The 138,731-nt window shown below is 50.5% G+C and overlaps 8 protein-coding genes and 2 long non-coding RNA genes across 12 annotated transcripts; 5 read left to right on the forward strand and 5 right to left on the reverse strand.

Annotated features, from left to right (window-relative positions):
* Positions 1 to 8,939: 8,939 nt before the first annotated feature.
* On the reverse strand, positions 8,940 to 17,511 carry LOC103306844 (patatin-like phospholipase domain-containing protein 6). Of its 2 annotated transcripts, XM_065575750.1 has the most exons (5): positions 17,150 to 17,509; positions 16,056 to 16,212; positions 15,163 to 15,279; positions 14,887 to 14,956; positions 8,940 to 12,268 (listed from the first exon to the last, which is right to left on the reverse strand). In XM_065575750.1, exons 1-5 carry the CDS (start codon positions 17,263 to 17,265, stop codon positions 12,261 to 12,263), a joined length of 468 nt encoding a protein of 155 aa, XP_065431822.1. In that variant the 5' UTR covers positions 17,266 to 17,509; the 3' UTR covers positions 8,940 to 12,260. The 2 variants fall into 2 exon arrangements, with proteins under 2 accessions (XP_065431822.1, XP_065431821.1); XM_065575749.1 differs by lacking the exon at positions 8,940 to 12,268 and having other exon boundaries at positions 14,691 to 14,956; positions 17,150 to 17,511.
* LOC101931096 (patatin-like phospholipase domain-containing protein 6) lies at positions 15,140 to 24,279 on the forward strand. The gene is made up of 6 exons (XM_065575751.1): positions 15,140 to 15,237; positions 18,960 to 19,091; positions 19,174 to 19,302; positions 19,394 to 20,644; positions 20,986 to 21,069; positions 22,476 to 24,279. The coding sequence occupies exons 3-4, from the start codon at positions 19,228 to 19,230 to the stop codon at positions 19,682 to 19,684; spliced, it is 366 nt and encodes a 121-aa protein (XP_065431823.1). The 5' UTR covers positions 15,140 to 15,237; positions 18,960 to 19,091; positions 19,174 to 19,227; the 3' UTR covers positions 19,685 to 20,644; positions 20,986 to 21,069; positions 22,476 to 24,279.
* A 4,864-nt stretch (positions 24,280 to 29,143) lies between these two features.
* On the forward strand, positions 29,144 to 29,915 carry LOC135977139 (uncharacterized). Its single transcript, XR_010594494.1, has 2 exons — positions 29,144 to 29,652; positions 29,781 to 29,915. It is a non-coding gene; the product is annotated as an uncharacterized LOC135977139 (long non-coding RNA).
* Positions 29,916 to 31,429: 1,514 nt separating this feature from the next.
* On the forward strand, positions 31,430 to 33,837 carry LOC103307488 (uncharacterized). The gene is made up of 4 exons (XR_010594427.1): positions 31,430 to 32,171; positions 32,269 to 32,326; positions 32,439 to 32,504; positions 32,957 to 33,837. It is a non-coding gene; the product is annotated as an uncharacterized LOC103307488 (long non-coding RNA).
* A 1,739-nt stretch (positions 33,838 to 35,576) lies between these two features.
* On the reverse strand, positions 35,577 to 43,072 carry LOC135977072 (protein maestro-like). The gene is made up of 7 exons (XM_065576028.1): positions 42,929 to 43,072; positions 41,571 to 41,753; positions 40,507 to 40,662; positions 39,885 to 40,019; positions 39,504 to 39,606; positions 38,356 to 38,421; positions 35,577 to 37,239 (listed from the first exon to the last, which is right to left on the reverse strand). The coding sequence occupies exons 1-7, from the start codon at positions 43,070 to 43,072 to the stop codon at positions 37,142 to 37,144; spliced, it is 885 nt and encodes a 294-aa protein (XP_065432100.1). The 3' UTR covers positions 35,577 to 37,141.
* A 13,495-nt stretch (positions 43,073 to 56,567) lies between these two features.
* LOC101950008 (maestro heat-like repeat-containing protein family member 2B) lies at positions 56,568 to 81,205 on the reverse strand. The gene is made up of 17 exons (XM_065576474.1): positions 81,109 to 81,205; positions 79,600 to 79,652; positions 76,936 to 77,043; positions 76,461 to 76,580; positions 76,085 to 76,207; positions 74,738 to 74,890; positions 73,904 to 73,930; positions 73,456 to 73,578; positions 72,964 to 73,043; positions 72,339 to 72,474; positions 72,075 to 72,170; positions 71,087 to 71,191; positions 64,533 to 64,656; positions 62,988 to 63,097; positions 58,808 to 58,960; positions 57,497 to 57,651; positions 56,568 to 56,601 (listed from the first exon to the last, which is right to left on the reverse strand). Exons 1-17 carry the CDS (start codon positions 81,149 to 81,151, stop codon positions 56,568 to 56,570), a joined length of 1,743 nt encoding a protein of 580 aa, XP_065432546.1. The 5' UTR covers positions 81,152 to 81,205.
* Positions 81,206 to 82,041: 836 nt separating this feature from the next.
* LOC135977073 (maestro heat-like repeat-containing protein family member 2B) lies at positions 82,042 to 90,210 on the reverse strand. The gene is made up of 9 exons (XM_065576029.1): positions 90,065 to 90,210; positions 89,381 to 89,524; positions 86,268 to 86,360; positions 85,727 to 85,796; positions 85,513 to 85,626; positions 84,399 to 84,472; positions 84,013 to 84,135; positions 82,853 to 82,936; positions 82,042 to 82,221 (listed from the first exon to the last, which is right to left on the reverse strand). The coding sequence occupies exons 1-9, from the start codon at positions 90,197 to 90,199 to the stop codon at positions 82,069 to 82,071; spliced, it is 990 nt and encodes a 329-aa protein (XP_065432101.1). The 5' UTR covers positions 90,200 to 90,210; the 3' UTR covers positions 82,042 to 82,068.
* Positions 90,211 to 102,343: 12,133 nt separating this feature from the next.
* LOC135977123 (POU domain, class 6, transcription factor 1-like) lies at positions 102,344 to 105,963 on the forward strand. Its single transcript, XM_065576269.1, has 4 exons — positions 102,344 to 102,600; positions 104,018 to 104,146; positions 104,734 to 104,952; positions 105,394 to 105,963. The coding sequence occupies exons 1-4, from the start codon at positions 102,376 to 102,378 to the stop codon at positions 105,601 to 105,603; spliced, it is 783 nt and encodes a 260-aa protein (XP_065432341.1). The 5' UTR covers positions 102,344 to 102,375; the 3' UTR covers positions 105,604 to 105,963.
* Positions 105,964 to 108,666: 2,703 nt separating this feature from the next.
* Positions 108,667 to 116,668, forward strand: LOC112061180 (C-type lectin domain family 10 member A-like). Of its 2 annotated transcripts, XM_065576008.1 has the most exons (8): positions 108,667 to 108,813; positions 110,114 to 110,176; positions 111,186 to 111,248; positions 111,469 to 111,531; positions 112,508 to 112,597; positions 113,336 to 113,481; positions 113,596 to 113,702; positions 115,021 to 116,668. In XM_065576008.1, exons 1-8 carry the CDS (start codon positions 108,765 to 108,767, stop codon positions 115,166 to 115,168), a joined length of 729 nt encoding a protein of 242 aa, XP_065432080.1. In that variant the 5' UTR covers positions 108,667 to 108,764; the 3' UTR covers positions 115,169 to 116,668. The 2 variants fall into 2 exon arrangements, with proteins under 2 accessions (XP_065432080.1, XP_065432081.1); XM_065576009.1 differs by lacking the exon at positions 111,186 to 111,248.
* Positions 116,669 to 130,127: 13,459 nt separating this feature from the next.
* Positions 130,128 to 132,284, reverse strand: LOC135977048 (uncharacterized). Its single transcript, XM_065575748.1, has 2 exons — positions 131,357 to 132,284; positions 130,128 to 130,758 (listed from the first exon to the last, which is right to left on the reverse strand). Exons 1-2 carry the CDS (start codon positions 131,898 to 131,900, stop codon positions 130,256 to 130,258), a joined length of 1,047 nt encoding a protein of 348 aa, XP_065431820.1. The 5' UTR covers positions 131,901 to 132,284; the 3' UTR covers positions 130,128 to 130,255.
* Between the last annotated feature and the right edge of the window lie 6,447 nt (positions 132,285 to 138,731).

The raw sequence follows: 138,731 nt of genomic DNA on the forward strand, positions 1-138,731 counted from the left end.
GTCCCAGGCAGGGGACGGATCGCGAGGGGCGGGGGAGGGAGCCCCAGGTGTGCACCAGCTGACCCGCAGCAGGGTGGGGGGTGAGCAGGGGGAAGCCAAGCGAGGGCAGATCAGGAGAGGGGGATGTTGGGGTGATGATGGGGAGAGTTGGGGGGTATGGGAGAGGCCTTCCCCCCACCCTGCACTAGCAGAGACCGACTTGTCCCCTGCACCAGTCCCAGAGAGCTCGGCTGGGGAGGTGGGCGGTGGGGCCCGCCTGGAGCTGGGGCTATGCTGCGAAGCAGGGCAGACCCCTGGTGACCCCAGAAAACCCGCCCGGCCCAGTCACGCCCAGGGGTCGGGGGAGGGGGTAGAGCGGAGGGGGGGCCTCAGGACGGGGGGGCAGGGCCACGATCCAGACACCAGGGCCCTGTCTGAGTGTGGGCCTGGCGCCATGGAGCCACTGGTGCCATGGTAAACCCGGTACTGCCTGGGTGGGGCAGAGATCCAAGCAGAGGCAACGGAGCGGGGGAAGGGAGGCAGGGATGGGGTGTGTGCGGAGATGTAGATAATTCCCCTCCCCCTAGCGCTGAGGAGAGAGACACCACCCCTCCGCCCCTGCCATGACCCTCGGCTTCCTCTTTGCCTCCCCCAGCCCCTCTCCCTGCCCCACAGACGGACCCGCCTGGTGCCCACCTCACTAGGCCTGCAGCCTGACGGTGAGGCGAAGGCACCACCTGATGCCCACAGGGGGGTTGCCCCAGTGGCCATATCACGGCCTCTGGGCTCTGTGTGTTGGGGGGCAGGCGGGTGCGTGCAGTTGCAGTATGAGTGGAGCCCTACCAAATTCACCTCCATTTTGGTCAATTTCACAGTCATGGGATTTTAGAAATAATGAATTTCATGATTTCAGCTATTTCCATCTGAAATGTCAGGGGCTGTAATTGTTGGGTCCTGACCCAAAAGGAGTTGCGGGGGTCACAAGGTTATTGTCGGGGGGATTGCGGTGCTGCTGGTGGGGCGCTGCCTTCTGAGTTGGGTGCCCGGCCAACAGCCGCTGCCCTCTGGCCGCCTAAAATAACCTTGGGCCCCCCTGCAACTCCCTTTTGGGTCAGGACCCCCGCCGTGGGAAACGCTGCTCTTCCCTGGGAAATCTGTACAGTTCAGGGCACACAAAAGACCAGATTTCACGGGGGGAGACCAGATTTCACAGCCTGTGATGCGTTTATGGCCGTGAATTTGGTAGGGCCCTAAGTATGAGTGTACGATGCGAGCCCTGGGCTTCCCTCACCCAGCTCTGCCGGTGCCCCTCAATCCCAACCCGCAGCCTCCTGCTAGCCCAGTCCTGAGCTGCCCCCAGCTCTGTTGGTGCCCCCCTCTTTCTCTCCAAAATGTGCCATCATAGTGGTATCTGGGCTCTCCCTCCTCCCCCATCCAACCCGCCATGCCAGGCATCTGGAGCATGGGGGTGGGGGAGCGCGCCAGGCCGAGGGGCCGGGAGCTCCTGCCTTCAGCAGAGTGAGACTAACTGGCAGGGCTGACAAGCTGTCGGGTGCGCGGGGGTCCCCTGCCTCAGCCCCTGCTCCCCCCTGGCCGGCTGGGGGCCAAAGGGGAGCTGGGAAGGGAGCCTGGTGATGGATCCAATCGATCGCGGCTGCCCCGGGGCTGCTCACTCCGACAGCTCCGGCAGAGCTGTGGAGGGAGAGGATCCGGGGGCTGAGTGTCGGGATTGAGGGGCACCGGCAGAGCTGTGGAGGGAGGGGAGCGGGGGGCTGTGCGTCGGGATTGAGGGGCACAGGCAGAGCTGTGGAGGGAGAGGAGCGGGGGGGCTGTGTGTCGGGATTGAGGGGTGGAAGGCCTTGGATCCAGTTCCCTGACTCCACACAGTGCCCTAGGGAGCAGGGCAGGAGCGCTGGCTGGAGGGGAGCTCCCAGCTATTCCAGCCTGGCCTCTCCCAGCAGGGGGCGCTGTCAGGTCTCCAGGAGTGGCCCTGGTGGCAGAGTTGAGGTGGGCCTGGGCTGTGATGAATCCAAAGGGGCTTCTCCCTCGAGGCTGCCAGTCACAGACAGACTCCTTATAAAGCAACAGAGGGTCCTGTGGCACCTTTAAGACTAACAGAAGTATTGGGAGCATAAGCTTTCGTGGGTAAGAACCTCACTTCTTCAGACTCCTGTGGTTCCCAGGGGCTCCCCAGCCTGCGCTGCCCCATGTCCCACCAGGGGGCTCACTATGTCCTAGCCTGCAGCAGTCATGTTGGGAGTCCCTGCCCCACACAGAATGGCCATTCAGCTGGACGCCCCGCAGTGACCCCCTGCCCCAGGGTCCTGGTCAGCCCGGCCAGCCGCGGCTCCTGACATGCCAGCAATCGCTGCCTGTTCATCTGACCCCAGGCCAGTAAGGAGTCCTCAGAACCACCTGCTCATGTGGCACTAACCAGAGAAACACACACACCAGGCCGAGGGGGGGGGGGGGAATTGGTAGATGGTTGGCACGGGGGGGGGGGATGGATGGGGGGTTGTTAGTGTGGGGATCCCTCCCTCCCTCCCTCCCCCCACCCATGCCTCCATCCACCTCCACACACCCCACCTCTGCCTCCCCAAATCCCCCAGACACCCATCCCACTGCCCATGCCTGCCCATCCCTCCCCACACACCCATGCCTCCATACACTACACACCCCATCCCTCCCTCCCCACCCCTCCACCTACCCCATCCCTCCATCCACACCCCTCAGTCCATCCCTCCCCCCTCCCCATCCCCTCTATTCATCTTCAAACATCCGCACCCATCCCCACACCCTCTATCCATTCCCCCTCCCCTCCATCCATCCACCTCCACCTCTTCTATCCACCCCGCACTCTCCGTCTATCCTGTACCTAACCATCTATTTAGCTACCCCACTCGTCCGATTCGTTGTCCCAAGCCCAAGACGTGGCAAAGGGTAAGAGTGCTTCCCGCACCCCTTTGCTCGCTACACCTCAGAGCCTTCACACACACAAAGGGGTGAAGTGTCACAAACCCCGAGAGGTGGGTCCAGGTATCGATTCTTCTAACATTTAAATCCAGCCACCTCTGGGGTGGGACGTGCCAGCTGTGTAACAGTCACCCAGCAACTCTGCGTGGGGATAGTTCACCCAGCACCGAAATGCAGCTATGTCTGGGGAGTGACACAGCCGGTGTGTAACAGCCACACAGTAACCTGTGTTATGCAGACAAAACTACACAGGATCGTTTCAGGGGATAAGGCAAAGATGCCATGTTTATTATGATAAAAATTTGCTCTAACCACTAGTTGATACCTAATACTTTGTGTGTGTACACCCCCCCCCAAATGTTCTGCAGCTACTGGATAGTTACCAGTCCTAAATATAGCTTGAGTTCATGGCTTGATTTCACAGCTTGGGATCGTAGCTCGTGGCAGCTAACTGGCCAGGAAAGCCGGGCACAAGGAAGGGCTGGGTCTCTGTTGGGCATGCACCGATGCCCTTTGATGTTGGCAGCAGAACATTACCCAAAGTCTTCCTTCTCACCCATCTTTTTATAGGCTTTAGTTTGAATCAAGAATCTATAGGTTTTGCTGTGCCACACGGCCTCTGGGTTCAGTGTGATTGATCACCCGTCAATTGCAGACGTGACTTTCAGCCTCGGACCTGGCTTTGATCTTCTTTCTATTGTACCCTTGTTCTTTTCTTTTTAGGGTGGACTCTTCTTACTTTGCTAGGGCTGTTGTCTGCATCTTCAGCCGTTGGTGTTTGAACTCTATTTCATCAGGACAGGCTGGGGCTGGAGGTTGATTCCATCATCCATCCATACCTCATTCACACAGCTAAACTAAATAAGAAGACAGCAGGGTTTGCAAAAAATGAAGGTTGCCGCAAGCCCTTACAAAATGGAGTGAGCGTTTTAAAATGGAGTTTGAATTACAATATGGCAAACAGTGAGCAGAAGTTCCAATACTAAAACAGTGCAAGTCTCAGTGATTTAAGCAGGAATTGGATTGACAGTGAAACATACAAGGGCAGTGGGCTGAACAGCTATGGCTCTTAACAAGCATCTTAACTGTTAATTAGCCAGTTATTGGGGTAACCGGTTTTATGAATGAATGTTGTTTCATTCATAAAACTTTACTTATGAAGTTACATTAATAAAGTGAACAATTAAAAAAACAATTTCATTCATCAGTTCTACATTGTCCCCCTTTTGACCCTTCAATCCAGGGGTATTGAATGGGTCACACTTTAAGTAATTGTTTCAAGGCTATATATTGGGAAACAATGTGAGCTTGTGGTTTCAGTTTAAAATACAGACTTTTCATCCAACAGCACATGCCACACATTGCAAATTAACATTAAAAACTTATCAGAATAAAGAAAACAATTGGGTGTAACATACTTTTTAAAGTTGAAGACCAAGAGGGGGACCACCCTTTAAGAATATCATACCAATGATGCATAGTGATTTGTTCTGCTTGTGCAGATACTCTTAATATTTCAAATCCCTGATGTAAAATAGCCGAACTGCATGTCTGAACCTGGGTCCGTGTGGTTTCAGTCAGTTGGCTAATTTGTTTATTTCTCTTCATTAGTTTGTATAGACTTGTCCAATTGACCCCCAAAGAGACATTCAAGTCTAGAATATTACTGGTATCCAGTGTGTTAGTTCTTTTATCCTCATGAGTTGGGAAGTAATAGGTTAAGGTGGGAGTTTTTAACATAGTTATATTACACATACACTGCTCTACTGGCGGTTCTGAGATGTATTTATCTTGCCACACAAGCTCCTCTAATCCAATGGCTCTGTGACGGGGTAAATACTCACCACCACTGGCATCTCCTGCTGGTTGCTCTGGGAATTAGCTCTGTCCAGTCCTGGAGCACCTTCTGCGTGTGGTGTCTTGCCCTTCGTCTGCTCTCCCGTTGGTATCTGGACCCGCGTTGCTCCCTGCTCGGCGACGTCCGCTTCTGGTCACTGCCCTCCAGCAGTGCCCTAGTCTGATCTCACCCCCTTCCAGGGTGTGTGTGTGCTTTTAACGACAGTCTTTCTGCTCGCTCCTGCCGCATGGGCCAACCGCAACCCGAAGTCTAGTCCCTCATGTCTCGGGCTGGAGCTCTCCTCTACTCCCCCGAGCCTGCCCTGCGCTGTGCTGTCCATGGTGCTGGTCTCCTTCGCTCAGGAAACAGACCTTCTCCCTTGAAGGTCTGGGAGTGACTGCCTGCTCCTCTCCTGGGCAGCCTTTATATAGGGCTGAGCCTGGCCCTGATTGGCCGCCTGCTGCTCAGCCCTGATTGGCTCTCCCACAGGCCCTCCCCGATTGGCTACCCATCTACACAGCCACTCTGGCCTGCCCTAGCCCCATCTCTCATAGGGGTGGGGCAGCCGCTCCACCGCAGGCACAGACACAACTTTTTCTATCAAAATACACTTTTGTGGTACTGTTATCGAGTTCACCCCAGTAACAGGTTGCCAGACGTTTATGTTGTAAGGAGCAGGGCTCTTCTAATTTCGGTAAGGTAGGACATACCCATTGTTGTGCAGTCCACCTTGTACACAAGCGATGGTCTATGATTTCCCCTTGTTCGTTCAAATAGGTTCCCACCAACCGAGGAGCCCAAGGATGTCTGCCCTGGAGAACTGGGAGGGCTATGAATGGCCACAGAGTAACTTTATGTTTGTGAGGCTGGACCCGTATTACTTGTATAGTGATGTGCCCCGTGAGGGTCGATGTGTATCCATTCGATTCCAGGGCCTTGTACCACCCAGAAACATAAGGAAGGAAGAGGTTATTTTTATGTTTTGTCAGCAGAGGAGTTAAAACTGTCATATCTTTAGCTCGTACCCAGTCCATTTCCCTTTCTGTCAGCATAATCGCTAATAATTGTTGTTCAGAACACCACAAGGCTAATGCTGTTTTATTTGCTATGTCCCTCATGGTGGCGTATTGAGCCCAGAACGCCTGGTTAACATGTTTCCAAGTCTGCCATTGCAAGTTCATTGTGTCTACCCCAGTTTGTACCAACTCAGCGACCCGGTGCTCTCGCCCTTGTATGATAGGATGATGCAATGCTGCTACCACTGGCCTTATTTTTTAATGCTTCTAGGTTTGCTGAATTTAGAATTCCGGTCCCTGTCCCTATACCTCCTAATGAAGTGTCTGTTATCCCTCGTTGCTGACGGGGGAAGGGATGTTCTGGCTGTAAGGATCTGAACCATGCCTCAAAGAGGGGTGAGCTATAGTGTGCACATTCTGGCCGAGTTAGAGTCAAATGATTCCTGGTCCAGTTTAGTGAAAGTTGTAGGGTTACACTTAGTGGCGCCACTTGTACCTCTATGGGAGGCTGCATCTTAAGCAAATGAGAATGAGGTACTTTTGTGGGTTGTGGACCATTTAAAAACAGCACTGTTGTATTTCCTACCAATTTGGTTTCATTCACCCAGACTGTTATTGTCGAGTCTCTAGGGGTCCTGGTTTAAAGGGTGGGGATGTCTGGTATCCAGGAAGGATGGAGTGACAATGATGATTGTAATCTATTATAGGCTGGGTAGGTGAGCTAACCTCGAACATACAATCGTGGTCATAGGATGTGATGTTTTCCCAGACGTGTAGTGTAAGTAATTCAAAGGGCCCATGTAACGTATGGTTAGATATTGGTACAATTTGGATCTGGTCCAGTGGTGAAATTAAACCACTGGATTCCCCAATGCACACTGGATGTTCCTAAAGTGAATAATTGTGCCAGGAACTCCCAAAATAGTAACATCTTGGTTGTGTCCTTCAATCACCTTCCACCGGTGTTCCCCTGTCAACGCTTGTGCAGGTTTTGAGAGGGAAATAAAATTGTTAATTAGTTGATGACACCAATATTCCAGTTGGAGGCAATCAGGTGAAGCTTTCCAGATTCCTTATACAGGATCCGATGACAGTGACACCTAAAAGGGATGACGCACATGCTATTAAGAAAAGAGTTTTATCTGGGATACATGGACCCATTTAAGTTTACCATCGTTCTCAATACGGTATACCAGAGGGCTGAAATGGTCAACTATGGAATAACTAAATACTAAATACCCATTTAGATTCTAAGGTGTGATCCTTCTTACCCAATTTTAAATACATTACCCGATTTCCAACTTCCCATAAAGTGGGTTCATTGGTTCTTTGTTTTTGCATTGTTTCATTCACATGTTCAATAGCCTGATTAATCCTGTGCTGTAATGTGGTTTTATTCTCCTGTAATTGTTTTAACCATTGGAAATAATCATTCTGGGTTGCCGTAGGATGATCCTCTGGGTGTTCAGGATCAATCATTAACTTCATTGGTTGTCCAAAAAGAATCTGGTATGGCTGGATCTTAGTTCTCAGCCTGTCACTACTGTGAATGGCAGCTAAGATTAGAGGTAGTTTCTCAGGCCAGTCCTTGCCAGTGTCGGAGAAAAACAGAGTTCTCACTATTTGTTTAGGTACAGCAAGTCAGATGCTTTATTAACTCTCACAATTGCACAGAGGGAGAGAGCTAAGCAGGTCTCTCAACAGGTAAACAATTACAGCAAGCATTTATACCTTTTGTTACAGACAATAATGAGCAACAGTTGCATTTTGTTTATACATAGGTCATTCTGATATCTTGTTTTGCTCACTAATGTAGACTCTTAGTCTACATTCCATATTATCTACACAAGGTCGCAACAACTTCTCACACAGAGCCAGGGGCACTGTCCTTCTCTCTCTTTTTACCAGATCTTTTATCTGCTATTTTGTTACCCAAAAACAAATTCAAATCTTTATTCTTTCCTGAACACTGGGTAAAGGCCATTTACTTACTCCTTTCCTTCCACTATGCCCTCAAAGTTTCCAACCTGTTCTCCAATCTCTCTATCTATTGCCTGCCCGCTTGGGCCCGATCCTGCTTTTCTCGCTGAACCGTCCCTTCCATGGGCACCAGCTTTTTCACTACCAATTTAGATAGGAGGGTGGGCTTCTCAACTAGTTGGGCATCCTCCTCCCTGTGTGTGTGATTGGAAAATGGCTGGGGTACCCTTAGTGGGTGAGAGGGAATCCTTAGACTGTCCCCCACCCATTTTCCAATCACACACACAGGGAGGAGGATGCCCTGTCCGCGCTAGCGGCACATAAACTAAGGATCTCTCCCTACAGGGTATTCACACAGGAGAGACTAACGAGGATGGCCACGACCCTCCTACACCTCCCTTCAGCAAAGAGCGTCGGCTAGTCTCAGAGAGACGGCGCCGCTTACTCTGTTGCATCCAGTGAGATGATCAGACTGTCAGTGGCTCACACGGAGAGGAAAAGGGGAGGGAAGATGGGTTCACACACTCCTAGACCCAGGTAGCCTCCTCGCCGGACGATGCCAGGCCGAGATAGCCCACCGTGGGTCGGATCTCCTAAAAGATCCTCTAGTTACCGGGCTTGCATTAGAGTAGTTCTGGTCACGAGCCAAAAGACTTTGCAGAGTACTCTGGGCGTCTTCCGGTAACACTCAATTCACACTGGTGTACACACACACACAAACACACACACACCAAGGCCTTATACCAGGTACTACTCCTAAGTACCTCCAGGTACTATTCCCAAGTACCTCAATGCATCACTTGAGGCGGTAAAAACCCCTCTTGAGGCAGTAACAACCCCTCAACACAGGTGCAAACCCTATGCACCTAGCATATACATACAGGGGGCGGCAAACAATTCCCCTATTACGCCGCTCAGCATCTGACCTTGCTGCACAGTCAATAAGTTCGGATGGCGTGAGCCCAACAGGGACAGACGGCCCCACGGACAGTCCTCCTCCGACACCCCAATAGAGATTTCAAAAGGTCTCCTACCTCTATTGTGGCGCCATGGGGTTCGAAGGGGAACGATCCGTAGCAGCTGCCGGTGCCTCTGCGGGCGTTGCCATCCCGGACGAGCCCCCAAATTGTCGGAGAAAAACAGAGTTCTCACTATTTGTTTAGGTATAGCAAGTCAGATGCTTTATTAACTCTCACAATTGCGCAGAGGGAGAGAGCTAAGCAGGTCTCTCAACAGGTAAACAATTACAGCAAGCATTTATACCTTTTGTTACAGACAATAATGAGCAACAGTTGCATTTTGTTTATACATAGGTCATTCTGATATCTTGTTTTGCTCACTAATGTAGACTCTTAGTCTACATTCCATATTATCTACACAAGGTCGCAACAACTTCTCACACAGTTCTTTCCCACTCGCCTCACACATTCCTCGCTTCTACAAATCTCACGTTATTAGGGTTACAGTTAGCCTAACTCTTGCTAACAAACTGTCATGCATTGCATCCCCTTCCTGTCAGTTCTTTCTCTGCTTCCACACCAGTATGGTTTACTACTTTTCGCAGTGCCTTTTTAATAGTGCGATTCATTCTCTCTACCTGGCCAGAGGACTGGGGTCGGTATGGAATGTGGAATTTCTGGGTGATCCGTAGGGCTTGTAACATCATTGTGAAAATTTGCCCCACAAATGCACTTCCCTGAGTCCATAACCTCAGGGGTTCCACATCTGCACAACCACTTCAGTGAAGAGCTTTTTAGCTGCAGTTTTAGCACTATTATCCCTAGCCGGGAATGCTTCCACCCAGCCTGAAAATGAATCTAGAATAACCAACAAATACTGGAATCCTTCTTTGCTTCTAGGCGACTTATCAATAAAATCCATCTGTATTCTATGCCAGGGTCCCAGCCCTCTCTGGTGCACGGGGGACGCGCTTTGTCCTTTGCACAGGGCACGCAATTTTGCACCCCTGTTCTCACATCATCCTCCACACCTCCCCAGTCTGCTACCTGCCTTCGCCTTCTTCAGATCCCTTCTGTCCCCTCAGGCATGAACTGATGTGCCACGTTAACCAGCCCCTGGCGTCCCGTTTTTCCCGGAGTTCGGCTGCAATTATTACTCACGTCGCTAGATGGCAGCAGGGTATCAGACATGGGCTCACTAGCGCGTTTCTGGCTTCTAGTGACAAGGGTTCTGTTCTGCTGCCGGGCGATAGCCCCGGATCGGCTGTTCCACGTGGCTCCAGTACTTAGCTCTCTGCTATGGGCTTTAACGGGCCCAATTTGTAACGGATCGGGGTTCCTTGTCACCCCAGAATGGATCCATTTCCACTCTGCTAGGTGCGCTCTCTCCTTCCCATCTGCTCCCTTCCAGTTATTTCCTTGCCAGGCAAACATCCAGTCCTGGGTGCCTGTCACCCACAAATCACTGTCTGCAGAGATATGGCATGGTCTGGGAGAGCTGACCTAGAACTGGTGCTATGGCATGGAGCTCTGCATGTTGTGAGCCATGAGCCAAACACCCTTGAATCACTTCCTCCTCTCGGCCTATGGCAGCATATTTAATACACCGTTTTCCCTTAATTACGACTGAGCTGCCATCAGCAAACCAGATCTGCTTCTCCTGCCCTACTGTGTCTAAATCCCTTAAGGGGGGTACCTCCACCCAGGGGCGGCTCCAGGCACCAGCGCAGCAAACGATTGCCTGGGGCGGCAAGCCACCGGGGGCGGCCTGCCGGTCACTGTGGGGGCGGCAGTCAGGGAGCCTTTGGCGGCGTGCCTGCGGGAGGTCCGCTGGTCCCACAGCTTCGGTGGCAATTCGGTGGCGGGTACGCCAAAGCCGCGGGACCAGCAGACCTCCCGCAGGCATGCCACCGAATCCGCGATATCAGCTGGACCTCCCGCAGGTGCGCCGCCGAATCCGTGATACCAGCCAGACCTCCCGCAGGTGCGCCGCCGAATCCGTGATACCAGCCAGACCTCCCGCAGGTGCGCCGCCGAATCCGTGATACCAGCCAGACCTCCCGCAGGTGCGCCGCCGAATCCGTGATACCAGCCAGACCTCCCGCAGGTGCGCCGCCGAATCCGTGATACCAGCCAGACCTCCCGCAGGTGCGCCGCCGAATCCGTGATACCAGCCAGACCTCCCGCAGGTGCGCCGCCGAATCCGTGATATCAGCCGGACCACCTGAAGGCACGCCGCCGAAAAGACGGTTACTCACCGTTGTAACTGTTGTTCTTCGAGATGTGTTGCTCATATCCATTCCAATTAGGTGTGCGCGCGCCGCGTGCACGATCGTCGGAGAATTTTCTACCCTAGCAACACCGGCGGGTCGGCTGTGGAGCCCCCTAGAGTGGCGCCTTCATGGCGCTGAATATATACCCCAGCCGACCCGGCACCCCCTCAGTTCCTTCTTGCCGGCTACTCCGACAGTGGGGAAGGGGGGTGGGTTTGGAATGGATATGAGCAACACATCTCGAAGAACAACAGTTACAACGGTGAGTAACCGTCTTTTCTTCTTCGAGTGCTTGCTCATATCCATTCCAATTAGGTGACTCCCAAGCCCAGCTTAGGTGGTGGGGTCGGAGTGAGACATTGCTGTGTGCAAAACCGCTGACCCGAAGGCAGCATCGTCCCTGGACTGCTGCACTAGTGCGTAGTGAGCTGTAAATGTGAGGACTGATGACCAAACCGCCGCTCTACAAATGTCCTGGATCGGAACTTGCGCCAGGAAAGCCGTCGAGGAAGCTTGGGCCCTCGTGGAGTGAGCGGTGATGTGCGGTGCTGAGACACCTGCCAGGTCATAGCAAGTCCAGATGCAAGACGTAATCCAGGAGGATAGGCGTTGTGATGAGACCGGTGAGCCTTTCATTCGGTCGGCCACTGCAACGAAGAGTTGCGTCGTCTTTCTAAAGTGCCTTGTGCGGTCAATATAGAAGGCCAGGGCCCTGCGTACGTCCAGGGAATGCAAACATTGATCCTGGCGAGTAGCATGTGGTTTAGGATGAAAGACCGGGAGAAATATATCCTGGTTGATATGAAACGGAGAAACCACCTTAGGGAGAAAGGCAGGATGTGGACGAAGCTGCACTTTATCCTTATGGAAAACTGTGTAAGGGGGCTCGGATGTAAGCGCCCTGAGTTCAGAAACGCGCCTTGCTGAGGTGATGGCTACGAGGAAGGCTGTCTTCCAGGATAGGTACAAAAGTGAACAGGTGGCCAGTGGCTCGAATGGAGGACCTGTGAGCTTGGAGAGAACCAGGTTGAGGTCCCACGTCGGAACGTGATGATATGGGTTCCAAAGCTCAGTGACTGGAGAGAAGTTGGGGACAAGTTTGTTTCTTCCAAAAGGTGTTAGCTACACTCAGACTCTGATGATTGTGCGTTAGGACAGACAAGCAGGCAGAGTGAGAGCCAGGCAGTTACAGCTGCCAGGCGCCCCGTGGACAGACATGGATGGATCAATGTCCCAGGTGAGATCAGGCGCCTGTGACAGACAAGGCACAAGATGAGGACCAAGGGCAGAGACTGAGTTTGAACCAGCAGCACCCCCCACCTACCTCTCCTGGGAGCCCCCAACCACCACCATCCTATTGCAAGGACAGAACGCTGCCCCTTGTCCGCCCCAGCCCCGCCACATGCACCCCCCTCCACCTGCCTCCCCCAAGAGCCTCCAACCACCACCATCCTAGTGCAAGGACAGAACGCTGCCCCTTGTCGGCCCCAGCCCCGCCACACGCACCCCCATCCACCTGCCTCCCCTAAGAGCCTCCAACCACCACCATCCTAGTGCAAGGACAGAACGCTGCCCCTTGTCCGCCCCAGCCCCGCCACACGCACCCCCATCCACCTGCCCCCCCAAGAGCCTCCAACCACCACCATCCTAGTGCAAGGACAGAACGCTGCCCCTTGTCGGCCCCAGCCCTGGAACACACACCCCCCTCCACCTGCCTCCCCCAAGAGCCTCCAACCACCACCACCTGAGGGCAAGGACAGAACATTGCCCCTTGTCTGCCTCAGCCCCAGCCTCACCACACCCCCACCCACCCCCATAGCAGGCCCTCTCCTCCACCCAGAGCTCCCAACCACCACCACCCAAGTGTAAGGGCAGAATGCTGCCACAGCTCCCCCCACTGACCCAGAGCAGCCCCTGCTGCCGCTGCTAACATGCCATCCAGCTGGCCCAATGGGGGTGTCAGATGACAGGAGGGCTGCTCAGGCCAGCCGTGAGGGGCAGGGGGCAGCAAGGTTAGTGTGTCCCACAGCCCCATCTTGTGTTCTCCCCACACAGTCAGGGGTGGGGGGTGTTGCCAGGGGTTATTGAGTAGCAGAAGTGTTACAAGCAGGGAATGGGGGAGGAGCCAGACAGTGACCAAGTGGGCAGCAGAGTGTGCGGATGGGCAGGGGGGGAAGGGAGGGACTCGCTGTGGGGCCCCAGCTCTGACCAGGAGCAGCGTCAGCAGCTCTTGAGCCTGGGTTCTGCTGGCCCAGGCCAGCCCTTGCTGCCCCCAGAAAGACAGGAATGGTGTCTGGCTGCTTGGGGATTCTGGGCCCTGAGGCCAGGGGCGGCTCTAGCTTTTTTGCCACCCCAAGGACGGCAGTCAGGCAGCCTTCGGCGGCATGCCTGCGGGAGGTCCCAGGTCCCGCGGATTCGGCGAACCTGCCATTGAATCCGCGGGACCGGGGACCTCCCGCAGGCATGCCGCCGAATCTGTGGGACCGGGGACCTCCCGCAGGCGTGCCGCCGAATCCGCGGGACCGGGGACCTCCCGCAGGCGTGCCGCCGAATCCGCGGGACCGGGGACCTCCCGCAGGCGTGCCGCCGAATCCGCGGGACCGGGGACCTCCCGCAGGCATGCTGCCGAAGGCTGCCTGACTGCCGCTCTTGCAGTGACCGACAGGGCGCCCCGCGGCTTGCTGCCCCAGGCATGCGCTTGGAGCGCTGGTGCCTGGAGCCTCCGCTGCCTGAGTCCTGGTGATTAGAGGGAGCCAGCAGCTCCTGCTGCCCAGGGCAGAGCCATGGATGGGGGAAGCCCCCTGGCCCTGGTGTTTGGCCCCAGTCAGTTCGGGCTGAGTGCTCCCTATAGGGGGTGCCCCAGCCCCTGGGAGAGCAGCAGGGGTTGCTGCCCCAGGACAGCACTGCTGCGGAAGGAGGGGGTGTCCCAGAGCCTGGCTTTGCCTCTGGCACACCCCTGGCAGCAGAGCCCGAGCGCTCCCTGTGCCACCAATGACAGCTTCTGCCCCGGCTCTCTCGCAGGGGTGGGGGCAGACAAGGGGGGGGTGTCTCTCCTTTATTTCAGCCCATCACTCCTAATTAGACCCCTGGGGCCCTGCCCTGACAGCCCCTGCCCTCCTTTCGGCCCTTTCCTGTAACATTATCCTTCTCTGCAGGGCAGGACGCTGAGGGGCCCTGCCAGGTGTGGGGGCAAATGGGGCAAGGGCAAAGACATCGAGATGGCCATGCCCAGCCCAGTCCCTCGCTGTGTTAGTGGATGGCTTGGCAGTCGGGTGGCCCATGCCAGCTGATGTGGGCTAGGGGTTACAAGCACTGCTCCCTGGGGGATGGGGGCACTCTCTAGAGCAGGCGATAACCTGCTCCCCTCCTTAGAGACATCAGCTCAGCGCTTGAGGGGCAGCACCGCTCAGCTAGGGTTGCCAACCCTCCAGGTTTGGCCTGGAGTCTCCTGGAACCGGCATCGATCTCCCGGTGACTGTTGAAACAATCCAGGAGATTTTGATAGGCTATTTTAAGGAAATGACATTAGGTCTTGTTGGGAAAAAAATCTCACGAAATAGCTTCAGTCAGAGTAGGCAGCCCTATGCTGAGCCCAGGCCTGGCATGGCCACGTGGCCCCATCGAGCACACACACAGCAGGAGAGAGCCAGCAGGGGCTGAGACAGGCCAGTGGGGCCCGTTACTCTCAGCAACCAAGCAGGCTCCACCCCACATGCTGCGCTACTGGCTCAGGGTGGGGGGCAGGGAAAGGCCTCTGGCCCTGGGCCCTCACAGGAGCCGGATGCTGAGGATTTGGGCCCCAACAGCCAGGGCGCCATGCACCTGGTGCAGCCTGGGACACGCCGCGGGGGTGGGGTGCAGGCGCTTACCGTCCTTGTGGACCCGCATGGCTGAGGCTGTGATGTCCGTCGTCACGTTGAAGTAGGGGAGCCACAGATCCTGCAGGGGCACAAAGGGCTAATCAGAGACATGTTACAGCCCAGGATGCCGCTGCGGGGGCTGTGCAAGGCACCACGCCCCTTGGACAAGGCTGGACTCCAGGGAACACAGCTGCCAGCAGGGGGCGTTGCTCAGGGCTGCCCAGCGAGAGGCTACTTTGAGTGTTCTGCACTAGGACCCCCGCCCAGCTTCCTGGACCCACCTACCTCAATCTGCTTGTCCTGGAAGACCTTGTTGATGCTGGTGTTGAAGGCCGAGCCGGAGAACATGGAGGTGATGGGGTAGGTGAGGTCCAGGACCGTCTCAAACACGGAGTTCATGCTCTGCAGGAGGAGGGCGAGGGGTCACTACGCGGGTGGCGCGGCCCAGCACAGGCAGCGTTCTGAGTCCAGGCTCATGGGGACAAGCGGGGAGGAATGTCGGGGAGACGGCAGCGAGCCTGAAGCTCCCAGGACACTCACCCACTGCACGTGGCTCCGAAGCGGGATGGTGCCCTGGCGCAGCCCCTCCACTTGGCATGCCAGCCCCGGAACCGCTGGTGGGGGTGTGGCATGTCCTCCAGCCAAAGCACCATATGCCAATTAGCATGACGGGTCGTTACTGGGGATGTTGCGATTCCCACCGGAACCCCCCTGCTGCCCTAACCTGCTGCACGCGCAACAGAGGCTGCCGTGCCTAGCAGCACAATGCTGAGGCACCCCATGGGGCTCTCTGCTCCAAGCCAAGCAGACGTCCCAGGGCCAAAGGGAGGACAAACTCCCACAGCCTGCAGGGGATTTGCCTCTGAACCCACAGGGCAGAGCTGCATAGCATGGGCAGAGGGCAGAGATGCCGGCAGCAGAGAGAGCCTGGAGGTTCTACGTGGCCCCTCAAGCAAACTGATCAGGCCCCAGTGCATGCTGGGACCTCTGTATTGCTCCCAGTGCAGCCCTGGGCCTGGCTGCCAGCGGCTGTGGGGAAGGCTGGGTCACGGGGTGGCAGCTCTGGGAGGGGCTGGTTTGGGGAGTTTTCCTGCTCCCACCCTCCCAAGTCTGGCCCTGCCCCACAGCACACCCACCCTGTGTCTGCCCCACCCCCCACAGCAGGCCTTGCCCCTCACCTTGGCCCATTCACGGGCACGCTGCTTGGTGCGCACAGCACTGCGCTCTTCAGCATAGAGAGCCCCGATGAAGGAGCCAATGGATGTGCCCCTGATCAGGTCAATGGAGATCCCGGCTTCCTCCGTGGCCTTGATCACCCCGATGTGGGAGCAGCCCCTGGGGGGGAGGGTGGGTCAGAGGTCAATGGGAGGCAGGGAGCCTGCCCCAGGGCCATCACATGGCCCCGAACTCTGCAACCTGCCACGCAGCTGCTATGCCTCCAACGGGCCAGGTGGCCAGGATGTCTGCAATGGTGCTCCCAGCATGCACTGCTCCGGCAGGGTGGTGGGCGGCAGGGTCACTGTCCCAGCCCCACTCCCATGGCTCTTATTGGGAGGCAGTGTTCGTGTACCAGTAGGGACATGGGGCTGGGAGCCAGGACTCCTGGGTTCTATCCCTGGGTTTGTCCCCCCTGCCCACTGTAAAGCTGGGGTTGTGGATGCCTATGGCCCCCCATTGGGGCTGGTTTGCGCCTGGGTGCGAAGGAGTGCCATGGGAATTCAGTGCCCCAGCCAGGCCCTGTCTGAGCCCCTACCTGGCCCCTCCTCCTCCCAGCACCAGGGCAATGCTGTTGCCGGTCAGGACCCGTGCCAGTCACTGTGCCGGTCAGCATCCTTCTCAAAGACCTTTGCGTACATCTCCCTCTGCAGGGCCAGGAGCGAGAGTCAGACAGGCTGCCACCCCCCAAAGCAACCCCCATACAACACGCATGCACCCCCAGAGCCCACTCCCCACCCCACAGCAACTCCTTCCTACACACACAGCACCCTCCCACCCCCTTATAACAGGGAGCCCCCTGGCTCTGCACCCCGCACTCCAGAGAGGTCTGATGCCATCACAGACCTAGGCCAGGCTGGCATCAGGCTCTGCCCAGGTTAATACCATGGAAGGCAGCAGAGGCACCACAGGGACCAGACTGGCCTGGAGGTCTTTTCTGAGACAACAGCTCTGTGCCCACCCCCATGGGGTCTTGTCTTCCTTAGCACAGACAGCTTCGCCGTGCGGCACCATGCTGCACCAGCCCAGAGGGTCCTGGGGACGAGCGGGACCGTACCAGCTTGTTGGGGCTCCGGCGGGAGAAGACACGGCGTGGGCACTTGATGTGAAGGTGTCCTGAGCACCAGCTGCGCATGTTGAGCCACTCAACAGTACGGGAGGGGCTGGGGCCATCCTCCCGGTGCAGCAGAATCAGCTGCTTCAGGGCAGGCACGGCTGTGTTCTCCAGCATCTGCTCCAGCTGCAAGGGCAGAACAGGGGCCCCTAGAATGAGCCAACTCCCCGGTGGAATGATCCCCGCCCTGGCACAGCACACACAGCCCCATCCCAATGCACAGATGCCCTCCCCGCCCCCCACGAGCCTCCATCCCTGCACGACAAACACAACCCCCTGCCTCTGCACAGCCCCCTCAGTGGGCAATTCCCCCCCACCCCACCCAGCATGAGCCGCTGCAGCCCAGCCCAGCTCCCCCCTCAGGATGAGCCCCGACCCCTGCATGGCTCGCACAGCCCTCCCCAGCAGGAGTCGGGAGGGAAGTTGCAGAAGGGACTTGGAAGCTGGTCACAGATTCCCACACCAGAAAGGCCCTGTGGGATGTGTGTGCTAAGCCCACCTGACCCCTCATCCCGTGATGGGTTTGCAGCCTGGGTCCCAGGTGGTGACCTGCCACCATCACCCTGCCCCGTGCTTGCCACCTCGCCCCACACGAAGTCTAGAGGAGATGAACTAGGGTTACCATTCGTCCGGATTCCCCCGGACATGTCCGGCTTTTTAAGCTAAAAATAGCGTCCGGGGGGAATTTGTAAATGTCCGGACTTCCCCCCCATGCAGAGCACGCGCGGCTAACAGTGCTGCCGGCCGGCCGGTGTCACTTACTTGGGGCTCCGACACTCAGCCAGAGAGAGCTCCTCCTCCTCCCTCCCTGCATCGCAGATCGGCTCCAGCAGTTTGGAGCTCCTCCCCTGCTGCTCCTCCCCTGCCAGCCAGCCTGCCGGGATGAACAGCTCAGGCAGTTCCTGAGCAAGTTCACCAGACATTAGGTGAAGAAAGGCCAACAACAAGGGGGCCAGGGGGTCGGAGAAGGGGCAGGGAGGTTTTGGAGGGGGGCAGTCAAGAGACGGGGGGTCGGGAGATCGGGGGGGCTTTCTGGGGGTGTGGATAAGGTTTTGGGCAGCCAGGGTACAGGTAGGGGGTAGGGTCCTGGGGGGCAGTTGGGGGGGGTCTTAGGAAGGGGCAGTTAGGGGATAAGGAACAGGGAGGCTTAGGTAGGGAGTGGGGTTCTGGAGGGCAGTTAGGAGCAGGGGTCCCAGGAGGGGGCAGTCAGGGGACAAGGGGGGGGGGTTGGGAGTTCTGGGGGGGAGCTGTCAGGGGGCAGGAGTGAGGAGAGGGATCGGAGCTGTCAGGGGACAGGGAGCAGAGGGGTTTAGATGGGTCGGGAGTTCTGGGGGGGCTGTCAGGGGGTGGGGAGTGGTTGGATGGGGGCATGGGAGTCCCAGGGGTCTGTCTGGGGGTGGGGGTGTGGATAAGGGTTGGGGCAATCAGGGTACAGGTAGGGGGTAGAGTCCTAGGGGGCCAGTTAGGATGGGGGGAGGGTCTCAGGAGGGGGCAGTCAGGGGACAAGAGGCAGGGAGGCTTAGGTAGGGGGTGGAGTCCTGGGGGGCAGTTAGGGGAAGGGGTCCCAGGAGGGGGCAGTCAGGGGACAAGGAGCGGGGGGAGGGTTGGGGGTTCTGAGGGGGGGAGTGGGAGGGGCAGGGGCGGGGCTAGGGCAGGATGGAGCGGGGCTAGGGCAGGACAGGGGCGGGGCTCCTCCCGTCCTCTTTTTTGATTGCTGGATTATGGTAACCCTAGATGAACCTTTCCTCCACAGGGCCTGGATCTCGGCCTTGGCTGGCTGCTGGGCTCGGGTGAACGTGGCTGTAGGCTGCTCTCTGGACCTTTTGGCCTGAAGCCGTGGGGTACCCCCCGGATCCCTGGCTGTCCTTGGCAGTGCCCCCCACAGGTAGGCTGCTGTACCCAAAGGAGGAGGCGGGGGCACCCCAGCCTTGGTGCAGGGACCCCTGGGCACTCGGGTTCTCACACAGGGGCACCAGCGGCCATACCGGACAGTGTCTGCACGGGTGGGCGAGGACTCCACAATGCTGCATCTGCCGGTCGAGGCCTTCTCTGCCGTCTTCGAGAAGTACCCCGAGAGCCTGGTGCGGGTGGTGCAGGTGAGTGCGGCCTTGGCCCCCGTCCCATGTGCTGATGCCCTCCCCTCCCCTGCATTGTGCCGCACGCTCAGACTCTCCCCTTCCCTTCCAGATCATCGTGGTGCGTCTGCAGCGGGTCACCTTCCTGGCCCTGCACAATTACCTGGGGCTGACTAATGAACTCTTCAGCCACGGGAGTGATGGGCCCGGCCCTGGAGCTCCTCCCACGGGAGTGGTGGGTCCTGCTCCCTGCACCAGAACCTTCGTCCTTCCTATCCCCGGTCCCTCCTGCCCATGGCCGTTTGGGCCAGACTTGGGCCAGTGTCCAAACTCTGGTCCCACTAGGGGGGCTGGAGGCCGGCACCTGGCTGGGGAGGGGACAGAAAGAGCTAGAACCCCCTGAGCAAAGCCCCTGTGTCTGTAAGGGGGGGATCCTGGTGCAGCAGGGATGGAGCAGGGCCTGGCAGGGTGCCCCTGCTGGCAGCAAATCACAGTGAGAGGCCTTAACACCCGGCCTGGCGGCTCTGGAGAGGTGGAGAATCCTGCACCCAAGCAGTCCCTCCCCCTGGCACAGCCCTGCTCTGCCCTCAGACTTGGCTGCTGGAGCAGCGTTCCCTGCCTTGCTGGGTGGAGCACCTGGCTCGGGGTGGAGCCAAGGCCTGTGGGAACAGCCGGGTCCATCCTCTGATGCCAGAGGAACCAGCCCAGCGTTTAGATGGGTCACTGGGCCAGCACTGTGACCCCCTCTCCCCGGCTGCCAGGGAGCCAGGAGCCGAGAGCAAGCTTTGCGGGGCCGTCGTGTGGCAGCAGCACCTGGCGCTCTGGGCTCAGCTGGGCTCTGTGCTCTCCTTGTCTACAGTGGCACATCTGGCCCCTCCCACGTTACGCAGCTCCATGGACACGGGTCTCCCTCACATAAGCCATGCGGCTGCTGGCGTGGAGCATGTTCCCTCCTGGGCCATCAGCCAAGTGAGCAGAGCCAAGCCGTCCCTGTGCCCATCCCCGTCCCTGTGCCCGTCCCCGTCCCTCTGCCTCAGCTCTGCTCTGGGGTGGGGGCAGGACTCGCTGGGGGAGGTGTTGCCCCCTGTGTGATAGGGGTGGTCAGATGAGATGCTCTGAATGGCCCCTGTTGGCCTTGAGTGGTGGGTGTGGCTGGTCCCCAGGCTGGCACTGCCCAGCCTGGCCTGGTGCTGATGCCAGCTCTGTCATGGAGGAGATGCAGCCGCTGCGGCTCTTCCCGCAGCCCAGCCATGCCTCCCGCACCAGCCCTGTCAGACACAGCAAGTGCGTCATCAGCGTCTCCTCCATCGACCACCGCAAGGAGAGCTCTGGAGACAGCCAGATGCCAGCGCCAAGGACCTGGGTAAGGGTTGCCCTGGCTCAGGGAGGGGAACGCAGCAGCTGTGCTCCCCCTCAGAACAACTGAGCTGGGCATGGACCGGACAGGGGTGAAAGAAGTCAAGGGTGCAGAAGGGCTCAGTACGGGGTGCTGTGCTGCAGGGAGCGGGGTGGAGGCCTGGGCACTCCCCTTGCACGGAACTGGTCCACACCTTCCATATGCCACGACAGCTGTGGAGTGGCTCTCATCACCAGTCCTGCCCCTGGAGCTGGCCTGGCTGTAGGGGCCGACCCAGGGCAGGGGAGGCTCTGGACCCCGTGTGCTCGCTGTGCCAGTGTAACGGGATGTGTATGTCACCCTCACAGCTGATCAGCTCAAGCTGGGGTCCCTGGAGCCCTCTGCAGTGCCACTGCTGAGCCGCTGCATCTCCATGCCAGTGGATAGCTCAGGTAAGTGGAACTCTCCCAGGATGGGACCAGGTTAATTGATAAGGGGGGTTGCACTGATAGGCTTTGCTGTGTGAAAGGGGTCACCAGTACGACCCTCAGGGCTAACCCAAGCGAAGTTGCTTGTGGATCCCTTGCTTATGCTTAGAAATCTTGCCCTCCCTGAATGCCAACCCCGGCAGTGATACAGATCTTTCCAGTCAGGCCTTATTTCCTTCCCCCAGAGCTCACACAGATGGAACGAGTGTCGGTCGGTGCTTGGCTCCCCTTCATGGGTGTGTCTGGGGGCGGGGTGTGTGTGGGATCAAGGAAGTTGAGTTACACAATAAGAGGTTTACAATGCAAACGCTTGATGTAACTACACCAGGGGCTCCAGTGATGTGATAAGTGAGATCAGCATCCTACAAGCATTTCAGTATTTCTAAACACCAAACACATTCGCATCAACTTCACATCTATTCTAACAGTGCGAACACACTGGTGAGCCAGCCCGGTTCCCGGCTCTGCGTTTGTCAGGGCTCAGTGAGGCCTGGGGGCCTTGGCATGAGCTGGCACTTGGTCTGCCAGCGTCACAGGGCCTTGCTGCTTCCTCAGCCTCTCATGCTGAGTCCCTCCTTGCGGAGGTCAATGGCACTGTGGCCATAGGTGCTGACTTCTGCTGGTGCTGGTGGGTGCTGCCCACCTCTGCGGCCGACCCCGCCCTGACTCCACCCCTGCCCTGCTCCCTCCCACCCATGCCCTGCCCCCATTCGAACCCCTTCCCCAAAGTCCCTGCCCTAACTCTGCCCCCTCCCTGCCCCTATTCCAACCCCTTCCCCAAATCCCCTGCCAACCCCCGCCTCCTCCCCTGAGCGCGCAGCATTCCTGCTCCTTCCCCTCCCTCCTGGAGCTTGTTACGCCGTGAAACAGCTGTTTTGTGGTGGCAAGTGCTGGGAGGTAGGAGGAGGAGCAGGGACCTGGTGCACTCAAGGGAAGAGGCAGAGGCAGAGATGTAGGTGAGTTGGGGCGGGGGGGCGGGGAGGGAAGCTTGGCAGCGCCCGTGCCAGAGGTTCCCTGTGCGCTCCCCCACCCCGGGCTACATACCTTTTGGGCAGGTGGGATGGCATCACCTCCCTCCCCCTTCCCTCCTTCCCGGGTGCTGGGCCTCAGGCCTAAGAAACATTAAACCCCTGCACAGCAGGAATGGGGAGGGGTTGGTTTCCATGGAGCTGGGGGAATTTATGCTGGGCTGTGGCTCTGCCAAGGTTAATGGGGTGCTCCAGAGAGTTCAGGCTCAGCCGGAGCTGTAGGCTGTCCCCCAGTCTCCTGGCCGTCTATCTGTGGGTGCGCACCTTGGGGGCAGGCCTGCCCCTCACCCTGGTGCTGGGGCTGACGTTCCTCTCTATCCTCCGCCCCCACCCCCCCAACAGGACGTCAGCCTTCACTTCGTGCTGTGGGGCTGCCTACACGTCTACCAGCGCATGACTGACAAGGCAGAGGATATGTGCCTCTTTCTGCTGCAGCCTGGAGAGATGGTGGGCCAGCTGGCTGTGCTGACCGGGGAGCCCCTCATCTTCACCATCAAGGCCAACCGTGACTGCACCTTCCTCAAGATCTCCACGTCGGACATCTACGAGTTGGTGTCCCCCTTCCCCTCCTCATCCTGTGGGCAGGGTCTGCCCACCTCCCACCCCACTTCCATCTAGGCTGGTGGCCTGGGTCAGATTGGGGCCAGTGCTCCCTAGAGGGGAAAGGCACCGTGTCCCATTCCCCACCCCCATAAACCAGGTAGTCCCCTGCCCTGGGCTGGATTGGAGCTGCCTCCCCTAGATGGGGAAAGGCCCCATGTCCCAGTCCTCCAATCGTGCACCTGTTGCATGGGCCTGGATTCTCCTGCCCTGGGCTGTGATCTGTCCTGGTGCCATGTTTTCTTGGCTGGCTCTGTTCCAGAGGAGGTGGGTGACTCAGGGAGGGGGCGGCTGCAGTCAGCAGCGCACTGGCAGCAACGGGGCCACCTGTGCACTGACGAGCTGCCCGCTCTCTCCCCAGGATCATGCGGGAACAGCCCAGTGTGGTGCTGAGTGTTGCCCATACTGTGGCCACCCGCATGTCCCCATTCGTGCGCCAGATGGACTTTGCCATCGACTGGATGGCAGTGGAGGCCGCACGGGCCTTGTACAGGAGAGTGAGGCCTGTGCTGGGGGGGGTGCTTGGAGACCCTGTCTGGGGAACCCCAGCTTCTCCGCCTAGCCCAGGGACCAACTCTCCCTGCTGTGTTTAACCCCTTCCACGCCAGGGTAATGGGCACCCCTGTAACTCTCAGCCTCGTCCATGCCCTTCCTGCAGCAAAAATGACTCAGGCATCCCAGCGCTCTGGGCGGGCACTGTCCAGGCCAGCAGCCATGCTGTTTCCAGAGGGGCCAGGCGAGACCAGACCAGCTGCCTGTGACCCCTCCATGGGACTCAGGTTTTCACCTGTGCTGACCTGACTTCAACCCCTTCCTAGCTGCAGGTGTTGGATTGAGAGCAGCCCGGGAGCTCTGGGGATGGGGGCGTCCCAGCCCAGGGCAGGTGCCAGCTGGGGCTGTCAGACTCGCCGCTCATTGCATGTGCTCTCCCAGCCGAGGCGGTAGGGGGCGCTCTCTCTGGGGCAGACACCAGCTCAGCATTCAGACTCACCGCTCACTGCATGCACTCTCCCAGCCAATGTGGTAGGGGATGCTCTAGTTCTAGGGCTGGAGGAACCCAGCCCTGGGGAACCTAGGTCCTGCAGGGTAGCTCCATTGGGAGGGGACTTGCAGAAGGAAGTAGAGCTCCATATGAACCCACAAGTGACACAAGCAGCACATGGATAGAATTACAGACCCCCCTCCCCCAGAAGAGTAACCCTAATCAATGAGCCTACCCCAAAGTGACGGGCACATCTGGTAACAGCATGCAAAAAGCCTTTTTCCGTCCTCAGGAAAGTTGGATCCCAGGCATGTTGGTTAATGACAATGCTGGGAGATTGCTTTAGGTGAAAAAATGCTGTAATAATTGATTTTAGCCTGTTAATGTTAAATTTAGACTCTAAGAAGCATGTTATAATTTTCATTTTATATGTAACCAGTTCTGTTTCCATTATCCTGACTCAGTACCTCTTAAATCTAAATCTTTGATAATAAATTTAGGATTGTCCCACTATACATATATCTCATTGCTGCGAGGTTATAAACGATCTGATCTTGAGCTGTACCAATCAAGCTGTTTGGATTCTGTTCCCTGGTAATTTCTGTGAGTGTCCTGTGACAGTAATCTGATGCTACTGGGGGACACTTTCAGAGGGGCTTGGGGGCTGCGGTGCAACTACTGTTACCGTGCAAGGCAGAGCAAGGGCTGGCAGAGCCCTATGGAGATTGGTAGGATGGCTAACAGACCGGTGATGTTATGCTTGACTAGATATCAGCTCCCTGAGAAAATCTTCCTCTCGCCAGATGGGTAACAAGGTGACTCAGAGCCTGGGCACCCCAAGAAAGCTGCACACATACCCCTGTAACCTGCTTCCCCTCCTCCAGGGGCCTCTTTATCTTAGCCAAACCTCAAATATGTTCAAACTGTGTTGAAATATGTTAAGGACTGTTACAAAGAGGACCCTGATCAACTGTTCTCCATGTGCACTGGAAGTAGGAATCAGCTTAATCTGCAGCAAGGGAGATTTAGGTTAGATATTAGGAAAAACTAAAGATAGATAAGCTCTGGAATAGGCCTCAAAGGGAGGTTGTGGAATCTCCATCATTGGAGGTTTTTAAGAACCCATTAGACAAAGAGCTGTCAGGGACGGTCTAAGTAAGTGCCGGACGAGATGATCTTTCTAGGACCCTTCCAGCCCTACATTTCCAGGATTCTCTGAACTGTGGAGTTTAACTGTTGAGCCCCACAGCGAACTGACCCTGCAGCGTTCACCCAGCTCTAGTCCAATGTGAATTATTAACAAAATGGTCCCTGATATGGAGAAGTCACAAGACCAGTGAGTACAGCAGGACATACCCTATCAGAGATACCCAATGACAGTCGTTCCCCTGTAGTGCAGTGGGGGAAGCCAGGGAATCCAATGGTTCCTCTCGGATAAAGTTTTGCAGTACACAAACAGGGACTTGGCTTAGAAAAGCAGAGATGCCTTCCCTCACATACTATTCCAGGCACCTATCCTAAGTCTGTAAGTAAACAGACACGGTTCACAGATAGCCTTCTGACCCAGAAATAGACTAGACAGGAGGGAGGATAACTCACCAGAACACAGTCCATTCCACTTACAACCCAGAAGTCATTAGCAACACTGAATTCCCAGAAAAACAAAGATGAGAATATGATTAAGAACCAGACCCCAGATCACTAACTACAGGGATTAGATCTAGCTTTGTGGGTGTCACGGACTCTCAGATCGTGCCCACTCGTGGCCCTGTGCGGTCCATGGGGGGGGGCACCCCTTTCAGTGAGACAGCCCTTCTCGGGGGTCCACTCTCTCTCGGGGTTAGGCCCTTCCACCTCCTGGAGCCGTACCTCTCTGAGCCTTAGCACGTCTGTCTCTCGCCGTGGGCCCCCTCAGGGAGTCCAGTCGCTCTGGACCCCCCGGGGCCTCCCTCCCCCTGAAGGGGACGATGCAACCTTGTTCTCTAGAACGGAGTGACTCTCAGCCAGCGTAAAACAGGAGGGTTTATTGAGCATTGAACACAACACAGGAAACACTCAGGGCCTCAGGCCTGACCTCCCTCAGCCCAGTACATCCCAGTCTCCTTGCATCCAGGTGGGCTCTGCCTGCCCGTCCTCTCCAGCCAAGAGCCTCCCTGCTTCCCAGCTGCATCTGAGATCACCGGCCCCAAGCCCCCCTCTGTCCATTGTCTTCTCTCCAGGTAAACAGGGTCGTCTGGGCCTCCTTTTCTCTCTGCCCTCCTCTGGCTGGAACCGGCTGGTTGGGTCATGGGGTCCTCTCTTCACGGCCCATTGTCCTCCCACTGGCTAGAACCGGCTGTGACTCCTCATCTGGGTCTCTGGGTCATCAGGTCAGCGGTCGCTGGGGTGTCCATCCTCCAGGCCATCGGCTGGGGTCCCAAGTTCCCTCTCCAGTCCTCTGTAACAACAAACTCCCTCTCCCCTCACCTCGTTAAACCAGTAACACCCAGGGGCACTGAGTCCCACTCCCTCTGCATGCAAATCATTGGAAAACCACAAAAATATAAGAAAATCCCCCATTTTGTCACAGTGGGGATCCTGGAAGAGTGGTTAGAAACCCCAGAGAGGCACTGAACTGAGGTCTTCTTCCATCTCTGCAGAGAAAGGGTAAGGGAGGAAGCCCCCACATCATGGTTACAGTGGACATGCAGGAAGCCCCAATTTCTCTGAAAGAAGAAATCAGGCCTCTGAGCAATTGAAACAGATACTTCAACCAGTTTAGTAGGAAATGTATGTACAGTAAATCCAAAATCTGGGGCTGGGTTATTTACATATGACCTTGTTTGTGAGATACTTGGCCAGCACCTGAAAAAGAAATGTGAAGAGTCATGAGTATTTGTCCAGTGCCCCTTAATACACATAAACAGAGTGGCGAATACTAGGGAATAACAATATGATAACATGGACCAGGAATAAGCTGCTGGATACGGTATAGAAAGCAAACACCAACACAGGAAACACTACAAGATTAGGGGAACCCATATTACTTAATATAGTCGCTTTTGAATGAGCGGAATGTGTCAATTCAGCAGGGGTCTCTATTGATTTCCTTCCAATATTCAACTCTTACAGGAACATTGTCTCCCCATTGAGAGCTATAAGCAATAACATCCCAGACTCCCTCTGCCTTTCGCCCTCCTCTGCTAACTGCTGCCTGGGGAATCCCCACAGGCCCTGAACCCGGGGGACAGTAAACTGGAGAACGAGGTGGTGATGGAGACTAGAAGCCTGACCATTCAGTGACCTTTTTCTATGAGGTGGAGGATCATAGTAGCTAACTTTGGAGGATGAGTTCTATCTGCTGAGCGCCTTCTCTGAAGGGCAGAGCATCCTTATCTCCCAATAACATCAGTGGGAGTTTGAGAACACTCAGCAACTCATAGGATTGGGCAAAGAAATACAAAGGCCTTGGGTGGCTAAAGTTAAGTACTAAAATCTGCAGTTAGATGCCTAAATACTCATTATAGCCACCTGCAGAGGTGCTGATTAAATCTCTATCAGCATTGTGGTGTTTAAAATAGATATTTGAAAAACAAGGGGACTGATGTTTAAAGGCATATTTGTCCTTCGGTTGACATCAGACAACTTTATGCCAGGTGAGTGGATTTTCCAAACCTGGATACCTAAACTTTGACTCCTAACAATCACATGTAGGTGCAGAAATAGGGGTGGGGTCAGTTGTAAAATCACCTTTTTGCTGCCCTATGTTGCAGCGGAGCAGGACAAAGTAGCCATAAAGCTGCCCTAAGAGGTAGCTAGGAATTCCCCAGCATGTGCAAATCCCTAACACACAGAACTAGCATATATAGTGTACAGCCAGTGTAGCTGGCTGAATGTCACCAACTCCTAGCTTCCCACCCAAGTATATGGGGTGTGAGCTGGAAACAGAAGATGGCACACACAGTGTGCGTTGAGCTACAGCAATCTCCAGTGCAGCAATGGCTGTTTCAAGACAGCATAATTTAGAACAACCCAGAGTCTAGCTCTCACTCACTCTCACTCATGCCCGTCACCCCAATCGGGGTATGGGCCGCCAACCACACATCTCCAGAGTCCTCTGTCCTGGGCCATTTGCTCTAGCTGGTTCCAGGTATAGCCCATTTTTATGCTATCAGCCTGAAGGTCGCGTCGCAGGTGTTTCTTGGATGGCCTCTTTTACGCTTGCCTTGGGGGTTCCACCGCAATGCCTGTCTAGTGATGTTGGTTGGCTGCTTGCGTAGTGTGTCTCCTATCCAGCCCCACCTTCTCCTTCTAATTTCTTCCTCTGCTGGAAGTTGACAGGTCCTCTCCAAGAGGTAGATGTTGCTGATGGTGTCTGGCCAGCGGATCTGGAGAATCCTTCTAAGGCAACTATTTATGAAGGTCTGGATCTTCCTGGTGGTTGTTTTAGTTGTCCTCCAGGTTTCAGCTCCATACAATAAAACTGATTTCACGTTGGAGTTGAACAGTCTAATCTTTGTTGCCAAAGACAGCTCTCTGGAGATCCAGATGTTCTTGAGCTGTAAGAAAGCTGCTCTTGCCTTACCGATCCTTGCTTTGATGTCTGCGTCCGTGCCACCCTGTTGGTCCATGATGCTGCCTAGGTAGGTGAAGGACTGCACTTCTTCCAGAGGGCTTCCATTCAGTGTGACTGGGTCATTACCGATGAAGTTAATCTTGAGGATCTTGGTCTTGTCCTTGTGGATGTTGAGGCCAACCTGTGATGACGTGGCTGCCACTACGTTGGTCTTCTCTTGCATCTGCTGTTTGCTATGCAAAAGGAGTGCAAGGTCATCAGCAAAGTCCAGGTCATCAAGCTGGGTCCACAACGTCCACTGGATTCCGTTCCTGCGCTCATAAGTGGATGTCTTCATAATCCAATCAATGACAAGGAGAAAGAGAAATGGTGACAACAAGCATCCTTGTCTAACTCCGGTTCGCACCTGGAAGCTGTTTGTAAGCTGCCCTCCATGGATCACTCTACAGTGTATGCCGTCATATACGTTCTTAATCAAGTTGACCACCTTTGCTAGGATGCCATAGTGCCAAAGGAGCTTCCAGAGAGTCTCTCGATCCACGCTATCGAATGCTTTCTCATAGTCAACAAAGTTGATGTACAAGGAGGAGGATGGGTTTTGCCCTTGATAGGAATGCCCCGAGAGAAGATTTGACCAATCAGGGGGAGTTCCGAGGTTTGTGTGACCCCTCTAAGAACTCCTACCACCACCCTCTACCAATCAGGAGGGGTTTCAGCCGCTGGGGACCACCCCAAGAGGAGATTTGACCAATTGGGGGAAATTCTGGGGTGGGGTCACCAGTCCGGAAGTGGTTCATGTGACCCTTCTAAGAACTCCTCCCAACACTCTCTACCAATCGCGATGGGTTTCGGCTGCAGAGGATTGCCCCGAAAGGAGATTTGACCAAAATAGGGCAGGTTCTGGGATGGGGTGAACCACCCAGAAGAGGGTCGTGTGACCCCTCTAAGAACTCCTTCCAATGCCCTCTGCCAATCAGAATGCAGCACCATCACCCCATAAGTCCTAGCGCTGGGCAGAGGAGGCCATCTCTTACCAAGAAGACGTGTTTTAGAAATTATGGCAAGGCTGAGAGGAAACATGGGAGTCCTTTACCATCCCCGTGAGAACTTCGGACTTTGTTTTAGCTCTGAGGACCTTTGGACTTGTGTGGAGAAAGCGCTACAGCAGCGACAATTCCAAAGTGGATGAGGGAGCAGCCGAGGGGATTCCTTTGGCCCAGCCATTGATGGATATGCCAGAAGCCGAACCCAAAGCCCAACCGCTCAGGAGACACCCCGATGAGCATGGTGGCCTCTCGTCGTCCATCACCCTGAAGGAGGAAGGTGATCATGGCTTTGGGGAATCACCGGTGGACAAGGTGAATGGAAAAGATGTCACTCAGGTAAATGAATGATTAAGAAGTGACGGTCGATGATGGGGTGTAATGGGGTTAGGAACCTGGGGTTGTGTAAATCTAAAAACAAGCAGTGGGAACTTACACTTGTTTCTTGTCCAAAAATCTCTCGACAGCTCGACGATGCCTTTCTAGAGGACCGGAGGCCCTGGTCAGCATTGCATCAAGCAGCGAAGATGAACCCCGAGGATGATGGCTATGAGGAGTTTAGGAGGAGGCTTGGGATAGAACTCACTGAGCCAGTGCCATGTCGTGAGCGTGAAAAAGTTATGCGGACTATTGTACGCGTTGCTGTTTATGCCATTCTTAATCACTGTCTTAGGGAAAAGCTTTTTGAAGCTTGTGAGGGCCGTGTCATAGATGCGCCAGCCCAACGGCACCATGACTGTGTGACTTGGACTTCAATGAATGTAAACTGCAAACTCCGGGGCCTGTGTGCTGAGCTGTGTTTGGAAAGCGTATTGAACACTATTATTGCCATAGGTTATGCTATGCAATGTCTGTGCCTAACCCAAGAACAGTTAGCGCAAGGGGTGACCTTGATAAATGCTGTGCAATTCAGTGGAGACCCTGGCCACATTTTAAAGAAATGCCCAAACTGGAAGATGCCTGCTTGCAGCGTTATATTGACCGTCTGGTCCGCACTAAAAGTGACAGAGTCCTGCTTAAGAAAAAGACTATTTGTAAGAAATCTAAAAGGATTAAGTTAGAGAATGGTGAGGGGACAAACAGGCAATATAAAACTTGGTAGCTGTAAATTTTAAAAAATCTATTGAAAAGGGCTTTGTGACTATCTGTGTTTCTGTTAGAAGGTCTCTGGCCCTTAAGTGAGCTAAAAGTTTTGATGGAACATCTTGGTTTGTTTTCAAGGAGCGGTATGTCTTTTCAATTTAAAAAAAATGACAAGGAGTCTGGTGGCACCTTAAAGACTAACAGATTTATTTGGGCATAAGCTTTCGTGAGTAAAAACCTCACTTCTTCGGATGCATCCGAAGAAGTGAGGTTTTTACTCACGAAAGCTTATGCCCAAATAAATCTGTTAGTCTTTAAGGTGCCACCAGACTCCTTGTTGTTTTTGTAGATACAGACTAACACGGCTACCCCCTGATACTTAAAAAAAATGGTTTGTGAGAACCTAGCTCTTGTGTCTCTGTGTAAAAGAGACCCATTTACAGCAAAAAGCTGAAATGTATGTTGTGGGAAGGGAAAAAATCCTAAAAATGTGTTCCTGAAGTTCTTTTCCACAACTCACCACCAGATGTCAGGGCAGAGCTCATCCTGACTCTGCTTACACCAGTCAAACAAACAGAGATGGTTCAGACATGTGTTTGAGTACAATAGAGTTGACTCATCCTGTTGAACTGAATGGTTTTAACCACACCCCCACTGAATAGCGAAGGTAATTATGATTACATACCCATGTTGCCATAGGGATAAATTTGATTGGGGTGCACCCATAGTAAGGGAGGTGGGTGGGCAAGTTCTGATTAATATGAAATGAAATAAAACCTCAGGAATTCGCAGATGCTATTGGACAGTTTAAATATAACCCCTGGAGTTGGTAGAGCGCTATTAGACAGTTAAAATGTCCCAGGAGTTGGCAGAACTCTATTGGACAGTTTAAATATGACCCCAGGAGTTGTTTGAATGCTATGGGTCACTCTTTCTAGCAATTCAATGCCATTAAACGTTTAAAAGAATATATTTACCAAAAAACAAAAACAAAAAAACAACCCACACACAAGCGTCTAACCCAAAACTGAAATGTTTCAAGGGTTCACAAACCTTCACCATGCTTTAGAACAAGCATTTGCTCTAAAGACAATCAAACATTTAAAAGCTCTGGGTGCTTATTATGGTTGTGATACAACCATTTTATTTCAAACCCCCACCCCAAACTTTAAGCATGAAAGAAACATGTTTAAAAAAACAAGCCCCAAAGACATGTATTGATATCTGCAAAGGGTCCCCACTTGGGAATGGGGCAGTTCCACTAAGGATTGGGGATTTACTGTTTAATACTGTAAGAAGGCCCTACAGAAAAATGTATTTTAACTACAAGGAAAAAAATGTAGCCAAAAGCAGCTCAGTTGTGCAGACAACTTAATTCCCCCACCCTAGATCACAAAAGGGAATGTTAGGGAGGGGCCTAAAGTCCTTAAGTATCTATTATTCCAGAGTTGTAGCAATCAAATCAACCTGTTAGCTACTATTTTGAAGTCTGTTTGAAAGAAAGGGTTAGGATGGCATAAAAACCTCAGGTATTTTGGAGACTGTCTTTTTCAACAGAAAGCAACAGAGGGTCCTGTGGCACCTTTGAGACTAACAGAAGTACTGCGAGCATAAGCTTTCGTGGGTAAGAACCTCACTTCTTCAGATGCATCTGTTAGTCTCAAAGGTGCCACAGGACCCTCTGTTGCTTTTTACTGATTCAGACTAACACGGCTACCCCTCTGATACTTTTTCAACAGAAACTCTCTTGAACGGCTGCTGGACTGCAAGAGGAGGTATGCTCCCTGTTTTTAACTCTGAAAATATATATTATATAATATCACTTGTTGGCCATGTTGTCTTAGTAAATAATGATGCCTATGTTTATTGCAGTGTGATCTGTTTAGCATGGAACCAGTAACTTTAAATTGCATTTCATCACCAGGCCAAGGTAAAAACCATTTTAACTGTAGTTTTGCTTAATAATTTCAGGTATTACACAGGTTGTATAGAGATTTGGGGGTAATACTAAGAAACATTTTTGCTTGTTCTTTAATCCAAAGGCCCAAACACACATGGGGAAAAACAGAACAAGTATGTGCCTGCAACACTTTATCCTGTAGTAGAAGGTAACTTTCTGCAATTGGCTTTTAAATGCAGGTGGATTTATTGAACAGTATTTTGTTGCAAACTGTGTTTTTAAGTGTGTGTGTGTGTGTAAAACATAGGTGGGTTTTTTTAAGTATATGGCTGCAAACTGATGGTAATGGTGTGTTTCAAACTAAGAGGGTGTTTTTTTTTCCTGTGCAAAATGGTTTTAAACTGGATTTTAAAAGTTGATTTTAAAAGCAGTTTGGTTTTTATTTTGCAAAATGAGGTGTATTAAAAAAAATGTGGGTTTGTTGTTTTTTGTTTTAAAGTGGTAGAAATAAACTCAAAACTCCTGTTTGTTGTACAGCCTGCAATGGATTGTTTTGTTTTAAAGCTATGACTTTTTAAATAGAAAAACACCCAAATAAATATTTTATTCTTAAGTTTACAAGACAGTTTCATGTGATTTATAATATTGTCTGCTCCACAGTACAGTCAAAACATGAGAGACCCTTAGACCAGAGGGTAAACAAGCTTAAAAGAAAAAGAAAAGAGACAGCTGAAAAGAAAATGTCACCAGTATCAGTGACTGATGGATGGATGGATGAAGCCCAGTAAATATATTGTGTTTATGAATTTGGTTAATTTATGAGGTTTTGTATTTTAAGTAAATGCAAAGGTGTGGGTGAGAAAGATGGTAAAGTTCAGTTTTGTAATATGTTCCTTCCCCCCCCAATCAGGCATGTGCAGCTCTCCTGACAATGCTATAGTCAGAGCTACAGGGACACCTCCACCAGAACTGCCAAAGAACCAGAAATCTGCTTTGAGACCTTTAACAAGGCAAAACAGCACAAGAGTGCAGATGAAGCATCAGGGCAGTCCAAACCTCATATGCGTCAAACCCAAGGACAAAACAAAAGACTCTGGTAAAAACCAACCATGCAAACACAACTCCAGTTCCTCAGTGACCACCACTACACCAAGCCCTGAGAAAACTAAGCGAAAACGCCCACATCACAAACCTGCAGCACGCGCTCTAGGGGTTGTGAACGTGTACAAAAACACACACATTCACAAACCCGGAGCATGCGCTCTAGGGGTTGTGAATAAAAAACCAAGAACTGACAAACCATTCCCCCAACACCATAAGCTCCTCACAGCTTCCCCCATAGTCTAGTATTTGGGAAAAGTATGATGCTTCATTCAGAAAACTGATGGACGCAGTATCCTCGGGGGTTCTATAAGAACGGTATTCTAAAAACACTTGGGAAAAATATGACGCTTCGTTCAGAATACTGGTGAACGCTGTATTTTCAGGGGGCCTAAAAGGAAGGAGGGCTGGAAACCACATCAAAAATGCAAAAGCTTTGGTGGGTGACTTTTTGAAAAATACTTCAAATTTTCCAAAGGGTGGCTCTGAGCAGGCGTGACTAGTCATGGAAAGGGGCCTGGGTAAAAGGGGCACCCTCAAGGCTACACATCAGCTCGGGTGTAAACAAAAGGGGGGACAGCGCTGGGTGGACAAACAAATGGCTGCCAAAAAGTTCCAGACCAGGATCGCTGTAAAAATTTTAAAAAGGCTAAAGAGGTAATGAGGGGAAAAAACAAAAAGAGATGCCCCCTACTGGAGGCTCTCAAACTGGCTTGTCTGAAAATGGGGAGGTGGAATCAGACTCTCACGCAGAGTCTGGTTTAGAAAATTCCCCAGAGGGCTCTCTAGATGGGTCCCCATCTACTCCCGATGACCCTCACGGAGGCACCTCGGAGTCTGACTCTCAAATAGCATCTGATGTAGAAAGATGCCACTGATGGTCCCGTAGAGGAACCCCCAAGTAATCCTGAAAATGCAGAGGTGTATATGGAGAGAGTGAGATGTTGGCAACATGAATTACCTAGATTTGGGGGGGGGGGTCAGTGTATTGTGTGGAATTTCGTTTTGTCAATCTTGAGCGAATAAATTCAGTTCAGTAGGTTGTTGAAGCCATACACCGGGGAATACAGTTAGTGCTCGATGCCGTTAATGGTAGGGTAGGCCCTGATGATTATGTTCAGCTACGTTTAGAGAGCCGTAATTTAACTAACCCTTTGTTTTTGGTCTGAAGAACTAGAGATGAGCTTTCTGCTGAGGATTTCTTAAATCAGACCTCAAAGCTGCTACAGAGCAATAGAGAGTTGCATGTTGATGGGACATTGCACCTCGTTGTGACCGTTGTAAAACCAGGGGTGGGGGCATTCGTAGAGTATCCTCAGTAATCAAATCATCCATAAAAAGAGACAATGTTCAGTAGACCTGACTTACATGGGTACCAATCTGTGTTTTGCGGGTGGGCTCTTGGCCGTCATGTCCGACCGTAAACCTAGGGACGTGGAATTGTTAGCAGGGCGGGGAGAGGGGGCAAGAAAGTTGCATGAGAAACTGGGGTGGTCGGATCAAAAAAAGGTTATGCTCAGTGATGTAGCAACGTTTGAGCAGCATTTAGGAGTCAACATACAGGTGGTGCTGTATGTGGCGAAAGGTGGATGGGGCTTTTTTAAAACGGGGGCCCAGTGTACCCCAAGACTTATTTCATCCTGTTGCATGAGCAGCATTACTATGGGTTTCTGGATGCGAAAAAGTTGTTCGGAGCGAAAAATTATTGAGAGTTTTGCCACACGGTGTACAGTCACGACCATTCTTGCAGGTATCGTTGCCGCCTCTGCCTGAGCGTAACATGCTCAGACAACGTGGGCATGCAGCTGAGGTGTCCTAGCTGTAGACTATATTGTCAGTCCAAAGAGTGTTTAGACAGACACATCGACTGTGCATCAAAAAAACTAGTCAAATGCCTGTCTAAAACATTGTGTGATAAGTGTCAGTCTTACGTGGACAAGCGGCACAGGTGTAAAGGGAGGCGCTGTAAGCAGTGTCAGGCTTTGATCACTGGTGATGTAGACGTCACCTCTGTTTTACGGACAGCCTTAGAAAGCCTGAATCCTCAGAAAAGTATATATATTTTTTTATGATTTTGAATAGATGGAGGAGAGTGGGTTGCACACTCCCAATTACATTTTCACTATGTCCCTAAAGCCGGAAAAGTCCTGGGAATTTAAGGACGATGAGTGTCTTTCTATGGTTGTTAAGACCTTTATTGGCAAAAAGTTCCAGGACTACACATTCCTAGCACACAATTCCAAAGGTTACGATGCGTACTTCATCGTTAGACAGTTACTGAAGGAAAAGATTACCTAGAACTGATCACTCAGGGTAGTAAACTAATGTGTGTGCAAATTAAGGCCCTGGGCATTCGTTTTATAGACTCTCTTTAAACTTCTTGCCCATGAAGCTTAGCAAGCTCCCGCAGGCGATGGGGTTTGAAGGGTACAAAGGGTATTTTCCACATTTTTGTTTTTTAACACTTGAGAAAATCAAAATTAAGCGGGGCCTATGCCTGGTGTGGAGCACTATGGTGTAGAAAGCATGATGCCCAGGGAAAAAGCAGAGTTTCTCGACTGATATTGGGACCACAGGTATGAGACGTTTGACTTGCAACAAGAGCTCGCGTACAACTGTCAGCAGGATGTCAAAATTTTGAGACAGGCTTGTATCCTATACAGAAAAGAGATTATGAAAATGACGGAGAAGGGAGAGCAGAAATACATTTTGGGAAGGCTTTTACCGTCCCCGTCAATATGATTGTATATGGGTTTTTTGACAACATCATAGAGATAAATCAGAGGAGAAACGTTCTGTTTGACTATATGTGAACATGGACACCGTGCAGCTCTCACGTGTCTTATCAACGGCCCCTTACACGAAAAAGAATTTCTTAGATGTGTTCCTTTGCGATTACCTGAGCGACGTCTTTCGCGTTCACCTTGTCCACTGGTGACTCCCCCAAGCCATGATCCTCTTCCAACTTTAGGGGGGTGGACAATGAGAGGCTGTCACACTCATTGGTTTGGGTTTCGGGGTCGGGTTCCAAGGTATCTATCAACGGTTGAGTCAAAGGGCCCTCCTTGGAACTCTCACTGCTGTAGCAATTTCTCCATACAAGTCCAAAGGTCCTCGGGGCTAAAACAAAGTCTGAAGTTCTCACGGGGGTGGTAGAGGAGTCCATGTTTCCTCTCAGCCTTTCCACAATTTCTAAAACATGTCTTCTTGATAAGAGATGGCCTCCTCTGCCCGGTACTGGGACTTATGGGTTGATGGTTCTGCACTCTGATTGGCAGAGGGCATTGGGAGGAGTCCTTAGAGGGGTCGCATGACCCTCTTCTGGGCAGTTCACCCCATCCAAGAACCTGCCCTATTTTGGCCAAATCTCCTCTTGGGGCAGTCCTCTGCAGCCAAAACCCATCGCAATTGGTAAAGGGTGGTGGGAGGAGTTCTTAGAGGGGGTCACACGAACCACTTCCGGATGGGTCACCCCACCCCAGAATTCCCCGCCCTAGTTGGTCAAACTGGTGGTCCCCAGTGGCTGAAACCCCTCCTGATTGGTAGAGGACGGTGGGAGGAGTTTTTAGAGGGGCCACATGACACACCTTGCTTCTGGTTATGTGTCCGTCTTGACCCCGGAAGTAATACCCCATGGGTGTGGGACTTTTGGTGACCGGTGGGCAAGGGGTGGGGTTAACGTTTGAATGATGGTAGGGCCCTTATACTACTGGAGCACCTTCTTCTGTTTGTCTCCGTTGCGCTTCATTCCCCAATCACTCGGCCAGAACAGATGTCACTGATGATCTCAGTTGCCACCAGCTGGACAGTGGGACTTGGGTCTTTCTGTAGGACTTGGAGAGCTGAAATTACAGAGGACAACACGTTAGTGAACAGACTGTCAAATCACAGCTAAGTGTGATCACAGAACCTTGAACTACCTAAGCAGAATGATCACATGGAAAAATGTGAAACTGGGCTCAGTCCTTCTATTGGGATGGAAAATACCTGAGAGATCAATATGCCTCACTTTTCTTATAAAAAGAAGAACAGGAGTACTTGTGGCACCTTAGAGACTAACAAATTTATTAGAGCATAAGCTTTCGTGGACTACAGCCCACTTCTTCGGATGCATATAGAATGGAACATATATTGAGGAGATATATATACATACATACATACAGAGAGCATAAACAGGTGGGAGTTGTCTTACCAACTCTGAGAGGCCAATTAATTAAGAGAAAAAAAACTTTTGAAGTGATAATCAAGCTAGCCGAGTACAGACAGTTTGATAATAAGTGTGAGAGTACTCTGAAACTTTTCTTATAGTCCCCTGTGCCTGAAATAGCTGGAGACTTATTACCTCTAAATACCACGCTACAGCAGCTCTCCAATACAAAGTTTTAGGTTCCTCCACTGGGTCCCTTCCATGCTCCCCACTGTGGGGAGACCCTGACTCTACCAGAAAGTCATCCACTCTGCTGTAAATGGAAGAAGGCCCATTGTTTCAATAGCTTCCACTTTTAAGTTTATTTTCCATCTCTATTCAGGAGACACTGCCTGAGCTCAACTAAACCTGGAATTTAACAGAGGCCAGGTCCAAGCTGGTTTATACATGATACAGGGCACCTACTGGAAGAAAAATTGCTGGTGGGAAATTTGAGGTAGCAGAAAGTGGCGACAACTTCTTCTCACCTGGGGAGTCCACAGAGAGCCAATAAAGCCCAAAGAGTGGATAGCACTGGCTGTGGAGGGGGCATTGCCAGGACAACCAGGAGATGCACTGACTCATATCACACCTTCTGCAGCTTCCTCCTTCCGGGAAAATTAAAGTGGACTTTCTACTGGGCAAGAGTGAATTTGTCCTTTGCTGTGGGGCTGATGCACTTTGCACCAGTGGTATTGGTTACTGCGGCTTGTCAGCCAAATTCCTTTAGAACTCACTAATGAACAGGACTTCAACTGTATTTATTACTTACACATTAGCAGATGTTCCAGGTCCAGCCATTCCATACGCTGCCTGTCTGTGTGTTCCAGGATGATGCCTAAATACACAATGTAAAATAAATAACAACAATAATAAAACCTTCCCTTGTTGAGTGCAAAGTGACATTAGCAGCCCCTAGACACGTCTTTGGCATCTCCTACTGTGGGCCTAAGGGTGAGCTGTGGGCAAGAGGATGCTAGAGCAGTTTAGAGTCCACACTGAAGAGAATGAGAGAGGCATTTTTTAAAAAGAATGTTTACATAAAACCCATTTGTTCCTCTTGCCACTGCTGTCAGTTATTGAAGACATACTAAGATAGTGTCTTGGTCTAGTGGTCTGAGCAAAGGACTGGGGCCAGGAATAAGTGAGTTCTAAGCAGGGATCTCACAAGGTGACTGATAGCTGAGACGTAGGCCACAATGCCTGCCTGTCTCACATGGGTGTGCTAGGGTGAAGAGGGCACAGGGCCAAAGAGGAGGAACCTAATGCTTCCTTGACAAGGTGGCGTGGCCAGGAACCCGAAACAGCAGGCGCTATGGGGAGGTGGGCTGCATGCCCCCCAATGATGAAGTAGCAGTGAGGAGCACTGAACAACACTGTGAGTAGGTCTGCACTTTGATCTAGGGGTATCACTCCCAGTTCAATGGGACAGGCCCACACTGGCTCTGACAGCGATAGCATGCTAACATTAGAATGTAGCTAAGGCAGCACGAGCAGTGGGAGGAGCTAGCCACCTTGAGAATAGACTTTGGGGTTTGGATGGGATCATACTTGGGGTGGTTAAACCTCCTGCTGCTCCTGCCATCGCAACTACTCTCTATTTTTAGCACGCAGGACTAGTGCGGGTACGTCTCATCAAGCTGGGAATTATACTCCCAGCTCAAAGTGTAACCATGCCCTACGTGACAATGTCCCTGCCTCTACTACTAAATGACTGCACCGTGCTTTCCCTGCAAGGATCCCGAAGCACTTGATAGCAACTAATCCACCACACTGGAGAGGTAGGGATATTAACATCTCCATCTATGGATGGGAAGCTGAGGCACAGAGAGATTAATGGCAGCTCAGCGCTGCACAGTGGGATTGTTTCTGTCTCCCTCAATGGAAATACCAAAAGGGACACTGGGCATCATCTCTCACCAGCTAAGTTGGCTGCAACTGCCCGGATCTCTTCCCAGCTGCTATAGAAGTACGTGATGGTGGTTTGGTACAATTTCTCCAGCAGCTCTGCATTCTCTTTGGCCTAGAGGAAATCAGGGATACATGAGCTCTCTCTGGCTAGAAGTGCCCTTTGACTGCCAGCACATGCTTTTACGAACCACAGGTAAATAAGAGAGAGAACAGCTGGCTGGGTAGAAGTGGGAACAATGGGAATCTGTGGCAGATTTACATTTCCCATCACCCTCAGTCATATATCCCACTCTTACAGTTATTTACATTGTCCATCACACATCCCCCCCCACACCACCTCTACACCACCACTCCAGTCAATAATCTCAGACAGTTCAACAGCTCACTCACAAGGTGTCTGCAAATGTCCACCTGGAGCTCTTCAGGCTTCAGCTCGGCTGTGCCACCAAGGTGCTCATTAATTGCCCTTTGGAGTCTCTTCAGTCCCAAAAACGGGAAACAGAGGTGAAACGTAGCTCTGCATTCCTGAAAAACAGTGTCACACCATTGAATTGTTCCCTACCGAGTGCTATGTTCATTCAAAGGGAACTCATCTGCGTGACTGCTCATCTATTCCAGGATGAAAAAAAGGGATTCATCTGGATGTAATTGGCAGAAAACATGCAGGAATGACTAATAGACGGGAGAGCTTCAACTGAAACCTGGAGGTAGCATCAATGTCTTTTGGGAACAGATATACCGATGAAAGCTGCTGCACCAGGCATAGCTGTGGTCTCTCTGTTCTGGGGAGGCAGGGGCAGACAGGAACAGAGACCTGTCGGGGTCAGACCCATGACCTCTCCTGGATTCTGGTGAGGCAGCCATGGACCAACCTGGCTGGAACTGACTCAGCAGGAGGGCAATGAACTGAGGGGAGAATTTGGGCCTCCACAGCAGGCAGGAATAGCAGAGCTCCCCTGGCATTGGGAGGAAGATTCCTTTTGCTTAGTAAATAAGTCACTGTCGGTCTTACCACTGAAACCTCAGGGTTTGGGTCTTGCAGGTGCAGCAGAAGTGTGACCCAGCTCTGTTTAACCTGGTCGGCGAAATAGGTCTTCCATTTTCTCTTTGTCAGCCGGGCCAGGATGCCAAATAGGACAAAGGCCATTGAGCGAAGAGCATCATCCTCCTACAGCCAAGAAAGCCCCGCAAGTTAGTAACTAAGAGACAATCACATCATGCACTTCGCACAGCCATCTCTTCTACGCTAAAGTAGAGTGATTCCAACTACAGCTAGTCGGAAAAATGGTAATTAACCAATTTTTTGTTTGAATTTGCTGATTCATCAAAATATTTTAGAGACAGTTCAGTTTTGATGAAATTCCTCCGGAAGCCAGGTAGGGGTCCTTAGAAACTTGCCTGGTGTCTTTCCAGTGCACCCATCCAGCTCTGTGGCAGCCGATCTAGCAGGCTGATTGGGATCGTGGGCTTCCAGGCCCCCAGCTTCTGGGACCCTGGGAGTCCTGGCTCTCAAATTTGCAACTCCCTGGCACCTCTAGCTCCCAGAGTTTCCTGGGTTCCCAGCACCGGGATAGTCTGAGAGCAGACTGCCTGGGCCAAGGCTTCCAATAGAGCTAGGTTGAGAATAGTAATTCTGTTTCACAAAGAGTTTTGAACTTTGGGGAGAGGGGTTCCCATAAATAGGAACAAAACCCAAATCTGAAATCTCTAAATTCTGTGCAAAACGGAATTATCATTCCAACCCTCTCACATAAAAATGGTATAGAACAGGCCCAACACTCTCTATTGTACTCTGTAACTCCCATTTCATGGTTATCTAGCTATCTAATCTAGTATTCAGACTTTCTTTGAGGTTCTCAGTGGCAATAAAGAAGAATAGAAGGGTGAGACTGTGGGAGCAGGGATGTCATCCCCATCCTCCTAATGTTCTCCTCCTCCGTAAAACACCTCTCTTCCCTGGGGCCTAAAATCTCTTCACTCCGACATGAGCAATGCCCAGGGAGTCCACATCACGCATTGTAAATGGAGTCTAATCAAGATCGGCTGAACTGGGGTTGGAGAGATTTGTTCACATACATCGTCAAAGTAGGTCCGGATCTGTTGGGTGAGGTCTTTGAAGGAAGAACCTATGTCCTTCTCTTTTAGCTCCTTCAGGACTTTGGCCAGTGCTTTCATGCTCTCGCCAATGACTTCCGAACTGAAAATGTCATGTAAGGCCCCGATCAGTATGTCCAGAAGAAACTTCTTGTGCTTTTTCACCTGTACAAACATATGACATTAAAGAACACTTATCACTGATCACACTTCTAATAAGTTTTCTTTAGCAGTTATGAAGCTGTGGGAATTTCATTAACCCCGTCTCCCCCCAGAGACCTGTAGCTATATTTCAGACCAAGTGCTAGCTACAATGAGCCCAACTTGGTGCCATAATACACCTGTGTAATCCTATTATTAGATTCCTAGTTACTTAGATTCCAAGGCCAAAAGGGACCATTGTGATTATCCGGTCTGACCTCCTGCATAACATAGAACTTCCCCGAAATAGTCTCTGTTTGAACTAGAATGTATCTTTTAGAAAAACATCCAATCTTGATTTTAAAATTGCTAGTGACAGAGAATCCACCACAACCTTTGGTAAATTCTTCCAATGGTTAATTAAAATTACCATTAAAAATGTATGCCTTATTTCCAGTCTGAATTAGTCTAGCTTCATTTTTCCCCATTGAATCTTGTTATACCTTTGTTTGCTAATGTGAAGAACCCATTATCAAAATTTATTCCCCATGTGAGTAGTTATAGACTGTCCTCAAGTCACTCCTTAACCTTCTCTTTGTAAAGCTAAATAGATTGAGCTCCTTGAGTCTATCACTAAAGGGATATTTTCCAATCCTTTGATAATTCTTGAGACTCTTCTCTGAATCCTCTCTAATTTATCAGCATCCTTCTTGAATTGTGGATACCTGATCTGGACACAGTATTCCAGCAGTGCTCACATGAGTGTCATAGTCAGAGGGAAAATAACTTCTTTACTCTTCTTCAAGATTCCTCTGTTTATATCTTCAAGGATCATTTCAGCCTTTTGGCCACAACTTCATATTGGGAGCTAATGTTCAATTGATTATCTGCCATGACTCAAGTTTTTTTCGGCATCATTGCTTCCTGGGATAGAGTCTCTCATCCTGTAAGTATGGCCTGCATTTTTTGTTCCCAGATGTATACATTTACATATGGTCATATTAAAGCGCACATTGTTGACTTATGCCCAGCTTACCAAAGGATCCAGCTTGCTCTATGTTTACTGCAAAGAGGTTACTAGGGTATATGAGAGAGCAGAATTTGGCCTAGTGCATTTTGTGCAGCCTCTGTAAACTCTGAACAATTCTCTCTCTTGGTTTCTCTAGTTATGCTGCATTCTATTCAGTAATCTCTCTTACCTTCTCAGGCGCCCCATAGACTAAATTTCCCAGACCTCTCACAGCCATCTGGCGGACAATGCTGTTCCTATCCTGGGACCTTTCTTCCAAGATGCTCAAGACGGACTTAAGGAACTTCTTCTCCCTGAGCATGGGATCACTCATTAGCTGAAATAAAATCAACATGTCCATTAGCCCCAATATGATCATTAAGATTGGGAATATAATTTGAGCAGACGTGGAATACACTAAAAACAACAAGGAGTCCTCCTACAGCCACAGTCTTGTGGATACAGACTAATATGGCTCCCTCTCTGATACTTGGCACATAAGACACTAACTTTATCATTCCACACAAATGAGAAATATTTTAAAACATGGAGCTTTCCTTTTGGGCACTATAATAGGGATCCACTCACCTCTTGAGAGCCTCTTAGTGGCTGGGTCTGGTACCACAGTCCTTTTCTCACCCCTGGCGCACCCTGCCAGCCGACCTTAGTGAGTCTTGGCTGCTTTCATGAGTCCTCTCTAGACAGACCCAGATTTGTGGCTGTTTGCCTGGGGCAGGGTGTAGTAGGACCACGGGGCCTCCTGTAATGAGCCTCAAAGCCCAGGTACAGCCCATCACAGGCACAGATCGATTGTTTTTCTTAGAACCAGATGAGCCCCTAAGATAGTTGCTTAGCATAAGTGGGAAATATGATGCCGATGTTAGAGGAAGGCTGTGGAAAGGGCGGATGGTTCAGTTGTTATCACACTAGCCCAGGACTTAGGAGACCCAGGTTCAATTTCCTGCTCTCTCAAAGACCTTGGGCAAGTCACTTAGCCCTTCTGTGCATCAGCTTCCTGCCTGTAAAATAGGAATCATCGTGCTTCCCTACCTCCCAGGAGTGTCGTGGGGATACAGACATTAAAGAGTTTTGAGGTACTCAGATACTACAGTAATGAGAACCTAAGATAGATGTGAATGTATTTGTATGTTGCTTGTTTTATAGTATTAGGACACTAGGTTCATTCAGAAGATCTGCTGAGCTAAACCAGAATCAGGAGCTGTTGGTTAGTATCAGCACTAGGACTTGGCAGAAGAGGTCCAGGAATTCAAACTCTGTCTGTATCTCTCTCAGCCAGCACCAATGGTTGTGTAGCTAGTATAGGCAATGATAGCAATAAAAATATCAGCGAGAGAATGACTCAGAAAGGTGTAATGAAATTCCTTGTGAGGTTTCCATATAAAGAAGGACCCATTCTACTATCTAAAATGACAATTACTCCTATGAAATGAACTGTACAACTCCCGAAAGAAAGGCAAACATAAGACAACAATCTAATGGTGAAACCGCTCTTCAGAACCCTGTGTCTTACCTGGGCAAGGAGAGCTGTGCTGGTGACTCGGAGGTTTTCTGTTGGGGAATTCACCCAGGGGAGGAGGCTCTGTAAGATCTCAGGTGTTATTAGTTCAGCTCTTAGCAGAACACTGGAAGACAAAATAAACCGCTTATGGGGTAGATTGCACACTTCAAAAACTCAGCTGCTCTGAGCATACAGCACTGATATCTAAGAATGGGAGCTGTGTGTTTCCACCCAGGGCACCCCCACAAAGCTATAAACTGGAGGTTCCCTCTCAGCCACTCTATTTGCTACTGATTCCCAAGGATAAAATGATGCCTCCTAGATCTCTTACCTCACCAGCAGACACACTCCCTCATGGTGAGTCTTGGGGTTTTCAAGCAGACTCCATGTTTTCTGCGCCCTGAGCGCTCTCCCCAGTCTCTCATTCCCAGCTTTGAAAAGCACAGCCTCTAATGCTTGGATAGAAAGCCTGGGGAAAGAGAGGCACAGAACTGCAGCAATCAGTAGGAAGGTGCAGCCTGAACAGAGCGAGGAAGCCCCGGTTACTTGTCAGGTCTGCTGTTCATCGACAGTTCATCCATTGGCAATATCCTGGACACCAGTGTCCCTGGAAGGACTTGATACCGGGAGGTAAGTTTCAGTCTCATACATCTCATATGACTAGTTTTGCTAGGGACAAAATTTTGCAGTCATTTTCCCCTTTCTGCAAGGAGTATGGGCACTAGCAGAGTACAATAATATGGAAAAGATACATGATCAGGACCCAAACACTGGGGGCATAGAGTGTGGTGATCACTAATGCACATTTTGGGGTCATATCTCCAGATATGACGTTACAGAGTGCTGAATCAGCACTCTGGTCACTATTAGTACTAATTTGATTCCTCACAGAAGGCCTAATTGGACAGAGGTGTACCTGATTACGAGGTCAGATTGGGGCTAGTGAGTCAAGGAACCAATCATTCCATTAACAGGGAAACTGTATAAAAGGACATGGGCAGGAGCTCTTTGAGGGGAACAGAGAAAGAAACTTGGGAGACCAGATGTCCCGATATTTGGGGCTTTATCTTATACAGGTGCCTATTTCCCCCCACCCCCTGTCCTGATTTTTCACCCTTGCTGTCTGGTCACGCTAGGAGAAACAGAAAGACAAAAAGCTAGGAGAGCCTGACAAAGTGAGGTCTCTGAGTGGAAACGCCTTAGCCCTGACTTTTGGAGAAGAGTTTAGAAAGTTGAGATACAATATAAAGGTGGCAAGGAGTCCTGTGGCACCTTATAGACTGTGACGGAGCAGGGAGCAGGGCAGATTTGACCTGGGAATGTTGCAGGGGGGTTGCAGTGGGGATGTGGGACTTCCCTTGAAGGAAGCTACCTGAGCTGTAACCTGAGCCAGGAACGGGGGTGGGGAGAATTAACACCTTCTGCCCGGGAGACTGAACAAAGGAGAGGAGCAGCGGGAGGGGCTTGAAGTTTAGTTTCGGTTGGGGCTGGGTGGTGCAACGCAGGGAACCCCAAGCTGGGGTCTAAGCTCCCTGAACCTCCCAGAGGGACCTAATTGAGGGGGTCTGGTCATACCTACACGCTCTGCTTGAGACTGTGTTCCTGTCCTTAAATAAACCTTCTGCTTTACTGGCTGGTTGAGAGTCGCAGTGAATCTCGGGAAGAGGGGTGCAGGGCCCTAACTCCCCCACACTCCGCAACAACTGGTGGCAGCGGTGGGATCTACTGCACCCCGTGGACGGCGCTTCCTGCAGTAAGTGACTGGGGAGCAGTAAAACGAAGGGGGATTGACGGGGACCAGGCCTGCTGAAGAGTGGGAGAGAGACGGTTATTACCCCTGGGAGTGTGTGACCAGCGAGAAGGACTTTTGCAGTAACAGGGTCCCCCGGGGGGATCGCAGCGAGTGGTCCCAGGGGCGGAGGAGTCTGCAGCTCGACCCTGGCAGAGAGGCGGTGACCTCGAGAAGGGCTGGCACACTAGGGGTCCCCCTGGGAACTGTGGGGAGCTGTGAGCACACAGGCCGGTGAGTGGCCAGCAGGAAGATGTATGCCAAGCGGCTTAAGAGCGACCTGGTGGAGCTGTGCAAGCAGAGGCGGCTGCGCATTGGGAGGCTCACCAAAGAACAGCTCATTGCCCAGCTGGAGGCGGAAGATCGCGCGAATGAACTGATCCCTGTCTCTGGGGGAAGCAGCCTGGCAAATGCAGCGCAGGCACCAGTGTCTGTCCCAGCTGGGAGTGGTCAGCCGGCTGCTGAGGGCTTCCCGAGACCCCTCCTTCCTATGCCTAGGGGAAGGGTGGGGAGGAGCCCAGCAAATACCGAAGGCGCCGTGGCCCCCCCAGCCAGCAGGGGACCCTCCCGGCGAAGCTCGCCGGCCAGCAGAGGATCCTCCCGGCGACGTTCGGCATCCGTGGAGCGGAATTGGCTGGAATGGGAGAAAGAGCTAAAACTGAGAGAGCTGGAGGATCGTGAACAACAGAGACAGCATGAACGGGAGGAGAAAGAGAGACAGAGACAGGAGAATGAGAGACAGAGACAGCATGAAGACAGACAGCGTCAGCCTGACCTGGAACTGGCGAGATTGAAGGGCAGCGAACCCCCGGCTGCGGTGAGTGAGGGGGGACCCAGGACTGCACGGAGCTTTGATAAGTGCATCATGGCCCCATACAAGGAGGGGGAGGACATGGATGACTTCCTGGAGGCCTTTGAGACGGCCTGCGAGCTGCACCGGGTTGATCCTGCGGACAGACTCTGGGTCCTTACCCCCTTACTGGACCCCAAAGCCGTGGCATTGTACCGCCAACTGGGAGAGGCAGAGAAAGGGGACTACGAATTATTCAAAAAGGCCCTGCTACGTGAGTTTGGGCTGACTCCTGAGATGTACCGGGAAAGGTTCCGGAGTCAAGATAAAACCCCTGAGATCTCATATCTGCAACTAGCCGTCCGCATGGAAAGATACGCCAGCAAGTGGGCTGGTGGGGCCCAGACGAAGGAGGACCTGATTAAACTGCTGGTACTGGAGCAACTGTATGAGCGGTGCCCATCCGACCTGAGGCTGTGGTTGGTGGACAGAAAGCCAGAGAACCCGCGACACGCCGGGCAGCTGGCTGATGAGTTTGTAAAGAGCCGGTCAGGGGGTGGCAGGGAGGAGCCCCAAAGGAACAGGCCCGCCGCGATGCAGAGAGAGAGTCACCCTGGGACCTCCCAAAGGGGGAATATGGGGAATCCCCTCCCACGGGGAATGCCCAGCATCAGGGACAACCGACCGGCTCGAGGGGACCCACGGGACCTGAGCTGCTATTACTGCGGCCGAAGAGGCCACGTTCGGGCCCAGTGCCCCAAGCTCAAAGACAGACTGAGCAGACCGAACCCGCACCGGGTTAACTTGGTAGAGGCCCAGACGGACGAGGGGCAGGCTTCTCACGCAAGAGGGGCTGGCAGCTTATCAACTGCTCAAGAGAGAGAAGGGCCCCAGGCCAGCTTCTCTGGGGGGCCAGATGCTCCGGATTCAAAGTTCTCCGTTTACAGGGTTGGCACGGGGCTGTCCCTGCGGAGCGAGTGCCTTGTTCCCCTGGAGGTGGATGGGAAGAAAGTTTATGGATACTGGGACACGGGCGCAGAGGTGACACTGGCCCGGCCCGAGGTGGTGGCCCCAGATCGGGTGGTGCCCAACACCTTCCTGACCCTGACCGGGGTGGGCGGGACCCCATTCAAGGTTCCCGTAGTGAGGGTACACCTGAAATGGGGGGCCAAGGAGGGCCCCAAGGACGTGGGAGTGCACCACCATTTGCCCACTGAGGTGTTGATGGGGGGGGACCTAGAGGACTGGCCAAGCAGCCCCCAGACCGCCTTAATCGTGACCCGTAGCCAGAGCCGGCGAGGGGCACTACGCCCTGACCTTGGGAAGGATGTCCCACCGGAGGCACCGAACCCTTCCCGGGTGGGGAGGGAACACCCAAGGACAGGCCGCGGGGTGGCTGGGGCTTCCGACCCAGCCGACGAGAGGGAGCAGGTCCCCATCCCTTCCCCAGCCGCCGAGTTCCAGGCCGAGTTGCAGAAGGACCCCTCCCTGCGGAAGCTAAGGGGCCTGGCTGACCTCAGTGTGGTACAGACCATGAGGAGAGGATACAAGGAGAGGTTCCTGTGGGAGAAGGGGTTCCTGTACCGAGAGTGGGCTCCCCCGGGGGAAGTGGAGTCGTGGGGGATCAGGAGGCAGCTGGTGGTTCCCCAGAAGTTTCGCCACAAGCTACTGTACCTGGCCCATGACATCCCTCTCGCAGGGCACCAGGGGATCCGGCGCACCAGGCAGAGGCTGCTACAGAACTTTTACTGGCCCGGGGTCTTCACCAACGTCCGGCAGTACTGCCGATCCTGTGACCCCTGCCAGAGGGTGGGGAAGGCCCGGGACAAGGGGAAGGCAGCATTGAGACCTTTGCCCATCATAGAGGAGCCTTTCCAGAAGGTGGCCATGGACATAGTGGGACCTCTCAGCAAGACGACCCAGTCTGGGAAGAAATACATCCTGGTGGTGGTAGATTTCGCCACCCGCTACCCCGAGGCAGTGCCCTTATCGTCCATTGAAGCAGACACTGTGGCGGATGCGCTGCTGACCATTTTCAGCCGAGTGGGGTTCCCCAAGGAAGTCTTGACGGACCAAGGGTCCAACTTCATGTCGGCCCTACTCCGGTGCTTGTGGGAGAGATGTGGGGTCCGGCACAACTGGGCCTCAGCATATCACCCCCAATCCAACGGGCTGGTGGAGAGGTTCAATGGGACGCTAAAAATGATGCTGAAAACATTTATGAATCAGCACCCGCAGGACTGGGACAAGTACTTACCTCACCTGCTGTTTGCGTACAGGGAGGTACCCCAGGAGTCTACCGGGTTTTCGCCTTTCGAACTGCTATATGGACGGCGGGTAAGGGGGCCCCTGGACCTGATGAGAGACGAATGGGAGGGGAAGACCACTCCTGACGGAGAGTCGGTGGTGGAGTATGTCCTGACCTTCCGGGAACGACTTGCCGAGCTCATGGGCCTGGCCAGGGAGAATCTGGCCAGAGCCCAGAGGAAGCAGAAGGTCTGGTATGACCGCGCAGCACGGGCCCGCGCCTTCGCCACTGGGGATCAGGTGATGGTCCTCATCCCCGTGAGGAAAAACAAACTCCAGGCCGCCTGGGAAGGGCCCTTCAAGGTTGTCAAGCAACTAAACGAGGTAAACTATGTGGTGGAGCTGTCGAACCGGGCACACCACCACCGGGTGTACCATGTGAATATGATGAAGCCATATTATGACAGGGGGAATATGGTGTTGGCCGTGTGTGGACAGTGGGAGGGGCAGGGAGATGACCCTTTAGTAGATCTATTCCCTGGGACAAGAGTTGGCTTCCCCCTGGAAGCAATTCCCCTCTCTGATCGGCTAACCCCTGCCCAGCGAGCTGAGATCGGAGGGGTGCTGCATCTGTACCAACAGCTGTTTTCCAACCAGCCTGGACGCACTAATCTGACTGTCCACCGGGTGCAGACAGGATCGCACCCGCCTATAAAATGCTCCCCCTTCCGAGCCACAGGGAAAACTGCTCAGGACCTGGAAAGAGAGGTCAATGACATGCTGGCTTTGGGGGTGATCCAGCCATCTTCCAGCCCTTGGGCCTCGCCGGTGGTGCTGGTCCCCAAAAAGGACGGGTCGATCCGGTTTTGTGTGGACTATCGGAAGCTCAATGCCATCACTGTAGCCGATGCCTACCCCATGCCCAGGCCGGACGAGCTCCTAGACAAGCTGGGAGGTGCTCGGTACCTTACCACCATGGATCTTACAAAGGGCTATTGGCAAGTGCCGCTGGATGCAGATGCCAGGCTGAAATCGGCCTTTGTCACCCCTCTGGGGCTCTATGAGTTCCTGACCCTGCCCTTCGGCCTCAAGGGAGCGCCGGCCACCTTCCAGCGCCTGGTGGATCAGCTACTGAGGGGGATGGAGAGTTTTGCCGTGGCGTATATCGATGACATCTGTGTCTTTAGCCAGACCTGGGAGGACCACATATCCCAGGTTAGACAAGTGCTGGACCGACTCCAGAGGGCTGGGCTGACCGTAAAACCGGAGAAGTGCAAGGTGGGGATGGCTGAGGTATCCTACCTAGGCCACCGGGTGGGAAGCGGCTGCCTAAAGCCGGAACCAGCCAAAGTGGAGGTGATCAGAGACTGGCCCGCTCCTCAAACCAAAAAGCAGGTCCAAGCCTTTATTGGGATGGCAGGGTACTATCGGAGGTTCGTGCCCCACTTTAGCGCCATAGCCGCCCCCATCACTGAGCTGTGCAAGAAGGGGAAGCCAGACAAAGTGGTCTGGACCGAGGAGTGCCAGGAGGCTCTCCGGGCGCTGAAGGAGGCTCTGGTCAGTGGCCCAGTTCTGGCAAACCCAGACTTTGACAAGCCCTTTATGGTGTTCACCGACGCCTCAGACACAGGACTGGGGGCGGTGTTAATGCAGGAGGATGAAAAGGGGGAGAGACACCCCATCGTGTACCTGAGCAAGAAGTTGCTACCCCGGGAGCAGAACTACGCGGCCATCGAGAAGGAATGCCTGGCCATGGTGTGGGCCCTCAAGAAACTAGAGCCATATCTCTTTGGGCGTCACTTCACCGTGCACACCGACCACTCTCCCCTGACCTGGCTGCACCAGCTGAAAGGAGCCAACGCCAAGCTCCTGAGATGGAGCCTGCTCCTGCAGGATTATGACATGGACGTGGTCCATGTGAAGGGACGTGACAACCTGATAGAGGACGCATTGTCCCGGAGAGGGAGCCCTGAACTTCCCCAGGTCACTGGTCAGAGTGACCCCGCTCAGTTCAGTCTCGAAGGGGGGAGAGATGTGACGGAGCAGGGAGCAGGGCAGATTTGACCTGGGAATGTTGCAGGGGGGTTGCAGTGGGGATGTGGGACTTCCCTTGAAGGAAGCTACCTGAGCTGTAACCTGAGCCAGGAACGGGGGTGGGGAGAATTAACACCTTCTGCCCGGGAGACTGAACAAAGGAGAGGAGCAGCGGGAGGGGCTTGAAGTTTAGTTTCGGTTGGGGCTGGGTGGTGCAACGCAGGGAACCCCAAGCTGGGGTCTAAGCTCCCTGAACCTCCCAGAGGGACCTAATTGAGGGGGTCTGGTCGTACCTACACGCTCTGCTTGAGACTGTGTTCCTGTCCTTAAATAAACCTTCTGCTTTACTGGCTGGTTGAGAGTCGCAGTGAATCTCGGGAAGAGGGGTGCAGGGCCCTAACTCCCCCACACTCCGCAACATAGACTAACAGACGTATAGGATGCGTCCGAAGAAGTGGGTATTCACCCATGAAAGCTCATGCTCCTATACGTCTGTTAGTCTATAAGGTGCCACAGGACTCCTTGCTGCTTTTACAGATCCAGACTAACACAGCTACCCCTTTGATACTTGAATATAAAAGTGCTATGTATTGGTAGGGGGATTAAATAGACTATATGTTGGTGTTTACAAGCAAGAAAGTCTCAACACGGTCTGTGTTTGTGGAAGATGTGGGGGTGCAACACCCCTCTCTGTCACAGCTGGGGGCTCATCAGGGATTTCCCTGTTATCTATGCAAATGGAGAGCCTGCTGGAGAAGCCGGTGTAGAGGTTTGGCAGTCCGGGTGATGGAGGGAACACTGAAATGGGTGGTGAAGCAGCAAAGAGAAGTGTAGAACAGGGGTTCTCAGCCTTTCTGTTTCTGAGCCCCCCCCCCCCCCCCAACATGCTACAAATACTCCATGGCCCAGTTCCAGGCCTCTGCCCTGCCAGGCATCAGAGTTTGGGGCTCCTGGCTCCGGATTTTAACTCCACAGGGTGCAGGGGCTCGGGGCTTTAGTGCAGGTGCTGGGCCTCAGGGCTCCAGCGTGGCTGGGCTCAGAGCTTCACCTTTCTTCCCTGAGCCCCAGCTAGTCTAATGCCAGCCCTGCTTGGCGGACCCCCTAAAACCGGCCCGGTTGAGAACTGCTGGTGTAGAAGACCCTACAGACCTTCCAACAATCCCACCATGCAGAAAAACAGCCTTTGCTTGCCTGGTAGGTTTAACAGCAAAAGAGCCTTCAGGAATTTATATGGGAGCAAGCCCAGGTCTGGCAACAACTCCTCCAAAGTTTGGCGAGTCCTGTGACAGGAAATGGAAACCAGGCACAGGAGATCAGACTCTATAAAATGGGACCTGCTAACAACCCTGATGTGTTTTTGGTTACTCTTAAAGGAGCAGCAGTGAGACCTCATAGGGATAGAACAATGTGGGGCCTTCGACTGACACCCTATTTAGCCGGGGAAGCACATATATGGCTCTTAGTGATTAGCGGGCAAGAGATTATGACATGATTAAGGCAGCCATGCTGGACTAGGTGGGGCCTATCCACAGAAAAGTACTGCCAGAAATGGAGAGTTGAAAGATGGATTGAGGGATTATGCCTCTGTGCATTTGGACAGAAATTAAAAGATTGGGCCACTCACTGGTAAAGCCAGATATTCAAACTGTGGGGGAGATCATGGACTGCATGGTTCTGCAAGTTTCTTCAGTGTCTCCCTGAGCATACCCGAGCATGGGTTACGTGGCACCAGCCAGTTAATCTGGACCCCACAGTTAAAGTTACAGAGGAATTTGCAGAGGCGGACATTCCCAGAGTGAGTCAGTGGTTTAAGGGACTAGATTTGAGAAGGACCAGAGTGCCTCCAGCTGGAAAGGGCATCAAGAAGAAGAGGGAGGCGCCTCAAAGAACTGTAGTGGGAGCTTGGCCTACAGTGTGCTACCGACATGGATGTGAAGGACATCTAAAAAGAGACTGTCCTAAAATGGAATGTGGGTTTGCACAGTTTTATGGCTGGGACAAGACTCCCAGGCAGGGAAGAAAAAAGAAAGTACCTACCATATCGGTATGGGTAGGGAGGAGCCACCAAAGGGACTAATGGACACAGCTTCATCCTGTTTGTTAATCGGGCAGGAGTTAGTGAAACCCCACTGGATACTTCCCAGAGGTAGGATCAAAACTGACTATGTACACGAGGACACTAAATTCTGTCCAATGGCAGAGGTGACTCTGGAAATCAAGGGGAAGTTTAGGCAGAAACAAGTAGGGGTAGTGGATGGATTGCCCCACTGCCTTCTACTGGGCATGGACTGGGATCCCTTTCTAACAGGGACACCAAGGCATCTATGGAGGCCCAGGAGGGTGGAAATAAAACGTTCAGGGCCAGGTAAAGAGGACATGTATGTAAAGGGGGTGGAGGAACCTAGACATGAAAGTACAAGCCACAGAGAAGGTGAGGACGGAGAAGTCCCCTGAGAGACAAGAGGGAGGAGAAAGAAAACAAAGGTCAAGAGTTAAGATCATCCATTGGGGTCAAACAGTCATCAGAGCCCTTATCACTAGGATCTCAGGAGCAGGCATCCCTAGAACACTTTGGAGGTACTAAGCGCAGTCTGCATTCATGGAAGAGGCCGGGGCACAGCATACCACCCCTCACATATAGGTACCTAAAATGGGCCTGCACATGGGCCAACAGCATGAGCAGAATATACACTTGTATCTGCAGCGCCAGCAATCACATAGCTAGGTACCCATCCATGTGAACAAATTCAAGTTTTGTGGACAAAACTTAGGCACCCATGCTTGAAAACCTGACTGACTGTGGCCACTACATAAGATCAGCCTTACTGGGTCAGTCCAATGGTCCATCTAGTCCAGTATACTGTCTTCCAACCATGGTCAATGCCAGCTTCTTCAGAAGGAATGAACAGAACAGGGCAATCATGAAGTGATCCAATCCCTGTTGTCCAGTCTCAGCTTCTGGCAGACAGAGGCCTAGGGACACCCAGAGCATGGGGTTGCATCCCTGATCATCTTGCCTAATAGCCATTGATGGACCTGTCCTCCATGAACTTATCTAATTCTTTTTTTAACCCAGTTATACTTTTGGCCTTCACAACATCCCTTGGCAATGAGTTCCACAGGTTGCCCGTGTGTTATGTGAAGTAGTACTTCACTATGTTTATTTTATACCCGCTGCCCATCCGTGAATAGAGTTTAGATCCTGGTTTCCTACGAAAAGTCAGAGACATGATAAAACCATGAAGTCTGTAATTTGAGCACCTTGTTGGCACGGAATAAAGAAACACAACAATAATAGAAACTAATAATGTCGTGAGATTGGTGGGAAATGTACATTAATGGGCTACAAGAGCTGAAGTCAACTGATGACTCAGGAATCTCTTAGTGTTAACTGACGAGGGGCACAGAGTGGGTGCCGAGGGGTCTGGTATGTTAATTCTAGTTCACTAAAAGATTGCCATATGAGTCTCAAATAAAAGCCCATGTCACCAATATCATTGTGAAACACATGTACACATGCGGTGTAAAGAGTCATGTATATGCATTGAAAATTACATTCTTATGATCTGTGTCTAGGGATTAGTCACCAGGAAAAGTGAAAAAATAGTTTTCTTTCAGGCAAGAAATGTTTATCCATCTGTTTGTTTACCTGTAAATTAAGCATGTAGAGTTCACATTCAGTTCAGAAGGACTGTGAGAACTTCAAAGAAAGAAAAGTAACAGGAAGTAGACAGGAGTGGGGACCCAATTTTGGGGTACACATCAAAGGTTTGCTCTAGTATATTTGGGGGACAAAGAAGACACCCTGGCATCCTTCACTTAGGAAGTCGATGGACAGCGAGATGGACAGCGGGGTCGCTATCAGGCTTGGTTGAGAACTTTGGGTGAGGAACATCTTTAGACAGGAGGTTAACTTGTTGGTTAAGTTTAGTCTCTAGGAGCATGTTATGATTTCATTTTACATGTAACCATTTTTTGCTTGCATTCTTACTATCACTGGAATCTCTGTTCTTTGATCATCTCTGTTCTTGTTTTCACTATAAATATACCTAAGTGCTGTGTGTTTTGCGGTATAGAGTATAAGTAATAAAGTATAAAGTATAGAGTCTAAAGTATAAGTAATAAACTGGTGTATACTGTTCCATTGGGAACAGCAGGCCTGGTAATTCTGTGGGTGTTCAGTGGATAAAGGTCTGGACACTACAGAACGGTCAGAAGACTCGGGGGTTGGTGTGTGCCTATCACTAACCTGTACAAAGAGTCTGAGGAGGCCTGGATGGCAGTGTTTGTTTTGCCAGAGCCTGGTCATTTCAGGGAACTGACCCACAGGAGACACAGACAAGACTTCCTCACTCTAAGGGCAGGCAATGGTAAGGTGCCTCGTAACCCTGGGAACTCCTTAGGAGTGTCACACAACTCTATTGGAATTCTCTTTGTTTCTCTCCCTTCCTTCTAATTACCGGCAAGCGTTGTCCTTAGTATGTTGTAGGTGTTTTCGGTATTCCCCCCGGCTGCTTATCCTTGGCAAAGGCATCTCCTGTCCTAGGGTTCGGCTGATCTGCTGCAGGAGAACAGGAAACAACTCTGGGAGCAGCTCCTGCACAGCTTTGCTCGACTGCAGTGCTGACACCACCTCAAAGATGGCACATGTTGCCTGAAAGGAGAGAATGGTAAAAACTGAGAGCTCTTCACAACACCATCACACCCTCTCTCCCCTTCTGAGATCTGCTGTACTAAATTCTCACTTCCGCCAGTAACTTGAATGACTGCGAGCAACTCGCTTAACTCGTGGCTCAGTTTCCCACATCTGTAAAAATGTGTATGACCTACTAAGGCATATTGTGAGTCCTAAGGAATATTTGCAAAGCACTGTGAGAAACCTGGTTCAAAGACTTGCTAATTACCAGATGTTATTAAGTAAATCAGCCACATACTCTAAAACTGCCGTATTTGTTCCACAGACAGCAGAACTGGACTGAAGGAAATAGTACATCAGAAGAGAAGTGCCCACACAGCAATATTATACCACACTTCTAGCTTTCCATCAGCAGGATTGTCACAGGGCAGAGGAAAGCCTGAAAGACGTGTCTGTCTTTACTTACTGAGAGAGGTTCAGCAGCTGCCAAATCCCTGTCGATTTCAGTCTCTGAAGTGATGCGGCCTTCTTGGCTTGTTGGAGTCTTTATCTTGTCTTTCAGGACCTGTAGGACTTGAGTGGCAAGCAAGGGGTCTCCCCCCAGAGATCTCCACAGCTCAGTCGTGTAACTGCAATTTAACAGAAGTTACATGTGACCCCTGGACACTTTTGTGGCTCAGACTGAATGCGTCATATTTAAGTAAAGACCAAATTTTCTCCTTGCCAATGATGAGAAAGTTACGATTACTGTCCTCCTTTAACGCTCCTCGTGTTTCAATATTGAGTTTCCAGTTACAGAACTAGGTTAAGTGACCTAGTCGTACTGCAGCCTCACCATTACTACTAGACTGCAGAAGGACAGGACACAGAGCGCCAACCTCAGTTCCTGTTTTCCCTTTTCCCAGTAAATATGGAATCATGAACATGTGGCTCCAAAGATCTGGGGTTTGGAAGGCAGTTGATGAAAGAAAAGCAATATTCCTACTAACTGGATATACAACTATGAGAACGAATATTCATGGCTATCCTATGTCCCCTTCACAAAGGGTGTCCCTACCCTCTGTTTGCCAGAAGCTGGATCACTTGACATTTACCTGTTCTGTTCATTCCCTCTGGGGCATGTGGCACTGGCCACTGTCGGAAGACAGAATACTGGGCTAGATGGACCTTTGGTCTGATCCAGTATGGCCATTCTTATGGTCTTAGATTCCAGCACTGATAACTGATAACTCAGTTAGGGGGCTTTAAATGAAATGATGGATCTGCTTCCAGTCCAGTTTTAAGTACCCAGGACAGCAACTCTATTCTAGCAGCCACACCCTCACTGATACCAAGCGGAGGTCTGATGACAATATTGGCCCTATTCTTTGTCATTAGCCAGAATAATTGGACTTGAAGCTATCATGCTTCCAGGAAACCAACAGCCACTGCTAATTTCCAGAGTCAGGTCAATTCAGGTGTCTAGAGAGGTAGATGTTTCCAACAATATCCTCCAGTTATACCAGTAAAGATAGGTCTTTAGGATGTCAAAGCAGCTATTAATTAATGGAAACAGAATGACACTTAATTTCTCTCCGCACCCCACCTTAACATGTTCTTGGACCTTCCTGCAGAAAGACCCAGGCTATTAAACTTTAGGAATTATTCCAAACTCTCTGCTGCTTAAAGAAAGCCCTACATCTCCCAGTAAAGCTGTGGGATCCATGTTTTACCAAGACGAATGCAATAGGTAGCGGTATATACCTGTCCATCGGCAGACGTTTTGTGAGGAGGCTGGAGATCACTGCCTCTACGTGATGGTGAGCGAGACTGCACACTGCCTCCACCAGGAACTGCCTCAAGCTGCCCTCCTGGATAGTAGGCGTGCAGCTATATATTTTATTCACGATATCTGGCACCTGGAAGGAACAAAACCAGAAAGAAATGTCTCTTTTTCTTTCTCTCCATTCATTCTACAGAATAAAAACCTTTATTTAGCCAGTTAGCCAGTTGCTGCTTTTTTAGAAATTCCTCACTTCAAGAAACAAATCTTCAAATATGTCTGCGTAACTTTAACCCACAAAAATTGCCCACACTTGGCTGTAAAAATTAACACTGACACACACATATACATACCAGGTAATTTAATGTGGTGGTGCCCAGCTATGCATTAAATAAACCAGTTCGCATGCACAAAAGAAGGCTTTGCTTGCCCACATTTTGCAGGTGTGATTTAAGCAGCCAAATCCCGACCATTTGCCTCGAAGAATGCAGAGTTCATAAACAACCACAAGCACAAAATATGCAAGTGTTTTAAACATAGTGTGCAAATGCCTGGGACTATGAACAGGTGATGACCTCTCATAGTCATTCCTAGCCCTTCACATCTTCAAAACACTGGGTAAACATGGCAGTTCTGCTGCGAGGGTTCCGTGTCCTGAGGCCTTTCACCAGCCTTGTTAGAAGATTTGTGGAGTGCTCCTTTCATCTAGCCCTAACGCACTGGGCTCCAGAATAAGGCATATAAATAGTGGATCCCAAAGACACTATAGTTTTCTCTCTCCCTTCTATTCTTAAAGGGTACATCTACACAGCAAAAAATCCCACAGCAGTGTAAAAGTGTAGCAGTTCCTGGTTGGGCTGGAGCCCAGGCTCTGAAACCTGGCAAGAGGGTGGGTCTCAGAACCCAGGCTCCAGACTGACTGGGAATGACCACAGTGCTATTTTTATCCAGGTAGCCCTTAGCCATAGGCCTCCTAAGAACTGGATGCCTCCAAGTGCCAATCATTCTGTCTTGTTGTATTTTCCCCAGAGTCTGTTTTTTCAAGCCTTTCTTGGCTGAATACTGTGGCAACAAGCTAGACAAATAAATAACCGACCATCTTCCTTTTCCCTTGGATTATCTCTGTCTACTGCTATTGATTCTGCCATTGCCTATCTTAGGGTAGGAACAGAGATGGGATTGACTCTATGTTCGAGGGGGAGAAACAGCAAGATTTTTGTTCATTACACATGAGGGCAAAGCTCTAAAAGCCTAGAGTTTAGGCAGAAAACCTCTCCAGTTTCCCATTTTACCTGGTCGAGCATGGCATCTCCACACTCCTCCAGGATGATCTTCATCCACAGTCCAGCTGCTGTGGCACAGGTGGGGCTAGGAGACAGCATAACATCCAGTGTGGAGTGAATAAAGTCTGTGGCCTGTTCTGTGGGGAAGTACTCACTAATAACCTGGGAACAAATCAAAAACAGGAGAGCCTGCAATGATGTTTGGCTCCAGCATTTTTAAAAATGGAGGCCTAATATCTCTATGGAAAGATATATGCATCAGCAAATTGAAGGAGGAGGATGTTGGTGGTTGGGGACTCCCTCCTCAGGGGGACTGAGTCATCTATCTGCCGCCCCGACCGAGAAAACTGAGAGGTCTGCTGCTTGCCAGGAGCTAGGATTCACGATGTGACGGAGAGACTGCCGAGACTTATCAAGCCCTCGGATCGCTACCCCTTCCTGCTTCTCCACGTGGGCACCAATGATACTGCCAAGAATGACCTTGAGCGGATCACTGCAGACTACGTGGCTCTGGGAAGAAGGATAAAGGAGTTTGAAGCGCAATTGGTGTTCTCTTCCATCCTCCCTGTGCAGGGAAAAGGCCTGGGTAGAGACCGTCGAATCGTGGAAGTCAGTGAATGGCTAGGCAGGTGGTGTCGGAGAGAAGGCTTTGGATTCTTCGACCATGGGATGGTGTTCCAAGAAGGAGGAGTGCTAGGCAGAGACGGGCTCCACCTAACGAAGAGAGGGAAGAGCATCTTCGCAAGCAGGCTGGCTAACCTAGTGAGGAGGGCTTTAAACTAGGTTCACCGGGAGAAGGAGACCAAAGCCCTGTGGTAAGTGGGGAAATGGGATACTGGGAGGAAACACGAGAAGGAGTGTGCAAGTGGGGAGGACTCCTGTCTCAGACTGAGAAAGCGGGACAATCAGCGAGTTATCTTAAGTGCCTATACACAAATGCAAGAAGCCTGGAAAACAAGCAGGGAGAACTGGAAGTCCTGGCACAGTCAAGGAACTATGATGTCATTGGAATAACAGAGACTTGATGAGATAACTCACATGACTGGAGTACTGTTATGGATGGATATAAACTGTTCAGGAAGGACAGGCAGGGCAGAAAAGGTGGGGGAGTTGCATTGTATGTAAGAGAGGAGTATGACTGCTCAGAGCTCCGGTATGAAACTGCAGAAAAACTTGAGAGTCTCTGGATTAAGTTTAGAAGTGTGATCAACAAGGGTGATGTTGTGGTGGGACTCTGCTATAGACCAGCAGACCAGGGGGATGAGGTGGACGAGGCTTTCTTCCGGCAACTAGCAGAAGTTACTAGATCGCAGGCCCTGGTTCTCATGGGAGACTTTAATTACCCTGATATCTGCTGGGAGAGCAATACAGCGATGCACAGACAATCCAGGAAGTTCTTGGAAAGTGTAGGGAACAATTTCCTGGTGCAAGTGCTGGAGGAACCAACTAGGGGCAGAGCTCTTCTAGACCTGCTGCTCACAAACAGGGAAGAATTAGTAGGGGAAGCAAAAGTGGATGGGAACCTGGGAGGCAGTGACCATGAGATGGTCGAGTTCAGGATCCTGACACAAGAAAGAAAGGAGAGCAGCAGAATACGGACCCTGGACTTCAGAAAAGCAGACTTTGACTCCCTCAGGGAACAGATGGGCAGGATCCCCTGGGAAAATAACATGAAGGGCAAAGGAGTTCAGGAGAGCTGGCTGTATTTTAAAGAATCCTTATTGCGGTTGCAGGAACAAACCATCCCGATGTGTAGAAAGAACAGTAAATATGGCAGGTGACCAGCTTGGCTTAACAGTGAAATCCTTGCTGACCTTAAACGCAAAAAAGAAGCTTATAAGAAGTGGCAGATTGGACAAATGACCAGGGAGGAGTATAAAAATATTGCTCAGGCATGCAGGAGTGAAATCAGGAAGGCCAAATTACACTTGGAGTTGCAGCTAGCAAGAGATGTTAAGAGTAACAAGAAGGGTTTCTTCAGGTATGTTAGCAACAAGAAGAAAGTCAAGGAAAGTGTGGGCCCCTTACTGAATGAGGAAGGCAACCTAGTGACAGAGGATGTGGAAAAAGCTAATGTACTCAATGCTTTTTTTGCCTCTGTCTTCACGAACAAGGTCAGCTCCCAGACTGCTACACTGGGCAGCACAGTATAGGGAGAAGGTGACCAGCCCTCTGTGGAGAAAGAAGTGGTTCGGGACTATTTAGAAAAACTGGATGAGCACAAATCCATGGGGCCGGATGCGCTGCATCCGAGGGTGCTAAAGGAGTTGGCGGATGAGATTGGAGAGCCATTAGCCATTATTTTTGAAAACTCATGGTGATCGGGGGAGGTCCCAAATGACTGGAAAAAGGCTAATGTAGTGCCCAGCTTTAAAAAAGGGAAGGAGGAGGATCCAGGGAACTACAGACCAGTCAGCCTCACCTCAGTCCCTGGAAAAATCATGGAGCAGGTCCATCAATTCTGAAGCACTTAGAGGAGAGGAAAGTGATCAGGAACAGTCAGCATGGATTCACAAAGGGCAAATCATGCCTGACTAACCTAAGTGCCTTCTATGAGGAGATAATTGACTGTGGATGAGGGGAAAGCAGTGGATGTGTTATTCCTTGACTTTAGCAAAGCTTTTGATACGGTCTCCCATGGTATTCTTGCCCCCAAGTTAAAGATGTATGAGCTGGATGAATGGACTATAAGGTGGATAGAAAGCTGGCTAGATCGTCGGGCTCAGCGGGTAGTGATCAATGGCTCCATGTCTAGTTGGCAGCCGGTTTCAAGTGGAGTGCCCCAAGGGTCGGTCCTGGGGCCGGTTTTTTTCAATATCTTCATTAATGATCTGGAGGATGGTGTGGACTGCACTCTCAGCAAGTTTGCAGATGACATTAAGAGTGGTAGACACGCTGGAGGGTAGGGACAGGATACAGAGGGACCTAGACAAATTAGAGGATTGGGCCAAAAGAAACCTGATGAGGTTCAACAAGGACAAGTGCAGAGTCCTGCACTTAGGATGGAAGAATCCCATGCACTGTTACTGACTAGGGACCGAATGGCTAGGAAGCAGTTCTGCAGAAAAGGACCTAGGGGTTACAGTGGATGGGAAGCTGGATATGAGTCAACAGTGTGCCCTTGTTGCCAAGAAGGCTAACGGCATTTTGGGCTGTATAAGTAGGGGCATTGCCAGCAGATCGAGGGACGTGATCCTTCCCCTCTATTCAACATTGGTGAGGCCTCATCTGGAGTACTGTGTCCAGTTTTGGGCCCCACACTACAAGAAGGATGTGGAAAAATTGGAAAGAGTCCAGTGGAGGGCAACAAAAATGATTGGGGACTGGAGCACATGACTTATGAGGAGAGGCTGAGGGAACTGGGATTGTTTAGTCTGCAGAAGAGAAGAATGAGGGGGGATCTGATAGCTGCTTTCAACTACCTGAAGGGGGGTTCCAAAGAAGATGGATCTAGACTGTTCTCAGTGGTACCTGATGACAGAACAAGAAGTAATGGTCTCAAGTTGCAGTTGGGGACGTTTAGGTTGGATATTAGGAAAAACTTTTTCACTAGGAGGGTGGTGAAGCACTGGAATGGGTTACCTAGGGAGGTGGTGGAATCTCCTTTCTTAGAGGTTTTTAAGGTCAGGCTTGACAAAGCCCTGTCTGGGATGATTTAGTTGGGAACTGGTCCTGCTTTGAGCAGGGGGTTGGACTAGATGACCTCCTGAGGTCTCTTCCAACCCTGATATTCTATGATTCTATGAACATTGTACTAGATGTGCAGGAGGTAAGTTTCCAGTTTGTATTCTCTTATATACACTGCATCTTTTTACAACATATAAAATGAAGTAAAGAGAGGCATGCACACAAATATAGGCTAAGGCAAACCCACAAAGTGACAGAATGAAGACTGGGTGGTTTCTCAAGTTGATGTTCCACTAACAGAGTTTTTTCTCGTGGATGGCTGGATAGGTACATGTGTGCGCAGCTGCATGCGTATTTTCATGTGTGTGCAGCATTCTGTGGAATCTGGTTTTACATGGCATTCATAGCACACATCTATGAAAAGCATCTTGCTGGTTACTAGAAATGAATGCCCCGCTCCCACAGCTCACTCCAAGTACGGAAAGGCATCACGAAAGCGTAAATGTAAAATGAACAGTGCCCCGTCACTAGAACATCCGCACAAGCTTTTTGAGTCAGTTACCCTGGCCATTTTGGAAGATGTCTGAAACAGAGCCTCAGGGTCTGGAGCTGTTAGTGCTTCACGGAGACATCTCAGCTCCTCCGCTGCTGACCCCAGGTTCATGGACTGGCCTGGAGTGGAGAAAAGGAGAAAAAGTACTGTAACGATTAATGAAACTGAACCTCTACTGCATGGATATTCATACAGAAGGATCCATGTGCTATGCTGTTATCAGCATAGTGTAAAATCTTGGCTCCATCGAAGTCAATGGCAAAACTCCTGTTGACTGTAATGGAGTCGGGATTACACCCTAAATGTCTGAAAGTTAACGGCAGTGGTATGTTACTGTGAATGATACAGGATTGAACAAGCACTGTATTCAGCTTGGAGCAGCTTTCTGGGTGTGTCTGGTTTCAGTAGCCTCTCTGCTCTCAGTATTTAAATCTAATCTCATAGTCAAGTACAACTCATGCAGGTAGATCTGAGGTTCCAATGCAGAGGTGAATCCCTCCACCAAACTCTCATTGTAAAAGAGATGGGGCTGGACAAAACCTTCAGCAGGAAACCCAGGCTCATCAGTCACTTCTAAACAATGCTGGGATTTCTATCTTGTACATTCAAAGATTGGAGTCCCTTCTTCTGGTTCTGAATCACCAACACTGTTTTTAGGACTGATTAATAATAATTGGAAATAGGGTGACCAGATGTCCCGATTTTATAGGGACAGTCCCGATTTTGGGATCTTTTTCTTATATAGACTCCTATTACCTCCCCACCCCCTGTTCCAATGTTTCACATTTGCTGTCTGGTCACCCTAATTGGAAATGGCCTTAAACGATAACCAAGTTCTATCCCTTTACATCTAACCATTAGGTGAAAAGAATATCCTACTCTTTCACAAAGGGGAAAATGGCCTACACTTACTCCAATAGCTTTGAATGCTCATGACAGAGGGCTGCTAGAAGAACTTTTTGTTTAAAGAATTATTCCAGGAAACCCCTCCAATACAGTCAGTGGCAGGGTAAAGAGAATGAAAATGTTTAGTACCAAGGGCTTGTCTACATGGAGATAGTCAAGAAAGCTAATCCAAATTAATTTTCAAAATGCATTAGTTAAACTGCATTAAACTCCTATTGGGACACACTTATTTAGAATTAAAGGGGCCTTATTTCAGGTTACTTTAATTCATATAATTCACTAAAATTAATAAGGGCCATTTTAATTCAGAATCAGAGCATCCACACATGTGTTTAATGCCACTTTAAATTTACACCTTTAGTTCATTTGGATCAACTTTCCTTAGTGTCCCTGTGTAGAGAAGCCTTAAAGAATTTAGCAGCTATCTACCTGTATGCAGACCATTTATTATTTGTACAGTTCCCAAAAGTGTGCTAGGCTCTTTACACATCACAATCTTCTCTTCTAATGAGGTATTTACAAGATGCCACCATTCTGTTATCTAAATGCCAACAGACAGGACAGAAAGAACTAGACAGGCAGAAAAATGGACATTACAACAGTGAAAGAAGGTGAAGAATTACTTATACCTGCTAATGGTCTCCTCACCTTGTATACAGAGAAGGCAGCTGATACAGTCAACCACCCACTGACGGGACGTGGCCAGTGAATCACAGCTGTATGGTGCTATTAGTCCAATCACAGATCCAAACTGATTAAAAGTTTCCTGAGTCTAATTAAAAAAGAATGAAGAATGAACGTTCTCCAGCTGTACGAGACTTCACTTGCCATCCTTATTGTTGATACCAGTCAGCTCTGTGTTTTTGGGGAACCAGGCGCAGTATCTAGCCGGTGTGACTCATGAAGGACACCCTCCACCCCCGTCTGTTTGAACCAAAACCGATCAGAGAAAAGGCTTGCAGAGAACAATGAAGGGTTTGGGGAGACACACCTAGACCCCTCCTGACAAGGGTCACAAGATTAAGACATCTCCATTTGCATACAGAATGAAGAACAGAGACAACTCCCCTAGCCTGATCTGCCTGAAAGATGGAATAGGGATTAGCATAAAGAATGAAGAACAGAGAACTGAACTCTGGGACCAGGAAAGCAGGGATGCACTGCATCATGGGAATCCCTGCTCCAGATGCTAATGAACCTACGCCTGCACACACCCGGCTCAGCAATTATCAGACCAATTCTAGTAATAAATCTTTGATTGATATCCCAAAATACTGAAGCAGCCTAGTTGCCTTGTGAGCTCCCTGGAAGAAAACAACACCCATAGCCAAGAGTGATCAGCTCCTATTGTCTAGCCTAAAGAAAACCTTGAACCATCAGTTTACCCATAAACAAATCTAGTGTTCTCCCTTGAACCATTGTATTTTCTCTACAAAACCCCTGAACTATGCCCAAGTAAGGGTTCTGATGTATAGACCCAAACTCTGCATCAGTTCCAATGGGATTCCATCTCCTGACTGATCGTGCTGGGGGCTCTGCCTGTCGCCAGCACTCAGGACCCTGAGCTACCACCATCACCTGGGAACCCCGACCAGTTCAAGCCTCATGGAGTGGGGGAGATCCCTCTCTCTCTCCCCGTTTTCTTTTCTACCTCAGGTATTAATCTTTAAAATAACAAGGAGTCTGGTGGCACCTTAAAGACTAACAGATTTATTTGGGCATAAGTTTTTGTGGGTAAAAACCTCACTTCTTCAGATGCATACTTTCACTCTATGCATCCAAAGAATTGAGGATTTTACCCACGAAAGCTTATGCCCAAATAAATCTGTTAGTCTTTAAGGTGCCACCAGACTCCTTGTTGGTTTTGTAGATACAGACTAACACGGCTACCCCTGAACCTTTAAAATGTAACTGTTATGTTTGTTTAGCTCCTTGTGTAGTTATCACTATTATTCAATAAATAACTTTTATTCTTTCAGCTGGTTGCTTCTCTCTCTCTCTGAATTTTACTCTTTTGTGTTTTTAGCTTCCCCCATTTACTCGGCAGCAACACTTCTTTTACCTAAGCTAAAGATCCCTGTGGTGCCCAGAAATACTGTGGGGTTTGCTCATCAAGTGTGTTACTCCCAGTACAATTGTAATGTGAAAGTGTGATAGGGACGTGTTAAACTTGGGGCACATAAGTGGGGGGCAGCTGAAAGTGCTGCTTAACCCAGCCCACTGAATACAGGGACATATGAGGGGATCAGCTGGGGAGTGCTGATTGACTTGCTCTGCTAGTGTGTGTGTGTGTGTGCATGTTCATCTAGTTCTAGTTATTAGCCCTGGGGAACCTAGGTCCTGCAGGATAGCTCCATTGGGAGCTCCATTGGGAGGGGACTTGTAGAAAGAAGGAGTAGAGCTCCATATGAACACACAAGTGACATAAGCAGTATATTGATAGAATTACAGAAAACTCCCCCCCCCCCCCCGAAGAGTAACCCTAATCAATGTGCCTACCCAAAGTAACGGGCACATCTGATAACATTGTGCCTCTGATTCCTGTACTGAATTGGGGAATGCACATTGGAAAACATAATCTCAATTGTACATACAAATGGATGGGGTCTAAATTAGCTGTTATCATTCAAGAAAGAGACCTCAGAGTCATTGTGTACAGTTCTCTGAAAGCATCTGCTCAACATGCAGTCAAAAACCATAACAACATGTTAGTTACCATCAGGAAGGGGATCGATAAGACAGTAAATATCATTATGCCACTGTATAAATCTACAGTACCCCCACACCTTGAATACTGCGTGCAGTTTTGGTCATCTCATCTCAAAAAAGATACGTTAGAATTGGAAGAAATACAGAGAAGAGCAACAAAAATGATTAGGCGTATGGGACAACTTCTTGTACAAGGAGAGATTAAAAAGACAGGGACTTTTCAGCTTGGAAAAGAGACGACTAAGAGGGAATATGATAGAGAACTATAAAATCATGACTGGTGTAGAGAAAGTCATTAAGGAAGTGTTATTTAGCCCTTCACATAACACAGAAACAAGGGGTCACCCAATGAAATTAATAGGCAGCAGGTTTAAAACAAACAAAAGGAAGCATTTCTTCACACAATGCAGTCAACCTGTGGAACTCATTGCCAGGGAGATGTTGTGAAGGCCAAAAGTATAACTGGGTTCAAAAAAGAATTAGATGAGTTCACAGAGGATAGGTCCATCAATGGCTATTAGCTAACATGGTCAGGGATGCAACCCCATGATCTGGGTGTCCCTAAGCCTCTGACTGCCAGAAGCTGGGGCTGGGACTGTCCAACAGGGGATGGTTCACTTGACAATTGCCTTGTTCTGTTCATTCCCTCTGAAGCATCTGGCAGCCACCACTGTCAGAAGACAGGATACTGGGCTAGATGAACCATTCTCCTGGGGGATCCAGGATAGCCACTCTTATGTTTTATGTTCTTAGCTGATTAAATAGAACTTCAGCTTTAGCATCCTGGGAGCATAAGAACCAAGAATGCATTTGTGACACTGGCAGACCAGTCAACCTGTGTATGACCCATAATAACTTAACAAGAGGCGCTTCTACTGTATCAAGACAGGTTTCAGAGAAGCAGCCGTGTTAGTCTGTATCCGCAAAAAGAACAGGAGTACTTGTGGCACCTTAGAGACTAACGAATTTATTTGAGCATAAGCTTTCGTAGACTACAGCCTACTTCATCGGATGCATAGAATGGAACACACAGAAAGAAGATATTTATACATACAGAGAACATGAAGAGGTGGGAGTAGCCATACCAACTGTAAGAGGCCAATCAATTGAGATGAGCTATCCTCAGCAGGAGAGAGAAAAAAACCTTTGAAGTGATAATCGAGATGACCCATAGAAGGTGTGAGGATATTTTAACATATTTTAACATGAGGAAATAGACAGTTCACTTGCATGTGAATTTCAAAGAGATGTATTAGACTAGCAATCAGCAACTCATTCAAAAATGAACACTAGTTGCTAAGTGTATTTGTCTGTGTTTATCTATACCCGGTTAGAAGTTTCACAATGTCACCAAATTAGCTTGTAGATGCTAATTCCCTTTCATATCTTAATTGCCTTAATTATGTATGCAAGGTCTTCAGTTAACCTGAAAATCAAAGATGTAAGACACTTCAGGAAACCAATAATTTCTACATTATCTTCAGCTTAACTATCTGTGTTATAATGGAAGAACGGCTAATTAGCTTACGTGAATGAATTTAACTAGTTTACTGTGTATGCACAGGAAATAGAAGATTATCTTCAAAGCAAAGTACAACAGGTGATCTGCATTGGGGGAAGGTCCTTCTGTGACAATTTCTGTGAGGTCGGCTTGTCAGCCTGCTAGAATAGCTATAAAAGAGAAGGCTTGGGCCTGATCCTATCATCTCTAGTCTGCTTAAACTCTGAACAGGGAAAGTGTAAGCCATAGGACAGAGATTTTCCAAATAATCATTTGGAATAACCTGGAAAATGCATGGAAAAAACTAACAGACTTTACATCTGAGCTGCCTTTGGATTCTGATCTGTTGGGATGATTCCAGAGAGACTTTTACAAACCAGCAGTTTATTCCATCACTGTTGTGATCCTGAACTATGAACATTGAAAGTCACTTGTATGGATATTAATCTTTTAACCATGCGTAACTCTCTTCTTTCTTTTAACAATAAATCTTAGATTTCGTTATTAAGGACTGGCTGACAACATGATATTTGTGAAAGACCTGAGATTCACATTGACCTGGGGATAAGCATCTGGTCCTTTATGATCAATGAACCTCACATATGTGAATCAGGTTTTCAGTAACCCCTCACTATATTTGATATAGAATATCAGGGTTGGAAGGGACCTGAGGAGGTCATCTAGTCCAACCCCCTGCTCAAAGCAGGACCAACCCCCAGACAGATTTTTACCCCACTTCCCTAAATGGCCTACTCAAGGATTAAACAAGAGATGTTAAGAGTGACAAGAAGGGTTTCTTCAGGTATGTTAGCAACAAGAAGAAAGTCAAAGAAAGTGTGGGCCCCTTACTGAATGAGGGAGGCAACCTACTACAGAGGATGTGGAAAAAACTAATGTACTCAATGATTTTTTTGCCTCTGTCTTCACGAACAAGGTCAGCTCCCAGACTGCTGCACTGGGCAGCACAGTATGGGGAGAAGGTGACCAGCCCTCTGTGGAGAAAGAAGTGGTTCGGGACTATTTAGAAAAACTGGACGAGCACAAGTCCATGGGGCCGGATGCACTTCATCCAAGGGTGCTAAAGGAGTCGGTGGATGAGATTGCAGAGCCATCAGCCATTATTTTTGAAAACTCATGGCGATCGGGGGAGGTCCCGGATGACTGGAAAAAGGCTAATGTAGTGCCCATCTTTAAAAAAGGAAAGGAGGAGGATCTGGGGAACTACAGGCCAGTCAGCCTCACCTCAGTCCCTGGAAAAATCATGGAGCAGATCCTCAAGGAATCAATTATGAAACACTTAAAGGAGAGGAAAGTGATCAGGAATAGTCTGCATGGATTCACCAAGGGCAAGTCATGCCTGACTAACCTAATTGCCTTCTATGATGAGATAACTGGCTCTGTGGATGAGAGGAAAGCAGTGGATGTGTTATTCCTTGACTTTAGCAAAGCTTTTGATACGGTCTCCCACAGTATTCTTGCCAGCAAGTTAAAGAAGTATGGGCTGGATGAATGGACTGTAAAGTGGATAGAAAGCTGGCTAGATCATCGGGCTCAACGGGTAGTGATCAATGGCTCCATGTCTAGTTGGCAGCCGGTTTCAAGCGGAGTGCCCCAAGGGTCAGTCTTGGGGACGGTTTTGTTTAATATCTTTATTAATGATATGGAGGATGGTGTGGACTGCACTCTCAGCAAGTTTGCAGATGACATTAAACTGGGAGACGTGGTAGATACACTAGAGGGTAGGGATCGGATACAGAGGGACCTAGACAAATTAGAGGATGGGGCCAAAAAAAACCTGATGAGCTTCAACAAGGACAAGTGCAGAGTCCTGCACTTAGGACGGAAGAATCCTATGCACTGCTACAGACTAGGGACCGAATGGCTGGGTAGCAGTTCTGCAGAAAAGGACCTAGGGGTCACAGTGGACGAGAAGCTGGATATGAGTCAACAGTGTGCTCTTGTTGCCAAGAAGGCTAACGGCATTTTGGGCTGTATAAGTAGGGGCATTGCCAGCAGACGAGGAACGTGCTCGTTCCCTTTTATTTGACATTGGTGAGGCCTCATCTGGAATACTGTGTCCAGTTTTGGGCCCCACACTACAAGAAGGATGTGGAAAAATTGGAAAGAGTCCAGCGGAGGGTAACAAAAATGATTAGGGGTCTGGAGCACATGACTTATGAGGAGAGGCTGAGGGAACTGGGATTGTTTAGTCTCCAGAAGAGAAGAATGAGGGGGGATTTGATAGCTGCTTTCAACTACCTGAGGGGGGGTTCCAGGGAGGATGGAGCTTGGTTTTTCTCAGTGGTGGCAGATGACAGGACAAGGAGCAATGGTCTCAAATTGCAGTGGGGGAGGTCTAGGTTGGATATTAGGAAAAACATTTTCACTAGGAGGGTGGTGAAGCACTGGAATGCGTTACCTAGGGAAGTGGTGGAGTCTCCTTCTTTGGAGGTTTTTAAGGCCTGGCTTGACAAAGCCCTGGCTGGGATGATTTAGTTGGGAATTGGTCCTGCTTTGAGCAGGGGGTTGGACTAGATGACCTCCTGAGGTCCTTTCCAACCCTGATATTCTATGATTCTATGAACTCACAACCCTGGGTTTAGCAGGCCAATGCTCAAACCACTGAGCAATCCCTCCCACCGCTTCCAAGACATGGATGTTTAGATGGGAGCCAAGGTCTGGAATGCCAAAAGGGGGCTGCATTTGGCATCTTGTTAACTAGGGTGGAAGCTCTTTTGTTGTTGACTTGGCAAATCTAATTATAGAATAAGTCATCAGTTTGGGGGATTGGCTGCCCTCTACTTTTTGCAGTCTGCCCGGAGTGTGGTCACGGCATTGTTGTGTAAACCTCTCTCTTCTGGAAGCAGGGGGATCTTAGTCACCTTGAGATCCCACCTGCTGCCCTGGAAGAGTTTTTCATGCATTTGCGTGGAGAGTCAGATCTGATATAAGCAGGGAAGTCGCTCAAGGAAGAGTAAGAGGCTATACTCACTGTGCTATTAACTGTCTCTTGATAGGCAGTCAGCAGCTGGGTGCTGGCCTGCAAGGCCCTTTCTCTCTCCCACTCCTTCTCTGAACTGAACCATGGCCCTAGTAGCTGTTGGTAGAGCAGGGGAATGGACAGAGTTAGTACCAGAAAATCCCTCCCAAAAGTTCCTCTTCAACAGGTTTAATGGTCACTAAAATCCCTCTCCAAAGCATCTGACCTCGGTGTAGCAAAGGAATCACATGTCTAATGGAAGAGCCCCTTAGATATACAAGTCCCAGGGACCAGATTCACCTCTGGTGATTGAAGCCAAAGGAGGTACATGAGAGATGAATCTGGGCCCGTGTATGTGATGTCTGCTGTAGACTGTCTGATGGGAGCTGTCTAGCACTTTGCATGCTGTTTGATGTCTGCTGCTGTGGTCTGATTCCTGGGCAACTTCTCCCACGTCGAGTGGCAAAATGACAGAGAGGAGCATTTCTTTTTATTAATTTGAATAAGAGCAGAGAAGTCCCCCCAGCCCAGCTCCTTTTATAACTTCATTTTTATACGGAAGGTGCAACAAACTCCCCACCCCTCAGCTCTTCAAGATATTCTGTTCATGTCTGAGGAACAGGAAGTCTCCTCTGAATGAGTTTCCATACACAGGGCTTAACTCAATAGTAATGAATTCCTCTTCGAAAAAATGATCAGTTTCAACTGGTTCTCTTGGATTTGGCTACTGCAGTGGTGATTTTCTTGCCGGTCCAAGTAATGTCAACTCCATTGTAAGAACTTGATCCCAATCCAGCTCTGGCATAAAATGGCATAGCTTCCGTGGATTTCAGTGGGGCACATGCCCGCTTATCCCAGGAAGAATTTGGTGCTTTCTCCCTAAAATTCACTCCATTGTGGAAAATTCCTCCACAACTGAAGCTTGACCCCCCTAAATCTCTGACTCTTCCCTGCTGTAACGCAAGAAACAATCTCCACCACGGTTCAATGGTCTACTCACTTCAAACATTTCCTGGAACCAGTCTGCAGTTGGTTCTTCCTCCAGCAAAGTCTTCATTAGCTTGCCAAGGGCTTCCACGGACCCTACGTACAGTGACTGAAACCAGAAGAGAAGGAGTGAGGCTCAGCACAGATCATCTGTGTGTGTGGGCTGGGGAAAGCTAACCATAACCTTGCCAGGGAGGCCATGTGTGACTGCCATCACCCAGTGCCTGCTGGGCAGAAATACAGTGGATGGTGCCAGAGGAGAATTGTTGTCACGTACCTGTATATGCAGAGCATCCTTTGCTGTCTCGCCTTCCTCTTTCGTCTTCTCCAAGGGAGGAAGGGGAAATAAACTTTTGAAACACTGATCAAGGAGCTCACGGTTATCCTCCAAGGTCAAAGATGGTTTGAGTTTGCTGGCAGAAGAAAGATAGGGAGAAAAGTCATGCATTAGACTCAGTACCACCTCCAAGTACAAGAAATGGGTCCAATGACTAGAGATTGCCCCAGTCAAGAACCCCAAATGCAAACAACCCTTCACTTTGCAGCTGAGCACCTCTTTGCACCTCTATTAAGTATTGGCTCATCTAGAAGTAAAGCTAAAGCTTCAAGTCCCCTTTTTAGAGAAACCCACAAGCTTCCTTCCCCCTGCCAGCTAGCCAGACCCCTCCCTCCCCATCTGAACTCTCCTCCATTGTACTGCATGGCCCACAACCTGCAATCTTGTGTCTTTCAAGCACAAACCTCCAAATGGACACATTCGAACCCTCAAGAACGAAAGTTCTGCTGGTGAGCAGCATGTGAGCCAAACCCTGCAGGCATCAGACTGCTCCCAACCTGACACTCCTGAATTAACAAATAAGAAGTCATCACAGTGCCAGGAAATATGGCAGAAAATAGCCTACCTCAGATGTTCAATGGCAAGAATTGCCTTGTAGCGAACTGGAGATGCCAGGGAATCCAGTGGTTCCTTTTTAATGAAGTCCTGAAATGCATTAATAGGGACATAAAAAATGGGAAATGGATTTGAAAGGCAGAGAGGTCTTCCTCTCACACCCTGAAATAGGGCCATATGCCAGACCTGTAATAAACAGACACCGTACTCAGCAGGCTCTCTGCCTCTGAAATGGACCATAGGGCCATCTGCAGGCTATACGGAGGACAGAAAGATAATTCACCAGACACAAGCCATTCCTTCCAGTTACAGCCCACAATATGTCAGCATCTCTGCCGAGCTCAGAGTGGACCCAGCATTCGGGTGCCATGCAGGTAGCTCATGAGACTGCAGTAGTACAGTCACAGCCAATGGCTAAAATAACATCTCCCTGGAAAACCAGTCTTATTGCATTACAACAAACTCCTTTGTACTTCAGTCCTCAAAGCTCCTAATCACTCACCAGCATGTAGCCAAGGAGCTCCTGTTTGTAAGAGAATTCGAACTCCTGAAAGTCTCTGGTCTCCAAGATGGCACAGCTAATCTCCGTGACATTCTGGATGAGGGTTAATTTTAGGTACATGTCCTACATAATCCAGAAGGAGAAACAAGAGGATGTGGATGAGAAACTGAGAGAAGAACTAGAGTCCAGAAGATAAAGATCAGGAATTAAATCTAGCCTCAGGAGAGGAGAGAGGTGTCCACAGACCCCAGAAGGCAGAGGACCCCGGCTCTTCACCCACCTCAGAAGAAGAGAAAACCCAGGTTCATCAAATAAATCCAGGTCCACTTACACCAGAGCAGCCAGGACTCCTGCTTGATGTAGCAAGGAAATCAAGCTCTGTGCAATTTAAGCAAGCAACTTGTGTATAGAAAATGCAAGAGCTGAGGGCAGATTATTTAGAATTTACCTTGTTCGTAAGAGTGATGCCCAGCACCTGAAAAACAAAATGCAAAACAGCTCTTAGCAATGTACATAGTCCCCCATAACACACATCCTCAAAATGTCCTGGCTGGTGAATATGGAGCAGAGAGAAATCACTATTGTTAAATCTTCCAAAAGGCAGGAAATGTATCCAAAGGGGGTGTTTTGTAGAGGTCACTATCAGGGGCCATACTATGTAATATTTGCATTTGTGAACTACTGGAAGATATAAGTTTGGTCAACTGTTTTTGACAATGCCTAAGTGAGAGTCTCAGTCAGACAGGGCAGGATTGAATGGCAAAGTGACGTGGAGAGGTTGCTCTGAGATGAGAGTCAGTGCCAGCAGTCAGACACCTAGGGAACAGAAATAAGGAGCACACAGACAAACAAGAAGACAGATAAGAGGTAAGGGAAGCAGTGAGTCCAAGAAACAGAGTGACAGCAAATCAACTAAATACAAGCTAGCACTAGTCTCTCTTGGGTAGTGAAAGATAGAGCTAGATACACATACATATTAGGGGAGTTAGAGTGTTATTCTGAATAGCCTGAGTGTGACTGCATCTGAATTACTGTGTAGCTGTGGTCTACAGAATTTCAGAAGAATATAGAGAAACTAGAGAAAATACAAAGAAGAGCAACAAAAATGCTACAACATGTGACAGCTCACGCTCCATCCATTACAGTTTTAAATTTGAGTTATGTGACAAATTATTGCTCAAAGGAGAGTTTTAGAAAATACAAGCCCTCTCTCTATAAACTCAGAGGCAATGCTATCACTTCAGGGTAATGCCCCTAACCCTTATCGCACAAAAGCGCTTACCCGACAACTGGCTCTGTAATGGTGAAGGATGTTCCCTGTGATGTCTGCCTCCACTCGGGAGAGAAGCTGCTCTTTTGGAGCATGGACAGCCACGTTGCTGTATGTCAGCATCAGGGTGCTGCGAGTCTTGCCTCTTTTCCCATGGTGGTAGTCCTAGACAATCGGAAACGTCACTAGAGACCAGTTCTTCTGATTCGTTTTGCCGTGGAATTCTGATCTGCTGACCGAGGAATTGCTCACAGTAGCAATGGCAGCTTGCACTTGCAAAGCTCTTTTCAGCCAAAGATCTCAAACCACTTGCAAACAGTATTTAAGCAATATAATAACTGTGTGTGGTAGGGAGTTATTAGTATCTCCATCATTCCCACGGGTCACTCTGACACAGAGAGCCTAAAATGCTGAACCTACAGCAGTGAAGTACACGGGAGCTTAGTCCTTGACACTGGTGGGTACAAGATCAGGCGCTAAATGTCTTGCCTAAGGCTGCACAGTGAGTAAATGCAGAGCCAGCAATGGAAGCCCAGAGGCCTAGTCTCCTGCTCTATCCTCTAGATCAGTGGTTTTCAACCAGGGGTACTTGTGTACCCCTGAGGGTCTGCAGAGGTTTTCCAGGGGGTATATCAACTCATCTAGATATTTGCCTAGTTTTACAGCAGACTACAAAGAAAGCACTTGCAAAGTTACTAACCAAAATGTCATACAATGGCTTCTTTATACTACTCTATATACTACACTCTGAAATGCAAATACAATATTTATATTCCAGTTGATTTAGTTTATAATTATATGGTAAAAATGAGAAAATAAGCAATTTTTCAGTAATAATGTGCTGTGCCACTTTTTAATAATTTTATGCCTGATTTTGTAAGGAAGTAGTTTTTAAGTGAGGTGAAATTTGGGGTACAAAAGACAAATCAGACTCCTGAAAGGGGGTACACTAATCTGGAAAGGTTGAGAACCACTGCTCTAAATCAGAGGTTCCATAATTGTCATCTGTAGACCACTGGTGGTCTACCTACAGCAGGTTCGTTAGCCACATGTTGCTTGCAACACCTTCTCATTTCCGGGATTAAAAAACATAAAAATACCTTAAATGTTTTTCCATGCAAGCAACTGATGTAGTTCCCACACATTGTGCATGGGAGGGGTGCTCAAGCCATGAGACGATAAAAATCATTTGAGAGAACCCCAGCTCCAGATTGTGCTCCTCCCTGCTTAACTGCAGGCATCACACAGAACGCATACACTGGGGGACAATGCTAGCTGACCAGAGCAGACACTACCGCAGGGTTGCTGCCCCTGCTTTAGAGGGAGAGGAAGTTTGAGAGAACCCCCTGGCTCCTTTACCTTCAGACGGTCGATGAGCCCAGAAATCTTAACCTTGCTGATTGCAGCCCCAAACTCCTGAAGTGCGTTCAAGGTGAGGTCCAAGTGGCTCTCAGCAGAGAATGCGAGGACGGAAATGACTCCCTGTCACCCAAGAAAAATACTGGTTAGGATCTAACCAGGTGCCTGATAGACCCCACGACTCCATTCCTTTCACCTGAAGTGGTGTAAAGTGCCAATGAGGCCTGAGACACATGGGGAGAGGGAGGGGGCTGAGTGAAATAGCAATGAGGATATGAAGCAAAATGGCATCTGTCCCAGGCCAACTCAGAGCTGAGCCCCACAGGGAGCATTCAGGGATTACTTGGTAAAGTGGGGAGAGGGACAGAGTCCTCACCTCTCTCTCAGGGGCTTCCATATAATCTGTTGTCGTCAGAAATGCATTAATCTGTGATTTAACGTGGACCAGGTCCTGACAAACTGCTAAGGATGTTCCTAGCGCCTTATACAGGAAACTCTGAAAGAAAGAGACCAGCACTGAGATATCGGTAACACAACGTGCCTGTCAGTACAGACCCAGCTCAGCAACATTCAGGAAGGAACAAGATAGCCAAGTCCAAGCATCCATACTGCAGAAACATCCCAACATCTAGCCCAGCCAGAGAACCAACAATGCAGTACAGACAAGCAGCCTGTCCAAGCAAATATTGGAAGGGTGGGCGGGGGGCAAGAGAGCAGGGAACAAGTAAAAACAAATTTTATATGCAGAATAAAATATAAAGTAATGAAGCCTTGAGAGAAGCCTTATGCAGCCCCCCAATCAGAATTTCAAGGGAAATTAACTAGAAACTAAGCCTTAACAGATAACAAACCTTCTCTTTGGAAGGGCTGGCATAGCTGGCCATCTGCTGGCTCAACTCAAGGCTTATCTGGCTGCTCCAGGCACTGTTGTCTATCGTCTCCAGAGATGTTCTTAGGAACTGAGTGTAAAACAAGAGGTAAAGTAGATGGTTAATTGCAAGAATTTGGGGATTGTTGTGGGGTTTGTTTGTTTGTTTGTTTTCTTCCTTGTTCTCTGTTTAAACTTTCCAATATTCAGGTGTCATGGGAAGCTTATTTCCCTATTGAGAACTGTAAACATCAACAACCCAGACTTCCTCTGCCTGTTGTTCTTAAACCTTTGCCTGATGATTCCTCTCAGTCTCCAAACCCAGATAGACAGTGAATTGGAGAATGAGATGGAGCCAAGAAATCTGACCATTGAGGAGTGATTTTATAGTGGATGGAGAATAGGTCTAATAAATTTTGAACAAAGAACCCTGGACTACGAAGGACCAGGAACCTTCTCTGAAGTGCTGTGGACCCCTTATGACACCTCCCGAGAGTACCCAGGGTTGTGAGGTACCTCACTACCACCTGCCCTTAGCATGAGGAAGCCTTCTCTGTGCCTGCCAGGTGTCAGCTCCTGACTCTGCCAGCCACAGGAAACACAAGCACACCCTTCTCACCCCATCCAGCTCCTCTGTCCTTCTACAGGTAAGCAATCGGTACACTCCAACCGCCGAGCTCTCTGTGCAGCCCCAGAATGTCCAGCCCCTGTTCCACTGGACACTCACAGAATTCATAGATTTGCTACATACCATGTCACCGGTGTCACCTCAGCATCACCGCTCCATTTAACACACTTAGATACGTTTAGAGTGAAAACAACTATGCTTCACTTAGATACGTTTATAGTGAAAACAAGTAGAGTTTAATTCACAAAGATCAGAGATTTGAGAAGCAGCAAGTAAAATTAATGTAAACAAATGGTTACATACAAATAAAATCATAACACACTTCTAGAGCTTAAACTTAGATAACCAAACATTCCCCTGTCTCACAAAGGACAGCTCCCCCAAATCTCTCTCCCAGCATGAAACACCCAGACCAAATGTGATCCTCCATTCATGAGACAAGCTAGCTGGCAGTTCATCCAATAGGCGAAGGATACCTGATGCAGGATACCTCTGGACCTCCAGATATAGTTCCAAGCATCCATTGTCTTCACTTGTAAACAGGGTACCCCCTATTGTTTGTTTGTTTTTCTTGTATCGAATCTCCTCTGGAGACTTTGCAACCACTTGATTAGAATGTTGCTCTATTGATTAGCATCCACTGTGAATAATTACTCATCTACATACAGCCATTCAGGCAGATAAGCATCTCCTGCCTGAAAGAAACTTGTTGATCGCTTTCTGGTGACCAGCCCTAACTCACAGACCTTAAAAGCATAAACTTCAGTATACAACCATAACGCCTTATATATTATCCATCCAGTCACTGTGCAATGATTATGATGATCCGTGTGGCACAGGTATCCAGTAAAGTCTTTACATGACACCCTTTGATTATATAGAGATCAGATCCAGGGAATCCTGGTAATCTTATGCACTCCTGTGGCCTCTGCCACTGGGCACCCAAAGGATCCAGGGTCACATTCTCAACTCTCATTGAAGTCAGCGAGAGGTTAGTAACTCTCAGCACTTTGCTGTTTCGGGCCCGAATTTTGAACAGCAGCCAGAAAATATCAAAAACCTCACAAGAGAACCTAATCTTATTTGATTTTTTAGCCCAAAGAATTTCAAATGAGCCTGGATCTGGAATGGGAAATTCTAGAGTGTAATCCAACCCCAAATGGAACTCCAAACCTTCTGGGGCTTATTTGTCACTAGTTCCTTTCCTTTCATTTTCAGCGCTCGCCATAAAAATGTTCCTTGTCTGGATTTACACGAGGCTGTAAAGAGCTCTTTCTGACCAGAAAGGCTTCTCCATGAGATACAGTCACCAAACCTTGTCTTGTCTCTTTTCCTCGTTGGGTTTCTCAGAGCAAATTTTCTTTTGAGTGGCAAATAGAAAAAAAGAATCCTTTAGATGTCCCCCAGTGATGCACTAGCACCATTAGCATGCTGGTTTTATGGTTAAGTTTTGTGTTGTTCCCAGAGGTAATACAGAGTTATTTATAACTAGAGTTGGTTGAACAATAGTAAGTCCATTTCACAAAACAAGTGGGATTTTTCACCACACAAATGAAAAGTGAAAGAAACAAAAATATTTTGCTTTTACAAATCAAAAATGACCATTATTCAATTCTTTGTTTTCCCCCCTTTCCTTCCCTTTATCCCTCGTCCCCATGCCTTTTCCCCCTCTTCCACTTTGTGACTGAAAAAGCCAGAGGGGGGAGGAGACAAACAGGAAAGCAACTGGAAAAAAGCCCCCAAAAAATCAACATCAGTTTAAAAAAACTAAACATTTTCTATTTGGGTTGGGGTTGTTTTGTTTTTTGTAAAAAAAAAAAAAAAAAAAAAAAAACTGAAAAATTTGAAAATCTCCCATGAAAATAAAAAAGGCCATTTTTCACTGAACAAAAGTTGCAAATGAAATGGTTTGACCAGATCTGCTTCTAATGAATAATTTATCATTAAGTTTTTCCCCAGCTGGTACATTTGGAGGGGGGAGGGAGGGCTGTGACAATACATCTGAAAGCCATCTTGTACCTGAAGCAGCATGTGCTCCCACCGTTCATGGTCCAGGGAATTCTCTGTGTTTCCTATAAAGCAGGAGGCAAAACAATAGTGTCACCTAGGTTAGCAAGAAGAGTCGTCCCAGGTATCTCCTTTGCATAGGGTGACCAGACAGCAAATGTGAAACATCGGGACAGGGGGTGGGGGGCTAATAAGAATCTATATAAGAAAAAGACCCCAAAATCGGGACTATCCCTATAAAATCGGGACATCTGGTCACCCTACCTTTGCAATCTGTCCTTCTAAAACCCCTGGTCTGCCAAGCTGTAACATACCTGGGCTTTCAAGGCTAAATGGGACCTACGCCAATGTTCTTTGTTGGACCAACAGAAAGTATCATATTATGTACCCTGCTGGCATTTTTATTCAGGGTCAACCCACCAGGAGTGAGATGCTGAGCACTCCCAATTCCTGTTGACTTTCATGGGAGCTGAGGGTGCTGAGCACCTCACAAAACGGTTCAGCACATCAGAGGACTGGGTTTAATGTGAATACAAACTTTTCCTGCATAAGAAGAGATTCTGGACTCGATCCTAACTTGATGTAAATCGGTGTAGCTTCACTGAAGTCAATGGAATTATACTGATTTACATCAGCTGAGAATCTGGCCCTGTTTCTGAATGTCCAGCTCTAACCTACCCTTCTTTAATGTCGGCACAATGTAGTACTGGGGACTCTGTACAGCAACAACAACTAGGGAAGATACAGCTCATTTCTTAAATCTTTTTTTGAATATCAAACCCACTTGAACATTGTGGGGTCCGACGTTCATCAGAAACATCGGGTTTGTGCTCCACATAGGGTCTGTCATGCTCCACAGAGACTACCCTGGCACAGCTACGTCATTGGAGCTCTGCTGGCATAACCCCATAGTGTAGACACAGCCTACACTGACTGAAGGGTTTTTTCCACGGAGGTCAATAGATTCATACCACTGTAAAATTGGTGAAAGACATTTTTGGGCCCACAATACCTAGATTCTACATAGGGCAGCCACTTGGCCAACCTAGCTTTTATGGCTCAGGTTTCCTTACAGAAAGAAAACTCTGGGTTTTTTAATTGAATCGCCCTTGAAAGTAAACATGGGGTTTAATTTTCAGAAAAATTTAGTTTGCAAAATCAGACTATATATGTAACCCCAAAATATTTCACAAACCTCCAGCTTCATGGGTATTCACCTTCCCAACTAATAACCTAGCAAAGGTGTGGGGGGAACTGATGTAAAATTTCCATTCAGCTGAAACCTTCCTGGCCTGATTCTGCCCTGATTGAATTGGCCTCAGTGGTTAAACTCTGGATTTACCCCAGTGGTTCCCAGTTATCCAGGTGAAGGAAAAGTGAGGGCCCAGAACCCCAACTTCAATTCCCCACTGTTCTCATGTACTGCAACAGGAATGGCACAACACATGTCAATACGAAGCTGCATTTTGTGGCTTCCCTTCTATTCTCCATGGACCGCACTCCTCCTAACTAGCACTTTACCTTCAATGTACTGCAGCAGAGGTGGGATCTTTACTACCCACATCTCACCCACTGCTGCGTGGATAATGTGGTGCAGGGCCTTAAGTAATTGCAAGGCAGCATATCTATGTCCTTCTCTTTCATAAGGGGATGAGGCTACTACCTGTCAATGAGAGAGAAAGAACAGGCTAAGTTTTGTCAGCACAACACCAGTTTGTTCCTGAAGGAGGGAATAGTTCGGACTCTCTCATTGTGGAGACCGTACAATAGAGTTTTTGCTTCTACTGCAGTGTCTTCCTGAAGAAGCAAGCATTCCAGCTAGTACGAGGATGCAGAACAGTGTGTCTCAGGAGAGGGTGGAGAGAGAGAGACCCAATCATACACATTCCTTAGCCTGTCTATAAGCATCTAGCTATAAAACCGATTTTTATAGTTAACTGTCCCACTTCACATTCTCTAGTCTCATGGTCTACTCACCAAGAGTCGCGCCAGCAGCCCCTGGGGTGTAGGGAGTTTCACTAGGGAAAGAAACAGAATAGCATTCATTATGCCAGGCTTTGCAGAGAGTCCTGCTGATGTTATTCACCTATCCATTTCCAACCTGCCCACCAATGTTGAATACAGCTGATAATAATTTGCATTTCCATAGTGCTTTTAGTCTCTGAGCATCTCAAAATGCTTTACAAACAGGAATGAATTCCGCCTCACAGCACCTCTATGAGGTTGGCATTAATTACTCCTTCATTTCACAAGTGGGGAAGCTGAGAGAGAAAGATCAAGTGATTTCCCCAAGGTCACATCAGAATTTTGGTGGCAAGCTGGGAAGAGAACCCACATTTCCTAGCTCCCTCCCATGGCCATGTTGTAATCACAAGACCATCCCTCATTCATTTTAGCCTCCTGATTGCAGACGAGAGAACTGGAACAGACTGAATCTGTTCATTTCATAGGGCCTGGAGAGAATAAATGAAAGAGTTTCTGTTATAAACCTCGTCCACCGTAGGCGAGGCAAGCAGCTTCTTCTCCTTCCTGCTGCTTTTTCTCAGCCAGTTCCCTAAGGCATCTGCAGAGAGGCTTCAAAGTACCAGTGTACTGAGCTGGCACCACATACTCCAGAAGCCTTGGCCATAACACCTGCAGAGAAGAGCGAGACTGTTCAGTACACAGCTATTTCCATTCCCCCATCTCCAGTATCCTGCTGTCTCAATCCCTCCCTGTCATGTAGCTTCTCCTTTTATTCCTCACTGACCCTTCCCTAACCTATCACCTCATCCCCATCATCTCACTCTACCTGTCCGGTGCCCCCTCACTCTGTCTTTTAAATACACTGCCTTGTTTAGTGAGCAATTTGGCTCTCACCCAGAGATGAATCCTCTTTCCCTGCATTAGAGCATTATGGAACTATTTAGATAGCACCATAAACTCACCCAGAACTTTACAGACCTATATAAGGCACAGTTCCAGCCCCAGTATCTGTTCAAATCCAGGATCACCAAATCTAAATTTCAGAAGGGGGGGTTCAGACAGTGGAAAGAATTAAGGGAAGATCTCTGCAACATGATTCCTTCCAGGTAAGTTGCTTTATATCTTTTCTCTAATGTGAACCACATACTCCATGATGAAGGGGTCACACCATCCCTGACATGAATTTGACATGCTGTTCCTCCATTATGCTGACTGTGCAAAAAGCTTCCTTGTGGAGAGGTACAAGGAACGTAAGGAAGAATGTCCCTATTTCAAGAAGCAGTAGCAATAGGTCACTTACTTGGGACATTCCACTGACTGAGGTGTCCAGACATTGCAGGATGTCAATGCACAGGGTTTGGATAGTCCTTTCTTCCTCAATAGCCTGGGTGAGAAGTTTTGTACCCTGCTGTGAGATAGCTATATAGAACTTATGAGCTAGTAGCAAGACACTGGCTATAGAATCAGTGTCCTTCTCTTACAAAGCCATCTTGAACATTGACCTATGCCTGCTTTTATATTGCACCGGAAGTGCACAAACGTCTGAAGGGAAGAGCATAATAGAAACTCCTAACTGGTGGGTCAGATCCCAGGCTTAGGAAAACCCTAAAGTGAAGGGAATGATTCACTGAACACAATAGAGTTCCCCCAACAGTGTTAAAAAATTTTAAATTTGAAAAACTGTTTCATCTTTTTATCTCTGAGGAAAAATATTCAGTCTCTGCCCAATGGAAATAAATATGCAGAACCAGGGGGGTCCACTCTGTTTGTTCTGATGCCCCAACCAGCTTGGGTCATTCTGTGTGTAGTGAGTGTGATTCTATCAACAACTTACTGTAAAGTTGAACTGTTTATGTTAATACATATCATGGATCCAGTCACGGAGCACAAAGTGTCTGGAGCCCCTGGCTGTGTCCATGGATAGAAATACGGATTGAAGATATTTTTAAACTAGTACATGTAGAGTAGAGTATGTAGTGAGGGAAATATGCAGCAAGCTTTTCCAGGCTCCTGACAGTCTGGGATGCAGCCTGCATAACCTCGGTGTTTTGCTGATAGTTTAGGTATGCTTCAACAGCCACAGAATTGGGCATCATTATGTTCTCTGGAGAGTCTATTGAAAACAAAAAGATGTGCTTCCTTGTACAAGAACATTTCACTGAAAAATGGTGTTTTCAGAATTTTCAGTGTCTCATCAGAGGTTTGAGCAACCTAGATGACTCTGTTAGATGTAAATATCCAGTGTGAGATTCTGATCTCTGTTACACTAGGATAAATCCAGAGTAACGCCACTAAAGTCAGTGGAGTTACCTTGACTTTACACCAATATAACTGATCAGATTCTGGCTCTAATCATTCAGTCCAGCTGTCCTTGAGTCAAAACTCCCACGGAAGGCAAGGGGAGCAATCAGCATGCAAGAATGGTAGGACCGAGTCCTACGTGTTAAGAACTCTCCTTACCAGTTTGCTGGTGGACACACTGAACTCGTGGAAAACATATGCTACCATATCCCATGCTGCACAATTCTCCACACTTCCTGAACTGAGCAGCCTCCTGATGAAATGAAGAACTGCCTTCCTCACCTGCAAGGGTAGAGATTACACACATGAGTTCTTGTTATCCCTTCTGCCTGAAATAGGAGATAGGATATGAGAGTCCTTATGCTTTTGAGTTTATCTCCTTGGATTATAAACATGGCTACATTTAACACTGGCAGGAGAATGACATGCCTTCTCTAGTCTGCAGTCTCTCCCCTGGATCTGAATGAAAGCTCCACCCAGATATCCATTCATCCCATATCATTGAAAAAAACTGAAATATTTCACTGCTCCACACACAATCTTACCTTAGCATTCTGATCACTGAGAGTGGATTTCACTGCCTTCACAATCAGAAACTTTTTAACTCTTGTCTCGGGCACTGAAAGATAAGGAGAGGTGTACAGTACTTCTTTGTTCCACTCACTCACTTTCCACATTGGAATTAATCCTGGATTTCAAAGGGCCCTATTTAAGAATAGTACCGAGCTTCTCTCATCTACAGAATCAGTGGGAAAAACATAGGACCAGACTCTGGTCTCAGTTACACCAGTGTAAATCTAAAGTAATTCCACTTCTATAAATAGTGTCATCATACTACCATGATGGAAATCTTATCAAAGCGTTAGATAGACTGGGGTCACTGAAGTTAATCTGTGTTTACACCAGTATAACAGAACTCAGAATCTATAGTGTATAATACTGATGAATATCGAGTCAGGAGTCCTATTTTATTTGTATCTGATTATTGTTAACATGCATTAGCCCCAAGTTAACTTCTGTATTTGAAGTTGAAAAATACCTTGGGCTACATTCAGCACTTAGTTGAACCTGTTGATTTCTGGGTGGCCATACGGGGGTAACTTATAGCAGCATTTGGTTCCTTAGTGGAGATCCAAACCACTGGTGACTGTGTGTTATAGAGCCTCAGTGCCCCATTTGCAGAGGCGATGAGTCTGTTACAGCCCTGCCGTGCCTACAAAGCCTTGGTTCTTTAGCTCAATCTATAGTAGCTCATGCTTTTAGCTCTGGATCAGGGCCGGCTTTAGGCCGATTCCCCCGATTCTCCTGTGCCTAAGAGGGCCCTGCACTCCACGCCTAACAGGGCCCCGTGCCCAGTGGCCTTTTCAATTTTTACTCACCCGGCGGCGCTCGGGGTCTTTGGCGGCACTTCAGTGGCGGGTCCTTCACTCCCTCCGGCTCTTCGGCAGCACATGAAGGAGCCACCACCAAAGTGCCACCGAAGACTCGGAGCGAATGAAGGACCTGCTGCCAAAGACTCGGAGCGCCACCTGGTGAGTACAAGTCCCACGAATCAGACCCCGCACTTCCTAAAGCCGGCCCTGCTCTGGATGTCCCCAACTTAACCCTCAGCATGTCGGCCAAGAGGGCAGCTGGCACAGTTGCTCCTGTGTTACTTACAGTCGGCACCAACAATGGCACTGAGCAGATTCAAAGAGGCCACACGAACAGCCTCATTCTCAATCTCCAGCTGCGAGTGCAGAAATGCTATCAGATCATCAGGAGAAGAACGGGCTGCAAGGGAACAAATCACGTCCTCACTGACAACAGAACTCTTATTCTTACCATACCTGACAAGGAAACCACTGTGCAAGTCAGAGTCTCTTCCCCTTACCTAGCAGAACTACACAATCCAACAGCTCGGCGTGATTTTCCGTGCTGAGCGGCTTAGCTTGAGAACAGATCTGTGGGAAGAAGGGAAATGGTCAAAGAAAAACTAATCAGAAGCAATTGAAAAGAAAATGTTCAATTAATTTCTAAGCTTCCACTTCCTACTTGTCCAAATAGAGATCTGAACCCCAGGTAGATGGTACTGAATGCACAGCAAGAATCAAACACAATGACCAATACATTCGATAAGAGAAGCTAAAGGGTTTTGAGCAGCAGAGCTGATCTAATCAAGACACAGCCACAGTTTTTACTATACAACTCTGACTCCCCTGATAATTGGCTTATGGTGAAATTGCTTTACAAACTGAGCTGGATATTAGCTAAGAAAATGAGACCGCTACCTGCTTACTCTTGAGCCTGCAGAAATCAGTAAGGCATGAGGAGGTGCCCAGGCTCTGCACTATCATTCGATAGATTTTTATTGTTAATATGCTTCAGATCTGCTGTGCCTAAACTCAAGGGATCCAAGCAAAACCACCCCTCACCTGGTTGTGCAGAGCACTGCAGATGGCTTGAAACTTCCTTTTAGGTAGAGGGATCTTATTTTCAAAAGAGACCTTCAAGAGCTGGCTCAGACTCTGCAACAGAGGGTGAAAGTCAGATGGTGGCACACACAGGAGCAATATGTAGTGATTGAAGCAGCTTCAGGGGATTCCTAGATTCCAAGGCTGGAACGGATTATTGCCCTCATCTAGTCTGAGCTCCGGTACAACACAGGCCATAGACCTTGCCCAGAATAATTCCCAGAGCAGAGCTTTTAGAAAAACATCCCAATCTCGATATAAAAACTGTCAGTGAGGGAGAATCCACCTCGACCCTTGGTAAATGGTTCTAATGGTTAATTATCTCACCATTAAAAATGTACGCCGTATTTCCAGTCTGAATGTGTCTCACTTCAGTTTCTAGCCATTGGATCAAGTTACACCTTTCTCTGCTAAACTGAAGAGCCCATTATAAAACATGAATCCCTCACGTAAGATATTATAGACTGTCATTAAGTCACCCTGTCACAGGATAGGTCCACCCTGTCAGGGTGGTACCAGGTTGTGGAGGAACTGAAGTAGATCTGGGGCGGCCCAACTGGCCTAGTCTCCCTAGTCACCGCAGCAGTCCTGGCTCCTAGGGCAGCATAGCCTAATGGTCGGGATCAGTGCAGCAGCCCTTCGGTGAGGGTCCACAGCCCAACAGCGTGAGTCACTAGGGCTGCCCTTCTGGGTATGGCAGTGCGGCCTAGTGGCCAGAGTCAATGGAACCGCCCTTGGCAGCAGGGCAATGCGGCCTAGTGGCCAGAGTCAATAGAACCACCTTTTGCGGCAGGGAAGTGTTGCCTAGTGGCCAGTCCTTCTCCACTGGCTCCTACCTATTCCACAGGTCCCAGCCCAGGGCCCTGTCTTGCCGCAGGGGTATCTGCCTCCAGCTCAGCGGGTATCCTTCCCAAACATGCCGAGTCAAAGCCTGGTACCTCAACTGGATCAGTGCTTAATCCACCTAGGCTACTTCCCACCCATTCTTCAGCAGCTGGTAGTCTCTGGGATTCTGTGGTCTCTCCTCCATCTCTGGCACTGGGTGGCTGGGGGTTGGTTGCAGCCACAGTCCGGCTGGCCTCTGAATCCTGGAGCACTGGCAGTCTCTCTGCAGGAGCCTGCAATGCACCTCTGCTCCCTTCGGCAGTCATCTCAGCCTGAGCTGAACGGCTCTCTTTTATATCCTGGTTCCAGCTGAAGCATGCCCAGCAGAGATGAGGGGGCATGGCCTCCTCCGCCCACAATGTATGATTAACCCCTGCTGAACCAATGCGGGGTAGGTAAACCCCATCACGCACCCTTTTACTTTCTGTTTGTTAAACTCAATAGTTTTAGTTCCTTGATTCTACCACTATAAGGCATGTTTTCTAATCCTTTAATCACTGTGGCTCTTCTGTCAATATCCTCTCCAATTTATCAACAGCCTTTTTGAATTGTGGGCACTAGAACAGGACACAGTATTCCAACGGTAGTCACACAAGTGCCAGATTTAGAGGTAAAATAACCACTGTGCTCCGACTTGAGATTCCCCTTTTTATGCATCCCAGCTTTAGCTTTTTTGGCCACAGCGTGAGTTCGTGTTCAGCTGAATATTCATCATGACCCGCAAAATCTTTTTCAGAGTCACTGCTTCCCAGAACCACATCCCCCAGCATGTTATGTATGGCCTAAATTCTTTGTGCCTAGATGCAGACATTTACATTCAGCCGTATTTAAATGCACCTGTTTGCGCCCAGTTTACCAAGTGATCTAGGTCACTCTGAATCAGTGAGCTGTCCTCTCCATTCTTTACCACTCCCCAATTTTTACCTCATCTGCCAACTTTACCAGTGATGGTTTTATGTCCTCTGCCAGCTGATTGATAAAAAAGGTGAAAATCTAAGGGTAGGTCTACACTTACCCGGTAGTTCGGCAGCGAGCGATCGAACTTCTGGGTTCGACTTATCGCGTCTTGTCTGGACGCGATAAGTCGAACCCGGAAGTGCTCGCCGTGGACTGCGGTACTCCAGCTAGACGAGAGGAGTACCGCAGAGTCGACGGGGGAGCCTGCCTGCCGCGTGTGGACCGAGGTAAGTTCAAACTAAGGTACTTCGAACTTCAGCTACGTTATTCACGTAGCTGAAGTTGCGTACCTTAGTTCGAATTAGGGGGTTAGTGTAGACCTGGCCTAATTCCTTCCTGCATCTAAACACTTTTCTCCTTTGCTGCTTGAAGCTTCCAGAATGTCTCTGACGCCATCTACATATTTTACTATGTTTAAGCAGTTGTGTAGTGCCCTGATGCTATCAAACAAGTCCATGATGCGTTGGTTCCCTCCAAATCATGGGTATTTCAGCCCCAAAAGTGACCACATACTCTGTACCAGAAACCTTCAACCAACAGAGATGGTGAGTAAATATCACTACCAAGTAGTTATAGCTGTCTCATGACTTCATTTACCACTGTGTAGCCCCACTGAAGACAGAATATGGCCCCTTACTTCTTCTCACGTGGTACTGAGGGTAGATGAAATAGAGAGAAGAGGGGAGTGAGACAATATCTTTAATTAGATTACCTCACCCACCTTGTCGCTCTAATATCTTGGGACCAACATGGCTACAACAGCACTGCATAGAACGGTAGATGAAATAGACATGCAATGCTTTTATATCGATCTAGTTACATAATCCAAAGAAATCACCCTCAAGCCTCCTTAGTATTAATTTTCAATCATTGACAGTTGGCTTGGTACTGACCAGAGACAACATAGGGCAGCCCCTGCTCTGAGCAGCTTATGATCTAAAAGAGAGACACAGAGTTGACAGGATGTACTGGGAAATCACAAGGGGGGAGTATTTTGTTGGGGAGGGGGGCAGATGATTTGTTTTTTATCTCCTTATCATCCTCCCCCAGGAAACAGAGGATGCTTTTCATAAGAGGCATTTACCTACAAATCTTGTTGCCTAGGTCACCATGTGTATAAACCCAGAACTCGTGTGGATATTTATTATCTAACAAGTCACTGTCTAGACCAGGAAACCCCACTGGCAGCAAATTCCTCGTGCAGTTCATACATGCACACACATAGACCTCACCTTGGTGATGTGAAAAACATCAATGTCCTCCTTATATTGTTCAAGGACCCATGAGATCAGTTCAAATACCCGATCGTGATGCTCCTCTTTGTGTAGCAAGAGGCTCATCATGGGACCAAGGGCTTTGATGATGGCCTGCTTGAGCTGCATAGATGAGACACAGAATTTATGTTCCTAAGAATTCATTCAATATCATCCAATGGGCACACCTTTTCTACTTCTAATGAGTGCAACTTCCCTTGTTCCACTGTAGGAATGGCCCTATCTCAATATTTCCTGGTAAAGAACCGGGACTCGTAGGGTTGGTTTCAGGATTATATTCTAATGCACCTCACAACTACACCAGGTGAAATATTCCCCAGATTAGTAGGCATTCTCGGCCAACTCAAAACTGCTGTAACTCCACTGGGGCTGAATGGACTTATATCAGGAATTAATTTAGCCCACTATCCCGTGTTCATCTGCACATTAGGTGCATAACACTAGAATACATGTACACAGTGCACAGACAGAATTTCCATGATGTGGTGACATTATAAATATATGGGTTTTAGATGTTTTACATGACACTCTGTTCCATCCAAAAGGACCTACCATTAAATGCCATCATCACAAAGAGTGACAGACACATAGAATTTAACATTACAATTTCTGCTAAAGGTTTAGAAAGCCAGCAATTCTCACCTCCAGATCCTCACAGGTCAGCCAGTTGCTGGTCACATGACATTGTAAAGGAATAATTCTATCGCAGAATTGCGATGCACCCATTCTGGGGAATGTGCCCTTTTCCCAGTTAGTAAAATATACATGGACTGCCATTGACCATTTTTCCAGAACTGCATGGAAGGAGAGAAGACAGGCAATGTGAAAAGGACATATTAGTAACGAGGAGAAGTTGCTTTATCAGTGAACACACCCAGGCCTAAAGTTTACTACACAGCCTTTGTGTCTGTTTATTTTAAATTATATCCATGAGTCATAAAGGGCCTGAATTTACAAATGCTCAGCGCCTCCTGCAAAGTACGGAGCACTCTCAACTTCACTGAGTGCCACGGCAGCCAAGGAACGCAGCACCTGGTGCAATCCAGGGCAGGGAGCATAGTTTGGGGCCTGTTTGCAAACTTGGCCAGTCACTTAAATCTGTACCAAGACCCCCTAAATATCCATTTTGGCCACCTACAGTAGGTGCTGCACTTACCACCACAAAATGCTTGTCTCAGCCTGCTGTCCTTGACTAACTCCAACACAAAGAACATGCACTTCAGGGTAGTTTCCACATAAGGGATACACTCAAGTGCTGCAGAGAAAGGCCAGAAGAGAAGGAAGAAAGATAATCAGCTGCTCTCCGCCTTCTTACAACACAGAAACACCGTGGGGCAGGATGCTATGGGCTCCTAGGTCATTTTGTGCTGCATAAGCAGAGCAGAATGGCTTTAAAGCAGCCATTGAAAGCCAGTGGGGGATTCACCCTGAAGAGGGGAATCTTCCACCAGTGTACAGCTGTGCCCGATGCCCAACTCACTCCCAGAGTAAGGGGAGAGAGCACTGGGGCGGGATGGGAAGTGGGGTGGAGAAGAGCTCCACTAGACCTGATCTTCCACTCATTCCCATCCTCAAGGAACTTCAGTCAGGGGCATAAGTTAGAGCTTGCACCTCCGTCTGGATAGCTCATGATCTGGAAGCCAAGAACTAGCAACAGCAGTTAATCTTGTGTCTCTCCCACACACACCCGCGTGCACACACTCAAACAGAGCTCTGTTTAGCTGTAACATTTTTAGGTAGAGAGAGTAATCCCCTGTCCTTAAATGAAAGACAATAACTTTGAAACAACAGATGGAAGTTACCATACCATAGGCTGATGACAGGTTGCCCAACGTAATGAGAATAAACTCATCCAGTGTTTTCAGATGACACTGCAGCTCGCACATCACCTCATGGAAATAGCAGCGTGCCAGGGTCACTAAGGTGTTGCTAGCTGCCAATTTTAGTTCATTTGTTGCTTCCTAAAAAAAAAGAGAGAGAGAGAGAGAGACTGAGGTGACTGAAGTCGGTTGCACTAGCCAGAGTTGTTTATATGAGTCAAGTCCTTATTTCTGTGCATAAGTTGTGAATGAAGCCTCCCAACTTTCTGTGGCTAGAGTCATTAGTCATAAATATTCATCGAGTCATTTGACTAAACAATTTTCAGCCTTTGAGTTCCTTGCAAGCTGCTTAGTTAGACTATTTACTATTAGCTACTTGTGGTGGATGTCATATGATATTTTTCCCTGCTCTTCCCTGAGGAGGTAGTGAGACATAGACTGGGCAGCTTCAAGATATTCAGAGAGCTTTCCTGGAATAAACTGTCCCCAAAAGGAGGCTGACTTCCTTTGGAACAAGAGAGGGATGTTTCCATGGGTTTTCCTGCTGGCAAACTATATTCTAAATCCAATGCTGCTTCTTTTGGAGATAGCTCAGATTCTGTCTGTCTTGGGGCTTTATACTGCCACTTATCGTGATAGTATCAGAGCGCCTTCCACATAACATCAGGATCAATAATGAAATCCCTAGTAGACTTTGGGAAAGACTTGCTCATTAAGAAACCATAGGCCTGTCTCTGTGTCTGATATCGTGTGTCTCGGGTCCTGATCCTGCAAAGCACTTAAGCACATGTGTAACTTTCGCATGTGAGTTCTCCCATCCTATGCATGTGCACAAGTGCTGTTTAGGACCTGGGCTTTCGTCTGGAGGAAGGTGTGGGCCTCTAACAGGAGAATATATTTTTGTTTCAGTATATAGTTTACCCCCTCAAAAAGAGTTTTAATTAGTTAAAGCTTTGGAGCCTTTGATCAGTATCTCGGGAGAACTAACTTACCTGAGTCTCTCTCATGTGGTTGGAGGCCAGGGTTATTATTTTGTTCAGTAGCCTTCTCTCTAGGCCCCCGGTGTCCTGCTGTAATACTTTCTCCAGGACACAGTAAATATCTGCTCTGTTTTGCTGGGGACAAAACATAAGAGAACAAACAATTGGGAAAAGTTTTTCTTGATGACCACACAGTAATTTGGCAAATAAGCCCCTGCCCTACAGAGTTTACAATCCAAACATGAAATGACTAGCCCAAGTCTTATCATAACAGAGCAGGTCCGTGGCCAGGAAGAGAATCCATCTCTCCTGAGTCATTATCCAGAGTTCTATCCACTAGGCCACACCGACTCCTCAGCCTGCATTGGCTTAAGTGGTGTAAAACATGCCATGCCCTCCAATCCCCGCATTTAGCAGCACTTCAGAAGCAGCCGAGCAATTTACATATTTTAATCTTCCTGGAGAGAAAAGAGCCAGAATAAGCCTCCTTCACTGCCCCCTTATCTAGTTCATTTATTTAAAACAAACAATACAAATGAGCACCTTGCCCTTGCTCTATCCACTCCAGACAGAATTTGTAAATTTGTAATTACAAAATACCCAACTCCCGCAGTAAGTCCTCAACAGCTCCTAGGGGAAATTAGCTCAGCAGTTAGATCTACAGTGACAGTCGCACACTCAAAGGTGTCTTTTATGAGGCCCATCAGTGTAGAAATTCACAGATGATACTAAATATGGAGGATTCAGAGTAGCAGCCGTGTTAGTCTGTATCTGCAAAAAGAACAGGAGTACTTGTGGCACCTTAGAGACTAACACATTTAGGTGAGCATAAGCTTTCGTGGGCTACGGCCCACTTCATCGGATGCATGTAGTGGAAAATACAGAAGGAAGATATATATACACAGAGAACATGAAACAATGGGTGTTACCATAATAAGGAGAGTGATCAGTTAAGGTGAGCTGTTGTCAGCAGGAGAGAAAAAGAACTGTTTGTTGTGGTAAGGAAGATGGCCCATTTCCAGCACTTGACAAGGAGATAAAACTTCAAAAACAGACTCCAACAAGAGACTGCTGAATTAGAATTAATTTGTAGATTGGACACCATTAAATTAGGTTTGAATAAAGACTGGGAGTGGATGGGCCATTACACAAAGTAAAACTATTTCCCCATGCTTATCTTCCTCCCCTCCCCCCAGTTCTTTATATCTCCTTGTCAAGTGCTGAAAATGGGCCATCTTCATTACCACAACAAACAGTTCTTTTTCTCTCCTGCTGACAACAGCTCACCTTAACTGATCACTCTCCTTATAATGTGTATGGTAACACCCATTGTTTCATGTTCTCTGTGTATATATATCCACTACATGCATCCGATGAAGTGAGCCGTAGCCCACAAAAGCTTATGCTACAATAAATTTGTTAGTCTCTAAGGTGCCACAAGTAAAGTGGGCAACAAAAATGATTAGGGGGCTGGAGCACATGACTTATGAGGAGAGGCTGAGGGAACTGGGCTTGTTTAGTCTGCAGAAGAGAAGAATGAGGGGGGGATTTGATAGCTGCTTTCAACTACCTGAGGGTTGGTTCCAAAGAGAATGGAGCTTGGCTGTTCTCAGTGGTGGCAGATGACAGGACAAGGAGCAATGGTCTCAAGTTGCAGTGGGGGAGGTCTAGGTTGGATATTAGGAAAAACTTTTTCACTAGGAGGGTGGTGAAGCACTGGAATGGTTTACCAAGGGAGGTGGTGGAGTCTCCTTCTTTGGAGGTTTTTAAGGCCCGGCTTGACAAAGCCCTGGCTGGGATGATTTAGTTGGGAATTGGTCCTGCTTTGAGCAGGGGGTTGGACTAGATGACCTCCTGAGGTCCTTTCCAACCCTGATATTCTATGATTCTATGAAGTACTCCTGTTCTTTTTGTAAATATGGAGCAGTTGTAGTATCATTTGGGACAGAGAAAAAATAAAGAGGGACACAGAGAAATTAAAAACCTGAGCAGAGAACAAGATTCATTTCAGAAAACTGCCACATCTGGAAAGGAGGTAGAAGTAACTGACATAATGGGAGGGAGAAAAGTGGGAAGCAACAAGTGCCCTGGGGGTGACAGTGAAAAACAAAGTCAACATGTATATGCAAGGTGTGATGGCTCCCACAAAGAGCCATGTGGGTTGGGTCTTTTACACACAGGGATGATGGTACAAAGCAGGAAGACACCAGTTCCTCTCTGTTCAGCTGAGGTGTGACTGCATCTGGATTGTTGCATTTTCTAGCACCACATTCCCAGAGAGATCAACAAATTGGAAGTAATTCATGGGGGAGCAAAAAAGAATGCAGGGTGGTGGCTGAATTGACTTTTGAATAGAGCCCTGCAACCTGACCCAAATCCTATGGGACCTGACTACAGGCGTCAGGGTCAGGTTGGATGAGAAAACCCCTCTTGGGCTCGGGTCAGCTCGGCTCTCCTCCTTTAGCCCATGGGATCGGCAGAACCGTGACTGCATGTTCTGCCAGCCATCACCTCCTTTCTGCGCTGCATGCGCTGTGGAGTGAGGATGCCGAGGAGTCACAGCATCTCTCTCTCTGCAGCACATACCCAGGGGGCAGAGGATGAAGCCATTGCTGCACATTGTTGCCGCTCCCCATGAGCAGGATGCAGTGGCAGTATCTGCAGGGCCGGCTTTAGCAAGAGCGGGGCCCAATTCCTGGGGCCGTGGCTTGCCGCAAGCCCCGCCCCCAGGAATTGGGCGCCGCTCCGGCCGGAGCTCCAGCCGGGGTCGTGGGGCTTGGGTCTGGCCCGGAGCCGCTCAGCCAGGGCCGGGCTGGAGCTGAGCCGGGGGGCTGGGCCCGAGCCGGGCCGGACCCGGAGCCGAGCCGCAGGGGCCGGGCCAGACCCGGAGCCGCTCAGTGGGGGCCGGGCTCGAGCCGCGGGGGCCGGGCCGGACCCGGAGCCGAGCCGCGGGGGCCGGGCCGGGCCCGGAGCTGAGCCGCGGGGCCTGGGCCGGAGCCGAGCCGAGCAGCCTGGACCGGCGCCCCGGGGCCGGAGCTGCTGGGGCCGGAGGTGCTCGGCCAGGGCTGGACTGGGCCGCGCCACGCCTCCCCGGAGCCCTTCTCACACCCCCCACCACCCCAGCTTACCTGGTGCTGCCTGCCCGCCCCTGCTTCTTTTCAGACTTCCCGCGAACCTCTGATTCGCGGGAAGCAGGGGCGGGGGAGGAGCAGGGGGTGGAGCGTTCAGGGGAGGGGAGGAGAGGGAAGTGAGCTGGGGGCGGGGTGGAGAGCTGCGGCGCGGGGCCCTCTTGGAGTGGGGCCCAATTCAGCCGAATCGGCTGAATCGGCCTAAAGCCGGCCCTGAGTATCTGGTTTGGGGGGAAGGGTTGGGATCAGAATGGAAAATGATTCAACCCTCTCAGGGTGAGGTGAGTGGGCTTGGGGCCAGTTCAGGTTGGGCTTAAAAATTGGGCCCGAGCAGACCTCTGCTTCTGCAGACAGACTGAAAGAGCTGTCTATGGCAGACGCGGCCAAGGGATGACTATGAGAGAGACATGATAATACCATACAAGTATCTGAAGGGTGTGAACACCAAAGAGGGAGAGGAATTTTTTAGTATAATACATTTAGGTAAAATTATGAGTAATGGGATTAAACTAAAAAAAGACATACAATTTAATAACAGGAAAAATGCCCCAACTGTGAGACAGGTCTATTAGGCTATGACATAGTCTTCCTAGGAAAGTGATGGAAGCTCAGTCATTAGGGGCTTTTAAAATTAGTTTGGCCAAAACAGTGGAAAATGGTCACTGGGAATGCTCCTGCATTAGCAGGGAAATGGACTGGATGATCCAATAGGTCTTTTCCATCTCTGTCTCCTGCGAGTCTCTAAATCTATGTGACCTGCATGCCAAGGTCATAAAGCACTTTGGAATGTTCAAAGCCAATCAGATCTCTTGACTGGCTAAACATTCCAGTGGTTCTGCTTGAAAAGGAATGCTTCTGCACACTGCAATCATACCAGACAGCTCCACTGGGGAGAAGCTCCTTCCATTCATTTTTAAATGGAAGGAGGATTTTTTTAATTGAAAATTGTCACTGATAACTTACGAATACATAAGCAGTACGTAATTCAAGTAATTAATCAAATTAATTAGCATAATTAATTGAGTAATTCAAATAATTAAAATACTAGGAGGCCAAGTTCAGTTTTGAACTGAACTGCTTGTCTTGGCCTCCTAGTACTTTAATTGAAACTAAAATACCTTCCGTGTTGGTCCTTAATAGAGAAATGAACTTTGTTGGATGCAAGTATCAATAAATGGAAAAGGGGGTCTGAATATTACTCCTGGGGGAATTCTGCACTACTGCGCACGTACATAATTAATGAGCCTAGGATTTAGAGCAGGGAGTCAGTTCACTTTATTCACTTTATTCACATTCTTTTACTAACTTGCTAAGTGGTGTTGAGCAAGTAACTTAATTCCCTGTGACACAAATCATCCGTAAATGGGGATAATGCTTACCATTCTCACAAGATGTGAGTCTTAATTCATTAGTATTAGGTAAGTGCTTTGAGATTTTTGGATGAAGATGCTAAAGAAGGGCAAAGTATTATTGGAAGAGATTACTGCAAGTCCTACAGTGTACTTTTACTATATCCAGCCCATGTACTCCACTGTGTGTAAAAGGACAACTCTCTCTTTATAGAGCATTATATCATCCTGATCTGTAATAACAGCATTTTGCATTATGAGTTTATGCCTGAGGACAGAAGGGTGAATACTGATTATACTGATGGTGCGCCAGGCCAAGTTCTATACTGAATTACTCCCATGCATTCCCCTATACCCCCCTGAAATCAGGCAGAATTTGGTTTGGACACATGGAAAGCAGATGTAATTTCATGAAATTGCCCTACCTCATCCTGTTGCAGTTTCTCTAGCAGAACTGTCACAACGCTAGCCAGCTTGGTCTCAGCTATAAAGGCAATCCTGAGGGCAATTTTGCCCTTATCTTGGTCATCCATATTTGCCAGGAGGGAAACAACCTCAGTATAAACACCTGAAATTAAATAAAAGGATTCGGCTGGTTACCACTGATAGTAGAAATTGATGCCGGTCTCTTTAATTCACTGTCCAGTAAAGATCCTGCAGGAGCCCAAACACTGAGAAGTAGACCTGGGAATCATGTAAATCCTCTTCCTTGCTCCTGATGACCAGGTTTGTTTGCTGAACTACCCAATGTGTTTGGGGGGAAATCATAATGAAGAAAATTTGCTCCTTTCAAGTAGATTCCCATGTAAATTAATCTTCCTTTCCCTCTTTACTATCAATTCAAGAGTTTTGATCGCATACAGAATAATAATTTATGGTCAAAATTTTCAAAACTGGGTGCCTAAACTTAAGATCCTAAATCCATATTAAGGCACCTATGCCCTGAGTCAGCATCCTAATCACGTGCTTAACTCTAAGCCAACAAAGAGACCTAAAGTTAAGCAAGAGTTTTGCTTAGTCAGGGCCTCATTTTCAAAAATCCTGAGCATCCAGATGTACCTATTGGCTATGCTGGGAACTTTTTGGGGCTCAGTATCTCTTGAAAATCAGGCCACTTTTTTAGACCTCAGTATGAATTTAGAAGCCTAACTTTAGGCCCCCTGTTTTGAAGAAAGTCTTTAATCTTATTGTATGGTCATTTAAATACTTGCAGAGAAGACTCATGGAACAGAGTTCATCCGGTTGCCTGTAGAGGTCATAAAGGACTTTTCCCCCCATGCACAATTGACTAGGTGTATGCTGTGAGTGGGGTCGGGTGGTTCCCTCCAACCTTCATCTGAAGCATCAGGGACTGGCCATAGCAGGAGAAGGGACACCTGGTAAGGTGGACCAGTCTCCTAAAGACTGAAATGTTTTAGTCCAAGACAAGTTTTTGGGTTCAGTGTAGGGTTGCTAGGTGACATTTTAATGGCCTGTGAAATACAGGAAGTCAGACTAGATGATCTAATGGTCCCTACTGGCTTTAAACTCTACGAAACTATGAAATAGCTGATATATTAAAAAAATCCGGATTTTTTTTTATCCCATGTATCTCTTAGCTGTGGCCAGAAATTCTCCAGGAGACTTAATATTTAACAAGAACTCTGAAATGCCATATTTATCTGTCTCCATTGTAACAGCATTCCAAAGCATGAAAGAGGAACTAACAAGATTTCCCCTTCCCAGGAAAGACTGCTTGAGGTTAGGTGATTACCCATCCTTTATGCAAATTGCATCCTTCAGTTCTAACACCCAGATGCAAACTGAATCATAACTGTAACCTACACTGCCCATCTAGCTGCAGTAGTGATAGTGTGGGATTAGGAGCACTAGTGTTGCTAAGAAATGTGACCCCATGCTTTCTTATCCTGCATTTAAGATATTAGCAGAGCTTCATTTAGACAGCTAGAGGAGAAGTCCTTCTGCATTTTTTTGTTCTAATTTCCCCCATCTCTGGTGGATTCCACAGCTAGATCTTGGCTCCATGGATGCAGAAGACACAAAATGAGGACCCATAATAAACCTAAAACAACTGGGAGAAAAGATGGAAGATCTCCCGCATAGCATTCAATAGAAACTCAGATTCTCAGGAAAGTTTGCAGGTCCAGAGGCTGTAGGCCAACTCCTCAACTGGTGTAAATCAACACAGCTACAAGGAAGTCAACAGAGCGACACTGGTTTACAGCAGCTGAGGTTCTGGTCATATAAATGGAGAACATTACAGCTAATCTATCTGTATGCCTATGCTTTCTAAATGTGTTTGTGATTATAGAAAGGATATAGAGAATACAATGCTGACCCTTACCTCTGTCCATTACCTCCTGCTCACTCACAAATTTATTCATGTTTAATACTTCCTTCAGTCCGACCTCCAAAGAGCTCCCGTACTGCTAGGCAGCTGGCCTCTCAGTCAGTCATGTCCAGGATAGCCAGTTAAGATTATGCAAGCACTATTATGACATCCATGTGACTGTGGCACACCACATAAACTGCTGCTGACCAGGTATGTGATGTAATTACATGGTCAAAGTTATTTAGGCTCCTAACTCGCACTGAAATCAATAGATGTTAGGAACCTTAATACATTTCAATATCTGGGCCCATACATGTAAGCAGTCCAATAGGTGGCTAAATTTGCTCCAGTGTCGAATTTCTCATTCTCTCTACATCATTTTGAATTTTGGTTCGGTCCCTCTCTCAGTTTGCCCCACTTTCCACTATCGGTTTAATCTGAAAATCTGCTCCAGGTTGAAATTATATAAAATAAAAGCACCAAAGAAAGAAAGAGAAGAAACGGCCTTGGAGAATGCACAGTGACACTTGAGTGTGGTTGGTTGGCGGGTTTCCTTTGCTTTTTAATTTGGTTGATCAAAAAGCCAGATGAAACCTTATTGAACTGTATTACAAATATTGATTTTATATTGTTTTACAATGAATTGAAATTTATACTTCATTTCCATGTCCCGCCAAACAAATCAACGACATTAATTTGTATTGTGTTTAATACAGTGTGGTATCATATGTATGGCCATATGTAGAGCCAACACTTGATTTTGGAAGTTATGTTGCCTTTAAAGCATTCAGAGTGATGACACTCTTTGAAATAAACCATATGGAAAAAGAATTCCAATTACATTTGTCCCTTGCTATGCATAACTTATTTTGTGCCTTTCTACCCTTTCTGATTTTGTCCTTACACATATATGCTATTCTTTTGTACTCCGCCTTAGTAACTCGTCCATGTTTCCACATTTTGTAGGATTTCTTTTTGATTTTCATGTCACAAAAAACTTCTGATGGAGCCATATTGGCCTCTTACTATTCTTCCTGTCTTTCCTTTGCATTGGCAGTTGTGCCTTTAATATTGTCTCCTTGAGAAACTGCCAGCTTTCCTGAACTCCTTTATGCCTTAGATTTTTTTCTCATGGGTGGCTACCGACCAATTCTCTGAGTATGTTAAAGTCTGCTTTTTCTAGTCCTTCTTCTATCATTCTCACTCCTTCCTTTCCTTAGAATCATGAAATCTATCATTCATGATCACTTTCACCCAAATCACCTTCCACCTTCACAACCAGCTCCTCCCTGTTGGTCAGAATCAAGTCTAAAATGGCTGTCCCCCTGGTTATTTCCTCCATTTTCTGAAACAAAGCATTGTCCCCAGTATATTCCAGGAACTTATTGGATAATTTTGTGTTTTGCCATATTCCTTTTTCAGTAGATGTCTGGGTAGGTAAAGTCCCCCATTATCATCAGGATTTGTGTTTTGGATATTTCTGTTATTTGTTCTAGAAATGCCTCATCTCCCTCCTCTTCCTGATTTGGTGGTGTCATAAGTATAAAGGGAAAGGTAACCGCCCTCTTGTGTACAATACTGTAGAATCCCTCCTGGCCAGAGACTCCAAAGTCCTTTTGCCTGTAAAGGGTTAAGAAGCTCAGGTAACCTGGCTGACACCTGAGGAAGGAAGGTTACATTGATTTCTCTGTGTCTGGGAAGAAGCAAGGGCCAGTGCTCTGAGCGCAAGGTCAGGATCTGCATTTAAATTCGGAGTCCGCGGCTGGGTTGGTAGGGGAGCCATGCTCGCTCTCTGGGTGAAATCCACCCCGCACAGGGGGCCGGCATGAGGTCGAGACACCACTTAAGTCCATATGGCTTGTATACCACGTAAGCTGAAAGGGTTCAGCAATGCTGAGGCCTCATGCTGCCACAGGGGTGAACGGTGCCCTCTCGGTTCATCTAGTGCAGAGCTCGGAGACTAACGCTGACCTGTCTCCTGGTGGAGCCGTGTTTAGCTAATGCGTCTAATTGCTTTGAAGCCCCAAAGGGCTGGCTCCCTCGCGCTGCCTAGTCCTGCGGTTGCCGCTGTGTGTGTTCGCGGCCCGATGGCCAGTTTGGTTCCCTTTACAGAGTTAAGGGTGGATCCGGATGGGACCTTTCAGATTCTGGGGTCGTTTGACAGACCAGGGTTTTTGAACTTTGCCAACTCCCTTCCAAAAAGGGGTGGGGTGGAGGGTGCACCTGCCTCCCTCCCCAGAATCTGAAAGGTCCCCTCTGGATCCAACAAGAACCTGCTCCTAATGATGGTCTGGCGGATAAGGCAGCCGACGGGGACTCTGCGGAACTGGGTTCACATCCTGGTTCTCTCGTGGATTTACTCTGCGACCTGGGACTTGGCATGTACCCAACCCTGTGCCTTGGTCCCCCCACCTATAAAATGGGGATAATCGCCCTGTCTTCCCTCACAGTGTGTTACAGCTTGTGAGATGCTCCCATACTAGGCTGATGAGGACCACCTGGATGTCTAGACAGGCAGCACAGAGGGAGGGGAGGGCGGCGTGGATCGTGCCTGAGCCATGGGACGGTTTCATTGGCCTTCTAGTCATTCGAGATTTCCCCCCCCTTGGGTTGTGACGGCTGCGGATGGCACTCAGGTGCCCTGCACTCCTGCCTATCCGTGTAACCCCTGCCCGTGATCACACACAGGCCTTGCTACAGGAACTGAACAATACCTAGAGCATTGGGCTGGGATTCAGGACTCCGTGGTTCTTTTCCTAGCTCAGCCGCTGGCTTTCTGGATGACCTTGGGCGTGTCATGTCACCGCCCCGTCTCTCCGTTTCCCCATCGGTAAAACGGGGGTGTGATGATCCCGGCCTCCTTTGTAAAACCCTTTGAGACCAATTGATGCAAAGCGCTAGGGATGTTTCCCAGCATCTCTCTGCAGCCGCGGGGGCTAGAAACATACGTCCAGTTTCTTAGACAAAAGCTGAGATTCTTCCGTAGTCCCATGACCCCAAGAACTGGTGCTCCATGGGGTGAATACCCTAAATCACGAGATGGGTGATAAAGCCACCAGAGTTGGCAACTGGTCTTCTGCCAGTCAGCCCATGGGCCTGCCCTGTCCTGGATCCCACGCACCCTTCTCCTTTGTACTAGTGCCAGGCATCCAAAGGACAGAACAGAGGCCAGTGCTGGTGCATGGATCAGAAGGGCTTGGGGGGCTCAGTTTAAAGGCTCTGAATAAGGCTAGGTATTACGATGATAGTTTGTTGCAGGGGCGGGCAAAGAGAGTGGCGTGTTATGGTGATTCAGCGTCCATGTCTCTGCTCTGCTTTCAGCAGCTGCGGTCCTGAACACGGCAATGCCAGCCCCAATGCAGCCTGCCCAGCCGCTACAGGCTCCGCTGACGGTCCAGCCGCGGCCCTCCGTCCAAACGCAGGCCGTGTTCCAGCCGCAGCCCACACTCCAGAGCCCGCCGGCCATCCTGCCCCAGCCCGCCGCCGCGCCGCCACCCATGGCAAAGCCGTTGGAGACGCAGACGCAAATCACAGTCCAGCCTGCGGGATTTGCCTTTAACCCTGGCATAGTAAGGAGCTGGTGTGACGCTCCAGAGAATCTCTGGGAGCCGAGCTGTCTGTCCTGACGTCGGGCAGTCGGTATTGACAGAGCAGCTCACAAAGGGGCCTGATTCTGGCCCCTTGTGTCATCATTTATACCTGCCCAGAACAGGAGGCAGTGTTGCCTAGTGGATATAACACTGGACTGGGAGGGAGGAGAGCTGTGTTCCATTCCTGGCTCTGCCACTGACCAGCTGGAGGACCTTGGGCAAGTCGTTTTGCCGCTCCGTGCCTCAGTTTCCCCATCTGTAAAAATGGGGCTGATGATACCCCCTTTGTAAAGTGCTCTGAGAGCTACTGGTGGTATGAGCCAGGTGTGGTTATTAATCATTCTGACAGGGATTTTTCCCATGCATAGGGAGCGGGGTGGGAGAAAGGACACGGGGACTGGTGGGAGCAGCCGGCGGGTTGGGCTGGCTGCCGTCACTGATAGAACAGAAGCAGGCTGGGTGGCGAGCCGAGATATGCGGAGTCTATCCTCGAAATATGGTACCTAGAAGAGGAAGGATGGCCTAGTGGTTATGGAACTTTGCAGGCCTGGAACTTTGCAGGCCTGGGTTCACTTCCTTCCTGCCTCCTAGGCTTCCTGCCTGCAACTGGGCCGCAAATGAAGCTGTGACTGTTAGCGTGTGGAGGCATCCGTGCGCTAGCTTTGATCTAGCTAGTGAAGCTGTGGCGGCATGGCCTAACTGCCCAAGTACAAGCCCGCCGGGAACGCTGGGTACAAATTCAGGTCGTAAGCCGGCCCCAGGCTCTGTCCTGCTGCTACGGTCCCCCGGGCTAGCTAGCTTAATGCTAGCAGGGCTATGCCTACCTGTGCTACAATGACATCTTCATTTGTGGTCTCTCTGCACCTCAGTGCCCCATCTGTAAAGTGAGGATAGTAGCACTGCCCTGCCCTGCCCCCCCGGGGTTTGTGAAGAGGAGAACAACAAAGATTGTGAAGTGTCGAGATACTACCGTAATAAGAACATAAGAACGGCCGTACTGGGTCAAACCAAAGGTCCATCCAGCCCAGTATCCTGTCTACCGACAGTGACCAATGCCAGTGATCTCTCTCCTGCCATCCATCTCCACCCTCTGACAAACAGAGGCTAGGGACACCATTCCTTACCCATCCTGGCTAATAGCCATTAATGGACTTAACCTCCATGAATTTATCCAGTTCTCTTTTAAACCCTGTTCTAATCCTAACCTTCACAACCTCCTCAGGCAAGGAGTTCCACAGGTTAACTGTGCACTGTGTGAAGAACTGGGGGGCAGATAAGTACCTAAGGCCGCTAGAGGATTCCTCCCCATAAGAGGGAGCCGGAGGGGGGGTTTCCCCCCTGAACGAGACATGGCTGAGTGCGTGTGTTTAACCTCCGACTCCTGTTTTCTCTACAGATCAGCGCAGCTTCTCTCGGGGGCCAAACCCAGCTCCTCAGCTCACTGGCCGCCGCCCCGGTGATCGTGAACACCATTCCCAGCGTCCAAGGGATAACAAGCCAGATCCTGACCAACGCCCAGGGACAGGTACGGGCTCCCATAGACAACAGAAGGAAAACCCTCCCTTGCCACTCATAAAGCCTTCCTATGGACATCCTCTCCCTTCCCGAGAGCTGTCACTCAGGATAAAGATAGTCATAGAGTTCAAGGCCAGAAGGGACCGCCAGATCAGCTGGTCTGACCCTCTTGTGTATCATAGGCACCACTCAGACAGAATTAGATCCACATGTTGCAGCCCACGGGTGACACAACTGTGCCCCCAGTGCCCAGGGCCCATGCAGAGGCAGGGAATTGATTAAGTGAGGTATGCCCAGATGATCCTAGTCAGTGACCCTGGCCCCGTGCTGCAGAGGAAGGTGAAATCAAAGTCACCTGGGGGAAGTTTCTTCCCGATCCCACATATGGCCATCAGTTAGACCCTGAGCATGTGAGCATGAACCAGCCAGCCAAGCACTTGAGAGAGAATTCTCAGCACCACCCCAGAGCACCGGCTCACCCCATCCAGTGTCCCGTATCCAGCCCCAGGAGGGGGGAACTCCATCCTGTCGGACGGGAGGCGGGGAAGGGTATTGGTATGCCACGCACCCCAGCTCCCGTTCTTGTCTCCTCTGCAGGTCATTGGGACGCTGCCCTGGGTGGTGAACCTGGCTGGGATCACGACGGCCAATGCCACCCCAGCTGTTTTGCCGGCCCAGAACCTGCAGGTGCAGGCGGTGACCCCGCAGCTGCTGCTGAACGCCCAAGGGCAGGTCATCGCTACGTTAGCCAGCAGCGCCCTCCAGACAGCGGCCATCCGGAAACCCAGCGGCCCAGAGTCGCCGGCAAAGAACGAGGTGAGCGGCGGGTGACGGCTGTCGAACAGGCACCTTCTCAGGGAGCCAAGCAGCTAGCGTCTGTGGCCACGCGCCAGCGTAATGCCATGCGCAGCAGCTCCCCAAGGCCTGGGGAGGTTGGTGACTTGGGCACTGGCCCTTTACGGGTCCACTTACTGAGCTTTAAACAACCTGCGGGAGCCTCTGCCAGGATCTAGCACCCTGCTGAATTCTCCGGTGCCCCGTTAGGCTGTTCAGAGACTGAGCCTGACCTCTCCCTTTGGAAGGAGTCAAGGTGGCAGCTCCCTCCAGACGGGGAATTGCCGTAGCAGAGCTGTGCTGTGCCCCCTATGCAGAAGCCGGGTGGGTGGCCAGGGCTTTACCGCAGCTGAGAGCTTGCCACAACCCTCTCCATCCATCTGGACTACGTGCACTGAGCCTTGTTGTTTGCTGTGTTACCAGGTTCAGCCAATCCAGCCTGCCCCTGTTCTGCCCCAGCCAGCTGTGGTCATCGCAAACCCAGCCCCTGCCGCTAAGCCCTCTTCCGCGCCCGTTCCCATCACTTGCTCGGAGACCCCGACAGTGAGCCAGCTGGTTTCCAGTAAGCACCGCTCGGTTCCTGTCCATTTCATGCGGGGGTGGGGGGGCAGGCGGCTTGCACTCCCTTTGTAGGAATTGGAGAGTGTGTGGTGTGACCCCTGAGGTTTAGCCCTTCTCAGTGATTGTAGGAGAGGAAGCAGGGTCTAATGGTGAGAGTACAGGACACAGAGCCAGTATTGTGCACAATGGGTTATTGTAGGGTCGCTGGTGAGCTCCGAGCTGCGCGCGCTGGGTCGTTATTGCAGGGTCGCTGGTGAGCTCCGAGCTGCGCGCGCTGGGTCGTTATTGCAGGGTCGCTGGTGAGCTCCGAGCTGCGCGCGCTGGGTCGTTATTGCAGGGTCGCTGGTGAGCTCCGAGCTGCGCGCGCTGGGTCGTTATTGTAGGGTCGCTGGTGAGCTCCGAGCTGCGCGCGCTGGGTCGTTATTGTAGGGTCGCTGGTGAGCTCCGAGCTGCGCGCGCTGGGTCGTTATTGGAGGGTCGCTGGTGAGCTCCGAGCTGCGCGCGCTGGGTCGTTATTGGAGGGTCGCTGGTGAGCTCCGAGCTGCGCGCGCTGGGTCGTTATTGGAGGGTCGCTGGTGAGCTCCGAGCTGCGCGCGCTGGGTCGTTATTGCAGGGTCGCTGGTGAGCTCCGAGCTGCGCGCGCTGGGTCGTTATTGCAGGGTCGCTGGTGAGCTCCGAGCTGCGCGCGCTGGGTCGTTATTGCAGGGTCGCTGGTGAGCTCCGAGCTGCGCGCGCTGGGTCGTTATTGCAGGGTCGCTGGTGAGCTCCGAGCTGCGCGCGCTGGGTCGTTATTGCAGGGTCGCTGGTGAGCTCCGAGCTGCGCGCGCTGGGTCGTTATTGTAGGGTCGCTGGTGAGCTCCGAGCTGCGCGCGCTGGGTCGTTATTGTAGGGTCGCTGGTGAGCTCCGAGCTGCGCGCGCTGGGTCGTTATTGTAGGGTCGCTGGTGAGCTCCGAGCTGCGCGCGCTGGGTCGTTATTGGAGGGTCGCTGGTGAGCTCCGAGCTGCGCGCGCTGGGTCGTTATTGGAGGGTCGCTGGTGAGCTCCGAGCTGCGCGCGCTGGGTCGTTATTGGAGGGTCGCTGGTGAGCTCCGAGCTGCGCGCGCTGGGTCGTTATTGGAGGGTCGCTGGTGAGCTCCGAGCTGCGCGCGCTGGGTCGTTATTGGAGGGTCGCTGGTGAGCTCCGAGCTGCGCGCGCTGGGTCGTTATTGGAGGGTCGCTGGTGAGCTCCGAGCTGCGCGCGCTGGGTCGTTATTGGAGGGTCGCTGGTGAGCTCCGAGCTGCGCGCGCTGGGTCGTTATTGGAGGGTCGCTGGTGAGCTCCGAGCTGCGCGCGCTGGGTCGTTATTGGAGGGTCGCTGGTGAGCTTCGAGCTGCGCGCGCTGGGTCGTTATTGGAGGGTCGCTGGTGAGCTCCGAGCTGCGCGCGCTGGGTCGTTATTGTAGGGTCGCTGGTGAGCTCCGAGCTGCGCGCGCTGGGTCGTTATTGTAGGGTCGCTGGTGAGCTCCGAGCTGCGCGCGCTGGGTCGTTATTGTAGGGTCGCTGGGATGGGGCTGATGTGGGGGTTGGGGACACAGCTGCTTCCTTCCCTGCCCCAGCCCCTGCTGACAGGAGCACAGGGGGCTGAGGATGAGGGGTGGCTGGGGTGCACAGGGCACTGTACAGGGAACAAACTTCTGAGGCTACAGCAGAGGGGACAGCAGCACGGAGCTGGGGGCAGCCTCCCTGGCTGGGGGTCTTCATGGCACATGAGTCTTTGGCACAATGGGGAGGATTCTTGGGGGACAGCGCCGGGGAAGCTCAGGGCACTGGGAGAGGAGGCCAGGGCTGGGGTACAGGCAGCAATCAAGAGGGGATCACAGGTCGAGCAGGGGATGGGGTTGGGTGGGGGAAGATGTATGCAGAGACCTGAGCCATGGAGCCATGCACCGCTCGGCCCGGTTCCCCAAAGGATCCTTGGTGAAGGACATAAATCCACACCGTGTAGAAGTCAAGCATACGAGTTTATTACACACAGCGCTGGCGGAGTGTCACCTGGCTTATTAGGCTCAGAGACCCTGTCAATCAATTGATTACAATGGAATATATGGATTTTCCATGGGCGGGGGAAAGTGACGGGGTAGGCAGTTCCACACCCCGGGATAGGTTTTGCAGCAAGACAAGAAAGCACATTAGCCAATGGTTAAAAGGTTACATAATGTCTCCGCCCATGGTCTCAAGTTAGCAAGTTAACATTTAATTAATACTTTGATAAAATGTTATTAGTATAAAATATCTATGTTGAATTCTGATTTGGGGTCCATAAGAATGGAGCAACTCCTTTGATTGTCCAACAGGTACATTCCTAGGGTTAAAGCAAAGAAACAGTGAAAGGATATGGCAATAGAGATTGTCTCCTTTATGTCTTAAGGCAGGGCATTGGTCCCTGGGAAAGGAGGTGGAAGGATGCCATATTTTATACTGACATGTGCCAACTTTTCATAAACTCAAGGTTGGATCTGTGGGAAGACCGTTTCCCTACAGAAGAGACTGACACAATAGGAACAGGGATCCCTTGTTCAATCTGAAACATTGGATGAAACATAATTATTCAGTTATTGCTTCAACATCTGGCATTTCTACTGACCAAGCATTTCTTAGCAAAGGCAATGTTATCTTGTTTACCCCAGCTTTCTCTTAGCTGATCACTATTTGCTAGGCCTCTGGTCTCTAGACCAAACTCTGGACTTTGGGTCTGAAAAAGAGCTGGCACAATCCATATACCAGGTTGTTATATAAAATGCACATGGATTTTAACCCTTCACTTGGGAAAACACAGGGGACTCCCAGGAAATGGGGTTCTCTTGCTGCTAGGGCAACAGGAGTGATGGAAGCCTGAGACAGTGAATGGACTCCAGATATCCTGGAAATAGAGAGATTAGATAGAACGGGGATGGCTGGATGGAAATACACAAAATCATGTTCCAAATCCTACTTGATGTCTCTCCCAACCTCTGGGTGTGAATTGCCCTGCAGTGCCCAGAGGTGCCTGACCCGAGAGGCGCAGCCATCACTATGTGTTAGTGACGGCTAATAACAGTGACTGCTGATTTCCCTTGTGCCTTCCCCATGGGGCAGGGATTTGTGCTCTAACCACCCCGTCTCTGCTGTTCCCTTCCAGAGAGTGCCTGGCTGCAGTTTCCTAGGGGCCCAAAGGGGGCGGCAAAGTCCATATTAACCCTTTACGCCCTGCATGCCATGTCGTTCGTGCTATGGGCTGTGCTCCTCGCCGTGGCGATTGCGAAGTGTAAGTATCCCGGAGAGTGTTTAGGACCATGACAGAGGAACCGGCCCAGTGGAAAAGCCCAGGGGTGCAATCCTGGCTCCATTAAGTCAATGGTCAAACTCTCATTGGCTTCAACGAGGCCAAGATATCACCCCACATGTCCCTCCCAGCCCGAGCCGTGTCTCTGTCAATGGCCAGCGTGGGGTGTTGCAGGGGTTGGGGTATAATCCCCCATAATGCACTTCACTGTGTCCTAGTACTGCTAATTGTAAGACAAGGCTCATTAAGTCAGGTCACCTGACCTCCAGCTCACAGCAGTGGGGCCGATAGGCACCGACTCCACGGGTGCTCTGGGGCTGGAGCGCCCATGGAAAAAAAATAGCGCGGGTGCTCAGCACCCACCAGCAGCCCCACCAATCAGCTCCTCCCCATCCCTCCCAGCGCCTCCTGCCTGCCATGATCAGCTGTTCAGCGGCCTGCAGGAGGCACTGGGGGGAGGGGGAGGAGTGGGGGCAGGAAGAGGTGGGGCGGGACCTCAATGAAAGGGGTGGAGTAAGGGTGGGGCCTGGGTCAGAGAGGAGGTCCAGCAGCCCCAGGGAAATCACATTGTCTGCACCTCTGGCAGGACCCCTTCCCAGGACCCGCAATCTGAGCAGGGACACACTGGAGTGTGATGCTTGAATGTATCCCCATGTTCGAGAAGCCAGTAAAGTGTGTGTTGGGACCCCCTCTGGCAGCTGCTCCACATTGGATGACAGACCAACTACTGCTGCCGGCTAACAGAGTTACTCCTTTAGCTCAAGTGGTTAGAGGTCTTTGCTGCAGGGGTCAGCTATTCAAACCCTGCTGATGACCCCGGTGGGAGATTACACACAGCTGCAGTGTTGCCAACTCTAGGTGATTGAATTAAAGCCCCAGCTCCTGGAGTCATGTGAATAGGTGAGACTCTCAGCTTTCATTTAAAAAATTGAGACAGTTTCTAGTTGCAAAGAAAAGCCTGAGAAAGTGACATGACAGCTCAGGAACCAGAAGGCAAAGAAAAAGATCCAAAATTTATTATTTTTTACAAAGCTCATGATTTTTAACCCAATATCATGGGTTTTTTAACATTTGGGGTTGGCCAGACTGCTCCAGAGTGGTCCAGGGGGTGGCTCAGAGAGGACTGGGAGATTGTCTCCCCCAGACACAAGTGAGCAGTGGGAAGCTGGGAAATGGAAATGCAGCATTCCTCCCTGGGCCGTGACTCCAAACTGAAAATCCATCCCTACTCGGAGTCCCCCAAACCATATAAACAACAGCTGACGTCAGCCCCTCTTTCTAGATGCAGAGATGTCCAAGGAGCTGGAGCAGATGCGGACTGATCAATCCGTGCTCAGAGCCAATGGTAAGAATTCAGCTTACTCCCAGGTGTCTGTTTGTTGGTATTACTGTTGTTACCCTTTTGGCCCAAGACAAAATCGGAGGCCTTGCCAGGTTTGTTCCCATTAGGGGGAGCAAACACTGCTCCCAGGCAGGTCTGTTCTCGCTGTGACTTGTTTAGTTACTCGGGGTCCTGTTCCACTGAACAGGGCAGGAACTAACAGCAGCAGCCAGGTTCTTTGCTCAGAAATCCCCACAGTTGCACCTCCAGCGAGCTCTGTGCCCAGGGAGCTCTGTCTCCACTTCCTCCCAGGGTCCCACTCACAGCTCCTTCGGCCTTCCACCCATGCAGCTGGCAGCCGGTTTCAAAGCAACTGGGGCTGTAACCTGCGTCACCCTCAGACCAGCCCACCTGAGCTCTGACCTGCCATGAAACCTGGCTGGGCAGTTGCCTCCACTGTCTGCATCTATTTCAGGCCTACAGAGGCTTGATTGCTCCTCCCGCACTTGGTACCCATTGGCTTTAACGAGGTCTGTCATTGTCTGTGGATCCCACATGAGGGCAGTCAACAGCACCCTCCAGCATAACACTATTAGGTGTATTATGGTAGCAGCTAGGAGCCCCACTCACAGCCCAGACTCAAAGTCTCTTGACTTTTCAGCAAAGGACATTCTTGATGAGGTGCCCCATTACTCACTAGTCTAGGGGGGACCCTAACTAATCCCACTAGCTGGCTCTCCCCTAGGCAGGGCTGGCCGACAGCCGTGGGTCTGGGGGAATGAGCACAGGGCAGGGAGTCAAGGGGTCCTGAGTTCTAACCTTGCCTCGCTGCCTGGCCTGGGGAAATTCACTCCCATCTGGAGCCTTAATGACCATCAGGGCAAATCCACCCACATGCAGCCTCCTCCAGGGAAGGAAACCAGCCCTGGGCGGCCCTCGTAGACTCGCTCTGCTGGGGAACACGGTCCTTCCCCACGAGACAAGTGTGGGGGAGACAGAGGGTTCCCAGCTCACCAGGCTCTGTCTCTTCCAGGCTTCGAGATGTCAAAGCAACTGGGGATGCTTCATTTCAATCAATCCACCATGCGCAGCACTGGTACATACCCGAGTCCTCACGATCCGCAGCCTGACGTCCCCTCTATGACTCCTCTGCACCTCTCATCTCACCCCTTTGGCCTTCCTCCTTCCTCCTCCTCACAAGCCCCTCCCTACCCCATTCCCCATTTCCTGCCCAATCTCCTCCCCTCCCCGCTCCCGCTCAGCCCCGGTCCCCGAGATTCCCCAGGAGTGTGATGGGCTCTGTTTCTGTCTCTCAGGGGAGGAGCTGGCCAAGGAGCTGGAGAGGCTGCAGTTGGACCAGGCCACGCTGAGAGCGGAAGGTGAGGGCAGGCAGGGGTGTGGAGCAGGGCTCAGGCGGAGGAAGGGGGGGGGGGAAACAGCAGCGGGAAGCTGAGATGGGGCTGCAGAATCCCAGCCCTGGGTGGCCATGGCAATCTGGGATCCCCCCCACATCGGATCCAGCCTGAGCGAGTGACATTTGTGATTCATTCCCTGAGATGGAGGCACCAAGGCAGGAAACCCAGGGCCAAGCCCCTCCCTTGTGGACCCCAGCGGGGACGCAGCCAATACCCCCGGAGCCTGTGCTCTGGGCTCTGTGTGCACCAGGGGCCCCATTGTGAATGGGGGGAAGCTGATTAACCCTTTAGTGCCGGGGATTCTCACTCCAGTGTGTTCCCAGTCTGGCCTTCAGGGAACAGTCTGGGCTGGGCTGCTACAGAGAGGCTGTTTCTTGATCCCCAAAATCATTTGGGGGAAAAGCTGGGAGGAGATGGGGGTCAGGGACCCATTAGGGGCCGAGGTGAGGCAGGTAGATTCAAGGGATGGGCAGAAAAAGGAGACCCTGGTGTAATAAGCTCAGGGTGTTGGGGAGCCAGGGGTAGGGAACTGGGGGGCAGGGCAGTGGGGGAAGGGGCAGGACTCCTGCTGGGGTTTAGAGAGAGAGAGGGGGCAAGGTTGAGCTGAATAAATTTGACCCTGGTGAAAGGTTGGGGTCCTGCCTGAGTGTTCGGCCGGGTCTCCAGTCCCTAATGACTGTATTGGACCAACTGTAACAAGCTCGGTGCCTCCCGCTGCTGAGAAAGGGGCCCTGTTTCAGTGTCACAGCCAGGCCCCAAAGCCCGGTGTTTACGGTCTGTACACAGACACGCCAGGCCGAGTTGCACACACCCACGGCTCTGGCTACCTTCTGGCAGCTTTGGATGCACAGAACATGGTGAGCGCCACTCGAGGCTCCCAAACTATTTAAAGGGATGGGACCCCGTTCCCATACACGACGGCTGTGTGTTGTGTTTCCAGTGTCCAGGGATCTGGCCAAAGCGAAACATGACAGAGATGACATCAGGGCCGAGACCTACAAAGTCCTGGATGCCGCACAGAAAGGGAACGGTGAGATACACGCCAGCCTCAGCTCTCTCTTCGTGGCAGGGGGACCATTTTCTGTTCTGCGTCTGTACAGCGCCTGGCACAACGGGGCCAGATTTGGGGGGGGCTATGGCAATAGAGATAATAACACTGAGTAATTCTCAGCCCCTCGCGAACATTAAGGGCCTTCATATTCATTGAAGCCATTATCTCAGAGATGCTATCGCCTGTGACACCATGCTCTCCCCACCTACCCACGGCACTGCGGGGGGGAGGGGGGGGCGCTGTGCTGCAGGGAGTGCGGGGTCTGTAGGGGGCACTCTTTCCTCACAGTCAGTGCTGACCGCAATCCCCAGCGCGATCCTAGGGGGTGCTCTTCCCTCAGAGTTATATGAGGGATTGTGCTGTAAGAGTCCGTTTAATGTTTCCAGCTGCGTATTAAGCAAAGTCTCTATCGTATCTACCCATCCATCTCTCTCTTCTCATTAGCTAAGTGTTTAAAAACCTGCTGGCAAGCTCAGAGTAAATAGTGATTTGTTCCATTGGGAAATGACTCAGAATTTCCTCCACATTTAGAGGAAGCATAAAGTGGGTGAATAACATTCTCCCAGTGACCTTTCAGCTGAGCACTTGCTGAAATGCTTTCCAGGGGCAGGGCCTGCTTGAAGGAAGCTCCCGCGGTACCTGGCAGCTGCTGAAGGCAGCCCCTCCTGCCCATACCTCCCTAGTCACGCGCTGGCTCTGCTGTGTTCTCTCCGACAGGCACTTCCCGGTGCCAGCCTGGCTGGGAGCAGTACCGAGGGAGGTGCTACCTTTTCTCCTCGTCTGCCCAGGGCTGGCCAGGGGCCAGAAGGTCCTGTTTGAGCCAGACTGCTGACCTGGTGGTGATCAACGATCAAACGGAGCAGGTACGACCTCCCGACTCCCCCCATTGGGTAAAATGCACCCATGCAGAGGGTCGCCACGAGGCCTAGCTTATGCTCCAGTTCTAACCACCCAATCCTCTGTGTCATCCGCTCTAGAATTACTTGGCCATTAAAGCTGATTCTGTTCGTCATTGGATCGGCTTCACAGACCAAGGGACCGAAGGCGTCTGGCACTGGGTGGACAATACTCCTGCAGCATTTACGTAAGCATGGTGCAATCCTCTGCTCTCCCCTTCCTGCCCCCGGCCTTCCCCAGCTCCCCCTGCTCCTGCAAGCGCTTTCCATCTCAATAGCTCAAGGCCTGGGACAGCACCACACAGGTTTTATTTCATGCCCTGATGACTGACCGACTCGAGCCTTTATCAGTCCCCCGCAGGTCACTGGTTCGAATCTGGTCCAGGTCTGTAGCGACTACATGGCGTTGCTGCTGGGTGCCCTCGGTATGAAACAACCTTGATAGGTCTCAGCCCAGTTCCCAGTGAGGAAAGCATCCACAGATTGCACTGGGGGCTTGTCGGCCATCACAGCCGAGGGGCCGAGGACTGAATGGGCCAAGGAGATAGAGCGCCCCTCTCAGCCTACAGAGGGGTCTCTCCAAGGCAGGGCAGGTCTGAAACACCATGGCAAGGAGAAGTTTGTGCTGCCATAGCCTGTGTAGGTTGCAGCTTCTACCACTGATAACGTGACATCCTCCACTGCATCGATGTGAACTGAGGGCCTGTAACTGTAAAATCCTGGACCAGTGGTTAGAGCCCTGCTCTGGGACTCAGTAGTGCTGGCTTCCATTTCCAGCTGTGCTGCTGGTCTGCTGGGTGGCCTTGGTCAAGTCACTGCCCCACTCTGTGCCTCAGTTTCCCCTTCTACAAAATGGCCAAATAATGCTTTGTAAAGTGCTTTTCTCTCCCCTGATGAAAGGTACTACCTCCAAGCTAGGCGTTATTGATCCAAAGGAGCAGCTCCATTAACTGGTAGTAGGTTGTTATCCTCTAGTGGCCCAGTGACGAGGCTTGCTCTGCTAGCAGGTGACACTTTCCCCAGCCCTGTGTTGATTTGGATAATTCAAAATAAAAACATCTGTCTGTTTGGGGGGGGGGATATAATAAACTCTTGAGTTTTGGGGTGAAAATGCCACAAACCCCCTTTCAGGGAGAGGCAGGCTGCCTTCCTTGGAGGCCATGTTGTTCACTCCTTTTCCTGAGGCCCCCTTTATGCAGCTCCGGTCCCATCAAGGGGCCATAAAGGGAATGTAATCTCCCACACGTACACTTGCCCAGGCTCAAGGGCCTGGAGAAGAGCAGAAAAGCCCCATACGTAGGGGTGGGGCTGGAGCACGGCTGGGCTTTGGCTATTTTTGGCTGCCCACAACACCGCAGGGGCCTGAGCATAAGTTAGACCAACCCTGAGGCTGCTCTAGGTTATGCTGAGGGGGGACCCGGTTACCAGGCAGCACATAGATGGGAGCATCTCAGCCGGAACCGGTGGCCCAGTGGCTTGAGGGATCTTCTCTTCCTTCCCTTTCAGGTTTTGGGCCACAGGGGAGCCCAATAACATGTACAGTTTTCACGTCAGAGATGAGGACTGCGCCCACCTGCACGAGAATGGCCGGTGGAACGACGAACCCTGCAACTTACACTACAGGTGGATCTGCGAAAAAGCTGCTTCTGTCTAAATGGCCGGAGTCCCGCCCTTGCTCTGAGCACCGGCTGAAATGTACCCCGGCCCACGAGGCCTGTGAACCATTCCAGCCCCACACCAGTCCATTAGGGTTACCAGCTTTCTAACAGCACAAACTGAACACCCTTGCACTGCCCCAGCCCTGAGGTCCCACTCACACAACCCTCACCTCCATTGCTTGCTCTCCCCCATCTTCACTACTTTCACCAGGCTGGGGTGCGGAGGAGGTGAGGGCTCTGGCTGAGGGTGTGGGCTCCAGGCTGGGTCAGGGGGCTGGGGTGCGGAGGGGGTGAGGGCTGCGGCTGAGGGTGCAGGCTTCAGGCTGGGGCTGAGGTATTCAGAATGCAGGAAGGGACTCAGGGCTGGAGCAGGGGGTTGGAGTGCGGATGGGGCTGCAGGCTCCGGGTGGGGGTGCAAGCTCCAGGCTGTGGCCGAGGTGGTTGGGGTGTGGGAGTGGATGGAGGCTTCGGTTGGAGGAGCGGACTCTGGGGTGGGGCTGGAGATGAGTGATTTGGGGTGAGGGAGGGGGGTCAGGGCTAGGACAGGGGGCTGGGGTGCAGGAAGTGGTGCAGGCTCTGGGAGGAAGTTTGGTGTGCAAGCTTCAGCCAAGCAGTGCTTGCCTCAGGCGGCTTCCAGAAGTGGCCGGCATGTTCGGTCCCTAGGCAAAGAGCCTCGGCATGCTGCCTGCACACGTGGGCACCACCCTCGCAGCTCCCATTGGCCACAGTTCCTGGCAAATGGGACCTGTGGAGCTGGTGCTCGGGACGGAGGCAGTGCCCCTACGCCTAGGAGCCGGATATGCCGGCCGCTTCCAGGAGCCACGTGGAGCCAGGGCAGGCAGGGAGCCAGCCTTTGCCCCACTGTGCCACAGACTGGACTTTTAGCGGCCCGGTCAGTGGTGCTGACTGGAGCCGCCAGGGTCCCTTTTCAACCGGGCGTTCCAGTCGAAAACGGGACACGTGGCAACCCTACAGCCCAGAGGGCTCCTGTGCTCCCTCTTCACACAGGGGCAAATTTCTCCCACGGTGGAGATGCTCCACGCTCTGCCACTGCCACCCTGCCCCCTGCTCACCACTGCTTCATGTTTACAAACTTGCTGTTCGCAGTGCAAGCACCTTCTCCCCTGTGATCCCCGCCGCCTGCATCGGGCCCCCATGTTTCCCGCCCGCTCTGAACACCCATCGCTGTGTGAACCCACCGGTGCCGGTTTTGGTGCCCTATGGGGGAGGAGGCAGTGGTTAAAACAGGGGGCTGGGAGTCAGGTCTCAGCTCCAGGTGATGTTGCTCCCGGCTGTGCTCTGCCAACCCTGCTGTGAAATGGGGCTGAGAATGTCTCCTCCAGCTGTGGGCCGGGCGGCCTGGCGAATGGAGGCTTTAGACCCACCTTGCGATGCTTGTGTGGTTGTGGCCATGTAAGTGGAGAGGGCCCTCAGAGCTACACGAGATGCGGAGGGTGACCTTGTGTGGAATACAGCTGCCTTGGACTCAGAACGTGTGCCGGTGTAAACTGACTCGTTTCTTTGTGTAATTCTGGGTGTGCACTGACCAGAGGGCTGAGGTGTGCATACACACACACACAGATGGGCTGTGCTGGGACCACAGGAGGTCTCTTCTCATCTGCAGCCAGAGGCTGGTGGCGACCCCATGATCTGCTGGGAGCTACTGGGGCTCACATTGGGCTGAAATGGAATAAAAATGGTGCCTAGCTCTCATGCTGGGCCCTGCCCAGGGGTGAGAAGGGAGAACGGTCTAAATCCCTCCATCCTGACATGACTCCAGGAGCTGAGGCCCTAGGCAGGGGCTTGTAGCACCTAGGCCTTCATCCTGTCACGGGCCTCATATAGGGGGAGGATTAGGAGGAACAGGCCAACAGCCACATTGGGTCAGACCAATGGCCCAGTGTCATGTCTCTAACAGTGGTCAGTGTCCGATGCTTCTGGCAGGTGGAGGTTTAGGGACACCCAGAGCATGGGATTGTGTCCCTGAGCATCTTGGCTAGTAGCCATTGCTGGACCTATCCTCCAGGAACTTCTCTCATTCTTTTTTGAACCCTGTTATGCTTTGGGGCTTCACAATTCCCTTTGTGAGTTTTAAACCTGCTGCCTAATAATTTCCTTGGATCACCCCTGGTTGTTGCAGTGTGTGAAGGGGTAAATAACACTTCCCTAGTCACTTTCCCATGAAGTCACAGCCCTCTATCATAGCCCCCGTAAGTGTCTCTTTTCCAAGCTGAACAGTCCAAGTCTCTATAATCTGACCTCATATGGAAGCTGTTCCAGCTCCCTAATCATTTTCATTGCCCTTCTCTGCATCTTTTCCAATTCTAATATATCCTTTTAGAGATTGGGCACCCAGAATTGCATGCCGTATTCAAGGTGCGGCCATACCCTGGCTCTATAGAGAGGCATAATGATATTTTCTGTTTCATTATCTAGCTCTTTCCTTGTGGTTTCTAACACTCTATTGGCTTTTTCGACAGCCGCTGCACGTTGAGCGGATGTTTTCAGAGAATTCTCCACCATGACTCCAAGATCCCTTTCTTGTGTAGTAACAGCTAGCTTAGACCCCACCAGTTTGTGTGTGTAGCTGGGATTATGTTTGCCAATGTGCATTACTCTGCACTTGTCACCACTGAATGTCATCTGCCATCTTGTTGCCCAGTCACCCAGTTTCCTGAGATCCTTTTGTATCTCTTTGCAGTCAGCTTTGGCCTTAACTATCTTGAGTAGTTTTGTATTGTCTTCAAATTTTGCCACCTCACTGTTCACCCCCTATTCGCACACCAGGAAATACTCTGTGATGCTGCCAGCTGGGAGTCACTTCCCTCGGGGCAGACTGGGAGCTGCATGGCTAGGGACATTTACCTAACCCATATGGTCAGACCCTGTCTCCCTGCAGTGGTGGGACCCCAGAGAGATGTTTATGAGCCTGCTACTGTGGTGGCTCTTTTAGCTCAGGTGGTAGCAGCTCATCCCAGAGGTCCAGGGTTCAATCCCTGATCCCGACAACCGACCCGGTTATGCTATAGTTAAAACTAGCCTACGGAGAACAATCCTGCTCTGGGACAATGGACCAGATGGATCTAGCAGGGCTGTTCCCTCTTTGACACTGTGACTCATTCAGGGTCACCACTGCCCAGCGAAGGAGGCAGGGTGATGGGGCAGTGCCCTGACATTGCCCACGCAGGCTGCACCACGGGAGCACCTGAGTCACTGCGTGTATAAGACACCCCCTTATGGGGCAGGAAGCCCAGCGGGCGCTAACAACAGAGCACACGGGGCACCCACCCAGCCCACTACCCTTGGCCCCAGAGAGGGAGACGCCTGCATGACTGAGACATCCGAGGGGATCCAGAGCACATGCCTAACCTGCCTGGAGAACCTCAGCGGGACGAGGAGGACCCAGGAACACAGGCTGGGGTCTGTCCACTCCCCGCGGTGAGACAAGTCAGCTCCTTTGCTGGTTGATGAGGAACCTGCTGCTCTGTGTGTTGCTCATTCTCTGGGGGTGGCAGTCGGGTTCTTTCCCTTTTTGCTCCTTCGTGGTGCTGGGGGAAAGCTCAAAAAGCAGTTTTGTTTTTCCTCTTTTCAAAAACAGATCAGAAATGGGGGTCTCACCTACCCTGCCATCCCTGGAAGCCTGGGGGGACTGGGGAGCTGGCAGGACTGACAGCATCACACCCTGTGCAGGGGAAACCTCACTGCCTGGCAGGGGACATGATTATTTGCTGACAAAGTTTTAGAACCTATTTGATCCAATATCTGCTCCCAGTTACACCCGTGTAAATCCTGAGTCACACTATTGCCTTCACTCTAGATTTACACGGGTGTAACTGGGAGCAGAGTTTGGCCCTTTAGCTTCATCCTTTTCATTTTTGCGGATGCCCATTTAACTCAAATGCCTGAGACACAGCGGGGAGAAAAACTCTTTTAGCTAAAGATGCTACACACAGATCCCTGCCCCTTTAATTATTGTCAGGCTTGATCCAAAGTGCGTCCTGCTCAGTGCTGGGGGAGGGTAAGAGCCAGGGTGTGGCCAGGACAGGGTTATCAGAGCTATTTCCCTCCTTTCCAGATCCCCCCTCTCATGAATTGGCCACCTGTGAGCCCCCGGTGATAAAGCCACCAAATTGCACCTGACAGTCCTGGGCCTCCTCATCCGGGAGGGTCCAGCATGGGCTAGGAGCCCTGGTGAAGGGCTGGAGATGTTGTTAGACCAGGCCGCCTTTGCAACGTGCTCTGAAGAGCTTGAGATTATTACACGGGTGCAGGGATCTGAGGTGACATCCCCTCCTCTCCACATCCCGTTCTTTCCTGCCCCAAGGAGGCAAGACCCCCATCCCTTGTCTAGAGCCCAGATGGGCCATGGAGAGCCCCCCCCACACACACACACTGGGATTCCTGCCCCAATTCAACTACAGCAACAACAATAATGGACCAGACCGAGGCGCTGCCAACCCACCGGCTTGTCGAAGCGTGTCACATCAGCAGTGACGTCCCTGAGGCTGACACTGGGGGTCTGCTCACTTACACCGGTGGTCCCCAGCTCCACACCCGAGGGGAGCCTAATGGGTAAGATCAGGGCCGGGCAGGAAGGGAGGGGTAAGTGGGACCAGATCTTCTCTGAAAAATTAGACCTCGCTACATAGAATCATAGAATATCAGAGTTGGAAGGGACCTCAAGAGGTCATCTAGTCCAACCCCCTGCTCAAAGCAGGACCAATTCCCAGCTAAATCATCCCAGCCAGGGCTTTGTCAAGCCGGGCCTTAAAAACCTCCAAGGAAGGAGACTCCACCACCTCCCTAGGTAACGCATTCCAGTGTTTCACCACCCTCCTAGTGAAATAGTTTTTCCTGATATCCAACCTGGACCTCCCCCACTGCAACTTGAGACCATTGCTCCTTGTTCTGTCGTCTGCCACCACTGAGAACAGCCGAGCTCCATCCTCTTTGGAACCCCCCTTCAGGTAGTTGAAGGCTGCTATCAAATCCCCCCTCATTCTTCTCTTCTGGAGACTAAACAATCCCAGTTCCCTCAGCCTCTCTTCATAAGTCATGTGCTCCAGACCCCTAATCATTTTTGTTGCCCTCCGCTGGACTCTTTCCAATTTTTCCACATCCTTCTTGTAGTGTGGGGCCCAAAACTGGACACAGTATTCCAGATGAGGCCTCACCAATGTCGAATAAAGGGGAACGATCACGTCCCTCGATCTGCTGGCAATGCCCCTACTTATACATCTCCACTTGTCCCCCTGAGCGCTGCAGTTAGGTCAAGCTGACCCCCAAGGAGATGTTCTCTGGGCTCTTATTGTACATTCCAGGTCTTCCTCTCCTTAATGTCCCAGGCTGAGAACAGGGACAGAGCCGCCACGGGTGTGGGCAGGGGCTGAGCACCCAGCTGGGAGGGGGTGCTGCAGGATACCCCTCTGGTTTAGGGGTGCAGGGCTCTGGGGGAGGATCAGGCTGTAGATGAGACATGGGATTAGGAGCAGGAGAGTCTGGCTCTGGGTTCAGCAGTGCAGGGAGCTATCCCAGCCCACAGGCAGCCAAGACTAATGGGCAGAGCCAGGGTGGTCAGGAACCAGAGGCGGGAGTCAGAGCTGGAGTCAGTAGCCAGAGGATGTAAAACAAGGCGGGAGGGGAGGGACCGGACGGAGGCAGGTACTGGTACACCACTGCAGGCAGCCCCCCAGTCACTGAGATGCTCCCACAACTTCCCGGGCCGCCTCCTTCTTGCTTAAATAGCGCCTCGCAGCCAATGGGAGAGGCCGGACGCCACCTCCAATGGGGAGCCCCGTGGGCGGGGCCTCGGGCGCGCGAGGGTCCCGGCGGCGGCCCAAAGAGCCAGAGCCGTAGCAGGGGCGCGGGGGCGAGTGCACGGGGAGGGCGCGCGCGCGGGATTGGCGGGAAACACGGCTCGGGGCTGCTCCCCCTCCCCCCCGCTACAAACAGGCGAAGGGTCCCGTCTCCTCTCCTGCCCCGCCCCTCACGCAAGCCCCGTCACGCGATCCCCCCGGGTGGCCAGAAGCCGTTGGGAGAGCGGGGCGCGTGCATGGGGCGGGCGCGCGCGCGCGGGCTTGGCGGGAAATAGGCGCTTGGGGCCGGCTGAGGAAGCGGCTGGGCGGGATCGGGGCTGCTCCCCCTCCCCCCCCCCGCTACAAACAGGCGAAGCCGCCCCAGCCGGTCCCGTCTCCTCTCCTGCCCCGCCCCCCACGCAAGCCCCGTCACGTGACTCCCCCCGGGCGGCAAGAAGCCGTTGGGAGAGCGGGGCGCGGGGGCGCGTGGCGGGCTCGCCTCCTGCCGCGCGCGGAGCTCCGGGGCCGGGCTGCGGGAGCCACGCTCGGCCGGGGTCCCGGCTCGTGGGGCACGTCCGCGGGTCGCTGGTTCCGGCTTCGCCCGGCCCCCGGGGCGGTGCTCGGCCTTGGCCCATAACCCGGCCCGGGCGGTGCCGCGGCCGCGGTTAGGGAGCGGGGGCTGCTGCTGCGGGGCTCGGCGCCCTGCTCAGGGACCCCCGCGGGCCCTGCCGCTGGGGCGGGAAGAGACGATGAGCCTGGGGGGGCCGCTACCTGGGGCTCCCCGCTCACTTCACAACGCCGGTGGCCAGCGATGTCTGCGGGGGAGCTGGGAGCTTGCGGGGGGCGCCCAGCCCCACTCATCTCAGCCTGGCTACTTCAGATGCCCGAGGGCAGGTTACATGTTGCTGCTGCTGGTTGGGATGTCAGAGGAGGGAGCGGCTCACAGGGCGTCTGCACAATCTGCAGGGAGTGACAGCCCAGATTGGTGCCACTTCTATTGATGGCTTTTCAGAAAACACCCCCACTTCTTCCCTTGCTCAAAGCGGGGTGGGGCTGGCAATCCACACTCATAGTGTAGCCTTGCAGCAGTGGGGAAATGGGGGACTCCCCATCTCCCGTGTTTGCATTGTCTCCTAGTGGGATGGGTCCCCAGGGTGCAACCTGGAACTGCTATGTCCCCTTAACTCGCCAGCCTGGGCTGTCTGTCACTATGCTTGACTAGTGACAGCAGCAAGCCTCACTCAGCCACCAGCACGCAAGATACACCCAGATACGTTATATGAATGCGGTGCAAGCCACTCATGAACTATACAGAGAGAAATACCAGCAAATGCCCCCACATCTTGCAGCCCAGAAATGTACCATTTTACACGGCTCAAGACTGTCTCAGTAATTAGTTCACCAATTCAGCAAAGGATAGTGGACATGCACCAGCTAATGTAATCTGAACAGATTCCTCAACCACTGTAGGCAAACTCACTGGTAAAGAGAAAACATTCAAATAAGTTTATCCGCTACAGAAAGATAGACTTTAAATGATTCTACGTAGTAGGCGTATAGGACAAAGATGGTAACAGAAGAAATAAAAGCAAAAATTCAGTCTGAATTCTAAACTTCATCAGACTAAACAAGATTTGAATCAAACAACTTTTCTCACCACATTGGATGGTGCAGTCATATAGTTCTTAATACACAGGATGAATTTCCTTCTCAGCCTGGGACCAATCTCCTTAGTTTGAAGTCTTTGTCTTTCCAGCGATCTTGTTGTTGGTCAGTTGCTCACAGTGGTCACTTAATGCCTCTTTGGGTATGGGTCACCTCTTTTGTTGTCACTGGCGAGCAAGCAGTCAGCATCTCCCAAACTCTCAATATATTTCAACAACAACAATATAGCAAAATCTCATAACTTCATTCACAATAACATACATCATTTGACAGAACAATGAATTTCAGCAGATCATGACCTTTCATATGGACCCTTACAAGGCATGCCTTGTATGGAATCTCATACCCATATACACTTGATGACTATGGGGGTTACAGTGCCCTACTTTGAGGTACAGTGCATCACACCTAGCTTCTTGGAGAAGGTAGCTGTGGTGGCTCAGGCCCTTCTTTTCTTCCCAGCTGGCCATAGTGGTAGGGACAGCAGCGGTTGGGGTAGTAACTGACAATAATATGACCTGGTCTGCTCTGGTGGTGGATGTTGGTATGTGTGCAGCATTTTGGAGCAAGCAGGAGCGAGGCTCCCAGCCCAGAATGATACACTCGGGCAAGCAGGACTGATGGTTCTGCTCTAGAAATAGCTGTATAGACAACACTGTAAAACAAACTGTTACTTTCTCCATACAATGATTTACTCTGAGTTAATACAATCAAATCACTTCCACACCCACCAGTTGCAGCAAACTGCTTGCAAAAACTACCATGAAGATTTTTCTCTTCAGGCGAAGCCCTTCTAAGCAACAATCCATCTTTTTCTTGCTTTACAGAAGCATTGCTCTGTGGAACCACAACAAACTCCCTCTGTGTTTTACTTACATCCAGAATCACCTCTGGCACGTTAAGAGGATTTTCACATAACCCCCTTTAAGGCAAGCTGCTAAACTCCATCTGTGACGGGTTCGGTCACAGAAACCCCCTTAAGACTGTCACTAGATGTGCTGGGATACCAGCGAGAACAAACCCCCCTGCCAGAGAAGGCTTCCCTCCACGCTTGTCTTGCTGAGTAAGACTGACTCCAGTCAATTACAGTCTTGCTGACTCCAGTCAATTACAGCACAGACCAAACGGTTGGGCCACGCCCCCCTGCAGTGCACAGAAACTGAGATCCACTCAGCTCAGGGGCTTCTTAGTTAACAGAGACTTTCCCAGCACCCAGTATTCAGCCTTTCTGGGAGCCTAAACCCAAAATGAATTCATTTTACTCTGTATAAAGCTTATACAGGGTAAACTCATAAATTGTCCGCCCTCTATAACACCGATAGAGAGATGTGCATAGCGGTTTGCTCCCCCAGGTGTTAGTCACTAACTCTGGGTTCAAGAATAAGCAAAAAATGATTTATTAAGTATAAAAAGTAGGATTTAAGTGGTTCCAAGTAATAACAGACAGAACAAAGTCAGTTACTGAGCAAAATGAAACAAAACATGCAAGTCTAAGCCTAATACATTAAGAAACTGCATACAGGCAAATCTCACTCTTAGAGATGTCCAATAAGCTTCTTTCACAGACTGGACTCCTTCCTAGTCTGGGTCCAGCAAATCACTCACACCCCGGTAGTTCCTGTCCTTTGTTCCAGTCCCTTTCAGGCATCACTTCAGGGGTGGAGAGGCCATCTCTTAAGCCAGCTGAAGACAAAATGGAGAGGCTTCCAGGGCCTTTTATTCTTTCTTGTGGGCAGAAACCCCTTTGTTCTCCTGTGCAAAGTCGCAGCAACAAGATGGAGTTTGTAGCCAGTTGGACAAGTCATACATCCATGAATGATTCAGCTTTTTGCAGGCTGACGCTATTGTTTACATGCTAGTTTGAATGTTCCCAGGAAAGCTCAGATGTGGATTAGCGTCTCCCAAAGTCCATTGTCAGTTAAGTGTTTCTTGATTGGGCAATTACTGAGAATAGTCCTTTTTCAAGAAGCTGACCAAATGCTTCACTGAGGCTACTTAGAATCAAACATATTGAGATACAAGTACATAGCCAATATTCATAACTTCAAAACAAAAATGACAGACAGCATAATCATAACTAGCAAACTACAACCTTTCCATAGACACCCCACTTGACCTCCTCTGTACAAAACCTGGTGCAATCATAGGACCCTGGTTGCAACAATGATCTATACAGTCACAGTTCATGTCAATAATGTCACACCATGGTTAAAGGGTTAGAAGCACTTTCTCTCTGCAGGGTTCCTCACTGGCAATATGCAGGTTACCACACACAAGAACCACCTGTGGGACCACTGACACATCCTGATCCAGCTTGAGCTGAGAGGCACCTTCTGTTTGCTCCACAGACAAAGGACTCGAGGTGTACACTCCTTCTCCAGCAGGAACGCTGCTATTTGCAACAGGCAAACAATTTGAGATTTTCTTTCCCTTCTCCCAGCACACATGGCTGTTCATAGACAAATACTGGGAGAGTGGGGCTGCTTCCTTAACAGGCAGGTTGCCATTCCCCACAGGTGAACAACTGGAGACATTTTCTCCCTCAACAGATACACTGCTGGTTTCCACAAGCTGTGGTCATCACACTAAGCTACTTTAAGCAAAAAATTTCTACTTTTTGTTCAGGCTCACTTTTACAAACTTCACTTGCCAGCAATCCATCCCCCACCAAAAATCTACCCTTCCCTTCCTCAGTTAGGGCTTTAACCTGGTTAAACACAGAAAAGTGCTTAGTGTCACCCCTCCCCCCCCTTCACAAATCTCCCAGTTAGTTACAGATAACAGAAGATTCACATTCATACTCTCTCTGGGACTGGGTTATGACATTACCCTGATTAATAATGACATGACAAATATGTGTAAACAACATTGTTATGAATGGAACAGAATCGATCTTCTCTCTGCTGTAGAGAGGAGCTGGGCTTCTAGGCTTACACAGTTTCTGCTGTTCTTTCATCATTTTGATTTGCAGTTTAAATCTGGCAAGTTCTGTCTCAGCTTGCAGCAGCTCCCTTCACCTCCTGTGAGATTCTTTGTCTCTCTCTTTAGTTCGCTTGGTTCTCTCCTCAGCTTCTTTTTCTAGCTGGGCCAAAACTTGCTTCTCTTGCATTCGAAGTTCTGTCAAACTCTCACACTGACGACACTGGCTCTCTCTCAGGGCTTTGCCTTTTTGATTGGGGATCACAGTCATTGTGACTAACTTTAACCTTTAACACAGTCAGGATCAAATTTCAAATTTGGAATAGCATGGGGTTCTAATCCAAACCTGAACGATCTGCTTCTGTGGATGCTGCCCAAACTATGCCATTGTGATCCCTAGTGCCAGGGGGGAGCTCTCACTTGAAATGCCAATGTCAGGGCAGGCTGCAAAAGGGAGAGCAGATTCTCCCAAAGACTGGTGGTTAACACTGATGTTAAACTCTCCAACCAGTCACAAACTGTGCTTCTGATTCCCCACACTGAGTATGAAAAGAAACAAAAAAGGGAAAGAAAGAAAGAAAGAAATCACACAGCCACCATTATTGCATTCCAGTTCTCTGGTTCCCGATCAGCATCTAGGCCCAGTACAGTCAGAAGTGAATTAAAAAACTCTGCTCACATATACAAAATGTTCTTCTGACCCCAAAGGGTCAGCCATGTTACCAGGTCAGTATAGGTTTGGATCCTACCCAAAAGACCACGCTGCCAGCCAATCCTTTAGCATCTAAAAGTAAAGGTTTATTATAAAGAACAAAGAAAGAACGAGAAGAGGGATGTTAAATGGTAAAGCCGTCACATACATAAATAGACTTCAAAGTCCATAGATCAGGTTCCTAGCAGTATTGCTGAGGTTGCTGGCTTGAAAGTCCCTCTAGAACAGTGGTTCTCAAACTATTTTTTTTCACAGACCACTTGAAAGTTGCTGAGGTTCTCGGCAGACCACTTAATGATCTTTCCAAATGTTGTTTGTACCGTTAGCTAACTATTGTAAAATGCTTTGGATAAAAGTGCTATATATATATATATAAATCCACCTTAATAGTAATTAATTTGTTTTGTTCTACAAATAAAAGCACACAACTCGTATTAAAATATCAGTAGTCTTACCTTTCTAAGGGTACGTCTACACTACGAAATTAGTTCGAATTTATAGAAGCCGGTTTTATTGAAATCGGTTGTATACAGCCGATTGTGTGTGTCCACACAATAAAATGCTCTAGGTGCTCTAGTCGGCGGACCGCGTCCACAGTACAAGGCTAGCGTCGACTTCCAGAGCATTGCACTATGGGTAGCTATCCCACAGCTATCCCACAGTTCCCGCAGTCTCCGCCGCCCCTTTGAATTCTGGGTTGAGATCCCAATGCCCGGATGATGCAAAACAGTGTCGCGGGCGGTTCTGGGTACATGTCGTCAGGCCCCTCCCTCCCCCGTCACAGCAACGGCAGACAATAGATTCGCGCCTCTTTACCTGGGTTACCTGAGTTACCTGTGCAGACAACATGGAGCCCGCTCAGCTGAGCTCACCGTCACCATATGTCCTCTGGGTGTCGGCAGACGTGGGACTGCATTGCTGCACAGCAGCAGCTGCTAACTGCCTTTTGGCGGTAGACGGTGCAGTAGACTGGTAGCCTTCATCGGCGATCTGGGTGCTGGCAGCCGTGGGGCTTGCCTTTTGGCAGTAAATGGTGTATTACGACTATTAGCCGTCCTATTACAAGTCGGGTCATCGCACATTAGCAGAGTCTTCCCCGAGCAGCCGATTGTGCAATAGGCCTGAAGACCATCGTCATACGCCGCCCCGTATTTGCTGCCAAGCACCCAGAAAGATGCCGAGGGCTATCAGTCACGCTGCACCGTCGTCTTAAGATGTAAAAAATAGATTTGCTCTGTATTCATTTGCTTCCCCCTCCCTCCGTCAAATCAACGGCCTGCTAAGCCCAGGGTTTTCAGTTTAATCTTTGGGGGGAACATTCTGTGTGACAGTTGTTTGTGTTTCTCCCTGATGCACAGCCACCGTTCTTGATTTTAATTCCCTGTGCCTGTACGCCATGTCGTCACTCGGCCCCCCTCCCTCCTTCCCCTAGTCCGTCAGATACTACGTTTGCGCCACAGCTCAGAGAGCCGAGAAGCGGTTCGCGCCTTTTCTTTGAATTCTGGGTTGAGATTCCAATGCCCGGATGATGCAAAACAGTGTCGCGGGCGGTTCTGGGTACATGTCGTCAGGCCCCTCCCCCCTCGTCACAGCAACGCAGACAATAGATTCGCGCCTTTTTACCTGGGTTACCTGTGCAGACAACATATCACGGCAAGCATGGAGCCCGCTCAGCTCAGCTGAGCTCACCGTCACCATATGTCCTCTGGGTGCTGGCAGACGTGGGACTGCATTGCTACACAGCAGCAGCTGCTAACTGCCTTTTGGCGGTAGACGGTGTAGCATGAGTGATAGCCATGGGGCTGGCAGCCGTAGGGCTGCATTGCACCAGCCCCTTGCCAGGCGATGGTATATTATGACTGGTACCCATCGTCGTCGTATTGGTGTGGCTGTCAATCATGGCCACCTGGGCAGACATGCTACTGTTTCGATGATGATGGCTACCAGTCGTAATATACTATTTTCTGCCAATTGCCCAGTATTGTCTGCTAAGCACCCAGAAGAGGCCGAGGGCGATGCTGGGTGCTGGCGGACGTGGGGCTGGCAGACGTGGGGCTGCATTGCTACACAGCAGCAGCCCCTTGCCTTTTGGCAGATGATGGTATTTTATGATTGGTAACCGTCATCGTCGTACTGGTATGGCTGTCACTCATGCTGCACCGTCGGCTGCCACCTTAAGATGTAAAAAATAGATTTGTTCTGTATTCATATGCTTCCCCTTCCTCCGTGAAATCAATGGCCTGCTAAGCCCAGGGTTTTCATTTTAATCTTTGGGGGGACCATTCTGTGTGACAGTTGTTTGTGTTTCTCCCTGTTCCTGTACCTGTACGCCATGTCGTCACTCGGCCCTCCCTCCCTCCCGCCCTCCCTCCTTCTCCTGGTCCATCAGATACTACTTTCGCGCCTTTTTTCTGACCAGGCGCCATAGCTAGCACTGGGATCATGGAGCCCGCTCAGATCACCGCGGCAATTATGAGCACTATGAACACCACGCGCATTGTCCTGGAGTATATGCAGAGCCAGGACATGCCAAGGCGAAACCCGGACCAGGCGAGGAGGCGATTGCAGCGCGGCGACGAGAGTGATGAGGAAATTGACATGGACATAGACCTCTCACAAGGCACAGGCACCAGCAATGTGGAAATCATGGTGTCACTGGGGCAGGTTGATGCCGTGGAACGCCGATTCTGGGCCCGGGAAACAAGCACAGACTGGTGGGACCGCATCGTGCTGCAGGTATGGGACGATTCCCAGTGGCTGCGAAACTTTCGCATGCGTAAGGGCACTTTCATGGAACTTTGTGACTTGCTGTCCCCTGCCCTGAAACGCCAGGATACCAAGATGAGAGCAGCCCTCACAGTTGAGAAGCGAGTGGCGATAGCCCTGTGGAAGCTTGCAACGCCAGACAGCTACCGGTCAGTCGGGAATCAATTTGGAGTGGGCAAATCTACAGTGGGGGCTGCTGTGATCCAATTTGCCAGGGCAATGAAAGACCTGGTGATAGCAAGGGTAGTGACTCTGGGCAACGTGCAGTCAATAGTGGATGGTTTTGCTGAAATGGGATTCCCAAACTGTGGCGGGGCCATAGACGGAACCCATATCCCTATCTTGTCACCGGAGCACCAAGCCACCGACTACATAAACCGCAAGGGGTACTTTTCAATGCTGCTGCAAGCCCTGGTGGATCACAAGGGACGTTTCACCAACATCAACGTGGGATGGCCGGGAAAGGTACATGATGCTCGCGTCTTCAGGAACTCTGCTCTGTTTCGAAAGCTGGAGGAAGGGACTTTCTTCCCGGACCAGAAAGTGACCATTGGGGATGTTGAAATGCCTATCGTGATCCTTGGGGACCCAGCCTACCCCTTAATGCCATGGCTCATGAAGCCGTACACAGGCAGCCTGGACAGGAGTCAGGACCTGTTCAACTACAGGCTGAGCAAGTGCCGAATGGTGGTGGAATGTGCATTTGGACGTTTAAAAGCGCGCTGGCGCAGCTTACTGACTCGCTCAGACCTCAGCGAAAAGAATATCCCCATTGTTATTGCTACTTGCTGTGCGCTCCACAATATCTGTGAGAGTAAGGGGGAGACCTTTATGGCGGGGTGGGAGGTTGAGGCAACTCGCCTGGCCGCTGATTACGCGCAGCCAGACACCAGGGCGGTTAGAGGAGCACAGCAGGGCGCGGTGCGCATCAGAGAAGCTTTGAAAACGAGTTTTGTGACTGGCCAGGCTACTGTGTGAAACTTCTGTTTGTTTCTCCTTGATGAACCCTCCAAACCCCCCCCACCGACCCGGTTCACTCTACTTCCCTGTAAACCAACCACCCCACCCCACCCTCCCCTCCCGCTTGCAGAGGCAATAAAGTCATTTTTTTTTAACATTCATGCATTCTTTATTAGTTCCTTACAGAGGTAGGGGGATAATTGCCAAGGTAGCCTGGGATGGGTGGGGGAGGAGGGATGGAAAAGGACACACTGCATTTTAAAACTTTAACTCTTATTGAAGGCCAGCCTTCTGATGCTTGGGCGATCATCTGGGGTGGAGTGACTGGGTGGACGGAGGCCCCCCCACCGTGTTCTTGGGCGTCTGGGTGAGGAGGCTATGGAACTTGGGGAGGAGGGCTGTTGGTTACACAGGGGCTGTAGCGGCGGTCTCTGCTCCTGCTGCCTTTCCTGCAACTCAACCATACGCTCGAGCATATCAGTTTGATGCTCCAGCAGACGGAGCATTGCCTCTTGCCGTCTGTCTGCAAGCTGACGCCACCTATCGTCTTCAGCCCGCCACTTGCTCTGTTCTTCCCGCGATTCAGCCCGCCACCTCTCCTCTCGTTCATATTGGGCTTTTCTCATCTCCGTCATTGACTGCCTCCACGCATTCTGCTGTGCTCTATCAGCCTGGGCGGACATCTGCAGCTCCGTGAACATCTCGTCCCTCGTCCTACGTTTTCTCTTTCTAATGTTCACGAGCCTCTGCGAAGGAGAAACATTTGCAGCTGGCGGAGGAGAAGGGAGAGGTGGTTAAAAAAGACACATTTTAGAGAACAATGGGTACACTCTTTCATTACAAGGTCGCATATTTCGGCTTGCAGGCAGCCATCGTAGGCCACAGTGTTTTGGCTTTTTTAACCTTCTTAACATGCGGGAAAGGTTGCAAACAGCAGCGCATTTCCCATATCAAGGATGAATTGGGTTGTCCATTTAAAATGGGGTTTCAATGTAAAAGGAGTGGCTGCGGTTTCCCGGTTAACATGCGGCACAAACACAAGTAAACCCCCCCCCCCCCCCCCACACACACACGATTCTCTGGGATGATCACTTCACCCCTCCCCCCACCGCGTGGTTAACAGCGGGGAACATTTCTGGTCAGAAGAGCAGGAACGGGCGCCTCTGAATGTCCCCTTAATAAAATCACCCCATTTCAACCAGGAGAGCTTTCTGGAGATGTCCCTGGAGGATTTCCGCTCCATCCCCATACACGTTAACAGACTTTTCCAGTAGATGTACTGGCCGCGATTGCCAGGGCAAAGTAATCATTAAACACGCTTGCTTTTTTTTGGTAATGTTTACAAATAGTTACAAAGTTACACTCACCAGAGGTCTCCTGTGTGCCCTGAGGGTCTTGGGTGAGTTCGGGGGTTACTGGTTCCAGGTCCAGGGTCACAAACATATCCTGGCTGTTGGGGAAACCGGTTTCTCCGCTTCCTTGCTGCTGTGAGCTACCTACAGTACCTCCATCGTCATCATCCTCCTCGTTCCCCGAACCGTCTTCCCTGTGTGTTTCTCCAGTGAGAGAGTCATAGCACACGGTTGGGGTAGTGGTGGCTGCACCCCCTAGGATCGCATGCAGCTCCGCGTAGTAGCGGCAAGTTTGCGGCTCTGCCCCGGACCTTCCGTTTGCTTCTCTGGCTTTGTGGTAAGCTTGCCGTAGCTCCTTAATTTTCACGCGGCACTGCTGTGTGTCCCTGTTATGGCCTCGGTCCTTCATGGCCTTGGAGATCTTTTCTAATACTTTTCCATTTCTTTTACTGCTACGGAGTTCAGCTATCACTGCTTCATCTCCCCATATGGCGAGCAGATCTCGTACCTCCCGTTCGGTCCATGCTGGAGCTCTTTTGCGATCCTGGGAGGACTCCATCACGGTTACCTGTGCTGATGAGCTCTGCGGGGTCACCTGTGCTCTCCACGCTGGGCAAACAGGAAATGAAATTCAAACCTTCGCGGGTCTTTTCCTGTCTACCTGGTCAGTGCATCTGAGTTGAGAGTGCTGTCCAGAGCGGTCACAATGAAGCACTGTGGGATAGCTCCCGGAGGCCAATAACGTCGAATTCCGTCCACACTACCCCAATTCCGACCCGCAAAGACCGGTTTTATCGCTAATCCCCTCGTCAGAGGTGGTGTAAAGAAACCGGTTTAAAGGACCCTTTAAGTCGAAAGAAAGGGCTTCGTTGTGTGGACGTGTCCAGGCTTAATTCGGTTTAACGCCGCTAAAGTCGACCTAAACCCGTAGTGTAGACCAGGCCTAATATGATGGATGTGTGGACCACCTGAATGGAGCTCGGTCTGTGGACCACAGTTTGAGAACCTCTGCTCTAGAACACATCCACAGCTTGGATGAGTCATTCAGAGCTTCAGTTTGTAGAAAAGTTACTCCAGAGGTAAGAAGCCAGGATGGGCAGGGATGAAACACCACATTCTGCATGTCCCTAGCCTTTGTTTGCCAAAAGCTGAGCGTGAACAACAGGGGATGAATCACGTGATGATTGTCTGTTTTGTTCATTCCCTCTGAAGCACCTGGCATTGACTACTTTTGGAAGACAGGACACTGGGCTAGATGGACCATTGGTCAGACCCAGTATGGCCATTCTGATGTTCTTATATCTAACCCAGATGTATCTGTCCCCCACTGTAACCCACTAGACCCCACTTCCCTCCCAGAGATGGGATAGACTCCAGGAGTCCTCATTGGGTCTCCCTCTCTGCAGAGTTAGTAACAAAGTAAGAATATACATTACAATTTTAACCAGTGTCCCTTAAGTGACTTGCCACAAGATGTCAGAACACGTTAGTATTAGTGCTCAGTGGGTCTAATATTTATTTCATTTTCTTTCTTTAGATAGGAATTAGATACAGCACTCCTGGCAGCTAATTGTTAAGTTATTTGCCAAAAAAACTAGGGTTTTCAGGTGCCTAAGTAGTCCATGGAATCATGGATAAATTGTCCCCCCCCCTCAAAATAAAAATCTGAAATGGTGCCCTGTCAGGGTTCCTTCCCCACTCTGAACTTTAGGGTACAGATGTGGGGACCTGCATGAGAACCTCTAAACTGAATTACCAGCTTAGATCTGCTTTTGCTTCCACCACCTAAATAGTTTGAGTGATTTGGGAAACTCTGTCTTCCCCCCCAAAACCTTTCCCTCCCTGGGTAGCCTTTAGAGACTTCTTCACCAATTTCCTGGTGAACACCAATCCAAACCCTTGGATCTTAACACAAGGAGAATTTAACCATCCCCCCTCCTTTCCCCCACCAATTCCTGGTGAGTCCAGATCCAATCCCCTTGGATCTTAAAACAAGGAAAAATCAATCAGGTTCTTAAAAAGAAGGCTTTTAATTAAAGAAAGAAAGGTAAAAATCATCTCTGTAAAATCAGGATGGAAAATAACTTTACAGGGTAATCAGATTCAAAGAGCCCAGAGGAACCCCCTCTAGCCTTAAGTTCAAAGTTACAGCAAACAGAGGTAAACCCTCTAGCAAAAGGAACATTTACAAGTTGAGAAAACAAAGATAAACCTAACACGCCTTGCCTGGCTGTTATTTACAAGTTTGAAATATGAGAGACTTGTTCAGAAGATTTGGAGAGCATGGATTGATGTCTGGTCCCTCTTAGTCCCAAGAGCGAACAACCCCCAAAACAAAGAGCACAAACAAAAGCCTCCCCGCACGAAGATTTGAAAGTATCTTGTCCCCTTATTGGTCCTTTGGGTCAGATGTCAGCCAGGTTACCTGAGCTTCTTAACCCTTTACAGGGAAAAGGATTTTGGTGTCTCTGGCCAGGAGGGATTTTATAGTATTGTACACAGGAGGGCTGTTACCCTTCCCTTTATAGTTATGACATGCTCCTAAGTCCACAGTACCCTGTCGTGCTCCCCCACAAGAGCCTCATTAACAGGCAACTCTGCAAGTAACCCCCATGCCTCTCTATTTCCTTGGCCACATGTATTGTGTTCTTTTTCTGGTGGCTAGTCCAGAAATAGAGGACAAGAGCTCACTACTGCTACCCCCTGAGGGATTTGTTGGGTCGAGCTCAGCTGATAGAAGCATGCAATAGCAACAGAATCTGCGACTTCAAGCTCCTAGAGCAACCTCTTACCTTTAGAGACCTGCCCTTTCATCATACACAGCTATTTTAAAGTTTAGTGTGATAGGAAAGAGACCCATTTTAAACCCTTCTTCACTACACAAGACAAAGCCCACAGTATTCATCATTAACTATTTATTTCTACTCTCCTGGCTCCCAAACTGCTTTTCCTCCCTATAGCTGCCAGCCACCTTCGAGTTCTCCCTCTTCTCTCCCCGGCCGTGCTCACTTGATTGCAGCCGTTCAGCTGACGGTCCACTTCTGCTCTTTCACTTCCATTCTTCACTTCTTTGGGTGGCTGCATTTGCCACTGAGCAGCCTGATGGAAATACCTGAGTCCTCTGTCTAGGCACATAGGCCCAGCAGTAAATCCAAAGCCCTATTGAGAGCAGTGGGAGGTTAGTCTGGACTGTCAGGAGTGGCGGCTTGGCCAATGGGGACTCCAGGCATTGCAGCTGCTGCCACCTACATGGTGAATCCTCCAACCCATCACCAAACGGCTCTTCCGCATTCTGAAGCTGGCCTCACTGGCTGACCATCGAGGAGAACAGAAACCTTTTTTTAAAGCAGGAGAGTCTCTTCAATGCTGCACTCTTTGCACGGCGCCCAGAGGGTCACAGTGAAACATGACTGGGCAGCCCCTAGGAGTCTCTTCAGGAGCTCCCTGCTCAGTCACTTGGCACCCACTAGCAGTGGCCTCTGATAGTGGCATTGCAGAGGCAGGCTCAGCAGACGGTCCCTTCTATGGCTTCCTGATTAGGAGGGAGTTAGCTCTTGTCATTTAAGGCCTGGCTGTCAGAGTCAGGGCTCCTGGGTTCTCGGACTTTGGAAGTGGGTGTGGTCTAGTGGTTGGAGCTGGTCTGGTCTCAGTACTGTGCTTCCGTCCTGCTTCTGTCAGTGATGCTGTGGGTGACCTTAACCAGTCTCTTTCCATTCCTGTGCCCCAGCTAACAGGAATAATACTGACCCGCCTCAGAGGGGCTGGCAGGGATCACCACTGTCATGACTCAAGTTGTTTCAAGGGCATTGTTGAGTTGTGTTCTTGGTAGCGAAGGGTCATATTCAGTCCCCATGGAGTCTCTATGGTTTTACTCTATGGCCATGGTTTTACTCACCTGGCATTAGAGGCGGTTTAGCCCATTCCTGGCCATGCATGGTGCATCTGCTCTGGCCCTCTCTGGCACACAGCTCCATCACACACAAAGACATGACCCACCAAGGACAATCCATCAGCTCCAGGATGCATGGTGAGCCCTAATCAGACCATAGAAAGACAGGGTGGTGTCCTCCAGTGGAAACTGCTGGAGCTTCAGCCTCTGCCCCCACCTACACCCGCATACCAAGGGCTTCAAAAGGGTTGCTGATCCCCGGCAAAGAAAGTAGCTCAGCTGAGGCCAGGGTGGGTGGAATTCCTGCCGGGACTGATTCCAAGAGAAGAGGACATTCTTCTTCGAGTGCTTGCTCATATCCATTCCATTAGGTGTGTGCGCGCCGCGTGCACGATCGTCGGAAGATTTTTACCCTAGCAACACCGGCGGGTCGGCTGTGGAGCCCCCTAGAGTGGCGCCTTCATGGCGCTGAATATATACCCCAGCCGACCCGGCGCCCCCTCAGTTCCTTCTTACCGCCCCTGACGGTCGTTGGAACTGTGGAGCGCTGCTTAGCTGTTCTCCACTCTCCCTAGCTTAGTTTGTTATTCGCAGTTATAGTTATAGTTATAGTCCTAGTGTTTATAGTTAAATAGTTCAATAGTTTTAAAAGCTGTTCTAGTTGTTATAATAGTTCAGGGGTTTAAGGGGGTCGTCTCCCCCTTTCTCCCCCGGCCGCGGGGCCGGGCTCATGCCCAACGCTCCCGGCTTCAAGCTGTGCGCCTCCTGCGCTAAGCCTATGCCCACGAGCGACCTGCACGACTCCTGTCTGAAGTGCCTGGGAGAGTCCCATCAAACAGATAAGTGCAAGATCTGTAAGGCCTTCAGACCAAGGACCAAGAAGGAGCGGGACTTTCGGCTCCGGCAACTCCTGATGGAGGCGGCACTTAGTCCGGACGCTCCATCTACAAGTCAGGCCCCGGCACCTAGCGCCTCGGTGCGCAGTGCCCCGGCGGCACCGGCCATGACGACCACGCGAGTGGCGTCAGATGAGCCTCCCCGGCACCGGACCTCGTCGGCGCCGCAAGCACAGCAAGTGCCTCGGCGCCGGTCATTATCCCCAGGGCATAAGAAAGCCCATAAGACGGGGACCTCCGTGCCGAAGACGCTGGCTCCCCCAGTGCCGGGGGTAGAGCCGCGTCCGCCGGTGGAGCACCGGAAACAGGTGCCTCCAGCACCGTCGACTCCGGCGCCGAGGCCGTTGAGTCCGGTGCAGATGGCGTCTCCACCGAGGCCGGCGGTGATACAGTGCCTCCCGTCGACGCCTGAGACCTCCGCGGCGGCGAGAGACTTAATAGCTCTCACAGAGCCGGCACCGCCCCAACCACCGGCACCGACGGCACCGTTGACTCGCCCGGTCCAGTCGAGGGGGAAACCTGCCTTGATGCGCCCTCCATCGCAAGGGCTGGAACCTCGGCACCGATCCAGGTCCCGAAGCAGGTCCCCACGCCGCTCGCAGTCCCGGCACCGAATATCACCTCGGCACCGGTCGTACTCGCGGCCAAGATCTTCTTCGCGGCACCGCTCTACGTCTCGGCACCGCTATGATCGTCGGCACCGATCAACGTCGAGACGTAGTTCTCGGCACCGCTACGGTCGACGCTCGACGTCGAGAGGCCGCTCCCGGTACCGGGCATACTCCAGGTCCTCGTCGAGGTCCAGATCCGACTCCCGGCACCGACGAGGTCATCGGCACCGGTCGCGGTCCCGGCACCGATCGCCGGCACCGCGTGGAGATAGATCATCTCCGGACCGGCACCGTGCGGCACCGCAGCCCACGGGAATCGTCTCGACGCTCTCGGCACCGCCATGGCCATCGAGATCGGTGTCTCGCTCCTCGGAGGACCTCTCGAGATCGGCATACCCCCCTCAGGGGCAAGCCGAGGAACAGGACTTGGGCCATTGGCAGAACATAACAGAGGACCATTCTCATGGCCCATCTCACTGGTCGTTTTGGACCCCGTGGGCGTACCATCAGGCGCAAGGGGCTCCAGTTGCTTCGACCTCTCGCTCCGGTCACTCTGTTAGAAGGGCCCCGGAGTCCACCATCTCTCGGCCTCCGCCAGGGGGCATGGAGGCTTCCGTGCCCGCACCACCTGACGCCCTGGACTCAAGCGCAGGTGATGCTCCGACCCAGGAGCAGGGAGACCAGGACCCTCCCTTGGATCCTGTTCCACCGGAGGCATCTTCCTCTTCCTCTCCGGATGAGGCAGTGGCGGGCACATCGTGCACAGGTCCACCTCCAATAGATCTTCAGGCTCACCAAGATCTTCTGCGTAGGATGGCCCGTAATATGGACCTGCAGGCGGAGGAGATAGTGGAGGTGCACGACCCCATCGTGAATATCCTCGGAGCGGATGCCCCATCGAGGGTGGCGTTACCCCTGATCCGCACGATACAAGCCAATGTATCTACGATATGGCAGACTCCTGCCTCTATCCCACCCACAGTGAGAGGGGTGGAAAGGAAATACTTTGTCCCGTCTAAAGACTACGGGTACTTGTATACCCACCCCCAGCCGTGTTCACTGGTGGTGGCATCAGTGAACGCAAGGGAGCGCCACGGTCAGCAGGCCGCAGCGCCCAAATCGAAGGAGGCTAAGCGCCTCGATTTATTCGGCCGTAAAGTTTACTCAGCCGGAGGGCTGCAACTTAGAGCGGCTAATCAACAGGCGCTCTTGAGCCGCTATAGCTTTAACTCCTGGAACTCTATGGGGAAGTTCAAGGAGTTGGTTCCCCAAGAGTCCAGGGAGGAGTTTGGAGCCCTGGTGGAGGAGGGTAAGAAGGTGGCTCGGACCTCCTTACAGGCCTCCTTAGACATAGCGGACTCTGCTGCGAGAACCCTGGCCTCAGGTATCGCTATGCGGAGGATCTCCTGGCTCCAGGTTTCGGGTCTGCCTCAGGAACTGCAGCAAACCCTGCAGGATCTGCCCTTTGAAGGACAAGGGTTGTTTTCAGAAAAGACGGACTCTCGCCTGCAGAGCCTCAAGGACTCCAGGACGATCATGCGTTCCTTGGGGATGCATGTTGTGGGCCCTCAGCGCAGGCCATTTAGACCGCAGCCTCAGCGCTTCTACCCCCCCCCCGCCTCGTCAGAGACAGGACTCGACCCGGAGGCGAGGACGAGGTGGTAGAAGAAGGTGGACCGGCCCTCAACCTGGTCAGAACCAGGGGCCACCTAGACCACCTTCAGGCCCCAGGCAGAACTTTTGAAGGTGCGGTCGAGGACGGCGCCCCAGTCATCCCACAGGATCCAGCCCCATCCTTTCGGGATCGCCTTTCCCATTTCCACCATGCCTGGTCCCTTATAACCTCGGACCGTTGGGTCCTTCGCACGGTGGACAGGGGATATGCTATCCAGTTTTCCTCAATTCCCCCCTCCTCCCCCCCTTCCCCGTCCCTCTTCAGGGACCCTTCTCACGAGCAACTTCTTATACAGGAAGTTTCCACGCTCCTTGCTATG

Source organism: Chrysemys picta, chromosome 22 (assembly GCF_011386835.1).
Source record: "Chrysemys picta bellii isolate R12L10 chromosome 22, ASM1138683v2, whole genome shotgun sequence".
NCBI classification, from domain to species: Eukaryota; Metazoa; Chordata; order Testudines; family Emydidae; genus Chrysemys; species Chrysemys picta.

What these genes read in the sequence shown, in the direction of transcription:
- LOC135977048 (XM_065575748.1), bottom strand. Translation starts at nt 131,900, where the DNA reads ATGGAGTCCTCCCAGGATCGCAAAAGAGCTCCAGCATGGACCGAACGG. An exon ending in GGGCACACAGGAGACCTCTG is followed by an intron (nt 130,759 to 131,356) that starts GTGAGTGTAACT and finishes CTCCTCCGCCAG; the next exon opens with CTGCAAATGTTTCTCCTTCG.
- LOC103306844 (XM_065575749.1), bottom strand. Translation starts at nt 17,265, where the DNA reads ATGGCCCCAGCCCCTCCCGTACTGTTGAGTGGCTCAACATGCGCAGCT. An exon ending in GTGCCCGTGAATGGGCCAAG is followed by an intron (nt 15,280 to 16,055) that starts GTGAGGGGCAAG and finishes CTCCTCCTGCAG; the next exon opens with AGCATGAACTCCGTGTTTGA. An exon ending in TCCAGGACAAGCAGATTGAG is followed by an intron (nt 14,957 to 15,162) that starts GTAGGTGGGTCC and finishes GTGCCCCTGCAG; the next exon opens with GATCTGTGGCTCCCCTACTT.
- LOC135977072 (XM_065576028.1), bottom strand. Translation starts at nt 43,072, where the DNA reads ATGAGTGATCCCATGCTCAGGGAGAAGAAGTTCCTTAAGTCCGTCTTG. An exon ending in CAAACCCTGAGGTTTCAGTG is followed by an intron (nt 40,020 to 40,506) that starts GTAAGACCGACA and finishes ACTGTTTTTCAG; the next exon opens with GAATGCAGAGCTACGTTTCA. An exon ending in AGTTGCAGCCAACTTAGCTG is followed by an intron (nt 38,422 to 39,503) that starts GTGAGAGATGAT and finishes TTGTGTATTTAG; the next exon opens with GCATCATCCTGGAACACACA.
- LOC101931096 (XM_065575751.1), top strand. Translation starts at nt 19,228, where the DNA reads ATGCTGCATCTGCCGGTCGAGGCCTTCTCTGCCGTCTTCGAGAAGTAC. An exon ending in GCCTGGTGCGGGTGGTGCAG is followed by an intron (nt 19,303 to 19,393) that starts GTGAGTGCGGCC and finishes CTTCCCTTCCAG; the next exon opens with ATCATCGTGGTGCGTCTGCA.
- LOC135977123 (XM_065576269.1), top strand. Translation starts at nt 102,376, where the DNA reads ATGCCAGCCCCAATGCAGCCTGCCCAGCCGCTACAGGCTCCGCTGACG. An exon ending in TGACCAACGCCCAGGGACAG is followed by an intron (nt 104,147 to 104,733) that starts GTACGGGCTCCC and finishes TCTCCTCTGCAG; the next exon opens with GTCATTGGGACGCTGCCCTG. An exon ending in AGTCGCCGGCAAAGAACGAG is followed by an intron (nt 104,953 to 105,393) that starts GTGAGCGGCGGG and finishes CTGTGTTACCAG; the next exon opens with GTTCAGCCAATCCAGCCTGC.
- LOC101950008 (XM_065576474.1), bottom strand. Translation starts at nt 81,151, where the DNA reads ATGTGGGTAGTAAAGATCCCACCTCTGCTGCAGTACATTGAAG. An exon ending in GGCTCATCGACCGTCTGAAG is followed by an intron (nt 74,891 to 76,084) that starts GTAAAGGAGCCA and finishes CCGATTGTCTAG; the next exon opens with GACTACCACCATGGGAAAAG. An exon ending in GGTTCCAGGAAATGTTTGAA is followed by an intron (nt 71,192 to 72,074) that starts GTGAGTAGACCA and finishes CTCTACCAACAG; the next exon opens with CTACTAGGGCCATGGTTCAG.
- LOC112061180 (XM_065576008.1), top strand. Translation starts at nt 108,765, where the DNA reads ATGTCGTTCGTGCTATGGGCTGTGCTCCTCGCCGTGGCGATTGCGAAG. An exon ending in ATCCGTGCTCAGAGCCAATG is followed by an intron (nt 110,177 to 111,185) that starts GTAAGAATTCAG and finishes TGTCTCTTCCAG; the next exon opens with GCTTCGAGATGTCAAAGCAA. An exon ending in TGCCGCACAGAAAGGGAACG is followed by an intron (nt 112,598 to 113,335) that starts GTGAGATACACG and finishes TCTCTCCGACAG; the next exon opens with GCACTTCCCGGTGCCAGCCT.
- LOC135977073 (XM_065576029.1), bottom strand. Translation starts at nt 90,199, where the DNA reads ATGGCAGTCCATGTATATTTTACTAACTGGGAAAAGGGCACATTCCCC. An exon ending in GCAGTGCTCTGCACAACCAG is followed by an intron (nt 85,797 to 86,267) that starts GTGAGGGGTGGT and finishes TTCTTCCCACAG; the next exon opens with ATCTGTTCTCAAGCTAAGCC. An exon ending in GTGTGTCCACCAGCAAACTG is followed by an intron (nt 82,937 to 84,012) that starts GTAAGGAGAGTT and finishes CTTCTCACCCAG; the next exon opens with GCTATTGAGGAAGAAAGGAC.